Raw genomic sequence first — 115,864 nt, 5'->3', positions numbered from 1 at the left:
AAACCAATAAAGTATATTTCACCTTGTGCTTCCACAATATTTTGAAGAATTGCAACAGTATTATTACACGTTTTAAAACATGAATCTTTCTCATTACATTGAAATATAATGTTCTTAATATGGATTCTCCTGAACTGAGTCCCATTAATTTCATTGACAATATGCTCTTTACATTTCCAAGAAAGCTCAACTAAATTTTTTCTATTCTCTAATATAACATTAATCTGCTCTTTCTCCAAATCACGAAAAGCCGCTTGTTTCAAAGGTTTGTAACCAGATCGCAATGATGCTTTGATGGATTGTAATTTGTTTTCAAACTGGAATATACTGAACTCATTCAACTTTCTATGAATTTTGCATTCACTGGCAGACACAACGAGTGTACATGGTAAACAACAAATTTCTGTCCATAAATAGCAACGGGGTGGGAAATAAATATCCTTAATAATTCATTAGCATAGTTACAATAGATTTCCATCAAAGATGGAGTGCTCAAAATGTAAATTGCACAGCGGCCTTTATTATATATATATATATATATATATATATATATATACTACATGGGTTGAAAAGTCCCGGGATTTTTCAATAGGTGGCGCCATTAGAAAATGAACTGTGGGAATAAGTGACTCAATTGATAAGTCAGATTCTCTAGACAAGTCTACGCTTGTCGTGTGATGTGATATAGGAAATAATGATTGAAACTTTTCTTATAACTGGTAACTAATAATCTTTATTATACGAGCACAAATTAATATGACCATACAGGATGAACACCTTAATCGATCTGTTGTTATAATTTTTCTTTTTTTATTATTTTTACGCTGCTAGGCAACTCGCTACTTACAAAATTCTTAAGCTTTCTACACTCGCTGCGCTAGTGAGGTATTAAGAATCCCCCACAGAACATGATTCATTTCGAGAGGTTCATCTGTCACTAGTTTATGTATGAAGTTTCATGACATTTCGTTCATTCGTTTTTTTCGTTCAAGCTACAGTCGTTTAAGTGGCGTTACTTTCGCCTTCGTAAAAAAAAATGGAAAAACAGGAATATCGCATCTTAATCATTGATGAAACATTGTTTTTTGATGGGAAAAACTTCTGAACAATCATTGAAATGGTTGCAGAAATGTTCCCACATCTGCTCCTTCGAGAACAACAGTTTATCGGTGGTTTAGTGAATTTAAAATGGGTCGTACAAGCACCGAAGACGCACTTCGCTCTGGAAGGTCAAAAGAGGCTACGAATGCGGAAATCGTAAAGCAAGTGCATCGAATCGTTTTGAGTGATCGTAAAGTGAAGTTGCGCGAGTTAACTGAGGTCGTGGGCATCTCAAAAGAACAGGCGGGATACATTTTGCACGATGTTTTGGAGATGAAAAAGCTATTGGCACGATGGGTGCCGTGTTTGCTGACCATCGACCAAAAACAGCAGCGCGTTGATGATTCAACGGCCGGTTTGGCATTGTTGCAGCGTAATCGAGCGGACTTTTTTCGACGTTTTGTGACGATGAATGAAACGTGGATCCATTACTATACGCCTGAGTCCAATAGGCAGTCTGCAAAGTGGCTGAAAAACCACGAAAGCCGACCAAAGCGGCCAAAAGACCAACGCTCGGCCGGGAAGGTTATGGCCTCCGTTTTTTGGGATGCGCATAATCTTCATCGATTACCTGCAGAAGGGAAGAACAGTTACGGGAGAGTATTATGCAGCGTTATTGGACAAACTGAACGACGAAATAAAGAAAAAACGGCCCCATATGGCGAAGAAAAAAGTTCTGTACCATCACGATAACGCACCGTCACACACGTCCTTGAAAGCGATGGTCAAATTGGACCAATTACGATTCGAATTGGTTGCTCACCCACCGTATTCTCCAGACTTGGCCCCCAGCGACTATTATCTGTTCCCAAAGCTCAAGCGGTGGCTCCGGGGAAAGAGATTCACATCGAATGAGGAAGTCATCGCGGAAACCGAGGCGTATTTCGAAGGCTTGGACGTTTCGTACTACAGAAAGGGCATCGAAATGTTGGAAAATCGCTATACCGCTATATATATATATATATATATATATATATATATATATATATATATATATATGTAATAAAGGCCGCTTCTCAAAAAGTTGCTTAAAAAAACTAAGGTACTATATTAGGTGGGAATGTGCATCCGCCATATATTAGCTCCTGGCAACTGGCTTGGCATCCTCGGAACACAGTCTTTACGGCATCTTTGCTTGGCTGGAATCTTCCCACACTGATTAGGAGGCAATATGGCGGATGCACATTCCTGTATAATATAGTACCCTAAAAAAAATTTTTCGGTCAGTGACAATTTGTACTTCAATTTTTTGAAAAAACCTGATAAATATTTAATCATTATATCGGCTGATAATGATTAAAATTTCAGGTTTCTTTTTATAAATTAAAGTACTAAATATCACTGGCCGGAAACTTTTGTACACATTGTACATACAGTTGAAAATATAATTATTTCAACGTTACGTCGAAAAGGGATCGAAATTTTTAAATTCATCGATGTTTCAATGAGATGCGCCATATGCATGCATCGCTGTGCATGCATCGATGTGTTTTGATGGTATCGATATCGATTTGATATCGATTTGATATTAGCTTTCTCTGGGTAGCTCGCAATCGACGAGCTGATGTTCATTGAAAATGTTGTTATTGCGTATAGCGTCTTTGGATGTGATGTTGGAGAATCGTGTATACTTGACATCGACCGTATCGACGAGTCGGTCTAATTGTTCGAACGTTACATTGATACATTCGTCAAACGCAAACATACGGCGTAGCGTCGTTTCGGTCATCATAATGCGTACGAACGGACGAAGAATCGAGAGCGTAGTATCGTTCAACGTGCAAACGCTTATAAAATTGTCTTTGTATTCGTTTCGAAGCATCTTGTAAATATTCCATCGCTGCTTGTAGAGACTCTTCCACGTTTCGAGAGACAGCGACAGTTTGTGTCCGCGATGATCTCCAACTCAATGAACCAACATTGATTCCAATTTCCAAAAATTTGTAGCCCGTATTCGTCAGATCGTAACGTCTGCTCAGTAAACTCATCGAGCGATGCTCTATAATGTTTGCTACGTACATAATGTTAAAAAACGTTTCTTTGTGTAGAACGTTGAAACTTATGTGATATATTCTTTCGTACGATGCGCTGCTCTCTTTGGCGAAATACATTTTTTTCAACCGTTCGTACAAACGGGTATTGCAAGAGTGATTGCATCCGCGTAAATTGGGACGTATACAGTAATCCTTCTGGAATCGAAGAGAGGTAAGCCTTCCCCCTCTTTCCAAAAATTGCGAATGTGTCGCGAAACATTTTATCATGTCTTTCTACATATTTTCTTTGTCACGAGTTCATACGTAAGTTTATGTTATACGTTCATGGTTATATTTATACATACGTTCATAAGTATGGGTCATCTAAAAAGTATCCGCGGTACTTTGTCACTAGATATATGACCATCAACACACATCTAGTGACACAAAACCGCGGATACTTTTTAGATGACTCAATATATTAGGCGGGTTCTGGCTAGAGGCGGGCACGGAGGAAGAGAGGGAAAGGCAAGGGAAGGCTCCGGCACTATCGGTGTTTACCGATATAACGATACATGCCGCCATGTTGTGACGTATCATTGGGGAATCGCCACCGCGTCCACCACAAAATGCATTGCAATATTATAACGCGGACAAAATATTATAAATAATAATAAAATATTTTTATCTTCACACCCTCCACCTCACCCTCTTCCTCTGCTAAAACATTCTTATTCCTTCTCTTCCTGCCTGATCGTCGGAGCGCTAAAGAGGTAGATACCCCAGTTAAGTTCCATTTATTTGATCGAATAATCATATCTCTTGAGCAGGACATTTCAGAGGGGGAGAAGGAGAGGGATCCTCCAGGACTCCAGCGGAAACGCTCTCCTCTTCAACTTCTTCCACTTCTTTTTCCTTTCTTCGAAATCGATGGGGCGGTTGAACGCAATTTTGTTTATATGCATTTGAATGAGATCATTCACTTCATCGTCAATCTCAATGAGCTGATGGAATAACTATTTGATTGATATGTAATTGAGTAAGATCAATTATAATAGTATCACTCTGAACCGAGAAAGAGGCAGTCTGTTCAACTCTTTGCAGTTCTTTATCTCTTATATTATAATATAACTGCACTGTAAAAAATTATCACTTCACTTAATCACAGAAATGTGCAAAAGTATTCTACCATTTAGCGTTAATGATAGAATATTTTTGCACATTGGGGAAAAAAAATCACTCACGTTGTAATATGTCTCGCGCGCGGACAAAGATGATGCTGAGAATCAACGGTGATACGGTGACGGGAAAAGTACGTGAAACCGGAATTATCGATCGGACGATCCTTTGATCACTTCTATAGAATATTTGCTGTTTATATTGATGAAACAAATCGAATAATGTGCGCACATGTAACAATTCGTCCTATCGTCTACATGTTTATGTCGACGTTTTTAAGAACTCTGTGTAACAACATCAATTATTTTACAAAAATTCACAACACACAAGAATGTAAATACCAAAGATTCATTATCACGATAATTTCATAACCTTAAAAGAATTAAATTATTTGTTAAAAATATGTGTACTAAAAATATGTGAACTAATTTGCTATATTTGTGTCAAGATGTGTTAAGCAATTGAAAAGTACTCTATATAAATAACAATCTGTTCTATTTTAATATTTAAATTCAGTTTACTTACAAGTTATTTCTCTTATCTACATATGATACACATATTGCTTGACATGACAAGTATAACGACAAATGAAATCGACAACAATCAATTTATCGCCGCCATTTTGGCAGATGGCTAATCTCTAGTAAAGGTTCTTTTATTTGAAGGCTCTTCTATTTTATTTGACTATTTATATTTAAATTTTTCTTTTATTTTAGGATTATGGTATCGAGATGGATATAGATTTAGGAAATGTTCACATAGGGGAAAGAGTTAAATATGGCTGAAAACGGGGAGATGTAAATTACTCAAAGCGTTCTATCGCTTCGAGTAATCACGGAAATAGTAAGAGATGCGAATCACTCAAAGCATTCTAACGCTTTGAGTAATCGCAAGAAAAGAAAGAAATGCAAATTATTCAAAACATTCTACCGTTTCGAGTAATCACAAGAAAAGAAAGAGATGTGAATTCGAAGCGTTTTACCACTTCGAGTAATCACAGGAAAAGAAAGTATAGATTATAGTGTCTTGAAATAGAGTTAAAGGCCGAGAAAGAAAAAAGGAGAAAGGAGAAAAAAGAAATAAGAGGGTAATTTTCGTGAAGTTGAGGTAGGAGTAAGCAAAATAAAGAGAATTGAAGTATAATAGATTGAGACCAAATGTTTGTGTCTTCCAATTTCTCCAGCCTTGCTTCTGCTTGTTTCTCGTTCCATGTCGTTGGCTTATGTCACTCGCATTCGTAGTCTTGTTAATCTAGCTTTGATATAGCCTCGTGCTCGGCGAAGATCAGTCATCTTGAAATCGTCTCCTTGGTTGACTCGGTAGTTTGGTTGGAATTGCGGTGCATTACTCAAACGTGATACTTTTCGAATGCTGAACGTACTGCTGACGTTGCGCTGCTTTATATCCGACTCGAAGGACCAAATGACCCCTGGTCTTTATAAGTGAAGAAAAGATTCTAATTACTCACTATTTCTGTGTTTGGACAAGAGACAAGTGTGAAAGCAAGATTCAATCTAAGAGAAGCACTACAAGAAGAATGCGAAACAATCGTTCAACATGGCTGACATCAGGCGAGTCGCTTCAAGCGAACCTTGTCGATTGTTGTCGTTGCTTATTCCTGGAAATGTGCTACTACTTGTTCGATTCTGGTCAGTTTTTCCTTAACGTAATTTTTTGGCTTTCTCAATTTTTTATGTCAGCCATGTTGTGTGTGTGTATGTGTGTGTGTGTGCGTGTGCGTGTGCGTGTGCGTGTGTGTGTGTGTGTGTGTGTGTGTGTGTGGAGAGGGAAGGGTTAACGGGTATGGGAGGTGAGGAAAGTGTTGTAGGAGGGACATTGGGATGAGATGCTTGTAAAGGACGGTGTAAAAGGTGGGGTTTCCTGGAATGTAAACAGTGACTATTTTATCCCCTTCGTTAGAAGGGGACGAATATAGCCTGAATAACTGATCCCAGTCGATCGGCTCAGGGTTCGATTGAAACGGGAGAAATCGGAGCTGATCCAAGAAAGGAGGGAGAGGAAATCCTTCTTCGAGAGAAGGAAGGGGAGGGAATCGTTCCTCGAGAGGAGGAGGGGAATAATTCAAAATTTCCCGAATAGGATCGATGACAGGAGGAGAGGTGAGATTTAAGGATTGTATCGGCTCTAACGTTGCCGAGTAGGAGACCTCGCCAAATTGATCGTCAGAGTCGGTTGTGACGGCGCGATTGTGAGCGGTCCAAGGAGACGGTTACTCCTTCCGCCTACTCCGGACATAGAGAGTTCGTCCGCGTTTTCTAATGGTATTAGTACGCATTATAAACCGAAGGGTTAAAATGACATGTGTGTTTCGTCGGAAATGCGCATAAATGTATATAGGTGTGTTTCCATGCGCGGAGACGGGGGATGGACTGGAAGGAATGGCAATTTACTGTTGGCTGACTATCCCCAAGATATCGGATAGGTTCCAGTAGGTAACCGAGGAGATCCGTCGTCCGCGGAGAGCGTCAGAAGGGCAGTCGCAGTGGCGTATGGCTGGTAATTCCAGTTGCCCACAATTTCGCACTTGTATGAAACCGCGAACTGGGGTGATTATCGCGAGTTCGAATAATTTCCGCACTGTCTGCGACAATAATTAACTCGTGCACTGTACTGACATGAACCGGGTTTAGAATTCCGTACTGATGCTCTGCTTCCGCGGGACCTCTATTTATTTATTTCGGGGACCCCCCCTTGCCCCGAAAAAAGGGCGTTGTGTCCTTTGTCTAGGATGCAAAAGTTAGTTGCAATGTCACGCGAGATTTACGGTTTTTTATAGCGTCCTATCGTTGTTAATCTAAAGTACATCGTTAGAGGAATTTCGAGAAGAAAATAAGTGATTTACGTTTTTCTTTAAAGAGCCAAGATTGCTCCAGACGGATGACGAATTCTGTTATTCTCGCGGAAAATATGGCTAGATAAACAGATGGCTACAACTAGTTTTGTATGCAGGGCAATTGTGCTGTTGAAGGATTAACTAAATACGCAGTTCACTATTCATGACTTTCTTTCTCTTTTAATGGCAATCCTTTACATAGAAAATCGCGAACTTGTGCATGCCTTCTTGTCTCGCAAGACAAGAAGTGACCCAGCGTCATCATTCTTACTACCGTCGCGTCACTATCCAAGTATACTCGCGAGACGACTCCCTCTCCCGGTAACGAGATCTACCAACTAACACGCGCAGGCGCGGCTCACTTACGTCGAATGAATGAATAACATAAATAGATATAGCTAACGCACTAACAGCAACCATTGTCAATCGCGAGTCTGATTTTAGATAACGCTACCGTGGGAAGTTATCCCATGCGTTTTATGATTTTTTAAGCGCGACTTTAAACTTTTAAGTGGCGCCTGTTTTCCTAAGATGAAATTGTTGGTCAGTCTGAGACGACAAAGCTTAGATTTTACTATTGCGTGACTTCGGTGCATTTATAATGTCTTTTGCAATCTTGTCTCTTTTCGGGTCTGCATTAAGGTTGTTATTCCTTCCGGGTTGATTGGCGTTTACGAGTTTTCGCGGAGCTTGTCCGGTCTCTCTTTTCAGTTCTGTCAGACCGTTATCAGAAGGCTCCGCTCGGTCCGTCTCGCAGACGCCAACCATAGTCACGACGTGGAGCCGAAGAAAAGAATCGTGGCGTCTGTAGGACGTAACAATTGATTGTTCTTCAATTATGTTAAACTTGCGTTTAACTTGCGTTATAAATTCAATAACTATCTACTGTATAACTACTATACTGTATAACTATTATACTAATGTATAACTGCTATAAAGTAGTGTGCTGTAGTGATTATTGCAAATAATCTGATTAATGAAATCAATAATTATTCAATAGGAGAACTATTGGGGAATTATTATAGTAAATAATGATTTGGCATCAATAATTACTACAGTTGAAAACTATTGAGCAGTGATTATTGCAAATAATCTGATTATAAAATCAATAATCATTCACAAACTATTGGAGAATAATTGTTGCGAATACTCCGATTATTGAATGCTACATAATCACTATTAGAGAATGAATAATCATTATTGAAAGTAATAGTGATTATTGGCTTTCCAATAGTTCATTTCCGTAAGGGAAGATTTTTTGTTATAAATTTTATTATTTTTCTTGATTCTATTTCAGCCGTCAGAGGAAAGATAGATTGAATTTAGCTCGCATTAGTAGAGCATTGAGGAATAACAAAGAAATTGTACAAAGAACCCGTTATTCAACAGGTCAAACGAGATCCACATTAGGGTGGAACGAAAAAAATCAATTTTTATATTTTTAGTTCTAATAGTGGAAAAAAGTTGTTATTATAGTTTAGTTATTACCCTGATTTTTTTGAAAAAAATCCGATAATATCTTCTGCCCTCTACGCACCCTTAAAATAAGGGTGAAACTTGAAAAAAATTAATTGTCCAACAGGTGGTAATCCTTTGCAGCATACATTTTTCTTTACCTATGATTGACTTGAAAATTGATACTCGAGATCGCTGATTACGAAAGAAAGTCAACATTCAGAAATTCAAAATAGCGAATCCAATATGGCAAATCAAAATGGAAAAATCTTGATTGGAATAAAACTCGGTACTCGTGAGTTTTCGAAATCACTGATTAGGTGGAGCGAAAAAATCAACTTATATTTTTAGTTATAATAGTGAGTAAAGTTATTACTCTAGCTCAGTTATTATTCTGATTTTTTGAAAAAAATCTGATGATATTCTCTGCCCTCCACGCATCCTTAATGTAAAAGTGAAACCTGAAAAAAATTAATTGTCACCAACCAGTGTTAAATGAGTTTATGAACCGCAGTTCTTCGCTTGATTGGATAACTAGAACTCATCACGAAGAACTCATCACGGAGAAGGTGGCTGATATGCGAGTTCCATCCACTCACCCGCCCTCCATTTTATTCTATTGATTAAATTCTTTTTTTGTGTTAAAGACTGCCCTGGATTTAAGAGTGATTCTAATAAAGCTATCTCGAGCTTCGGAGCCAATCACATTTTGCTTCAGTCACTAACTTGACATATCTTTCTACCGCCTGGATAGGCAGGAAAAGAAGATGTACCAATTTTATTTTTAATTGAACTTGTAATTTCTTCATCGATAAGGTCATTCAGAATGGGCGAGGTTGTTATTTTAGTAGTTTGTCAATCAATAAGATCGATATAATCGCTTGCCTCAAAATTATTTATCTTTGGAATGAACGTTCTCTTTTTGTCACAGGTCATTCTAGCCTTTAGTATACGTTTTAATGCTAGTTTTTGGCATTCTGATGACATATGTTCTGTCATCTGCAAGCATACATATTAATAGGTTTTCGAGGTGAATAAAAAAGATATTATGTAGCATTAAAGGCATTATTATTAGATCTAATATTTCTTTGTTCTGATTTTAAGTATTGACTTAGCTGAATTGTTTTCCATACGTGTCTGGCATCATTTTTGCATAATGGATTAAATTTAATCTCAAACCATATTAGTACGTAGACCGTTAGAATAAACTGGGTCAAGTCTTTGAGACTGGCACTCGGGTTTTCTGTGCTAATATAGAGTCGCAATATTCGATTCGCTGTAGTTAGTCATCTGGAATAAGCAAGTTTGCCAGGGTCCATTTTAGGTAAATTTAAGGGCAGTTACCATTGAGGGGGGAGGGGGGAAGATTGCAGAACACATTTGATAGAGATATTTTTTATTTGTGCTTAACTCAGAAATAACATCAGACAAATTACACGCAATTGATTGAAAGTCTATAACTGGTAAATTCTGACAAGTTTCCAGTGTTTTACCTATAGGTCCCACGAATCGACGAAGTTCAGTTGTGTCACTATCAAGAAAGTGAAAAAGATGTCTTAAAGTAAATTTATTATTATGCAGCTGGCAAATAAACCACTGCAAAAAACTGGCTCTTTTTCGAAGTCAAGGGGTTTAATTTCATATCGCACATGCGAAAAACATTTTATGACGTCTTTGTAAGTAGGTAATACATTACCACTAAAATCACAAGGAGCTCCGAATAGAGGATATTCTACTGCTCTTCTAGTATATAATTTTTTTGAAACACTCATCTCTATACTAGTTACAATAATCTTTCTTACTAAGGTGCGTTTTTAATATCAATTTGAAATATTATAGTTAATTTCAGGTCTATTATTATAAATGTTTTAGGAATGAAATTTGTAACCCTTAAATATGAATTTTTTTTTTTCCCCCGAATATTAAACTAGTGTCAGCTCGGATTCAATCTATTTCCATTCAATCCATTTTCATGGATTTAAAGTACGCATTAACAAAATTTTAATCCACTCTAATCCATTCTCGTTTGCTGGGTTACACGGTAATCTTTAATAATAATTAATATCTTGTTAACTATTACGAAAATTGCAAACTGGTATAGGACTCAGTTTAGTCTGTTTTACTTGCATATGAACGCTGTATCAAAAAGTGTGACATTCTGTATGTGCTTGCAAACACCTAAGGGGATCCTAAAGACAATTAATCATATTGTAAATAACATTTACACGTAAACGATTTACATCATTGCATTTACATCACTACATATTATTATATCGATATTTCATGTACACATACACGTAAATTTTCGTATAACGATAATTGCTTTCCATTTACATCGATTCTCAGATAATTCTCACTTGTGACGTTATAACTTAATTCAATGTTCTTTTTGCATTCTGACAAGTGAGATTCAACTGAGATTTACTTACAATCTACACAAGATCGAGACCGTGTGCTTTAGAACCTTAGCAGAAAGCTGATTTATAATTTTAATTTGGACCTTCTATAATAAACCATTAGTCATACAATGTGGTATGACTTAAATCTTATGTCTTAACGCATAAGAACTGTCTTATGATTTATATTTTAAAGCATCTCATGCATATTTATACATCTTTAAGTCATGAGATACATATTATGGGTTTTCTACAATAAGCTATTAGTATAAATCAGAAGTCAAAAGCTAAAAATTGACGTCTGTGATTGGTCAATTTCCAGCTTCTAACTTCTGATTTATGACTTATTGTAGAAAGCCTCATATAGTTCTTGTGCGTTATTAAAGAAATAAGACTTAAGTCATAAGACACTGTTTTAAAATTATAAGTCAGTCTTTCTGCTACAGCTCTTAGCTTTTAGTGAACCTCATAAATTCACTTTAAAAGTGAAGTTATGAACCTGCGTTGTCATGTGATAACATTTTATTAAAGTAATCAAGTATGTATAATAATGATGTCATTAATCTGAGTATGAAATATTCAGTTCACTTGTGTGGAACTAGTAACGTTTTAATTAAACGTTTAAGTCCAATTTTAAGAACACGTTATTTCTTCTCTCTGATAAAAAAAAAGTTGATAGAAAACGATAGAAAAATTCTAATTTCGAATATAGAATCTGATTCGTGAATTTCTGGTTCACTAATTTGAATCAGATTTTACAGGAATCTTCTACAAATCTTATAGAATCCAATAAAATACGATAGGATTCATATCCGATCAATCGCGAGGTCAACGATGGAAAATGATATAAACTTATAGAAAATACAAATTGAGCAATTCTATCGTTCTCAATCGTTCTTCATTTATCTATCAACTTTTTTTTATGTGTAAACTAGTAATGTGTAGACTATTATTTTGTAAGTAACAAATTGCAAAACTTTTATACAAAGCAAATATTGTCACGATCATGTGACTAAAGCTCTAGATGTATCAAAGTAGCACAAAGGTCCTCCATTTTTTGACTTGCTAACATTATGTACTAATAATACATTTATTGGTCTACAGGTCGAAATAGTTGTCGGCATTTCGGTTCAGATAAAAGCATTGCACTACTTTGATATATCTAAAATTTCAGATGTGACAACTTTAGAGCGCCCATATTGGACTACGAAATAAAGATCTCAATTTTGAAATTTTTTTTTACGTTCTCTGCATAAACTCCATCTCACAGATACATATTAATGCGTATATTTTTTTTTTTTAGTTCTTCCGAAAAAGGATTTTTGAATTTATAAAATCTCTGAAAAAGGGTTTTTGAATTTATAAAAGAGGAAAAAAAGCAAAATTAAACAAAAATTACATGATTTTGTCAGTAATACAGGTCGCTTTAGTATCCTCTTAAGTAGAAGATGGAGTACTCTAATTAGTATGTCCGATGAATACACCTAATATTCGAATAAATGAATAAAAATGAATGAAAGTACTCACTTTGAAAACATTTCTTTTTTATTCGTTTCTTAAACGAATAAATATTTTTTCATTCCATTTGAATGAATATTTTTTTAATATGATTACGAATATTATCATTTCGTATTCACTTTTATTCTATATTATTTGCTTCTATATTATTAGCTTGCAAGCCTGCAAGAAACAGAAATTTATAAAAACAATGGCTACAATTGTGGGACCATGCGCTTAGTCCGTGACTTATACGATGGGCGCCCTTATTTAATCTATAGATTAAACAAAGACATTTTTATTGAGAATAAATAATATATCTCGGAATTTAATCCACAGACCATAATGAACGTTGCGCCCAAGATCCTATAAAATATTTATAACAATACTGTCATACAACTAGAATTATATCGAAATATGTATGGCGCTCTATCAAATAGATAGATTTATAAATAAAAAATATATATCTTTCTAAAATATTTTTCAAAATTTCTAAGTTTCCTGTATAAAATCTGAATATTACAATGACAAAAATAAATAAAATTTATTTCTTTTTACTTAAAGTCATCAAAGTATTAGTTATAGTTAAGAGGTAATGCTTATTGGAGCTTTCTTTTTCAGTTTATATTTTATTTGAATGAATATGAATACTCGTTCATGGTTTTTTTGTATAATAAATATTTTTTGAAAACTCAAAATTTTCAATAAATATATGATTATATTTCTTTTATGTGAAAATTTTGAATAAATACAGTTCAATTACAAATTTTTGTATTTATCGGGCATACTAACTTTAGACAGTTCATCGGCCAGTGTGCTAATTCTTGAAAAAAAATCTAGTCATAAATTACATTTGTTTTTATTAATAGCAAATTTTATTAATTGATTAATTGATTGATTTATCATACTATAAACAACTAGCAATGTATAAAATTAATAATGTATAAAAGAATAATGTATAAAAATGTTAATCAGTATTTCTATCAAATTAGTATTTATGTATAATGTATAATAACTTGTTCTGTAATGGAGATGATTTTATTAATTGATGAAAAATGATTTATTATGTAATTGTTGTAATAATTAGTTTGACGTGTCTTGCACCTAGTCACATCATCATAATACGTAGGCTGAACGATTATATTGAATGATGACGTTTTCATAAATATTTTTGGTACAAGACATTATCCAACTGATTTAACCACGAAATGTCGAATTGCGAACTGAATCTGTGAATGTTATCGATAGTTCCACTGATTTCTTTAGTTGATAAAATATATTTTCCCTATGTGAACATGTATATAATTGTTATTGCTAAATATATAGAATATTTGAAATATTATGTATTTAATTTATGTGTACATTAATTTCATTTCTTTCAGCTTCATATTCTTTCGTTTTTTTTCAGATGTTGAATGTCATTAATAATGCATCTTTATTCAATTTGTTTCTGCAGAGATTTTATATTTATTTGTTGAATCGCTTGTAACTCTTTAACAGACAATTTCTTTCTTTGTTGAATTTATTTTCATTTTATCTGCACATATGTCTAACAGATACATTATAGACAATTTAGATCGAGTATCTGAATTAATATTTAATAAAAAAATACTTTCAATAAAATGAATGCATACTTCTTCTTGAAAAGTTTTTTATGTCATTCAGTAATCTTCTCACTTGCTTGATTAATTTCCTGAATGAGATATAAATTTTTTTCTTTATATTTGTAATTAAGCTGAAGATTTTTTTTATTGTGTATAATAACCCTTTATTTTGCTTTCTGTTTTGATGATCAATAATGTTGTTTTCTTTTCAATTTTTGCTCTCTGCATTATTCCAAATTTCGATTCTTCCTAGACGAAACGCATTATTATTGTTAATCGTACATTTTTCATCTTCAGAAATTTCACAGAAATCTCTCACTGTAGTTGCTTATACGAAGAGATATTCGTTATGATTTTATTCTTTTAATACATACCCAAAGAAAGGGTAAAAAAAATTTATTTGATTTAAAGAAATGAAGTTCAAATCAAAGAATTTTTTTCTTTAACCGATTCAAAGAAATCTCTGCTATTGTTACGTCCAGCGGACTCTCACAACCTTTTCTCTTTTCTCCTTTTTCATGGAGACCTAGAGTTGTCAACACATAAGACAGTTAAACAGTAATAAAAATCTTTCTCACGAAAAATTAAAAAAGCAAAGATTCCAGTGTCTCCCCGTTAACATTAGCTAAGGGAGTCATTAGCTTGGATGCGTCGTCGATGACAACTCCCTTGGACACTGCTATTAAGAAGACGATTAATGTCAGTGAAAACGCGAGGCTGACGCCTAAACATTTTCCTAATAGTGAAGTCGCGAACGATTTTCACGATGCCCGACTATAAAATATAGAAGTGAAATGCGACGTCCAGGGGAGATGTCTGACAGTCCCGTGCCGACACTGCACGTGCGCTCGTTTTACCCGCTGCACGTGTATTTCCCCATAATTTAAAAAGAAAGCATCGTAAAAATAAGACTGACACTTGTTGATGTAAGATAGACTCCTTTCCTCTTCCACAATATATCCAAAATTTTGACCAATCCAGAAGCTAGAAAAATGTCCCATCACTTAACTAGATCTCTATCAACCAAGGAAGAATTAGTATATAAAACCTTCCCCCTCCCCCCAAAATGTTTTTGAGATATATATATCTTTAGCTCTTTCTGTGATAGGTACTCTAGGATTGTTTCTCGATATATATAAAATTTAATTGAGCTTTATATAACTAGAACTTATACACGATGTAACTTAAAAAGCGCCATGAATATAACGCCATATAACGCTATTCCTGACAAAAACCTGAATCTAAAACTTAAGAAAAATCATTTCGCAATAGTTAACGTGATATTAATTCGTAAATAGAGAGTTTTTGCAATAACGTGGATTTAGATACGGTGAACGCTAAAGTTACGTTATCTTTTTTTTAATTAATTGTTAAGAAGAAAATAACGGATAAAGGGTAAAATTGCAAAAACTTATATTGTTTTACTAATTTTGAATATATTTTAATTCGTCTGTTTCTCACATGAAATGTATATGATGTTGAAAATTAATTTTATATATACAGGGAATATATCAATATATTATATCAGTTCCATCCTTTTTAACAGAATATATCAAAATGTATTTATGCATATATATTTATACATACGTTATTTTTCAGAAGCACATACATACATGTTTGTATAGTATCCAAAAGTATTCTGTCTCTTTTAATTAAATAAATAGGAGTGAATTTCAATCTTCTTTTCTATTCTTCTATATGTTAAATTTTTATAATAATTCTATTATAAATATTTATAATAATTCTATTTTTCCATATGTTAGATTAATAGTAATAATAACAATAACAACAATAATAATAATAATAATAATAATAATAATGTTTGGTGGCTTAAAATTTGGATCTACATATGTAAAGAGAATAGTAGATTTAGAACTGAATTTAAATATATGAAAAAATCGGGATGGGCAAATACTTTTGTTCGATAGTGTAAATATTCGATTCTGCCGCTCTATCATTTGATATTATCTTTAATCCAGTCAGTATATTCGGAGACACGCGTGTATACTCCAGGATAGCCGGGTTCACCACACTTATTACCGAACGAGACAATACCAATTTGTGTCCATCGATTCTTAATCCGCAACATCAACGGTCCACCCGAATCACCTTGACACGCGTCCTTGCCTCCTTGCTTATAGCCGGCGCACAAAAAGTTGTTAGTAATTGGTTGAAAATAAGCCAGGTCGCAATCCTCGTTCTTCCACACAGGTAGGACCGCCTGTTGTAGAACGGAGATGTCTTTTCCACCTGTTATATCGCATCACGATTACGATAATTATTACAATTAAGAATATGGAGACATAAGAACGGAAACAAGTTTATCAAACTTAAGATTGAAAATTTAATTTGACTTCATGAAATAAATATATTCCTAACTATTTCTGTAAGATATACAGGATGTTCCATTTTTATTGAAGCACTAAAATACATTGAAAATAATGCATTTTCGAAAAAAATGTTGTAAATAAAAGTTGTAGAGTTTGAAGAAGATCGTCAGATGAGCTATTTAGATTTTAGGTTCGGGGCCCGCTTAAGGATAGCTTTGAACCGATTTTACAAATATGTTAAAGCTATCTCATTTTGTTTTATTCAAATTCTCTTTATTTTTAGCAACGGTATGCAAGAAACATCAAATATAAAACGTGTCATTTCTCGTTTATGACATTACAATTTAATATGTGCTGCAGCAACAACTCAAGAGCCTTAAATGTAATATTTTGCGGAAAATAAATTTTTTTATATTTCTCTCCGTACAATCTGAAAATGACAAATGTAAATTTAAAAAACTGTCTATTTTTTTATCTTAAACAATTTACTGAAGATAAAATCTTGACTGCATACAGGCATGCACGAACTGCAATGATTATTTATAAGACGCTATTATTATTCATTAATTATTTTATTATTTTTGTTGTAACTTTGCATCTTAATTTTATTATTAAAAATACATTTTTTTAAACAAAAAGAACACTTGCTTCTTTGAATAAAAATGTAAATAAAAATTTTATATAGTGGAGAAATACCCTATTTTGCGATTCGTTTTTACAACCTTTTAATTTGTATTTAAATTTTGATTTGATCAATTTTTGATATTTTAGTGACTCTGATAATGAAATTGATGTGTGAAGAATTTAAATTAATGATAGTCATGAAAATGTGTCTGAGATGTTTCAATTACCATAGTAAGTGCTGCCCCAACCGGCGACAGTTGGTCTGGTACCGACCAACAAATCTCCACGAAATCGTGGTAAGCAAATAGGTATCACATATGGCGACCTTCTTACGAGGCTGGTGAGTTCGAGGACGGCGATGTCGTTGTGAAAATTAGCGCGCAAAAATTTTCGATGCGCGTGAATCTGCTTTACCGCGTAAGTCGCTGGCGATGAGGGCTCATCATCGTTTTCCAGATCGATATCGCCAAGACGCACAGTAAACTGGCGAGCAGAGAAGCTGTAATCCATCAAAAATTTTTTTTTAATATTTATGTAAAATGTATATTTGAGGCAAAGCATTATCAGTACCAAAATCGTATAAATGCATTTTATTACAATATATGAATGGATTGTAAGTGCTGTGTTTTACATATTAATAATTAGCGTAAAAATGTTGATATAAAAATGAGTGATACAACTTAATCATTTTGATTTACACTTAAACGTTTTGAAATTTTAACCATTTTTTTTTAAATTAGAACTTAATTAAAATTTTTGCAAATCTTGATGGAAAAATTTTAATGAAATTTTATTGAAATTTGGATGAAATCAAAAAGTTCCAAAACTAATATAAAATTCACTGCAATATTATTAATTTTATTAAAATTTAATTCAAATTTTAGGTTAATTTTTGTACAGAATTTTTGTACAGAGAAACTAAAGACTACTTTCAAAATGCATATCTTATTTACGTTCGTCTTTGAACCTACAATTTGTATTCAAGGAACAATTTCATAAAATCAGTGAAAAGTCTCATAATGTTGCACCTTGTATTGTATGCTGAGTAGTTTTCTTCTTAGGAGAAATTGAACTTCGATGGATCCTTCTGGTGGCAGTACCGCGTTTTGGCTGTGGAATGACCAAATAACGACATTTTGTAATGAATTTTTGATGAGGTTGCAAAGAAAAACGCAAATACTATGTAATGATAAACAAAATATCTTGTTGAAATTGTAACGATTTTCGATGAAATTGCAACAAAAAAACGAAGATACTCTCTAATGACAAATTAACGACATTTTGTTGAAATTGTAATACATTTTTGATGAGATTGCAACGAAAACGTGCAGGTATACTAGCACTTGCACTTTTTTGTTGCAACTTCATTAAAAATTAATTATAATTTTAACAAAACATCATTAATTTGTCGTTACAGATTATCCGCGCGTTTTCGGTGCAACCTCATAAAAAATTCATTACAATTTCAACAAGGTGCCATTAATTTGTCATTACAGAATATTTGAGCTTTTTCGTTGCAATTTTATCGAAAATTCATTATAATTTCAATAAAATGTCGTTAATTTGTCATTACAAAGTATCCGCGCGTTTTCATTGCAATCTCATCAAAAATTCATTACAAGATGTCGTTAATTTGTCATTATAGAGTATTTGCATTTTTTCGTTATAGTTTCATAAAAAAATTATCACAATTTCTATAATATTTCCCTACTTTTTCGTTAAACAAAGTTAATTTTTTATTGAAATTTTATTTTATTTTTATTGGATTCTCATTAAAATGTTATTTGTTTTTCATTAAACAAAATTATCTTCTCAGCAAAATATAATTAAAATTTCATTGTATAATCAATTTCAAATGTAACAAAAAATCAAATTAATCGAAATTTTATCAAAAGAGATGAAAACTCGATTTTTGTCCTCAATTAAGAATTGAAATGGTTTTTTTTTTATAATTTTGGAGCTGTAGAATTATATGGAGCAATCAGTTTTCCATAAATATAAAGGGAACATAAAAATTTCTTATAAAAATTTTAACTAAAGGAAATTTTGAAATTTTCAGAAAAGATAAAAACCCGAGTAAACTATTTGTAAATTTGTTTTTTAATTTCTGACTAAAAAGAATAAAAATTTGTGTAGATTAAATGTTGATAGAATGTTACTTACGGTCGCTGATGCTGATCAAGCGTGCAATGAGCAGCGGTGAGGATGTGACGTGGTCCTATTAACGATCCCCCGCACCAGAACTCTGTTCGCCGGAAACCATGAAGGAAGATCGCCGCCATCCAAGGCCACCGACCAGATGGCGCATCTTCTCCCCCGACCACTCGCCCGCGACCACCTGAATGTATCATCCCGCATTCTAGACAGATCAGTATTCTTTATTTCGAAAAAGATCTTTCACAAATTTTATCTATCTATCTATCTATTTAGCGAAAAGCACAAATAATAATATGAAGAGTAAGTAAACTATTCGATAAAAATTCTCTTTTAATCGGTTCTGCCGATTGAATATTTTAATGCAAAAAATTATACTGAAGTACCATCATCGTCTTGAATAAAATTGTTGTCAATTGTCGCTATTGTTTCGAAGCCACTCGTATTGTTGACCAACGAGACTGGCGACAGGACAGTATGCGTAGGTCTTGTAGTCGAGGATGTCACTGGGTAAAGCGGTATCGGACGTGGTGTAGGGGTTTTCGTTGGTCGAATCGTTGGTCGTGAAGATTGTCCAACGTTGATCCCGGAGGACACACCTCCAGTGATACTGCAATATTCATTCATCTAATAAGTACCCTACCTTTATGTTACTCGCCGATTTTATTAAAACTTATTGTCAGTAGATTTGTAGAATAGTAAAAAATAATAAAATGTATTATTTTATATCAGCAAAAATACAGTGTTAAGGGTAAAAACGACCCCTTGTATTTATAAATCAGTAATTAATTCATTGCATTTAAGCTTAGATATTACAGCTATTTTAGAATCTTAAGAATATGACAAAAGGTTTTCATATTGCTGAAAGGAAATTAAAAATTGGAATTATAGAAATAAAAATGGCGGATCCAATATGGTGACTTGATAAATTCAAACAGTCTTACAGTCTTATCTCGCTCTTTGTAGGATTCAGGAATAACCAACAAGGAGGTGGCGAGAGACTATCCCCATTTATTGTATTTTTTTTGCCAGTATAAAGAAATACGTATTTATTATTTTTTTTACTCTACAAATCTATTGAGTTTCAATAAAATCAGCGAGTAAAAAGATAAAATTATTTGTAAGTTTCTAATTGTAAGTCTTTTTTACACGAGAAAAAAGATATTTAATGTTAATAAAGTTCTCCTAAAATTAATAAAACAGATGACCAGACAGAAAATGACATAAATTTAATGAAGAATTTACTTAGGAATAGAAGGATTGCTGATTTTGTCCACTGGGCAGCAAACTCCTGGCACAATTAGCCTCTTGAAGCACCACGAGAGCCTCAGCTTGTTAAAATCGAGTAATAATTGCGGGCAATTGCTGAGATCTTGGCACTTGCCGGATCCACCGTCAGCAGTCGTGCATACAGATAAAGAAGACTCCTCTCTCCTGTCTCTGTTTGCAAGTTCTTCCACAGACTGTTGTTGTTGGACCGGCGCTTGTGTAGAAGAAGTGATTGTTTGCCTCAGTGGCAATGCAACGCCACGTACTAAGGGTGCTATACTATCTGTCACATTGCGACCTGGAAAAAAGATTCAAGAAATTCGTGTTCAGAAGTGTACATGTAAAAAAATATTAGAATTGTTTATCTGTGCAAAGGATGTACTTGAGATTCATCATTATATTTTTTTGCTGTAAAACAGGTAATGATTCTATTTTTACATATTTCGATTAGAAGATATTAATGATACACAAATTTATTAAATTAGAATCTGGAAATTCTCGTTCTACACTTTTCGTGGTATGACAATTGGCGGTGTAACATTATTGTACGAAGCATCTTCACATATGAAAGAACACGTTTATATAATTATATCATACGACGGTTGATGTTTAATGTCAGCTATATGTAACTCTGCGTTTTAAGAATATTGTGAATTTACTGAAGATGACCAGATTGTGGCCGAAACGTCTAATGTTTTAATTAATGTAATGATAATTAAATATCACAAACTATAACTTGTGCGGTGGGTTTTATGTTCTTCTTTTTATACGTTAAAAAGAGAAACATTTGATATAATAAAAGTTGCGAAATATATCAGCAACATTTCTGAAACAATCACTGAAATGTAATACTATTGAAATGAGCGCCGTCTTTGTTAAGAATGATTCGAGTTCCATCTCAGAGAGAATCAAGAGAGAGTGGAGCGGACTTACCTGAAAGTCGCCATTTTTAGTGCACCGTTGAAATGAGTAGGAGATATAGAGTTCGTTTCGAATTACGTATGAAATGCATGATGCATTATTTGTCCTTGTTGTTCACTAATAATAAAGAAGGATAAAACGATCATGCGCTTCATGCGTAACTCGGAATGTACTCATGGAGCGTGATGATGGAACATACGGTGCTGCATACACTAGTATTGTACCGCACTACTGTACATGTACATACACTGCGCTATAAATGGCGGAACCAATCAGAGAAGAGAACCACAATCCATTCTCCCTTTTTTCTTTGTTCCATCCTCAGTGAAAAATGATAATGGAATCGACGTCGAAATCGCTATCGATTCAACATTGATTTCATTGTTATTTCTCACTGGGTCCTATCTTTATTCTTTTCTGTATTCAGCTATAATTGCGCATATGGAATAGACAGTATTGTATTAGCTATAAATACTGCGCAGTCATAGCTGAAACTTTGTTATCAGGAAACTGATCGATATAATGAATAAGATATATTAATTTAATAATTTAATATATTAATTTATAAGAAATGGAAGTAACTCGTTACTTGTAACCAGAGAAAAACCTGAGAGAGAACAATATTCATCTTTTTGTGATGCTCCTGATGGAAATAGATAGTTACAATTACTAAAATAACTAAAATATATCAAATTAATAAAGATTTCAACGATTTCAGCAATTTATTTCCATCAGCACTGCAAAAAGGTGGATATTCTTGTGTAATTAACATCCACTTCCTCAGAGGGCAGTAGTACGCAGCAGCATTTTGCGGTTACAGGTTTTGGGCCGTCATGTCCTCTCTCAGGCTTCTCTCTGCTTGTAACGACAAAGATAGGGGCTCCGCACAATAAAAAGAACAGAGAACAGAGAACAGAGAATAAGAATTTTAACCTATCAGAAACTATGTATTTCACAATACATGATTTCTGATAGATTGAAATTCTTATTCACTGTTTTCTATTCCCTGTTCCTTTTATTGTGCGGAGTCCCTTACAAGTTACTTTTTTGATACTTTACTGATAATTGCATTACTTTTTTTTCTTTGGTAACTATAATGGTAACGAAGTTACATTTATTTAGTAACGGTAACGAATTTTACAGTTACTTTTATCGTTACTTCATACGATTGGATACAATACGATTAGACACAAGCCACTCATAGCGCTTAAGACTAGAAAGCTCCTAGGTCCGTTGTAATTGGCGGTCGTCGATTTTAAAAAAGTAACGGAAAAGTAATGAAAAGTTACTTTCTCAAGTAACGATAACGAGTTATTTTTAAAAATCGGTAACTAATAACGGTAACAATTATTACTTTTTCTCGGTAACGAGTAATTGTAAGTTACTTTTAAAAAGCAACTGTCCATTTCTTATTAATTTATAATTATATATTAATTTATTAATTTAGTAATTTAATGTACTACCTATGTTACTAACTAATTAACATATTAATTTTTTCCATATTACCCAAAATATTTTTGGAGATGGTGTACAATGCTGAGGGCAATTCCTTCGGCGGATAATTCGAGATTTCGACGCCTCTCGTCATATTAACGATGTAATTGCCCACGGTATTCAAGGCGCCTAGAGTCTCGCTGATGGTTGCCAGAGGATCACTATGCTCGTGCTCTATTTTCATCAGGTGCGTATATGGACTTTGCGTGTCCCTGCGAGTATACGGCTTATCTGATCTGCTCGGTCCAGGAGAGGCATCCCAGAATTGCCATCCTCTCATCGGCGAGACGTACAAGTTTCTGTATCCGTACGCTGCACGATTTTTATCTCGTGTGAATTAAAAGTCGAATCGTTGTAATAAGAAAAAAAAATCGTGAAAAAATTTCAAACAGCAAAGTAGAAACATTTTGCAATTTTTGATCCTCATAATCATTATCTTTATCGATATAAGCAATGTATTTCCGCGAAGTTTTTAGAACTGTGGAATTCTTATTCGTTGATTATATTTATTATGTTACAAGATTTTTTAATTCTTAAAACTCTTGATTACTCAACCAAGAACTTTGACGGTAGCGATACAGAATCAGACGACGGTCTGGCGAAACCGGTAGTCATACATTCAAGCACGAGCCCATGTACGTATTCTCGCCATCAGTATCCAGAGAGTGAACGAGACAGCGAGTTTTTTCACATTAGTAGTTTGTTTCAAGTGACCAAAATGCCTTCTCGGCCGCTCAGCGGCCCATGACATCGATAAGAGACGAGGATCATTCTAAATAATACATAAATTTTAATAAATTGTAATAGTGTACACCTTCCATTTTAATTCAGAATAGTATAAATCATGTTAAAACGCATCAGTTTACGAGACATTTAATTGTTTATAATTTTTCATGCCTGTTATATATCTCTTTTATGAATTCGAGTAGCAAAAATAGTTCAATAGAAGTAGAATTTTACTTATAATTTAAAAAAATTATAAGAAAATATGCGAAAACCATGCTATTCGATTTTTTTTGCATATTTTCTTCACAAGTCTCGAGTCTCAAAGATACGCATTTTTTTTTCTGATGGCCTTTCGAAGATTTTCGTGAAGAGAAATGCTGGTTTATAATTTTTTTTCGATAAAATTCTACTTCTACTGAACTATTCTTGCTACTCAAGTTTATAAAGAAGGTATACTTATAACGTGCATGAAAAATTGTAAACAGTTAAATATCTCGTAAACTATTGCGTTTTATGATTTAACATAACATAATTTATACCGTTTTGGATTGGGAGAGGTATATTATTACTACAATTTATTAAAACTTATATATATATTATTTAGAATGCCCCTCGTCCCTTATTGGTCAAGGGCCTTCGAGCGGCCGAGATTGCCAAGAAAGCATTTTCGATCGCTTCAGTCGCTTGAAACAAGTGACTAGAGTGAGAAGAAGCTCGCTGTTTCATTCACTCTTGTGAAGGTGAGCACAAGGATATAAGCTCGTGCTTAAGTGTGTGGTTACCGGTTTCGCCAGACCGCCGTCTGATTCTGTGTCGCTACTGTCAACGCAGAGTCTCAGTATAAGTACATACAGTATGAACATTGAGCGTCGGCATCTTTGATGTAATGGATCCCAGGTCACATAACTCGCCGCCATGTTGTGGATTGGAAAGGATTTATAAATTTGTTTGAGTTTTAATAAAGCTATAGAATGATTTTTCTAAAAAAAAAAAGACATAATTCGGTCGTGAAAATTGTTTACAGCGAGTATATTTAATTTAAGAATTATATAATAATATAATGTTAACGAACTCATTATAAAGATAATATTTACATTAATAATAATAATAATATTAAACAGTAATAAGTAAATTAAAAATAATGATTGATTAAATATTATATGAAAATTGAATAATTATGAAAAAATAATATATTGCATGAAAATTAAATGTGAAGTTGTAATAATATACGTACACACACCCACGCACATGCATACTTATTACGAGAATACTTTAGCGTATACAAATATAACAGTCTACACAATAACGTCTTCGAAAAAATTTGATTTAATTTTTTAGTAAAATTTAATTTTATTAACCCTTTACTTTACTCTTCTCTTATAAATTAAAAAAAAATTAAGCTTTGTACGAACCTACTACGGTTCTCACCTGTGATACTCAAGTTTGGCTCGATTTCCTTACCACGAATCTCACACGATATCAGGCGAAAGGGTTAATTATATTTTATGGGAAGGAGATCCAACTAACTTAACCTAACCTAACCTGCAATTTCAACTTTTTGAAGGCAGCCATATTCCTGGTTAGAAATCGGCGTATGCGCACTAAAAATTGGAGACCACATAAAAAGTTCAGTGTCCATACTTTTATATACTTATACTGTGACGTTATTTCCTAAACTTTTTTGTTTTTAATTTTTTAATGAGTAACGAGCGACGGCTAAACTGATTAGGTTGAAGATTACTCAGGGTTATACAGGACAATATATATATGTCAAGGTCATCGAAACGGAGTTCTCTGATCGGTATTTTCCTGATAATTATTTTGTTAATAACGGGTAGCAACCAACGAATAAAATATATCGAAAGTTACATGATCTCAGGATTTTAATAAAATATGATGGAACTTTTTGGAAAGTATTTCAGTGTAAAAAGCGAGATAAAAAATTTATAAAGAACATTATTTGTTAAGAAACAAATTGAATTGTTAAGAAACAAATTGATAAAAATTTATTGCACTATGTTATTGCAATTAACTGTAATTTTGACAACTTTTTTTCATTTATGCTAATTTTAATCATGAATATTTTGAAATGTATTAGATAGATTTGAATACCTTGGCAAAAATATATAATATAATATATAAAGATTGAAGCACAAATCGGATATAAGAATAGGGACAAAAGCATAAACGAGACTTTGAAAAAGTGTCAATGGAAAAACAGAACGTAAAAGAAGCATTTTAAGGAGTATAAACATCTATTTTAACATTCCGTTGTTTCAATTTATGTTTCTTAGAATTTTCATTTATGCTTCTTTTATTTTCTCCTTATACTCGATTTATGAATTGATCTTTATTTTTATAAGTTAAGATGCAGCAACGATGATGGCGCGAGTCAAAATGATTTATCCTCACCGAATTGTCACATTTTTGCCGTAGATATAATATAAATATTTACGTCAACAAGGATACTTTTGTCGAAACGAAAGTTACTTACGATAAGTGCGGTAATGCACGACTTCTTCGGTGTACGAGATAGAACTAGCAAATAGACTCCATATTATGCACAGATCTGAAACATGGATATTACGTAAATTATTATGTAAATTATGTTTATAATCAATAATATAATTAACAATATATTATTATTTTATAATAAGATTTTACTATAGCCCTTGTTAGTTTTAAACAAGTTTATTATTTCAAAATACAAATGGAGTTTAATAATAAAGGAAATGCTCCCAAAGAGGAGAGTAAGAGACAAAAAAAAGCAAACTAAAGAAACGAACGATCAATCAATAATTTCGACTTCATATCGCATTAACATTTAAGCTTATAATATATAACAACATTCAGATGATTATCTTATTATTTTATAAGATTACATAATTAATATTATTAATTTAAAGATATAAATTTTATATATATATATATAATTAAATAGACATTTTACTATGTCACCTTGTTATATAGGTCCCATTGATGATAAATATTTTAAAGACAGATTCTTTGGAACATTTCAAGACGAAAAGTCGAATACGAAAATGTCGAAGCTATGATAGTTTTCAAATGAAAAAAATTTAAAGATTATGAATGACAGGGCTATAATTTTGCACGCTCAGAGACAGCAAGATGATCGGTGTGAAGGCGCTTCCACTTTATGCCTTTAAAAACAACAAAATTTTTTATGAATATGCAATGACAGTTTTATTGTATAAAGAAACTATTTCTGTTTATCAGTATAACAAATTTATTGTAAAAATAGATCAAAATATTTGTACTCTATAGTTTAATATTACCTCTGACAAAATACTATTGACGGTCAATCCTGAGCAAATTTTTATGACTATCAATGGAGCCTTGAAGACTCGGGGATAATTAAAGAATGATGACATTATCAACAATTAATAAAAATTTACGATTATTAACATAAATATTTCAATAATACATTATTAAATTCATGGAACAAGACACAGATTCACGAGGTATTAGGAGTCAGCGCTAGTACTAATACGCAACTATAAATCAATGATAAAAATACAATATATATAAATAAAATTTAATTCCTTCTGGATGTTTTGGCTTCGTTTTGAGCCATCTTTAGCATATACATATATAAATCTTGGTAAAAAATTTTTCACATAAAAAATAATTAAAGGGATAATTTTTGCATTGTTTTAGAAAAAAAACAAGTTTAGAAAAATGTAAAAAAATTGCTCATACATAATTATGCATAATTTTATATATAATTATACGTAAGTAATTTTTATACATTTCTTCAAACTTAATTTTTTTCTAAAATAGTGCGAAAATTACTTTTCTAATTATTTTTAATGTTTTCACGTTACTATTATTATTTCTATTACACTAAAAAGTAATTTTACAAAAGAAAGAAGGATGTATGAACATGTATGGACATATTTTATATAATTATATTATATTATATATAATTATATTATAATTATATTTATGAATATTGCGTGATTATGTATGTTTATATATATTTATATATATTCATCATGAAAAATTTTTTACCGGGTATAATTACCGATGTAATATTAACACGTAATTACATGGAACAATTATATCGTTGTTTAGTGAATTGCAAAATACATTTCATGTTTTTTCCAAATGCAGACTGTATGGAGACCATGCAGTGAGACACGACATCCTCAATATTAATCAATATTGTGACACTGCAGTTTTACAGCTGAGTGGTGATGGATTGATCTCAACGCTAAATCAAAAGAAGTATTTTTCTTGTATTAGAAACTGGATGGAATTTGTGATCTTAAAAAATTGCTCATCTCCATAGAATCAAGCAATCCGCACTTAACAATAATTTGTCAATTAATAATATGAAAAATATAAAGAATACAATGAATATTGCATCATAGTCAAACATTAAATTTAAAAAGTTGGTCGACAAAGAATTTGTCAGGTATCATAAGATGTTCAAAATGCGACTGTTAAGTATATTGATTACGAAATTATAGAGTACATGACGGTCAAATCAAGAACAATAAACAATTCTGTTTGAAGCCGAAACGTCCAGAAGGAATTAAATTTTATTTATATATATTTTTATCATTGGTTTATAATTGCGCAAATCAGTCGCTGACTCCTAATGCTTCGTGAATCTATATTTTATTTTATGAATTAAAGGAGTCCCTAAAAAATAATTATTTCTTAAAATAATTATTTTTATTATTCATTGTTATTAAATTCATGATATTTTTTTTACATAAAATAATAAAAATATAAATGCGCTATATAAATGAATACGCATACTTTCAATGCTATAATTAGAGTGACGTATCTCATTATCCGACGCAGACAGTACGGGGACTCATGGACTTAAAGATAAATGGAGCATTCGTACGAGAGGAGCTGAAGAAGAACTTGATAGAAAGAGAGAGAAATAGTCGCGGAGTAAAGCTCTATATTACTAAAATAGCGCTTCATTTAGTCCGTCATATTGGACCTACTAACCTTACCATGTATCCCCCCCCCCCCCCTCACAATATGTACCAATATGTATCAATAAATACGAAGCGCTTATTGAACTGCAGCCAACTAGGTCCAAGATGGCGGTGAAATCGCCAATAGGAAGGCTGTCGGTAGATAAAAGAAATGCGCTACTTTAATAATATAGAGCTTTAGTCGCGGAGTAGTTTTCTTCTTTTCTATTTTAGTTCTCTCCTGCGTAGAAAGTGCAAGATTGGTTTTTCTGCTAAGAAGTTACAGCTTAAAAATTGGGGATTTATTTTTGTATCGGATTTATACCAAAATCATATTCATTAATGAAATTTAAATGTAGTGCTATTTTTAATGACTTACCTGTTCTTGAGTATAAATTAGTTTTGAGGTTATTTTGGAAATAAGGGATGGAGCTAAAATCAAAAGAACATTGATTTAAGAGCTCATAAAGAACTTCTAATTCTAATCGCTATGAGCGATTTCCTATTGTTAATTTTAATCCTCGTAGCAAACTGATGTCAAAATGGTGGGCAGGAGGAGCTGAGTGAACGTCCACTCAGTCCCTCCACTTCACACCTTTCCTGGTAGCAAGCTACGTCATTTTGTCGTCATTTTAACGTCAAATGATGTCATTTTGACATTCTAGCGCGCGGCGCAACAATATAATTACAGTAGCGGCCAAAAAAGTAGTTGACTTGCTATTAGAGGCTCGAAGAAATACAAATCTTGGGATCACAAACATGTGACCCAATTATAAAAGAAGAATGTTTTTAAAGATGATTGTAAACACGCATTGTAAATACACGTTTTCTTTGATCCTCGAGGGCTTTGAGAAAACGAGATCGAGAGTGGTAGTATATTGTGATGCTTCATGTATAAAAAAATAAAAAAAAAATTATAAAATTACATGTCCCGACCGGACGCATAGAAGTATTAAGATTTTTCCAAACTAGTTTCAGAGCGGCGGCCTTCTCTTATCGACGGTGAAAGTCACTCGACGTGAAAGTGTGCCTTTCTTCTTCCGTTCACTGATTCATGCTGCCTGGATATATTGAAGAGAAATACGGCCGCAGTAAAGACGATAGCTTGTTTCTTGATGACTCGGAAGTCGGTATTCATAGTCCGCTTTTCTTTCAAGACCGTCTTATAAATAATGTCTTAAAAGATGCCAATAAAGGGCTCTCTGATTGTTTCATGACATCTCAAGACTACTAAAACATCATAAATATAAAATGTTTTAAATATAAAAAAATCGACTATGAATATCGGCCAGAGTTAGGGACGGTGAGAACATTTATAATCACGTTCAGCAAAAGTCAACATTTACAATTAGTAAGCGCTTTACACTGATTCGATTACAATTTTAAATCTAAAGGAATAATATTTGCGAAAAAACTTTCAACAATGCAGAATAAACATTCTACTAAATGTGATCACTCTCTTGAGCAACCCACTTGTCACGCACTGTTCCTCGAATTCTCTGAACGTCGAATTTTTCACTTTACCGCGAAATTGATGACGTTCCGTAACGTTTACTTTCACTCATTCCACTGATGATTAGAAAATCAAAAGAGAAATGCAAGACTGAACTCAACAAAATTCTAGAATTTTGTTGCTCCATCTCTATTCGCCTATGGAAAGAGAGAGAGAAGCGGAGAGAAAGAGAGAAAGAGAAAGAATAGAATAGAATCGTTTTTTATTATATAGCATCATGTCTCTTCAAGTTCCTCAAGAACTAATGTAAATTACATTAAGTAAATATGAAGCAAAAAATATAACGGTAAAAGTTAATAATAAATAAAATTATATAGAGAGGAATAAAGAAATAAATAAAATACGCGAGGTATATGTATTTCGTAAATGTGTGTATAAATTAGAAAAAAATGCTTTTTAACGTATTGAATAATAAATTAATGTGTTTCACAATATGAAATGGAGTCAACTTAAGAAATCTGTTAAGAATCAAATTAAGAAATGCTGTTAAGTAATCGTGAAATATGTGTTTGAAAGCGTCTAGGAAGCAGTTCGAATACTTAGAGAAATTATTCCAAATCTTAGTGAACATATAAATGATCTTTTATAGAACTCTATATGGCACAAAGATAAGATCGATGCATTATCCTGTGTACTCGTATCTCGCTGAATCTTATCTCGCCTAAGTTCGAATCTTTTAAATATATTTGAGGTAGTTCGAAATGTATAGAACAAAGAATATTAAACAGCTTACAAAATAAATGCATCTGGACCTGACCTTAAGTCATCTAGTATAAGTCTTTCATAATAAGGAATGGTATATTCATCCATCTAACTTGAAAAATCAAGCGTACACAAGTATTCATAGTCTATCTCAAGTATGCTATCAAAGATTTAATTCAGGCACTTCAAACTTGGGCACGGTGTGCCTTTTACGTTATGAAATCCCTCTCCCCCCCTCCCCCATTATAATATAGGCAAACAACACTTGTCTAGGGCGACAAATTTGAGAGAGCGATAAACTTTTCAAGATAGAAAATTTTCACACATTTGACATAAATTATTAATTTTTTAATTTAACGTTTTTACATCGAGTTACACCGAGCATATTTTACCAGAAACGATATTTTAAATATACAATTAAAAATATATTATATTTATATTACTTATTAAAGATTATTGAATGTTTTTACCAGCTAATGCGGGGATATAATTTTTTTATCCAATTTCCCTTTTACCAAATTTATAAATTAATGAAACCATCTGGGGATGACTAGTTGGTGCCAGGGCTGGACATGTATTTGAAATACTTTTATTTAAAACAATTTGCAATACAAGCGTATTTTGTATTTTTTTATTTTAGCGGATCACATAAAAGTATTACGTATTTTGTATTTAAAATCGAAAGATTGAAAGTTTTTTTGTACCATGTAATTCAAATAATAAAGTTGATTATCAATGTTAGTATTTAAAATACAAAATACTTTTATATGCTTCCATGAAATACAAAATACAAAATATTTTCATGTACTCTGAACAAACATAAAATACAAAATATAATTGTCTCACTAATACTGTTTTTCAAATAAAAGTATTTCAAATACATGTCCAAGTCCTGGTTGGTGCCTAGGAGCGGCAAAATGCTTAATCCTGCTCAATTAGGTTTCTGACCTGAAAAAACAGATCACAATACTATCCTATAATATCGTGATCCATTTCTGTAAGTCAGAAATCTAATCGGAGGAAGAAAGGATTTAATGCATAACGTAAAACGCACGCCCTGGTTGGAAGATTCTGATTTAATTCTTGTGTTATATCAGTTTGTATTAACCAACTACTACAGTATAATCGAACAATGGAAAAATTAGAATAAAGACAAGTCTCGAATGGAGCGAAGAAGAGAGGAAAAAATAGATGTTTGCACAACTTTAGTTGATAGAGAGCAGTGTTAACTTTCGATATTATTTTTCGAATTTGACCTTTCCATCTCAAAGTATTAGTAATAATGTGCCAAGATAATCCATTTTATTTTTAGATAAAAGATATTATACTGTTAGTTACTATAATTGATGATATAGTTCTTTATGCGAAATAATGTATCTTGTTTAGAATCATGGTCATGATTCTATTAGCATTCAAAATAATTTTCAAAATAAAATATTCATTATGAATTGCTTTATGTGAGAAAAAGACAGAGAGAGAGAGAGAGAGAGAGAGAGAGAGAGAGAGAGAGAGAGAGAGAGAGAAAGAAACGGTTCCCGCGTTTCTGCAACATGAGGAAAATTTTTTGAACTTAATATTGCATAATATTGGGATCAATCTCCTTTTATTTTCAGCTATAAGTGTTACAAGGACGCTCCGATTACATACATCAGGATTGTTTATCTCGCGGCATGCGGGTCGAAGTTGCATCGCGTCTCTTCGACCGATCATACATCACAGTAAAAATCAAAATGGCATTTGTGTTAAAATCGAACCTTGCTAAAATTTTTGTGTTGAATTTTTAACATACCCGAGAATTAATTGAACATAATGTGATTGTGTTTGAATATTTTGTGTTAAATTGATATTTAATATTTCTTATTATTGAAATAACACAATTCAGAAGTAAATGAATAGATAACATAAAAATAATTTTAAAGAAATTAAAAAAAAATTTTAACTGTAAATTTCAAGATAAATGAACAAAATATATGTGATAATTAAATATCTCACAGCACAGAATATTTATGATAAATATTTATTATTATTCTATTTTTGAAATGTTATGTAAATATTTTATACATATTTTATAAAGCTTTGCTCGAAATATTATTAAAAGATAGACTAAATATTTACTGTAATATTTATGCTAAATTACAATTAAATATTTCTGTTAAGTATTTTTTATTTGAAATATGTCTTATTAAGTATATTTTCATAGCATTTACTACAAGACTTATAATAAATATTTTATAATATTTATAATAAATGTTTATGATCTATGCAATCTAAGACCACAAAAATATTTATAAAATATTTAAAATAAGCCTTATAAATATTTATAAATGTTTTGTAAATATTTTATAAATATTGTGTGTTATCCGGGATATTATTATGTTAATTTTGCTAGAAGAAATATTTCTACAATTTATTTTTAAGAATTGTATAAAGTATTTATTATATTTTTGTGTTCTATTTATATTTGTTCATTACTCTACTTATCATTACTCTACTATTATATTCTATAGTATTAGAGGAAAGCCTCCTATTATAAGTTAGGCGTCTAATATGAGACAGCGGCATTTCTACTAATCTAATTGACGCTATTTATTGGTTCCATCATGAATTTATTGCTCTTGGATTGAAAATTGTTTAGTAGGATATTCATTATTAGATCATGCCTGTAATTAAAGTAAAAAAGATTTTAGAACTTGGATATCTTCAAGTTTCATTGAGATGAGCCTTTAAACATTTTTTATTATTTAATAAATAAATATTTGGCAATAAATTCTTCATGTAATGATAAAGTAAGGTTGTACTAATAGAAAAATACGGGATATGTTGAATCGCTTAATTACAGAAGTTAGATTTGATGATCACAAAATCGTAAGGCGTGGAAATCGTAATGAAATACTCAGGGTATTTCTAATATGAAATAACCCATGCTCTCATGTCATAGTGAAAATCATTGCTAAAGTATAAATGTTATTATACAATAATAAAAATGGACAACCAGAATGAATCGAGTGCCTATTTCTGCGATGCTTGATTTCAACTTGAAGACGAGTTCTGGGTATAATGTATCGCATACTCATTTTTCGTGCACCCTGGCTGTGTTTGTTTAAGAAACATTAAATAAAGTTTTTTAGTTGCAATACTGATATACTTTGCGTTTTACTATCTATTTCTCAGGGCATCTCATATTAGGAGCACAATTTTTTGACTTTGCAATTTGACAGAAAGTAGAAAAATACATATAGACATATTTTATAATCAATTGTATTAGGGTGATCAGCGTAATGGTCCACACGACTTTTCGGACACTTCCGATAGTTAAAAAAAAAGTTGAAAGATGAATATTTATTTGTTTCGTACAGACTACAACATGTAATAAAAGAATACTTTTTTTTTTTAAATCAGTCATCTTAAATTTTTTGAATAGCATCATACAACAATATATAATTTCATTGCAAGTAGACTAAAGGAATTTTATCTGAGCAATTATGGAGACAACGCTATTATACAATATAATTGAATACATGCGGTACAAGCGATCATCTCTCATATGTTCGCTGCAGAAAAATCATCTTTTATTTGATCAAGAAAGTCAAGCAGGATCTCATGAATGTCTAAATTATTTCATAAATGTATTATTCCGCTACTTTTAGATCTTATATCTCGGCTGAATTTTGCGTGATGAGGAAAAACCCAACTCCTTTCGAAGAATCTTTTTGTGTTGTACGGCATTTGTGATACATATTTACATATATTTCGCGTTAAGTATAGAATATATATATTTACGCATAGTAACCCAGATATGCTGAAAGTTGTATGCGTACGCGATACATATATTATACGAATCCCACAATTTTATTTGCGACATCATATGGCATAAGAAAGAAAAAAGGAGAACATGTCCGCGATGTATGCCAACGAAATTTAAATTTCCAAATGATGAGTTCATGTTCGTGACGTGACAATTTACGAGCCTTGATCAGAGACTATCCACTTCCTCTCCAAAAAAAACGCAATTTTTCTTTTCAGAAATGTTTTGTAATTCTTGTGAGATATATATGAAGACAATTATGCGTACACAAAAAAAAGCAGTTAAATAATCATATTTAATTATCTATTTTGAATGCAAAATGTACAATTTGTCTTAGACACTAATTTCAATTGTAAAGCATGCTGATCACTCATCACAGATCTTCAAATTGATGGCATCAGGCAAGAAAATATATAATTAAAATTCTTGCAAGAAATATTGTATATTAAAATAAAAATATTTTTCAATAATACAATATTTACATTGAAAAAATACATTTGTAAAATATACCTACTGAAAACTCTTCTTTTATCTTGAAATAGAATAAATTCATATTAATCTCGATTCGACATTTGTATAGCTCGTTATATAGGTCGTTTCGTTTTCTGGTCAGACATAAATAATTCAATTTCATATATGTTAAAGTTATTTATTGATTATTGAAAGTTTTCGGTACATTTTATAAATATTTTGTCGATTGCAAATGTCGTTTTATTAAAAATTACTTTTACATTTTCATATAATTTCCTGTATATATTCTCTTCGCTTCTAACATCGCAATCCAAGATAGCTATAAAAATAAGGAGTATTAAACACATCTATTTTTCTTTTAAATTAGAATTGTTAAAATTATTCATGTAAAAATTATGCACATACATTTAATATAAAAAAATTAGGTTTAATTAACGATCACCTAGATTGGGATTAATTGAGGTTTGCAACGACGGGAAACAATGGAACTTTTGTATGACCGGTTAGGTGCAATTCTCGTTAATGTTTTCATAAATTTGCGAATCTGTGTCGCATACTAATGAGTTGTGTGAAGAATCGCACTACTATTATTAGACTAAAAATTGACGTGTCGATTCGGTACTGGGAATCTGAATCCCGATAATGATCCATAGATGGATAAGAGCTAAGTAATCATGTCCCAAATGGCAATTATTTTGTGAAATATTAGTGAGAAAACTGATGCCGTGCGAGACTTCGTTCTGTCAGTAGGTCACCAGGATCTTAGTATCGTTAGACAATCGGCGACGACGGCAAACTCCGGCTAATCCGAGAAAGTGAGAATCGGACCGTGCACGAAGTGCGGGGAATTTACGAACGGTGGCCGTAATTGAGGCCACCTTCGACCCGCGACTCCCGCGAGACGCGCGTTCGTTTTATTGAAACAAAATGAAATAAAGCCATACATGTTACGAAAATTTAATTCCAAATAAAATAAATTTGAGGATAACCATAATTACTCGATGGAATTTTTAAGTACAAATAATTGTAAGTACAAAAAATTTTTTAATACAAATAATTATACTTATTATGAAACTTGCAACCAATTATAATTATTTAAAAATTTGATTATTCGCATGCAGAATCGTACATCACACAACTCTGCGTATTGGCCATCGATTTCTAATTACAATTATATGTTAACGAGTAAAATAAATTTGTTTAAATCAAATAAGTAAAAAAGAGTCAATATGATTGAAACTTACGATTGAAACTAATAATATTCATATAAATTTTTAAATATATTTTTCAGTATATAAAAAGTGATTCTAATGTTCTTCTAATGATAAATATTAACAATTTACTATTATATTTAGTATTTACCGCATTTGTCGCGGGAGGAAGAAAAAGAAGAATCTCTTTTTCTGATATTAAGAACACAAAATTAACTTAAATCATTTTTTTATGATGTGCATTCATGATTAAAATCATAAATAATCCAATCATTTCTACTTACATTTCAACTTTGCAGTAAGCCTGGATTTTTTGACGTTGTATCCACAAGGGATTAGGGTAATCCCAACACATACTTTACACAGTACAATTACGTAGCTAATGGCGTATTAGAAGGTCGCCGAGCAATTGTAGAGATGAAACTTAAGTTTTTTCCTCTCCAGGGGATCGATTCTGTATCTTGAAAATTATAAAAGTGAGCGAATTTACTAGAATACTGATTATTTCATTGGTCAACACCTAGTAAATTTGCTTTTGTAATTTTCACCTCGTTTGAAGATACAGAATCGATCCCCAGTTTCAGCACTGCTCAAAGCGTGTTCGCATGCCTGAACTATGAAAATCAGGTGGGATTATGCTAACCTCTTGTGTGTACTGAGGGTTAATAATGATATTAATAATAAGCATCTTTAAATGTATAAATAACTTATTGCGAAAAATATCCCAGCCAAGTAAATTTATTTAAATCGACAAAAAAAAATTATGAAAACATTGCACATAATGGAATCGTAAAGTAATGAAAAATTTCGCGATAATTGTCCTAGATAATTCGCGTTCTAAGATAATGCAACAGTTTTGTCAAAATAAAATAAATAAATTTCGAAACGATATTTGTAAAAAATTATACAAATTCAATTTGAGATGTAAATATTTTATAATTCATTTTCTTTCAAGAATGTAATAGATGAGATGTTGACAGTAAATTAAAGAAACAAATCAGGATACATTGTTCAATTATTTCCAAATGATCGACGAACACTTTCGAAAGATTGATTCATATATATATTCCAGAAGCTGTTTGATTCCAAAATTTTAATTTAGCCATGTTAAATGTATTGGGTCATCTAAAAAGTATCCACGGTTTTTTGTCACTAGATGTGTGTTGATGGTCATATATCTAGTGACAAAGTACCGCGGATACTTTTTAAAACCCAATATAATACTTCATGAGCCAGTATTTCTGTATTATAATTTAGAAATAAGATTTGTACATTTTAATTGAGCACAATTATTTTTAAAATACAACTAAAATATTTTTTTCATTTATTGGAACAATTTCTTTCCAAATTTAATTTGGCAAATACGCCACTAAGATGATTCGCTGCATCGTTATTGTTTTGCCAAAATACTATATCGAAATATTGAAATTAATTGCGCAAACATCTGTTACCAATATTTTAGAAAAGATTAGAGTTTCGTATCTGTTTTTGTAAATATACCCGTATAATTGCAGATTTCAAATTTTATTTTTAATATTAATATTTTATAATATTTCGTCATATAAAGTGGATTATTATTAGAATCATAATTAGAAAAGTTTTTTACTTTGTGTAAAAATAAAATTAGTATATTAAGATTTGTATAGATGATAATTTTTTAATAGGCAAGGGTGCACAAAGATATACTATAAAAAGATAAATTTGGCTTATATGTAAATTATGAATCATAAAGTGAAAATGACAATAAAATTAATATTATGCCATCTTTGGCATACAATTATCGTGTCAATTCGTGGGAATATTTTCTATATATTTTAAAAATGATTTGTTTTTATTGCTTCACTTCTATGATACACATTAATCAAACGCACGATTATTAATTGATATTTGTTGGATACATTTCTTAGAAATTTTTCTTTTCATCAATTCTCAAAGGTTTTTGAGAATTGACTATATGATGTTGACTATATGTGAAAGATAGTGTATATATTAAAAATTTTAATCAGTATTTCATAAAGAAATAATAAGTGCTTTATTTACGCGCGTCTTCTTTTCGCTGGATCGAAAGTAACGGATGAGACTTAAAAAGTGATCCTTTAGAAGACGCGTGCTATTGAGGAGATATGCAAATAAATCGCTTTCTTACCATCGACGCATCGATACGTCGATTCACGAACTCCATTTTCACTTTTGAAATCTATACCGCGCCAGCAATCATACTTGAACATATAATATCCGCCGTCACTGTTGCGTGACGTTCTATCGTTAATTTGTCCGAGCGGAACCGGTCACCTCATGATGGTCCATTGATCATCGTCGACATTTGCATTTTCACACCCTTTTTAAAAATTTCTTCAGATCGACAAGATTAGAAAAAGAAAAATTCTCACTTACTCAAGGCCGTTGATGAAGACATCTTCGTTCGAAAGGAAGAGGGAAAAACTTATCTCGCGGAGCATCCCCCGGCGTTTGTTTGTTTACAACGTCGCGGATGGCATCTGTGACACCCAGGGCCGAACGAGAGACACGGCCGAACTATTTTAGCTAAGAATTGTCACGGAGAGTACTGCCGGCGAGTTATGCATGATGCGTCGAAAGCGGTGAGAGAAACAGAAAGAGGGAGAGAAAGAGAGAGAAAGAGAATGAGAGTGACAATTGTGGCGGGGAGAGGGCACGACACCGGCAGTAAAAAAAGAAAAGAAAGAAAAGATCAGTAAAAGGAAGCAATCACGGTTACACGGGACGGACCACGAAACGACTGTCCGTGAAAAGACCTCGACACACTTTACTCTCGACCGAGGCTCGCGACCAACCGATCGGTTCACTCTCTCCCATTCTTCCTCCTTCTTTCTCCGAAGGCGCCGGTTCCTGGTCTCAAGGGAAAGTGGTATTCCTTCTACCACCTTCTACACAGTCGATACTTCGCCTTTCGTCACGGCGACGCGCAGGAATGCAGCCAGAGTTGGCGAGTCTTCTTCATCTTCTCTTAGGTCCATCTTGAAGATAATCTATTCAAGAATGTACATTATGTAAGAAGTATAGTCTCATATCCGGAAATGAATTGGATCTTTGGATTCAATTTAACTGGTACTGTTGGGTCGGATTGTAAAGAAGGATCTCGCGTGTCATCGGGACGCGATCATTCGCTAAGTACGCACGTCTTTGCTTCTGGGCGCTGGAGAAAAAAAGTGTGAGCCAAACGTAGAGTCTAATAGTGTTGGCTAAATTTATTTACGCTGCTGCTGCGACAGTTGTCGCTACATCGAGTTTCTGCATTTCGCTGTATAAAGTAGTAGGCGCAGCTACTCTCAACACGTACAATTTGTCTTCTGTGATTCCGAAATCCAATATACGAATCCCGGTCCAAATACTCTGACAAAGAGAGAATACTTCTCTTTCAGAAAAAGAAAATTATGCAATACAATGGCTATACCGTGCGCTTAGTCCGCAACCTATATGATAGATGTCTTTGTTTAACCTACAGGATAAACATCTTGTACAGGTCGCGGCCTAAATGCGGTATAAACATAGCCAAAGTCCTTCATCATACATTACGTTTGTTATTATATTCTATTAAAACAAACTCGTTTAAAATAAACAGGTGCACTTATAGCCTCTACATCAATCTCGTTAAGTCGATCGTTTCTCGGATGACAATAGAGCCAACCGATGATCAACATCCGCAAAGCAAATAAATGACAATTTACAAACCGATAGGAAAATAAGTAATATTTCACCTCGTAGGGACACTTTAGTGGAATCTATTAACACATGTACAAAAATCCGCTAGATACGAATAGTTAGAATGTGTCGCAAGGTGTATGTATCATGCAAAATGGACACATGTACAAGAGAAATGATGACAAGGAGCGTATATAATTGCAAATTATGACAAGTGCTCTCCTTGGATAATATTATGCACAATATAAATTTTGTATAAAATTGACATTTTGTTCGATAAAATGTATACGTGATTTTTTTCCAATCGATCAAGCTGGTGCGGAAACGAAAAGCATTTCTGATAGTTGAAATTCTTATACTTTCAAGACCGAACGCTGCAATTCGTGCAATTAATAACTTGCAATTTGTCATAGTTTATCTGCGCTTTAGACTACTCTGTATTCTGTAGTCGCTAATCAAGGAAAATTCCGTGGTTATTTGAACGAATGTTCATGATTGCGAAATGTCGCGTAGTCCGATAATCAATATTTTCTCATGGGCATAGACGATTTGTACGCCTCGAACCGTTCGTATGACGGCGCTGTCCCAGGTGCAGCCAATCCCATAGACTGCATTGGTCCACTCTGATACGTCGGCGGAATCGGATGTCGCAGTGTATTTCCCATACTACTCGAGTTGCTCCATCTGCAATAAGCGCACGATTATTTAGTTATCGAATTACATCTAAAAATGTCTCGTCTTATCGCAATCATATTGCATATCGTAATAAAGTAACAAGATCACACGTGCTGAAAGTTACATCTATGAATCAAATAGCTTACCTGTTAACGCTATCGGATGATCTAGAACTCCAGCTGGAAGGCTCGTTGCGAGGATCGCGAGACCCACTGCTTGTCACCGAGTTAAAGGATTTTGAAGATGTAGGTCCTGAATGCCAACTTGGTGTACGATTGCTTTCCACATAACGACTTTCACCTGTATATAACAATAGCACGCAAGAATGAATGAAGACGATGCTTTTATTTTTTTATTAATTTACTACAATTAAAATATTCATCTTTCTCTATGTTTTCCGCAAGATATATAAAAATTATTAAAATGTTCACCAGCAAGAAAAAAGTTAATTATACAAATATAAATTATCTTATTCAAATATAAATTAAAATTTCATTACATTAACTCTGCGTTCGTATTACTTGGTATGCTTTATAATAAAAACTATGTTAATCGCTTGCAGGGACATGGTAGGCACGATTGATGCGTATTCGCGTCGAGTATCGCGTAGCATTTAATAGAGAAACTTTTGTACACTGCTTTCATAGAATCGTAAGACTGATAGCAGGTTCAACTAACTACAATGAAAACTCAACAAAAATCATATAAATTTTTATTATGAAGCATACACATTTATAAAAGAGAATACAGACTGGATTTGGAATGATAATGAATTTCTGTACAAGTTTAACGATAATGTATAAAAGAATACCAAACTAAAATACTTAAAAATTAGGAAACTTAAACCAGCGCTTAATTCTTAGTACAAACTTCTATAATCTGAAATTATTAGGATCAAGTAAAATCCTATTCTCAATTTCTCCTTATGTGTATATATTTATATTTACCGATATTCTTTTTACAGTATGAAATAAAATTATTTTAATTTTAATTTTAATTTTAATTTTTAAAGAAAAAATTATTTGTCTATATAATAAATTTAACATTATTTGTAATAATAAACACAAACTTTAATAAATTATATGAATTTCATAAACAAACTTAACATATATTTAGTAGAACTTCAAATCATAAAGACTAAACAATTACTATATTTAATAAAGAAATAATGATAAAAGTGTTGAATTTAAAAAAGAAATATTTATGTGTATGATCCGACATGTGTTATCAAAAATTAAAAATAAACAAATAATACCTCTATTATATATTCGATTAGCTTTAGCTAGTTTTTATAACTTAGTCATATATAATGTGTACTCGTAACTATATAAACTATTTCTATCTTTAAAAATGTTTGGCACTTAAAAAAAAAAAGATTTGTAAGATATCCCTTCCTTTTGCTCATATATTAATATTTTCTCCTTTACAAATATCATTAAACTATAAAATAATTTTATATAATAAAAAATAATGTTTATATATTGATAAAATTCATTTCCCAAAATTATTGAGGCTGTTATGTGAAAAATATATAAATTGTAAAGAAAAAACGAGATTTTCTTCACTACAATTTAATTTATTGTGTCCAATTTTTCTTACTGAAAATTAAACTTTACAATTTTTAAATCTCAAAAATTTTGTTGAGTAAAAAGCTTTTGGGCGCATATTTCAATGTTTTATATTTAATATATATATTGAAAGATATAATTTAGCTATACTATCTAATTTCACATTATTTATTGTATATCGTCCGTATATCCAAAAATTTCAAATCAAAGATACTCTAAACGAAAATAAATTTACATGTATAATATCAGGTCGTGTGTATATATTCTCTTCTTTGTCAGAAATGTTCATGAGGATGTTTTGGCTACTGTATTGCTTCCTTACTTAACGTAATGCCTATATCCTGTGTAGAAAATTAAAGAAAAACCGTCTAAAAATGGTTCAGTGTGATATCGATTATAAGAGTAGAAAAGGAGATAAAAATTCCTAGTGTCGTGTACTAAAATCACTTCTTGTACATATACGGTTTATTTCATACTTACGTGGTGTGCTAGATGTCGGAGGTTTGAAACTATCACTGTATCGCGTATGAGTGTCTCTAGAACTTCGATGCGTCTCGGGATCGGAACGTCGTACTTCGCGTTCGCGAGTATAGGACGTGGTATTCGGACGATCATATCTGTGTAAATCCAAACAAAGAATGTAATTAATTTGAAATATAATTTCATTTTCATTTTATGATTTAAGAGTACAACACGTACCTTTCCTTGACTTGTCGAGGATCCAAGGATGAGGACGTGGTAGACAAACTTTCTCGCCGTACAATGACTTCTCTTCCCCGAGAAACATCGGAAAAGCTATCTGGTCGACTGTTTCTTGAAGAAAAATCACTACTTCTCTTGAATTCTTTTTTCAATCCCAACTCTTGAGTGGATCTGAAATAAATTTCATTATTATTATTTCAATATTAATATTGAATATTGGATTGTTCGAAATACATCATAATATTTGGAAATTTCGTGATGATTTTTGATAGATTGAAATGATATATATTGCAAAGCATGATATTTAATATATTTTTAATAAAAAATTGTTTTAATATAAACTTTCATAAAATTTTAAAATGACAAATTTTAATTTTAAAACATTATTCAAGTTTACCTGCTAGATTCGTATCGAGATGGTGGCGAAGGATCCAGTCGTCTATCTGACACTCGTTCCAACATCTCATTTCGCCTATCGACAATTCTTTCCGGACTATGCCTGCGGCTATGTTCTGTAGCTAATCGTTTTCTGTCAGATTCTGCGTACAAATCCCGCGGATCTCTTCTATCGCTGGACGATCTCTTTATGGACGGTGGCGGTGGCACGCGTCGACTCTCTTCCAAACGCATCTGCTGTCTCTTCAATTCCAATCTTTCGCGCTCGAGCTTTTCCCTCTCGAGCTTTTGCCGCTCACGCTCGAGTCGTAGTAACTCGGCCTTTTCCTGTTCGATCCGTTCTCTTTCTCGTCTCAACTTCTCTCGTTCTCTCTCTAAGCGAGCAGATTCTTCTCGATGTCTACGCTCTATCTCTCGCTGACGTTCCATGTCTTCCCTTCTTCTTCGCTCTTCCTCTCTTAGCATTCGTTCTCTTTCGCGCATTCTTTGCCGCTCACGTTCTTCCTGAAAATTCAAAATTTTGTCTTTTACATGAATTCGTTCTTGTTACTGATGATCTTATTCGGAATCGAAAGCTGAAAATATTTACTCTGATTTTAGCAAATGTGAGAACGTCGTCTCGCTTCCGTCGTTCGCGGCTCCGAGATCTACTATGAGATCGGTGATCTCTCTCCCAAGTACGAATCCGTTTTTCTTCTCGCCTTCCTCTCTCACTTTCCGGCTTCTTGCTAGTAGACTTGGTCGATCGAGAATCGGACTCTTTAGACAAATCTTCCTTTTTGTCTGGCATTTCAATTTTTATTTTTAGTTCGACACTTTCATTTTTATCATCAGTTTTTTTTGCTAAACAAACATAATATATATCATTGGTTAATGTCTATGTACGTCGTTAGAAGTTAAAGACTTATAAAAATTTCCCGGCTGAAATAATACTTTTCGCAATAAATTATTTACAACTTTAAAAGATGCTTATCAACATCTATTGCTTATCAATTTAATTTATGATATTAACACCCCAATTTTGCTTACGATTACGTTTTAAGAGTAAAAATAATTTCGGCGTGTAATTTGCAGAACGGAATATGTATATAAATTTACACTAAAAATATTATTTAAGCACTAAAGATTTAGCTTAGATCGTTAAGGCTGTAGTTATTCAATTATATATTTACATTTGCGATATTAAAACGTTTCGTTTATTTATAAAAAAATAATTTTCGCCTATTAGAGTAATTATTATACTGTAATAACATTTACTAGCATCTGATCCTTTCTCTTCAGGTTCCTTCTTTATTTCCTTCTCCTTTCTTTCATTTATATCATGATCTTTTGGCTTTTCTTTCTCCTCTTTCTTCTCTGATTTACCATTAACCGTATCACGTTTACGTATATGACTTTGCTGCGTATCACCTTTGGCCTGTAAGAGAATTTATAAGTCTTGAGAATGCTACAAAAGAATTTTATTTTGACGATATTGAAATTTTAAAAATCATTTACCTTTTCCACGGAGATGACGCGCCCATGAAGCTCAGTTCTATGCAAATGCTGTATACATTTCGCAGCATCTTCGCTCGAAGACATAGTAACATAACCGTAACATCTAGCCCCTGGAGTTCTTGCATTTGTTACCACTTTTGCACCTATGACCTTGCCGTACTTCGAGAAGATCTGCTTCAAATCGGTCGCACGAGTACTGGACGATAAGCCAGATACCCATAGATTGCGACTGCTTGCATTGGTTGGATTGATCTGAGATGTCTTCTTATCTACGAAGGATATTACGCATATTATAAATAACATACAAATAAAAAAAAAATAGGCATATGTATATAATAGAACATTATAAAACATATGTTTATGTGGGATTTTATAGAATTTGCAATACCTCTTTTTGCAAAAGAAGACATGCATTCAAAAACTAAACAAAAATAAATTACGTAGGTAAAAACCTGTAAATGAGCTGACACAAAAAGTACATGTGTAAATGATTATTATTCAATACAATGATAAAAAATGAAGTAGTACACAATAGAAAAATTTGCAATAGAACAATTCGTAATAGTATAAGAAATACGCATACGTTTCGACCCTAGATTTGGGTCCTCTTCAGTACAAAGAAATAAAAAGAAAGAAAATATGGATGTTGCAAATCGCTAATGTTTTTAAAACTATAATCTTTGCGATATGTGTCCTTATTTAAATAAAAAAACCATTAAGTTGTGATATTGTCGTGAAAGTCTCTTATATGGAACGTGCATTATCTTATATCACCGATGCATTAAATTGCAAAATTTGCTGGGCATTACAATATTTTTTTGTTGTATATTTGATTTATTAAAGTTTTTTTTTTAAATAATATTAATTGGATAAAGTTAAACTTACATGGATTTTATAGGCGATACATGTCAATCGTTTGTTAGTAAGCGTGCAAATGGAAACATTTTATGATGAGAAATCAAACGACAAGTACAAAGAACAAAATAGAGTTGGAGAAAGGGAAGAAACAAGTCAAATTATGTTAGAATATAAGATATCACACAACATTCCGTAATCACGGACCATACATTGAATAGTCACATGAATTTGACTAGATAAATGCAAAGATATTAGATAAAGAAAAAAATTTTACAAAAAAAACTGATCTCTAAAATGTTACATATAAAATAACAGAATAATGGATTAAACTTAAAAAAAATGATGCAGTATTTCTTAATCTTATATATTCTAACATAATTTGACTTGTCTCTTCTCTCTCTCCAACTCTATTTTGTTCTTTGTACTTCTCATCATAAAATGTTTCCACGCTTGCTAGTGAACGATCGACATCTCTGGACATGTATCGCCTATCAAATTTATGTAAGTTTAACTTTATTCCAAAATTAATGTTATTTAAAAAAAAAACTTGAATAAATCAAATATACAACAAAAAATATTATAGTGTCCAGTAAATTTGGCAATTTAATGCATCAGTGACACGATCCGAGACTTTCATGACAATATAATTAACACAATCACAACTTAATTAATAGTTTTACTTAAATAAGGACACATATCGCAAAAATTAGTTTTAAGAGCATTAGTGATTTGCAACATCTATATTTTCTTTCTTTTTATTACCTTATACTGAAGAAGATTCAAATCTAGGCTCGAAACATATGTATATTTTTTATACTATTACGAATTGTTCTATTGCAATTTTTCTATTGTGTACTACTTCATTTTTTATCATTGTATTGAATAATAATCATTTACACACGTACTTCTTGTGTCGGCTCATTTACAGGCATTTACTACGTAATTGTATTGATTTATTCATTTGAGCCTAAATTGTTTATTAAATTATTGTAAACAAAAATAGCTTACCTTTCTCTTCTCTCTTCTGACTTTTATTGCTAGACTCCGCGCTGAAAGAGATAATATTGTCATTACGTCAGAAAATTAAAAATCATAATAGTTCTGATAAACAATTAATTAGGACTATAAATGTGATTAATAAGTATCTCTGTAACTATGTTAAGGACATAAATTTGGCTAGCAACTTATATTTAAGTAGTACGACCTAGATTTTTTGGGGGAAGGTTTCACTTGTATATCATCTCGAACACGTTATCAGTTCTATTTAGATTACTGGATCTGTATTCACTGTGTTCTCTGTTCATCCACTTTTGTCACTCATGCATAAGGAAAGCGTCCATGCGATAACACATTCAGCTCTAAGTATCCATAAAAGGATCATCTGCTGCATAGTTCTTCTGACAGGATACTTCTTGCCACAATTGGGAGTTCTTTTTAACGCTTTTCCCTCTTTTTTTTTTTAAAGTAGTAGTATCTTCAGTAAGCAATAGGATTGCTTCTTGATAGTACGAGGACTTTAGTACGCTTTGCCGAATATAATTTACCATAAGACTAATGTCCTTTGTATAGTGATGCACGATGAAATTGCTGCCATTCAATAAAACGAATGAATGTCCTCGTCGTGTAAGGAACACAGCATACAGAGCTTGTCAGTTTTTTTTTCTTGGTATAGAGTATACGTGTAATCGCTTTTATTAAATATGCGGAAGAAAATGCAAGCGACATTCGAGAGACTTTAAGTCTGCTAGCCAAGTTCTTAATTTCTTAACATAATTTCCAGAGTTAAGAATTATAGCCTAAAGGGGAGGACACAGATTGGAAGATTAACTTCCGAGATTCGATTTAAAAAAAAGGGAATTAAATATAATCTTGCATGTGACGTGAGTGATCTCATCTTGGAAATCCATTGTCCTGACGGTACAGAGAGAGAGATAGAGAGAGAGAGAGATTATTCCGATGATACAGTTATGCAGCAGTAGAACATCCCTAGCAGAGTCGTGAGCGATATATTTGCTGTACCACAGTACTGCGAACCGTACTTTTTTAGCTCTATGAGAGAGACCAACCTCTTGCTTCCTCCATCTCCACCCTCCTGCTTGATCTTCGTCCCGTTCGCACCGGACGTCGTCCCTTCCTTGCCGCCGGCACCAGGTTCCGCTCTACCGCTGCCTTTAGGGTCTCCCTTCTTGCTGTTTTCTTCCATTTTCTTCTTCTCTCCACCATCTACAGGGACAATCAAGGTAGCATAGTCACTTTCTGCGAAGCCCAGACTCTTCTCCCTCCCTCCTAACATCTGTTGCTTTTGTGACTTCCAGTCAGGAATTTTGGCCAAGTCACTAAGAAATTCACACAGCAAAACGATGTGGCTTGCACGATATTACGAGCCACTGATCTTCGATAGCATGGATTTGATCCAGAGAACCTAAAGCTTTCTCGTCGGTTTTTATCGGTTTTACACGTGCACATACACGCGTGCGCGCAAAGCTACCTTCGCATTTTTTTTCCACGAAACTTTGAATTAAAAATGAAATTAAAAAAAAAAGAAAAAGAAAAGATAACAATAAATGCGTCGCAGAGCGTGCTTATCATTTTCGTGAATTCACATTGCTCTACGTTGATAAAATGATTCCTGTGATAGATTACTATTCTCGCGCATGGAAAACGTTCAAATGTATATGCGACAACGACTCTTCGAAGAGGCACGAATGATTCGAAGATACTGGTCAAACCTCATGTCATGTGATAATTTATAGTTTGCGGCAAATATTTGCTGGTATACTTGAGTCTTCCTGTATCCATATGAATCGATGATAAGAGAAATCCAACGATGCTCTACGTGGTAGGTATAATTAATGTAATTGTATATCAAATTATAGCGTTAACTAACTTAAAGACTACGGGATATGGCTTGTTTGCTCGAACAGTAGCACGGAAATTTCGGGAGATGTACACTGTTTATCCCAGTTGTGAAAACCTTCCAAACCATCGATCAGCATGCGTTTATCCCAGTTGAAACGCCATTTCTGTCACCGGCTTGCACTTCAATGATATGCCGCATCTATCGTGGCTGCGCTATATCGAATCCAGACGTTGAAACGAGTTCACAACACTTGAAGGCCGGAACTCATAGGACGAGGAAGAAGTTGATTGCGGACGATCCCGACGTTGCCCTTGTTCCAGATGCTTGCACGAATACGTTCTTGAAGACGCTTGCTCTTGACACTAGCGCTTTCGCTAACTTACTCAGGATATCGCAGATATCAAATATCGCTAGCCTTGATATTCTGAATACTTATATCTAAATTTAAAAAATAATACATAATGGCGAACTTACCTTTGTGTCTGTCATGAGATTCTGTCTGCAATAAGAAAAACATTTGTTAGAAATGATTCTAAAAAAAATTGATATCTGTAATGAAATTAATTATATGTGAATATACATAGTCTATACACAAAAGTGATTATATTCAAAAATAATATAAAAATTAAATACTGGAACCTCTAAATTCTTTATAGTCTTAAACGCTCTAAAAATTTGTTGATAGTTATTTTATAAAAGTGTTCGGAGAGCGCACTATCAACGCTATTTGTGTCTATTATTCTTGTTTCACGTTTAATGGACGATGAAGATAGAATGACACAAATAGCGCTAATAGCGTCTCTTCGAATCCAACCAGAATCCTATAAAATCCTACGAAGGGAGTCCAATTGCAAAAAAAATTATTTCAAATGCTGTAGAGATAAAATTATAAAAAATTAAAATTCCAAATTCCTACTATTGCAAATGTAGTTAAAACCATTAGTTAATTTAATAAAAATGATTAACATTTTATTCCAAAATCAATTAGAATTCTTTCTCCAGTTATAAAATTAGTCTTTCTATTTTAATAAAAAGAGATTATATTTATCATGTCATATTATGCATGCTTTGTTAAAACAATGAATTTTTTTTAATTAAAAGAAGTCTTACTGTGATAACTTGAATAAGAAAAATTATATAAATTTTTTCACTTTCGTAAAAAAAATTTTCAAAGTAAATACAACTTTTAGGCAAAATCAAAGTAATTTCTAAAAAAAAATTTCTTTCTTTCTTTAAATCATACCTCCTCAGCTAGGAGATTCTCCTCATCTTCTCCGATAGTCAAATTGATAGAATCCTCGTTGTCAATTCCATTAGCTTCAACAGTGGCAGATGGCACGTCTGAGGTTTGATTTGAGGTAATCTTCTCCGTCTCATTTTTCTTGTCGCTATTCGGTGCATTTTCAGCCTTGACTCCTTGCATTTTGTCTTCTAATTTTTCCACCTTAATAATAATATTCTTAATTTCAAGTTCGGATTCCTGTACAAAAAAATTCAAAGTAAATTATTGATTTTAAGTGAAAAAATTAAATCCTAATTTAATTAAAATATCTCAAAAATGTGTATGCAATACCTCTTTTAATACTTCTTTCTTGATGGAACCTTCTTTCCCGATGAAAACTTCTTTCTCATCAAATTCTTCTGTCTTTACTTCCATCTTATATTTATCTATATTATCCTGTCCATCAATATTTTCTTCCTTCTGATGATCAGAGCACTCAATAGAAGAATCTTCTTGACTCAGAGCTCCTGTAATGATGAGAAAATTCAACAAATATAAAAAGTTTTTATCTTGGTTTAACACATTGGAATTCGTATACAATGTATTAACGTTTTATTAAGTACATTCTCTACAATTGTGTAAGCATAATTGTAAGTGATTATATAAATGTAAGTGATAAATGTAAGTGATTGCAGTAAAAATTGACAATCACAGTCGAATATTCTCTTTTTTTCTCTTTTTTTCTTGAATTGTGACGTTATAAACGAGAAATATGTCATGAGGACCACATTGGGTGCATTCGATGGACTCAACAGTTGAGTGAGCACTAGCTGTTATTGGTATATTTTTTTATATCATTCAATCAGAATTTTATATAACAGAATTATACATTAATAGCAGCGAGCGCTTACTCAGCTGTTGAGTCTGCTAAATGCAACCATTGATTTTTCTTGCATGCCATTTATAAATAAAGATAATTTGGATGAAAAGGAATGAGATCGCTGTAAAACACTTAAAATGGCCGAGACTATCATTATTTTTCCTGTCAGTAAATAGTCGTAAAAAATATGTAAAGTGCATTTATTAATTTATTATTTTTCCTCAATGTGTAGCCTATTTTCATTTCACGAACTATTTTTCAACTATTTACTGACTATCAGAGGGAATAAGGATAGTCTTAGTCCATTTTTGCAAGTGTTTTGCCATGATCTCATTATTCGTTACGTCATTTCTCGTTTATGATGTCACGATTTAATATGGCTCAGGAGCCTTAAAACTACAATCACTTATAACTATGTTAATTGCAGGATAGGCTGTCTACAATAGGAATAATTTATGGATCTACAATGAGAGTAAACCTGGTATTTCATGTGTCGATTGGCAAGACTTGGAATCTGTTGATTGGCTACAAGATAGAGAGGTTCTCAGGTCACTTTGTTCTATAGCCAATCAGGCTACAATCAAACAAACTTCAAAAAGTTCATTTTATGATAAATATCATAAAATATCAACCTTATATTGTGTAATAAGTAATAAATGATAAATTTCTCTTCACATTCAACTGTGATTGATCAATTTCTTATAACTCATAGTTTACTTTATTATGTATTATCTCATTGTAGATAATTTCTTAGATAATTACTACTTTCATAATGAAATATGGAAACATATATACCACCATTCCTTTTCGGAATGATTTTAGGTGGTCCACCAGATGGTACAATAAGATGTTCCTCAGGATTTCCTCCTTCATCCAGTATTGCCTATAAATAATTAAATTATTGTTCCATTTTACGTTTATAAATGCAAACCATTATTGGCATGCAAAGATTTAATTTCAAATAGAAAGAATGTATATTGTGCAAATAAATGCATCGTGTTTCAAGGTTTGTGACTTATCACTTTAACTCTTCCAAAGCCAAATTACAATAGTATGGCATAGTTTACGTAATACTCTTTTTATCAGCAACTGACATACTAATACAAACAAGAAAAAAATAATCGTTTATTTCAAGACGCTAGTATACATGTATAAACTGCCCTTCTCCCTCCCCAAGTAGCATGTTTAGGGATGCATTCCGTTTCATGCATGATGTGCATAATGCATCATTCATCCTCGTTTAACATTCGACGAATAACAAGGCGAATAAATGATGTATCATGCACATCATGCGTGAAACGGAACACAGCCTAGATTGCGCAATCGAAGTATTCAGTGTATTTTTAAACGAGCACTTTTTGTTGATAACAAGAGCATCCTTACTCGAGTTACGATAATATTAATCATATAATTAAAAATCCTTTCAATTAACGCAAATACACGATAGCAGGCACACTACTAAATCGATAAGATCGATAAACCACGCCGTTGGAATATGAACGTTCGAGCGCGAAGAATAAAAAAAAAAGAGAAAAACTGAGATATCGTTCACCTTTGAGAGCCGTTCGAGAAGCGCCGCTTTGTTACCAGATTTGTCCAGGCCACGACGTTCCAACTCTGTTTTTAGATCTATAACTCGAAGCTCCGTCAATTTTTTCCCTTCTACATCGGCCATTGTACCCACGATGATCACTCACGAGTCACAAGACGAGATACAGTGTAGGACGGACGTTGATAAGTTCGAGCTTGAGTGAAAATCACAATTTGCAAAAACCGCAAATGGATCGTATAGCTCACTACGTGTAGAGTAGAGAATTCTGGAACACGAGCAAACTACAATACTCTTCGATACGTCGGATTACTGTATCACAATGAGAACCAAATGAGAAGCCATTTCGTCTTTCATTCACCATCGACGTCGACGATGCGACGGTGGTCGACAGTCGAATCAAATTAGATCTGTGTTCCAAAATTCACTAGCTGCGTTCGATAATGCAAATCTGAGGTGTCGGAGTGCTCTTACATTATAGCATATGTTACGTGCACTATAGAAAAAGAGCACTTCGACGCTTTAGATTTGCATTGCCGAACGCAGCTAATATTAGTATCGAAAATCTAGAGTATGGTCAACGCGATGTTGCAAATGCTTTGAAGCGTTTTTTAATTGATCAGTTTGTAAAATTCTTTCTTCTAATTGCTTCAAAGCATTTCTAGCGAGACTTTGACCACAACTCTAGGCTGCGTTCAGCAGAACGTTTATTTTTTGCAACTGTGACCTAGTTTCCAAGGATCAGAATGTAAGAACCAATCAACTATAGTCAAGTTAGTTTACTGATCCGGTTTAAACTCTTGTGATGGAAACTAGGCCTGTGTTTTCTTTGCGCTGAATGACGTAGTTTACATCGTGCACTTGGTACGCGAATTAACTAATAACTTTCTATTAAATTATTTTAATTTCAGCAATGTATTTAAAGAATGATAAACTAAATGGGAACAATATGCATTAAAATGATTAATTAATATACATATCATGTATATGTTTACACATTACGTCGAAATTAAAATAATTCAATAAAAAGTTACTAGTTGAAATCCGTATCAAGTGCACGATGTAAACTAGGATATTGGATTATACAATAAATACTTTCAGGGCGTGTTCACACTTTAGTATCAACCATAACCGAAACTTTATCCCCAGGATGGAAAGTGAAAAGTAAAAAATTTCTCCATTAATTTCAATGGTAAAAATTTTCATTTTTCATCCTAGGGATTAAATTTTATAATTGATACCCTTGACAGAAAAGCAGAAAACAGGGCATTGATTCTGTATCTTGAAACGAGGTAAAAATTACAAAAGTGAGCGAATTAACTAGAATACTGATAATTCCATTGATCAATATCTAGTGAATTTGCTCTGTAATTTTTACCAGAAATAAGTATGGATGTTTTTCATTTGATGACACAAGCGTCATTCTATCTTTATTACTCTTTAAATGTCAAGAAGGATAGAACGAAACTTGTATCGACTTGGGTCTGCTAGAGTCTTAAATATAACAGAAAAACACAAATGCTGTCACGATTGACTAATGAAATAATCAGTATGTAAGTAAATTCACTCACTTTTATCATTTTTACCTCATTTCAAGATACAAATCGATCCCCTGATCCGGATTAAACCATCGGTGAAAATTAAGCCACTGTATCTTAAGTTCTATATTAGTTGCAAGCTGATCATAAGTTAGTTTGCGACAGTCAATATGAAGCGTTGATTTCAAAATACAAGCTTCAGATTGGTTATCGCAACAAACTTGGCTTTGTGGTAGACGATACTTGTTTTCCTGCTGGATTGCTAGCTGGATTAGAATCTTATCACCGTACTGACTGCGATGTTGCGAGCATCACAGCCAATACGCGTAACAAAATTCTAATCAAGCTAGCAATCCAGCAGGAAAACAAGCATCGTATGCCGCAGGCTTTACACAAAGTGTTCTAACTATAGGGTGCATTCGTTTATGCTATGGACATATGAATATTTGGACGGAGCCTTCAGGTGCGGGGAATGAAAATTTTAAGGGAGGAGGGAGCTGCCATGTCTAACTTAATTTCCACCAGAGAGAAACCTAAAAGAGGTCATATCTGTCTTTTTCCTGATACAATCAAAATCCCCCGTACATCCATTTTCAGTTTGGGAACTACGTAACTACATACATTTTCTTACATTATCGATAAAAGTCATTTCGTATCGTCGAAAATAGATATGGTTCGTCTCTGTACTAAATCCTTAGGACAGAAGCGTGCCAATATAATTACTAGTATGTATCAAAGTCTATCATTACTAGCAATTATAGAGACTTTTAATAAATTCAATCTCTTTTAAACATACATTGTCAATTTAAACTATAATTTAGCAAAAACAAACTAGAGATCCGTCCTCTACCACTTTCGTTTTATCGGCGGTCTTCTTTTCTCTGTAAGTATACTCATCCATAAAACAAACGATTTAAAAATAATCATTTTTAAATCATTGTTAAAAAAAAGTTAACTTTATATAAGAAAAAAAATAATATTTACCGTTGTTCCGCCGATGCCTGATGCCTCTGCCAGACCTTCCCCTCCTCTCAGAATAGGATTGACATCCTCTCGCACAGGACACTCGCGTAAAACACTCGCGAATAATACACTATAATCGCGCACTGACTATAACTTGAGTCCGATAACTTAAACGGCATTCCCGATGCAAACGCGCGACGCGACGAATCGGCTGCGATTTGTTCATTTTCTAGTAAATCGGCGTACAAGGGTACGTTAACTTTCCCGTTGTTGGATTTTTACACAAAGAGAACGATTTTATTCAATATCTAAAAATTATCTAGATATATCATTCAGATCCGAAAATTTTTAGATTTGAGAAAAACCGTTCTTTTCATATAAATATCCTCTGGGTACTGAGCCCTCCCACCACGTCAAGGTGTACCCGTGAGAGGGAAGATAATCTGAAAAATGTATTGTAATATATGTAGCCATCTATAATATATTACTATGCAATTATTATGCAATCAGTTAACTTTTAGAAACGAATCTTAAATACACGTCCGCAATTCGTTATCATTGCGAAATAAATTCAGAGCAGATAAAAGGATTGAATTTTTTATTTATGGATGTTTGTAAGATATGATTAGTCAATGAAATGAGCTAGAGATCAATAAAAAGGAGAAACATTTCATTTATGATAATAAAAAAAAATAGTTTCAAAGTTACGTTTAATTTTTAAACGTATAACGAAAAAAGTGCACAAAAACCAAAAATTAATTAAATTATTAAACTATATTAATTGTGAAAGTAAGAATAACGTTATTTGCATGAGAGTATCCATACTAACTGCTTTTTTATAACTCGTGTGATACTGTTCGTACAGACAAGTAGTCGTGTCGCATGCCGTTCTTCTTCACATTTCTTTTCGAAACATTTAATAATAACAAAAAGTGTTAAATATAATACGAAATGTTGTATTTTATGAATATTCTCATAATACGATTACTAGTATGATTAATTATTCATTAAGTACATTTCGTATTATATTTGATATTATTGCGATAAGATTTCAAAAGGTAATGTGAAAGAAAGTCGCACGCGACACGACTACCTGTTTGTACGTATGTCGGTAAGGAAATAACTGCGCGATAACTAAGCGTAAACATAAACATGACGCGCCACTTCGTGCCACCTCGTACCATCCCCACCTCAAGGCCACACGCTAACCGTCTAACTGTTGAAATAATAACGAATATTACGAACAAGTAAAATAATATATTCTTTACATTTTTATAATATTTTCCGATTAATGAATCAATTTCTTATATGTATCTAGTTTTAGCGATGCGAATCGTTTAATGTGGTATCATAATTATACTGTGATACACCAAGAAACATATTTAATGTTCATTTAATAATTTTAAATATTTCGTATCAATTACAATGTGCTGACAAGACAAGAAATGAAAAGAGATTTTTACTAGCGTGATTTTTCTTACATAATTGCTCACGTGAAGTGCTATTGATATCCCGATATTATATCTCACTTTTTATTGCTCTTTTTTGTGATTTATAATTAACTAAAAATTAACAATATGTCCATCCTTTAAATGAAGATAAATGCAAAAATTTATTTTAAATTATGAAACAATTTCGACTAGAATAGAATAATACGTATAAATAGTATGCACATACATTTATAGATATGTAATTTAACTATAATTTATCTGTTTCTACTTTTCCCGTAGTATCCCTACGTATCCCGTATCATAAGAATGCAGAATAACATAAAAATGACAGAATTATACGATTCAAAGTGATAAAAAGCCGCAATTTGAAATATCTAACAATAAGAATATAATTTTCATACCGTATGTTAGAACACATGAAGTATCTAAAATACTCATGAGCTGTCTATGTGCGTAATGAATCTAAGAAGTAGAAATTCGCGTTCGTAGGTATATAATTTATTAACTAATACGACACCCGAAGCGACTCGTAAAACACATCCACCTCCCTCCAAGATCGCCGAGCGAATGCCAAAGTGATGACGTAGTCAACCACCGCGCCGCGCGGCACGTGCCCCCACTCTGTTCGCTGCGTGATCTCTCCCCTCGTTGTGACGCACAGAGTGGGGGAGCGTGCTGTGTAGCGCGGTGATTGACTACGTCATCACTTCGGCATTCGCTCGGCGATTACGGATGGGGATGGACGCGTTTTACGAGTCATTGCGGGTGTCGCATTAATTAAGGAGAATTAGATATCTACGAACGCGAATTACGGAAGATTGCCCAAAACTAAGAAGTATACTAAGGATTAATTGCTTTAAGGTTTTATTGCTTTATTTCTTAGATTTATTACGTACATACACAGTTCATGAATATTTTAGATGAATATTTCATGTGTTCTAACATATACGGTATAAAAATGAAATTCTTGTTGTTAAATCGTGACTTTTTATCACTTTAAATCGTATAATTCTGTCATTTTCGTGTTATTTCGCATTCTTATGATACGGGAAAAATAGAAATAGATAAATTATTGATAAATTATATTTAAATTACATATCTATAAATGTATGTGCATGCTATTTATACATATTATTCTATTTAATCGACATTGTTTCATAATTCAAAATAAATTTTTGCCTTCATCTAAATTTTCATCTTCATTTAAAGGATGGATGACATATTAATTTTTAGTTAATTGTAAATCACAAAAAAGAGCAATAAAAAGTGAGATATAATATTGGGATATGAATAGCACTTCACGTGAGCAATTATGTAAGAAAAATCACGCTAAAAATCTCTTTTCATTTCTTGTCTTGTCAGCACATTGTAATTGATACGAAATATTTAAAATTATTAAATGAACATTAAATATGTTTCTTGGTGTATCACAGTATAATTATGATACCACATTAAACGATTCGCACCGCTAAAACTAGATACATATAAGAAATTGATTCATTAATCGGAAAATATTTTAAAAATGTAAAGAATATATTATTTTACTTGTTCGTAATATTCGTTATTATTTCAACAGTTAGACGGTTAGCTCGTGGCCTTGAGGTGGGGATGGTACGAGGTGGCACGAAGTGGCGCGTCATGTTTATGTTTACGCTTAGTTATCGCGCAGTTATTTCCTTATCGACATACGTACAAACAGGTAGTCGTGTCGCGTGCGACTTTCTTTCACATTACCTTTTGAAATCTTATCGCAATAATATCAAATATAATACGAAATGTACTTAATGAATAATTAATCATACTAGTAATCGTATTATGAGAATATTCATAAAATACAACATTTCGTATTATATTTAACACTTTTTGCTATTATTAAATGTTTCGAAAAGAAATGTGAAGAAGAACGGCATGCGACACGACTACTTGTCTGTACGAACAGTATCACACGAATTATAAAAAAGCAGTTAGTATGGATACTCTCATGCAAATAACGTTATTCTTACTTTCACAATTAATATAGTTTAATAATTTAATTAATTTTTGGTTTTTGTGCACTTTTTTCGTTATACGTTTAAAAATTAAACGTAACTTTGAAACTATTTTTTTTTATTATCATAAATGAAATGTTTCTCCTTTTTATTGATCTCTAGCTCATTTCATTGACTAATCATATCTTACAAACATCCATAAATAAAAAATTCAATCCTTTTATCTGCTCTGAATTTATTTCGCAATGATAACGAATTGCGGACGTGTATTTAAGATTCGTTTCTAAAAGTTAACTGATTGCATAATAATTGCATAGTAATATAGATAGCTACATATATTACAATACATTTTTCAGATTATCTTCCCTCTCACGGGTACACCTTGACGTGGTGGGAGGGCTCAGTACCCAGAGGATATTTATACGAAAAAAACGGTTTTTCTCAAATCTAAAAATTTTCGGATCTGAATGATATATCTAGATAAATTTTTAGATATTGAATAAAATCGTTCTCTTCGTATAAAAATCCTACGGGAAAGCTAACGTACCCTCGCCGCTTTATTTGAAAATGAACGAACCGCAGCCGGTTCGTCGCGTCGCGCGTTTGTTCGGGAGTGTCGTTCAAGTAATCGGACTCTAGTTATAGTCCGCGCGCGATTATAGTCTATTATTCGCGAGTGTTTTACGCGAGTGTCCTGTGCGAGAGGATGTCAACCCTATGCTGAGAGGAGGAGGAGGTCTGGGAGAGGCATCAGGCATCGGCGGAGCAACCTTGCGGTAAATATTATTTTTTACTTATGTAACATCTGTGTCCTTCTTCTTTTAAATTTATTCTTCAGTAGTTTCATTTTAATGATTTGAAAATAATTAGAATAAAAGAATTATTTTGAAACTTTATAAATATGTATTTTTAAGAAAATATATAATTATTTTTATAAATAACTGAATGATAAATTATAAAAAATTCATTGCTTATAAAAATTATATATTTTGAATATTATATGATTTTATTTTTAAGAGAACGTTACATTTAGTAAATATTTTTTGAAATATTGGTTGATTTTTTACTTCATTTTAATTTGGATTTCATATTCTTTTTGTTACAGAATCATCGTAGTGACGTTGCTGATATAACTCCGCTGTTGCGCATCGGATTGGTGAGTGATAAATTAATGTTTTTATTGGGGTAACGGATGTGTGGTAATTTTATTAATTACTACATATCTATAGATGCATATGCATCAATTTATTAAAAATATGTGAATATACTGTATGTATAGCATTCCATACATCCGTTGCCTTAAAATGAATAAGTAATAACAGATTGGGATAAACTTAATCCTGAATACTTCTTTATTATATTGAATTTATTGTGCATGTATTGTTAAATTTATAATGTCACGTTACACTCACTCAATAAAAAGTTTTTCACACATGAATATGTATAAATATGTATAAATATACATAAATATCCATAAACATGTATAATCATATATGAAATATGTCCATACAGCCTTCTTTCTCTTGTAAAATTACTTTTTAGTGTGACAGAAATAATAATAGTGATGTGAAAACATTAAAAATAATTAAAAGAGTAATTTATATTATTTTATATTATTTGTTTTAGAGAAAAATCAAGTTTAAAGAAATGTAAAAAAGCCACTCATGTATAATTTTATATATAAAATTATGCATAATTGTGTATGAGCAATTTTTTCGAACATTTTTCCAAACTTGTTTTTTTTCTAAACAATGTGAAAAATTAACCCTTTAATTATTTTTAATGTTTTTACATTACTATTATTATTATTATTATTATACTATTATTATTGGGTTGGCCATATTCGACGGAAAGATGTTTTTTTTTCAATCATGGCAAAAAAACACATTTTTTGCTGTTCATTTTAAAAATCATTTAATAGGGTTCAAGGAAATTTGTGTGCATTATTTTTTGAATATGATATCTCTTAAATGACCGCCTTGAGCCTGCATGGCGAGTAGTGCCCGTTTTGCAGCGTTTTCCATCGTTTTGACCAATGTTTCGGCCGATATGGCGGCTATTTCCTGTCGGATGTTGGCCTTAAGTTCATCAAGGGTCCTTGGCTTGTTTTTGCGTCAGTTGAACTTTGTATGGGAACAAATGCAAATCATGATGCAATATGCGACGTAAAGTGGTTCGTTTTATGCCCAACTGCTTAGATCGACGTGTTTGAGATGTTGTTGGAGACCTTTGAACACTGGCCTGTACGAGTGCGATATTATCATCCGATCGCCTTGGTCGCATTTTATTTGGACGCTTGGGATTAGTAAGTGCCTCACCAGTTGAAAATCTTTCATACAAACGATACAATGTGTTCGCGGAAGGCGCATTTTTCACTTTATTTATTTTTCTCCATGCACGTTGAGTTTTAACAATTGACTTGTTTTGTTGAATGTAAATTTCAATAATCTGAGAGCGTTCGCGTGGCGTGTACTGCTGCATGGCAAAAATTTCCTTCGACTGACGCTTCAAATGCGCTACGTCGTTACTCCATCTAACATCTCTGTCAAAAGTTACAGTGTTGCCAGATCTTTCCGTCGAATATGGCCAACCCTGTATACCATCATTCCTTTTCGGAATGATTTTAGGTGGCCCACCAGATGGTACAATAAGATGTTCCTCAGGATTTCCTTCTTCATCCAGTATTGCCTATAAATAATTAAATTATTATTCCATTTTACGTTTATAAATGCGAACCATTATTGGCATGCAAAGATTTAATTTCGAATAGAAAGAATGTATATTGTGCAAATAAATGCATCGTGTTTCAAGGTTTGTGACTTATCACTTTAACTCTTCCAAAGCCAAATTACAATAGTATGACGTAGTTTACGTAATACTCTTTTTATCAGCAACTGACATACTAATACAAACAAGAAAAAAATAATCGTTTATTTCAAGACGCTAGTATACATGTATAAACTGCCCTTCTCCCTCCCCAAGTAGCATGTTTAGGGATGCATTCCGTTTCATGCATGATGTGCATAATGCATCATTCATCCTCGTTTAACATTCGACGAATAACAAGGCGAATAAATGATGTATCATGCACATCATGCGTGAAACGGAACACAGCTTAGATTGCGCAATCAAAGTATTCAGTATATTTTTAAACGAGCACTTTTTGTTGATAACAAGAGCATCCTTACTCGAGTTACGATAATATTAATCATATAATTAAAAATCCTTTCAATTAGCGCAAATACACGATAGCAGGCACACTACTAAATCGATAAGATCGATAAACCACGCCGTTGGAATATGAACGTTCGAGCGCGAAGAATAAAAAAAAAAGAGAAAAACTGAGATATCGTTCACCTTTGAGAGCCGTTCGAGAAGCGCCGCTTTGTTACCAGATTTGTCCAGGCCACGACGTTCCAACTCTGTTTTTAGATCTATAACTCGAAGCTCCGTCAATTTTTTCCCTTCTACATCGGCCATTGTACCCACGATGATCACTCACGAGTCACAAGACGAGATACAGTGTAGGACGAACGTTGATAAGTTCGAGCTTGAGTGAAAATCACAATTTGCAAAAACCGCAAATGGATCGTATAGCTCACTACGTGTAGAGTAGAGAATTCTGGAACACGAGCAAACTATATAATACTCTTCGATACGTCGGATTACTGTATCACAATGAAAACCAAATGAGAAGCCATTTCGTCTTTCATTCACCGTCGACGTCGACGATGCGACGGTGGTCGACAGTCGAATCAAATTACAGCTGTGTTCCAAAATTCACTAGCTGCGTTCGATAATGCAAATCTGAGGTGTCGGAGTGCTCTTACATTATAGCATATGTTACATGCACTATAGAAAAAGAGCACTTCGACGCTTTAGATTTGCATTGCCGAACGCAGCTAATATTAGTATCGAAAATCTAGAGTATGGTCAACGCGATGTTGCAAAGGCTTTGAAGCGTTTTTTAATTGATCACAATTTTTTACACACACACAATTGATTACAGTTTGTAAAATTCTTTCTTCTAATTGCTTCAAAGCATTTCTAGCGAGACTTTGACCACTCTAGGCTGCGTTCAGCAGAACGTTTATTTTTTGCAACTGTGACCTAGTTTCCACCAAGGATCAGAATGTAAGAACCAATCAACTATAGTCAAGTTAGTTTACTGATCCGGTTTAAACTCTTGTGATGGAAACTAGGCCTGTGTTTTCTTTGCACTGAATGACCTAGTTTACATCGTGCACTTGGTACGCGAATTAACTAGTAACTTTCTATTAAATTATTTTAATTTCAGCAATGTATTTAAAGAATGATAAATTAAATGGGAACAATATGCATTAAAATGATTAATTAAATATACATATCATGTATATGTTTACACATTACGTCGAAATTAAAATAATTCAATAAAAAGTTACTAGTTGAAATCCGTATCAAGTGCACGATGTAAACTAGGATATTGGATTATACAATAAATACTTTCAGGGCGTGTTCACACTTTAGTATCAACCATAACCGAAAATTTATCCCTGGGATGGACAGTGAAAAGTAAAAAATTTCTCCATTAATTTCAATGGTAAAAATTTTCATTTTTCATTCTAGGGATTAAATTTTATAATTGATATCCTTGACAGAAAAGCAGAAAACAGGGCATTGATTCTGTATCTTGAAACGAGGTAAAAATTACAAAAGTGAGCGAATTAACTAGAATACTGATAATTCCATTGATCAATATCTAGTGAATTTGCTCTGTAATTTTTACCAGAAATAAGTATGGATGTTTTTCATTTGATGACACAAGCGTCATTCTATCTTTATTACTCTTTAAATGTCAAGAAGGATAGAACGAAACTTGTATCGACTTGGGTCTGCTAGAGTCTTAAATATAACAGAAAAACACAAATGCTGTCACGATTGACTAATGAAATAATCAGTATGTAAGTAAATTCACTCACTTTTATCATTTTTACCTCATTTCAAGATACAAATCGATCCCCTGATCCGGATTAAACCATCGGTGAAAATTAAGCCACTGTATCTTAAGTTCTATATTAGTTGCAAGCTGATCATAAGTTAGTTTGCGACAGTCAATATGAAGCGTTGATTTCAAAATACAAGCTTCAGATTGGTTATCGCAACAAACTTGGCTTTGTGGTAGACGATACTTGTTTTCCTGCTGGATTGCTAGCTGGATTAGAATCTTATCACCGTACTGACTGCGATGTTGCGAGCATCACAGCCAATACGCGTAACAAAATTCTAATCAAGCTAGCAATTCAGCAGGAAAACAAGCATCGTATGCCGCAGGCTTTACACAAAGTGTTCTAACTATAGGGTGCATTCGTTTATGCTATGGACATATGAATATTTGGACGGAGCCTTCAGGTGCGGGAGTGAAAATTTTAAGGGAGGAGGTAGCTGCCATGTCTAACTTAATTTCCACCAGAGAGAAACCTAAAAGAGGTCATATCGGTCTTTTTCCTGATACAATCGAAATCCCCCGTACATCCATTTTCAGTTTGGCAACTACGTAACTACATACATTTTCTTACATTATCGATAAAAGTCGTTTCGTATCGTCGAAAATAGATATGGTTCGTCTCTGTACTAAATCCTTAGGACAGAAGTGTGCCGATATAATTACTAGTATGTATCAAAGTCTATCATTACTAGCAATTATAGAGACTTTTAATAAATTCAATCTCTTTTAAATATATATTGTCATTTTAAACTATAATTTAGCAAAAACAAACTAGAGATCCGTCCTCTACCACTCTCGTTTTATCGGCGGTCCTCTTTTCTCTGTAAGTATAGTCATCCATAAAACAAAAGATTTAAAAATAATCATTTTTAAATCATTGTTAAAAAAAAGTTAATTTTATATAAGAAAAAAAATAATATTTACCGTCCATCTTACGCGTCCATCCCCATCCGTAATCACCGAGCGAATGCCGAAGTGATGACGTAGTCAATCACCGCGCTACACAGCACGCTCCCCCACTCTGTGCGTCACAACGAGGGGAGAGATCACGCAGCGAACAGAGTGGGGGCACGTGCCGCGCGGCGCGGTGGTTGACTACGTCATCACTTTGGCATTCGCTCGGCGATCTTGGAGGGAGGTGGATGTGTTTTACGAGTCGCTTCGGGTGTCGTATTAGTTAATAAATTATATACCTACGAACGCGAATTTCTACTTCTTAGATTCATTACGCACATAGACAGCTCATGAGTATTTTAGATACTTCATGTGTTCTAACATACGGTATGAAAATTATATTCTTATTGTTAGATATTTCAAATTGCGGCTTTTTATCACTTTGAATCGTATAATTCTGTCATTTTTATGTTATTCTGCATTCTTATGATACGGGATACGTAGGGATACTACGGGAAAAGTAGAAACAGATAAATTATAGTTAAATTACATATCTGTAAATGTATGTGCATACTATTTATACGTATTATTCTATTCTAGTCGAAATTGTTTCATAATTTAAAATAAATTTTTGCATTTATCTTCATTTAAAGGATGGATATATTGTTAATTTTTAGTTAATTATAAATCACAAAAAAGAGCAATAAAAAGTGAGATATAATATCGGGATATCAATAGCACTTCACGTGAGCAATTATGTAAGAAAAATCACGCTAGTAAAAATCTCTTTTCATTTCTTGTCTTGTCAGCACATTGTAATTGATACGAAATATTTAAAATTATTAAATGAACATTAAATATGTTTCTTGGTGTATCACAGTATAATTATGATACCACATTAAACGATTCGCATCGCTAAAACTAGATACATATAAGAAATTGATTCATTAATCGGAAAATATTATAAAAATGTAAAGAATATATTATTTTACTTGTTCGTAATATTCGTTATTATTTCAACAGTTAGACGGTTAGCGTGTGGCCTTGAGGTGGGGATGGTACGAGGTGGCACGAAGTGGCGCGTCATGTTTATGTTTACGCTTAGTTATCGCGCAGTTATTTCCTTACCGACATACGTACAAACAGGTAGTCGTGTCGCGTGCGACTTTCTTTCACATTACCTTTTGAAATCTTATCGCAATAATATCAAATATAATACGAAATGTACTTAATGAATAATTAATCATACTAGTAATCGTATTATGAGAATATTCATAAAATACAACATTTCGTATTATATTTAACACTTTTTGCTATTATTAAATGTTTCGAAAAGAAATGTGAAGAAGAACGGCATGCGACACGACTACTTGTCTGTACGAACAGTATCACACGAGTTATAAAAAAGCAATGTTAGTATAAATACTCTCATGCAAATAACATTATTCTTACTTTCACAATTAATATAGTTTAATAATTTAATTAATTTTTTGTTTTTGTGCACTTTTTTCGTTATACGTTTAAAAATTAAACGTAACTTTGAAACTATTTTTTTTTATTATCATAAATGAAATATTTCTCCTTTTTATTGATCTCTAGCTCATTTCATTGACTAATCATATCTTACAAACATCCATAAATAAAAAATTCAATCCTTTTATCTGCTCTGAATTTATTTCGCAATGATAACGAATTGCGGACGTGTATTTAAGATTCGTTTCTAAAAGTTAACTGATTGCATAATAATTGCATAGTAATATAGATAGCTACATATATTACAATACATTTTTCAGATTATCTTCCCTCTCATGGGTACACCTTGACGTGGTGGGAGGGCTCAGTACCCAGAGGATATTTATACGAAAAAAACGGTTTTTCTCAAATCTAAAAATTTTCGGATCTGAATGATATATCTAGATAAATTTTTAGATATTGAATAAAATCGTTCTCTTCGTATAAAAATCCTACGGGGAAGCTAACGTACCCTCGTCGCTGCTTTATTTGAAAATGAACGAACCGCAGCCGGTTCGTCGCGTCGCGCGTTTGTTCGGGAGTGTCGTTCAAGTAATCGGACTCTAGTTATAGTCCGCGCGCGATTATAGTCTATTATTCGCGAGTGTTTTACGCGAGTGTCCTGTGCGAGAGGATGTCAACCCTATGCTGAGAGGAGGAGGAGGTCTGGGAGAGGCATCAGGCATCGGCGGAGCAACCTTGCGGTAAATATTATTTTTTACTTATGTAACATCTGTGTCCTTCTTCTTCTAAATTTATTCTTCAGTAGTTTCATTTTAATGATTTGAAAATAATTAGAATAAAAGAATTATTTTGGAACTTTATAAATATGTATTTTTAAGAAAATATATAATTATTTTTATAAATAACTGAATGATAAATTATAAAAAATTCATTGCTTATAAAAATTATATATTTTGAATATTATATGATTTTATTTTTAAGAGAACGTTACATTTAGTAAATATTTTTTGAAATATTGGTTGATTTTTTACTTCATTTTAATTTGGATTTCATATTCTTTTTGTTACAGAATCATCGTAGTGACGTTGCTGATATAACTCCGCTGTTGCGCATCGGATTGGTGAGTGATAAATTAATGTTTTATTGGGGTAACGGATGTGTGGTAATTTTATTAATTACTACATATCTATAGATGCATATGCATCAATTTATTAAAAATATGTGAATATACTGTATGTATAGCATTCCATACATCCGTTGCCTTAAAATGAATAAGTAATAACAGATTGGGATAAACTTAATCCTGGATATTTCTTTATTATATTGAATTTATTGTGCATGTATTGTTAAATTTATAATGTCACGTTACACTCACTCAATAAAAAGTTTTTCACACATGAATATGTATAAATATGTATAAATATACATAAATATCCATAAACATGTATAATCATATATGAAATATGTCCATACAGCCTTCTTTCTCTTGTAAAATTACTTTTTAGTGTGATAGAAATAATAATTGTGATGTGAAAATATTAAAAATAATTAAAAGAGTAATTTTTATATTATTTGTTTTAGAGAAAAATCAAGTTTAAAGAAATGTAAAAAAGCCGCTCATGTATAATTATATATATAAAATTATGCATAATTGTGTATGAGCAATTTTTTCGAACATTTTTCCAAACTTGTTTTTTTTCTAAAACGAACAATGTGAAAAATTAACCCTTTAATTATTTTTAATGTTTTTACATTACTATTATTATTTTTATTATACTAAAAAGTAATTTTTCAAAAGAAAAAGAGATGTATGAATATGTTTGGACGTATTTCGTATATGATTATACTTGTTTATGATTTATTATATTTATGTACATATTTATACATATTTATACATATTCATGCATGAAAAATTTTTTATTGAGGCACTTTAAATTATTTCTAATTGTTATTAAATTTAGCTCAAATTTTATGTACTAATCGTAAATTCATACGTGTTAATGTGAACATTATGTTATTAAGTAATTTAATTACAAAAGTATAATAAAAAATGGGTTCTTTCGATGATCGTTTTTTATTTTAAAATAATACATTTTGGAAGTTAAAACGAAAAAGAATAAAATATTCATATTTTTGAAATATATGAAATACGGGAAATTAAAAAATATAAAGTTTATATAAAATAATAAATAGAGTATATGAAATTATTTTCTAGGGATACCATTCTATAGAAAAATGCTTATTACAGTTTAATAATAAAATATTGTTTTATTATTTTTCCTATCTATCCTATCCTCAAATATTCATTCAGGATTAAGTTTTATACAAGTTGGTGCAGGAAAGCAATATCTATATATTATACATATACACGGAAAAAAAAAACAGCTGGAAACTTTATTGATTCAGCAAATCTACAGTCACAATATACAGACAGTTAATTTTCTATGTTAAAGTAGCAAAATTACCAGCTGAATAACATTAGCGATTTGTTAAGCCATCAATTCTTCTTAGTTATAGATATTGAATTCGAGCAGTAAGTTATAGGTTTGCTGTATCACTCAATTAATTTTTTTTCTATGTACACACATATATATACATATAATATGAACTGTTTTCTAAGAAATTTCTTCTCTTTCTCACACTTATTTATATTCATCTTACTAATGAAATGATACAAAAATTTTAATGTAGAACATATAATTTATTAATCTTTTCTGTAAAAGGCATTTTACGTTTATTAATTATTATTATTTATCTCAATGCACTTACTTCAGCCTAATCTTTTATAACTTATTCATATGTAGCTAACTGGATTTATACTAGTTAAAGCAGTACATGATGTAAGATCCAATATACATTTTGTCAAAAAATATAAGAATTTTATTTTATAACTATTTTAATATAACGTTGAGAGTTTTGCATAACTTGAAATACTTAATTTTGAATTAATAAATTATTCAAAAAATGATTTCAATAGTATACAAAATACGATAGGGATATATTTATTGAATTGAGAGAAAACAATCCCTTCCAGATCTCACATCATTCACCTGAATTTCTCATCTCCGCATGTTTTGAGATGAGATTCAGCAACGAATCGTTCGAATCGTTAAAAATACATACATTGGCCTTGAATTTTATCGGATGATAATCGTTTTAGTAATTTTCAATTATTTATTTTTGAATAAGTCTTTTTGATTACATTATAAAATTTACTTAAGCAATTTAATTTAGTTTCGTAATATTCGAGACTCTTGAAATAAAAACGTTATTGACATGAAGATTTTTTAAAATTTAGGTTTATATTTAGTTAAATATTTATGTTTTTGATTTTGAATAAACACGAAATTTATTCGTATATTAATAGAATTGTTATTATTAATGATAATTGTTTATATTAATATTTAGTCCATTTTATTAATATGATGGCCTCTTCGCGACGCGTTCGTGTTCCGCGCATCATACAAAAGCGTAAAGTCTTACGCTTATTGCCGACGATATTAGTCGGTAGTAGTCGGCAGCAAAAAGGAGTATTTCTCCTTGTTGTCGATTTTTGGCTTATGAAGCCAGAATTTTGGCCAGGAGCAACGAAAGGTGAGTTCAATCTGGCCAGAAGAAAGAAGAGAATCTCTACGAGTCCAATGAGCAGAATGTCTAAAATCGACACATAAGACAACTTTAAGATATCTTTCAGAATTCTTTATGAAATATCTTAAAGATGTTTCTTAAAGATATCTTAAAGTTGTCTTATTCGTCGATTTTAGACATTCAGTTCATTGAAAGATAGATTGAGGTGTGACACCTAAGTTTGTAAAAGATAAACTGAATATTCGGGAGGATAATTTGCTCGCAAATTGCGAGTTCTTACATTTTTTTAGAGTTATTTAAAATACAAAAAAAAACCAACAAATAACAAGGCTAATGAGAGACAGTGCAGATAATCAAGTGCAAGTTTGATAGATTAAAAAAAATCTACAAAATTTGCGTTTAATTATCCGCGTTGACTCTTATTAGCCCTGTTATTTATTAATTTTTCTTGTGTTTTAAAGATTGAAAGAGCTTGTTTTAATTATATTATTGCTTATTGCTTATGTATTATTAGTATGATCACGATTAAATTATCCCACTGAGTTTATTAGTACGCGATAGGATATATGATTAGACATTAGCTGCGTTCAGCAGAGAAAGCAGCTAATGTCTTTCCAATTATTGTAAAATTCTTCTATGTGACAGGCTTGTGCATTTAAATTCATAAGGAATCAAAAGCAAGAATCAATTGTATTGAAGAATTTTACAAAAATCGATAATCTACTGTCTCTGAACGCAGCCATTAAAGTATGTTGTATATTTGTAGTGTTATTACATATTTATAAAGTAATGTAGGTAGGAATACGGGTGGAGATGATATCCGCGAATAGGCACAAATAAATAAAAATACTGATAGGTAGGACAATAAGTATGAACGGTAGATAGGAACTATATAGGTAGGATATAGATAAGTATACAGGTAGGACTAAACATGTCATATGTACACACTTGATAATTGGAAATGAGAGATTAAAATGAATAAAATTTTAAATTAATTTTAAGTTTTATTTAATTATCAGAATCCCGTTCCAATTATCGAATATGAAAATAAACTAAATTATATATCTTGAAACTAACGTGGTTCTAATATTAACACATATAAAAAATAAGAGCATAAAAAACATTAATGTAATAATAATTAAATATCACAAACTATAACTTGTGCTGTGGTTTTTTATGCTCTTATTTTTTATATGTGTTAAACTAAATTAATTTCAAATTTTATTAAATTTTCAGCTACTCTGAAATTAAACTTTTTTGTAAAATTCTATACACGTACAAATTATGCAATGTATATTGTAATTAACTTTAAATTTTGTAAATAAATGTATGTATAATAATATTAGGTATGTAATATAAAATTTATGTAAACTATTCAGATGAATGCTATAATCATACTTACTTTTTGTAATTTGCACAACAATTCCCAGGAAAAAATGTTGTATATATGGTCATATTTTATATATAATGATATATAATTATATATAAAATATGTCAATTTTTTATATAATTATGTATAATTTTATATAATTATATATAATTATATATAAAACATTTTTTCCTGAATTACTAATTAATTATACATACATTTATACTGGAATATACACCGTATTGAATATCTATTCAATATAAATAGCATTTATCTTGTTGTAGTAAACCAAATTGTTGCGTAATTGATGTAAATTATACGAACTCAACGAAACATATAATAACAAAAATTGTTTATTTATTGATTTAATAAATTTAATAAATATTTAAATTTAAAACTTTTTTTTAATTTAGATTTTATTTTGCATATCAAAAAATCATTAATAATTTTAAGTAATTTCTTATTAAAAATTTGACGTTTAGAATTATCATCATTTTTTCTTCGTATTTAGTACAAATTTATTAAATAAGTCATAAAGATTGAAGCTTTGACTGAGGCAATGGTTAAATATTAACTCTTACTTGCTTTTCGACATTTACATTTTTAACATTATAAAATTACAAATATCTTTTAGTGAATAATTTATTATATGCGAAGGCCTCATATCGCTGTCTCTCGCATCAGATGGATGCCAGTGATTATGTAGTTTGTATCAATGGAAAGTCGAAGTTATTTTCATGATGGAGAATTATTTCTCGTCGCTTTTCGTGAAGTTCATTCGCGAAGTTTGGTATCTCTTAGGAGATTCTTATGCGGAATTGGAATTAATCCTAAGCTTTCTCGTCTGCAGTTACTGGTAACAATTTTGTTAATGAGTCAATGATAATTGCTATATATTTTAAAGTCAAGTTGTAACATTAATTAAATATTTTAGCATATAATTTTCGTTTTCTTTGTTTTATTAAATGTTCTCCCACTAGTAACAATAATATTAGCAATAGTACTATGTCTTAATAACAATAAGAATTTATAGTATTATATGAATGATATGAATATATAATTATTATTTGTTTAAATTCAAATTATTAAGTAAACAAATTTAAATTTTATACAAATAATTTGGTTATAATTTTTTGATGATTACTCTAACAAAAATATGATTACGGATGTGTATATTTAATTTTCTAACTTTTATTAGAATCATTTTTAGGTATTGGACATCCCGCCATTGCAGAATATTTTTAATTATTAATTTATATGTATATACACTTTTCTATGATAAAATGCATGCACTTTTCTATGATAAAATACATACAGATATTAAAATTATATTTAACGAATATTGATTTTTGTTGATATTTACATAACTTTTTTCAAAATTTTTTATAGTTAACAATGTTATCGTGATTACATGAGTTGAATTTTAAATGTGTGGTTATATAAAATTCAAGATAAGTCGAATGGGTACTCTTATATTAGCAGGATATTAATAATTGTAATTTTTGAAAAATAAAGAATTGTTAAATTTTATATAATAAATTTTTCAGTATAAGTGTTCTTTAAAATCCCGTTATTATCGGATTCGGCTCATCTCGAACAGTTGGTACCCGAGAAACTTTTGTACCCATACATATAAAAGATTACAATACGCATGTATTTTATTATTATTAAATATATATTCCTTCGTAATCACTATTGCATAAGGAAGTCATTCTATCCGTTTATTTTTAATAAGAAATGATTTTCAGTCACATGTGGCAGAACATATTTTTTCGCGAATTTTAATTATATTTTATTATAGTAAAGATGTGATAAAAATGGTAATTGTAATTGACATGCTACCAAAATTATTACTATTGCTAAGAGAATAGTCTGAAAGATTCGATTCACACCACAGTTCTGTACAAGATCACTGGTATTTGACAGATTGCTTAACTTTTCTTTGCAAATGGATTTATAAAATTTACGTAGAATCAGAATACATTAAGTTCGCTTTCCTGTGAGGATTGTTCTTCTTTGTATCCGATACTAATTAACATACTACGAGGCGGAGAGATTTTGATATGATGAAATTATTGAGATAGTTATCTTGAACACGATGAAAGTGCTGTATAAATATATTAATGACTTTTTATCGCGATATTAGTAAGTTTTAGATTCGTAAATTAATAGTAAATATTTAATAGTAAATACGATCTAATTGTTGTTAGTATTTCTTGCGTTTATCAATATTTCATTAAACATTGGTTTAGAAAAATTTGTGTTATCGTATGTATTTTCAATGTTTTCGTATAATCCCGCATTACAAAAAATTTGTTAATTATGCTCCTATGTTATCATTTTTATTATATTTTGAACAGTATTGATAATTGCATATTGTATTGTGTAAATAATTATTATAATTGTAATATCAAATTGTATAAAGAATAATACAATAAAGAATAATATTTAAAAAGTTATTGCAATTTTATTAGCGAAACACAATAAAAAAATTAGACATAAAAATAAAAAATTAATTAAAGATATACTTATCTGTAAAAACGGGCTACTAAATTTATTAGCTTGTTTTATGGGTGAGTATACTTACAAAGAAAAGAGGACCGCCGATAAAATTGGCGGGGGTGGTGGAGGGCCTCTATAGTTCATTTTTGCTAAATTATATCTTACAGTGACAATATATGTTTAGAAAAGATTGAATTTATTAAAAGTCTCTATAATTGTTAGTAATTATAGAGACTTATATTAGTAATTATATTTGGTAAATACGGGCTGAAAATTTATAGATACATAACTTCGTATTAATTATAATTTTATAAGATATTATAAGATAAATATATATATAAGACAAAATTCACTAAATTAACTTGCTTGAATTTTCAGTTTCGTTTATTAAAATTCAACAATTCAACAATTTTTATTTACACATAACTTAACTTTTATCTTTTTAACTTAACACTACCCAATCCTGCATTTGTAGTTTATTTCACTCAATATTATGTATAATTGTATACATCATTAGAACACAAAAAATTTTACATGCTAAAAAAAGGGAGAATGTTTACGAAAAAATTTTTGAGGATCCCAAGAATGAAATAAAATGTTTTATTGTATGTGTACAGGGTGTCCCATTTCAATTCATTTTTTTGTGTCGAAATATATATATGTATCTCGTAAAATATAAAAGATACGGGAAAATATTTCCAATAAAAGTTTTATTATTTCGAGGGGAACATAAGATGATATCATTTGGTTTGACTTTGGGTGATATTGTTAAAGTCACTTTGAATTTTTTAAATGGAACCCCCCGCTTTTGAGTACATATTCTTGTAGCTTACTTTGAGAGCTTTTCAAAACACTATAATAAAGTATTTTTTTGTTAAGTATTTTTCGAATTATAAGGCTTGCTACAGCTAAGCTACTTGAAAGTTACAATATGTAATCGCATTACTCAAAATGACAGAGAAAGATTGCAGAATGATCCAGCCAGTGAAAGCAAGATCGATGGTTCATCTAGCCAATGAAGGTATGACTTTCAAATATTGAATTTGCGCTGTTTAGAAACATAAATATTGTCACTGGCCGGAGTTGTTCCATGGACAAAAAAGCCTCGCTCTATCTTATTATAGAAAATGTACTTCTTAACTGTTTATTATAACGAACTTAATAATTAGGAAGAACTATTATTTTTTTTAGTAAGGATTTTATAATACTTTACTATTAATAATTCTGACAACTTACATTGTCGCCTGAGTCAATCACAAACTTTCAAACCTTATAACTCGAAAAATATTTAAAGAAAAAGTAATTTATTATAGTGTTTTAAAAAGCTCTCAAGGTAAGCTACAAGAATATGTACTAAAAATGAGGGATTCCATTTAAAAAGTGACCTTGCACTGACCTTAACAACGCCACCCAAGGTCAAACCAATGGTACTATCTTATGTCCCTCTCAAAGTAATAAAATTTGTATTGAAAACATTTTCTTGTATCTTTATATTTTACGAGATATTTCGATGCGAAAATTGAAATACGACACTCTATATATATATAGATATATATATATATATATATATATATATATATATATATATATATATATATACACACATAAGATTTGTCGAATTTGGTCTCTTTGTGTATATGTGGGTGTGTGTGTATGTGTACACAAAAAACACCAAGAGATTCGAGTAAAATCTTCGGTACTGTAATTTTATCATTATGAAAAAAATTAATAGTCCTTTAAATAATTCGCAAAGCACCATCCAATCTAATTGTCTCTCCATTTAGTATTGGATTTTCAACGATCTGCTGTACTAACATAGCAAACTCATCAGGATTTCCCCATCTTTGAGGAAACGCTATATTTTCTGTTATAATGGTTCGTAACTTTTCTGGCATCTTTCTTAATAAGGGAGTATCAAAAAGTCCTGGAGCAATTGTTACGACACGAATTCCATCCTTGGAAAGATCACGAGCGATAGGTAAAGTCATCCCTATGTAATAATAAAAAAAGTATAAATTATAGAAAAGAAAATGAGGAAAAAAAGAACAAAGTTTATTGTCAAAATAAAATAGAGGAAAGTAATAATAAGCATAAAGAGAATAAGAGATTATATACAAGGTATTCGGAATTATAAATAAAAACTTAGTTGATCAAAACTAAAAACAATCTAAAAAGTCTTAGGGCTGTGTATTCATAGTCCGTTCTTATTTCAAGACTGTCTTAAGTAATGTCTTAAAATGCTATTACGCAATCCTTCGATTGGCTTGTGACATCTTAAGATTGTACTCAAAACAGTCTCAAATATAAGAATCAACTATGAATTAGTTCGTTCATAAGTCTGTTCTTATTTTAAGACCATCTTAAGTAATATCTTAAGATGCTAATATGGTCCTCTGATTGATTCATGATATTTTAAGATTGTACTTAAGACAGTTTTAAATATAAGATTCAACTATTGCTCTTAATGAGGATCTGTAAGTTAATCATTTTTTAAATATTCACACACACACAGCTTCTTATTTTACAAGTTGCATTGTACAATTATATGTATTGGAATATTATGTGGAATAACTGATAACTAATTCTGAAACACTCTTTATAGTATTTAAATAATAAATTATGAAAGAATAAAATAAAAAAATATATACCTACGACTGCTCCTTTCGAAGCAGAATAAGCAGCTTTCCCTGTTGTACCATCAAAAGCGGCGATACTTGCATTATTAACAATTACACCTCTTTGACCATTTTGATTAGGAGAATTTTCAATCATTAAACCGACAGAGAGGCGAATAACGTTGAAAGTACCAGTGGTATTAACTTCGATAATTCTAGCGAAGTCCTTCAATTTGTGAGGAAGTTTTTCATTACTATTATATGTCTTAGAGATTACGCCAATACCAGCGGAGTTGACGAGAACATCAAGCTTACCAAATTTTTGTTTCGTAAAATCAAGAGCAGCTTGAACATCAGATTCCGAAGTTACCTTGAAGAAAATTAATAAGATCAAGAGACGCGGTAGTGTATTTTAATATTTAACAGAGAGATAAGAATATATGATATATAAAAAGAACAAATAATAATTACAATTTTTTAATTTTGGATAATTATAATTTGGACATAATTTAATGTTTAAATCAAGAAACATGATAGTATCCCGTGCCAATATATGCGTCAATATTGGGCGCAAGTATAACTTTACTTAAACTATCAAGTTGATTAAAAACATTATGTTCATATCTAAAAAACAATTAGGCGGACGAAATTTTTAATAGAGTCAATCGATAGTTTGGGGTTCCATTATGTATAGATATTACACTGCTAGAGATCAAAATTTTCTTTCTAATAAATAATCTAATAAAGAACGTTTAAAGATCGTAAAATGTATTCTGTTCAATAAATTAAGATTATATTTGACAAGAGATTGCACAACTATAAATTATAATAATTATATTTAAACATTATACATACATCCATAGGTACAAACACTGCGTTGTCTTCTCCTAATTCGTCAGCTACAGTTTTACCTTTTGAAACAGGCAAATCACCAATAATTACCTTAGCACCTTGCTTGACAAACCTTTCCACAGTGCCACGTCCTAACCCAGAAGCACCACCAGTCACCAAAGCTACGGTGCCCTGAAATAAATAAAAAGAAATATTTATCAATTTTTATTATAAATAAATCTTATCAGTTTTAAGATAAGAAGAAATTTACAATAAGAAGAAATAAGAAAAATGATCTCCAATGGCCTTAATCTTGACAAATGTTATCTAAGTCATGTTCCTAAATAACATAGCAAACGAGAATGGATTAAAATAAATTGAAATTTTTTTCTATCCGAATGGGTATTTTAAAAATAGCGAATACTTTTTTTTGGATTTAATTGAATTCAATTGGATTTAATTAGATTCAATTGGATTGAAAAACTGTATTTCCTATTCAAAATTTTGATCTAAAAAAAATTTTGATCTAAAAATAATATTAGCTTTTTCTGTGCACACAAATATAATTGTGAATACTATTCAAAATTTTGAATAGGAAATGCAGTTTTTCAATCCAATTGCATCTAATTGAATCCAATTAAATTCAAAAAAAGTATTCACTATTTATATATATATATATATATAAATATATAAATATATATATATATATAAAATACGCATTCGGATAGAAAAAAATTTTAATCCATTTTAATCCATTCTCGTTTGCTGGGAGGCCTCTCGAAACCTCTTCGGAGGCAACTTTAAACTAATCTTTGCTACAATGACATAAATAAAAAAGTAATTTTTTATATTACTTGTAAAAAAGAACGGAAATCTAAAGAAAAAAATGAAAAAGGATATTTTAACAATGCATGGCATTTATACAAACAAATTTTACTTTTCATCTTAGGAAAAAAGTTACATGATCGCTATCTAAGGTAACACAATAAAAATACAGCAGTCCATCAGAGATATAAAACAACTTTTTTAAATTGCTATAACAAAAATAAAAGTACGAAAATGTGTTTTTGAATAATGATCGTACCTTCAACATTTCTGAGCTTCAATTATTCTTCTAAAACAAATAAACGCCGATAAATAGCTCTTATCATCTAATCACGAAGATCACATTGGCATGAACTCGTTATTTGGAACGACTTCCGATACGTGCTGTATTTTATACTTTAACTGATGCAAATAAATTCTAACGATGATTCAGGACAAAATTATCTCTGTGAACTTCGGAATATGATAATTTTTCACAATAGTTTGCATGAAAAAAATAATTTTTTTTTTATATGGAAATATGTATTATTATAAATTTATTATATATTTTATAATACTATTTGTAATTTTTAACAATACCCTACTGCAATTTCCCCTATGGATTTGTCTAACCATGAGTACCCGTAGTAAATTTGATTGGTCCCCATGGGAGGAGGCTCTTATCTTGCTGTAAACTCCCATGGATTATTTCATGGATTTCTATAGAGGACTATAAGATTCTGGCTGAGTTCCAAAATTTACTGCCAGTACTGAAAATCTATAGTTTTTGTTATGTGCACTACAGATTTTCAATACTGATAGTAAATTTTGGAACACAGCTCTGTAGGAGCTTGTATAGCGTAAACACTTAATGACAACAGAGAAAAATATCATGGCATTCCTCGTTTCGAATCCAGGCCTGGTCTTTCCTCCGAGTAAATATCCGTCCTGCCATTGAGCAACACAGCCCTGACGTTGATATAGCTTCTCTGTTGTGCATATTTCCTCTAAATTCCTTACAATAGGATTTACATAGCATGTATATATATATAGGGTCATCTAAAAAGTATCCGCGGTTTTTTGTCACTAGATGTGTGTTGATGGTCATATATCTAGTGACAAAGTACCGTGGATACTTTTTAGATGACCCAATATATATATATAGGATAACATAGGAAATTTTTCTACAAGGAATCTATGACAATTCATGAAATATAATTGGATTCAATTGGATTCAATGAGATTCAATTGGATGCAATTGGATTGAAAAACTACATTTCCTATTTAAAATTTTGAATTGAACAGTATTCACAATGTCTGTGTTTTGTATAGAAAAAGCTAATGTTATTTTTAGATTGAAAGACATAAAAATATGCTCCATGTAATTCCTATAAATGAATAAAAATACATTCAGGATTGAAAAGCATTCATTTTAACATTCGTGAATCAATATTTCTGAAAATCTAAATCCATTTCAATTCATTTCAATCCATTCTCGTTTGCTGGGAACGTACCTCATTTATTAAATATATATTTAAATCTTTTTACAATTGTACTAAATTTTATTTTAAAGTTAATATTGTATTAACAATCATAAATTTTTTTTTTATCCATTTGATACATTCAGTTTTAAAATTGTGGCAATACTGCATTAGTTTTCTCAGTAGAAAACGCTATGACTGCTACGATAAGAATTATGAATATTGAAATAAATAGAATTATGATTATGAATATCGGTAAAAAATTATTTCAGGTTTCGAAGACCAAAGTCCATAGAGATAATTTTTTCCTGAATCATCGTTGGAATTTATTCGCATCAATCTAAAGTATAAAATACCCAGTAAACGAGAATGGATTGAAATGAATTGAAATGGATTCAGATTTTCAGAAATATTGATTCACAAATGTTAAAATGAATGCTTTTCAATCCTGAATGCATTTTTATTCATTTATAGGAATTGCATGCATATCTCTGCCTTTCAATCTAAAAATAATATTAGCTTTTTCTGTGCAAAACACATACATTGTGAATACTGTCCACAATTTCAAATTTTTGAATAGGAAACAGTTTTTCAATCCAATTGCATCCAATTGAATCCAATTGAATCCAATTAAATCCAAAAAAAATATTTCGCTATTTTTTTAAAATACGCATTCGGATAGAAAAAAATTTCAATCCATTTTAATCCATTCTCCTTTGCTGGGTACAGCACGTGTTCGGAAGTCGTTCCAAATAACGAGTTCGTGCCAGTGTGAGCTTCGTGATTAGATGAAGAACTATTTATTGCAGACCATTTATTTGTTTTAGAAGAATAATTGAAGCTCAGAAATGTTGAAGGTACGATCATCATTCAAAAACAACACGCTTTCGTACTTTTATTTTTATTATAGCAATTTAAAAAAGTTGTTTTATATCTCTGATAGACTGCAGTATTTTTATTGTGTTACTAGATAGCGATCACGTAACTTTTTTCCTAATGGAAACATGAAAAGTAAAATTTTTTTGTATAAATGCCATTGTTAAATCCATTGTTTTCCTTTTTTTTCTTTACATTTCCGTTTTTTTTACAAATAATATAAAAAATTACTTTTTTATTGATGTATATTGTAGTACTGTTGGCCAACTTTGATTCAGCGATGTCGACCAATCTCGACCAATCTCGACTTACCGATTATCCTTCAAACTCGCTTCCGATTCTCCAATTACATACTTCTCCAATTACTGATTCATTGTATAATTGTATAATAATACAAATAATATCAAAACTGATAATATGATATTAAATTTGATTGATAGGTTTCGATTTGTATCTGTTCAACCAGTCTAAGCTATTTTGTATTTTTGGTTACGTAATTCCATTTCTGGATTACCAGTTTATAGAGGCGCCACATCTGTTGGCAATATTTTATAAGAGAGGAGTTGGACTATCTTAGTACCAATTCTATTTGATTATATCATGACTTCCGTCTTCCACCATGCAGGTTAGAATAGAAAATCTGTCACATTGATAGAAGGGTATGAAAACATAAAAACATGAAGGCTAGAATAAGTATTTTCTGCTTTAATTATACAAATTCTTTACTTTAAAAACAAATTTTCTGCTTTAAAAATACATATTCTTTGCTTTATAAACACAAATTCTCTGCTTTAAAAATAAATTCTTTACTGTAGAAAAAAAATTATGTAGAAAATAATTTGTGTTTTTAAAGCTGAAAATTTATATTTTTAAAGTAGAAAATTTGTGTAACTCTTTGCCATCGATGTGTGTTTACAGATTTCCTAACCTGAATATCTGTAAACTTTAACAATTAATATCTCAGGGATAGAGCGACACAGGGATAGAGACACTTTTTTGCCAGATTCGTTCATTTCGCAAAAACCCAAACCTTAATGTTATTAATTTTTGTGGTATTGTAGCTAAACTGTGTAATTATGTTTTTTTATTCTTACACTAGATTGCACTAAAACGTCTAAACTCTTTTGCTTTTGCCAAATATCAACCATACAACTATCTCACTTTAAGTTCTAAAAGTGTACATTGGTTCTCAGTCACAAAAACAGACCCAATGAGTGATAGTGATGATGATCATCCGCGACTAAGCTCGAGTACGCTTGCCGCATTAGAGGAATTCTTGAAGGAGAAAGAAGAGCGAGAGAATTTATTGAAGCTGATATCCAAGGAAGATCAAGTACCAGATACTCCTTTCGATGAGAATTGGGTAAATAAATGATAAAATAATATGATAGATTTTTTAATTCTAGAAATCATTTCAGAAATTGATGCATAATCAATATTACAGCAATTGAGTCAATTTTGGTATAATGACGACACAATAAAGGCTTTTGTCAATGGTGTTCTAAATTCTACACCAGCAAATGGAAAGATCGCTCTAGTTTCTTGTCCAACTCTTTATAGCAAATTAAAGAAGGAGTGTGGTAAACGGCAAAGTATGACTAATATTTACATCCTGAATATATGGAATATTTAATATTAACTTAAGTAGATTGGAAAATAACATGTTACTTATATAATACTGTTACCATTACATCTTTTGAGTTGTTACTTTTTTGTCTGTAAGTTTGGATCTACAATAGGTGCATCCAAAAGCACGACCACTCACGGAGCACTTAATGAGCTCTTGTACCTGTTTGGTCTATATTTTTAGATTTAATGGAATATGCTAATCAGATGCAAGAGCTCACTTAGTGCTCAGTGAGCTTGTGGATGCATCCAATAGGTGTTTTAAGTCTTAAGCCATAAGAAATTGATCAATTACAGTCGAATGCCAGGAGAATAATTGATTATGATTTGTCAATTTTTGCATACAAATCTTTTATAGCAATTGCCTCCGAAAAAATTTAATTTTCCTGAACTATAAGCATCAAGATCCAGTGTCCTATAAAAGACACTTTTTATTTATTTATGTTAGTCACATATTGATTTAAGTTTTACTTATTATATTTGATGATTATTATATTTAATATTAATTAGTGTAATTTTAAAATCTAAAATCCTTAGTATTACAAAAACATAACAAAGAAAGTAATTTTATTATTAAAATACGAAGCGCTATTACAGTCTGAGTGTTGAGATGTTGAACTAATATATAATTCATATAAATGAATTAATTTCACAGAAATGATAATTACGTGCCGATATAGTTGTCGGACTTTCAACGCAATCAATCTGAAATATTAATAATCCCCTCAAATTTTCAAGAAAGTAATTGTTTTCTAAGTATTATAATACATTACTTTTTAAAATTAATCATAGTACATTACTTTTACAAAAAAATGGTAACAATAACATGGTAATACATGTGAATGATATAGTAACATTTCTTCTATTAAACAAAGAGTTCACTTGGCACTACAAATGCTTCGAAGCTTTTGATTGACCAATCAGAAGAAAGAATTTTATTATTCGACCAATTAAAAAATACTGCGAAACATTTATAGCATCAAGTGAACTATAGTCAAAAAGTAAGATTAAGTTTAAGATCATAATGTAAATGCATAATCAAGAAATGAAACTTTATATGATCTGAAATCTTGGGAGTACGGAATTTGGGACATCCGGGTTCAAATCTCGGTTGAAGTAATTTTTTTAGCAATAAAATTATTTACGGTTTCAAGTTTATTAACGTTTATTAATTTGTAATATTACTACTCTAATTTCGTCTTGATTAAATTTCCAAGACTGAAAATTAAATTCGACGTACAGTTTGCAGAATTGAATGTGTATATAAAATTTACATCAATTTTTTTAAGATGAAAATTTAACTCATGTATAAAGTTTTCATCTCTTAGTTTCTAACTCTATTTATAAATATATTATTTTAATTGCAGTCACGCTGTTTGAATATGACAGTCGTTTCAAGATATTTGGTACAGATTTTATACACTATGATTACAAGTTTCCTCTGGATATACCTCGGCATATGTCTAGTCAGTACGATTTAGTTATAGCCGATCCACCTTTTCTTTCAGAGGAATGTCTAACTAAGACTGCAGTGACAATAAAGTTTTTGACCAAGAAAAATATTGTTCTCTGCACAGGTGTGAATGAAATTATTTTTCTGTCATAAATTTTTGTTGTACAAATTATTTACGCATTTATATAAATAAAACTATCGTTTTATATGCATATATGCAGGTGCTATTATGACAGAGCTGGCAGAGAGGCTGTTGGACGTTAGAAAATGTGATTTTCTTCCAGGTCATAAAAATAATTTGGCGAATGAATTTTATTGTTATTCAAATTTTAATTTTGACACAATTCTGAAATGATAAACATTATTAGTATTAGAAACAATATTGAATAAAGATATATATTTGTAATAAATATATTAAATATTGAATCTTTATATTTACTTAAGAACAGAGAGAGATATGATTTTTAGAGATAACTCCTTAAATAAATCTATAAATTCTACAAAACTGTTGTTTTATACGAGAAATCCTATTAGCTCGACATTCTGATAGCATTACTTTAATTATTGGCCCTACCCATAATAGAAAGGATAACATGATGTACTCAGTTTGTAAGCGTCTCTCTCTAAAACCCAATGTCCACGATGTTAGAAATCGGTTCGAGATCTCGGACAGAGAAAAAAATTAACAAATCACATTTGAACAATTTGATCACATGATCACTATCGCGATTGGTCAATTTTTTCTTCATCCGAGATCTCGGACCGATTTCTAGCATCGTGGACACAAGGCTTAAGGGTGCCGGCACAGTATAAGTACATACAGTATGTACACTGAGCGTCGGCTTTGATGTAATGGGTCTCAGGTCATGACTCGCCGCCATGTTGTAGGTTGGAAAGGCGCTTATAAATTTGAATTTTTATAAAGCTACAGAATGATTTTTCTAAAAAAAAAGACATAATTCGGTCGTGTCATAAAAATTGTTTATAACAAGTATATTTTTAAATCAGAATTATATAATATAATGTTAATGAACTCATTATATAAAAATAATATTCACATTAATAATAATAATATTATAATATTAAACAGTATATTAAACAGTAATAAGTAAATTAAAAATAATAATTGATTAAATACTATATGAAAATTATAATTGAATAATTATGCACGAAAAAATAACATATTGCATGAAAATTGTAATTAAATGTGAAGTTGTAATTTAATAATATATGTACACACACGCACGCACATGCATACTTATTACGAGAATACTTTAGCGTATACAAATATAAGAATATAGCGTCTACGAAAAATTTGATTTAATTTTTTAATAAAACTTAATTTTATTAATCTTTTGTCATACTTTTCTCTTACGAATTAAAAAGAAAAAATAAACTTTGTACGACCTAGCAAACGAGAATGGATTAAAATGGATTTAAATTTTTTTCGAATGCATATTTTAAATATATAGCGAATACTTTTTTTTTAATTTAATTGGATTCAGTTGGATTCAATTAGATTTAGTTGGATTCAATTAGATTTAGTTGGATTAGATTCAATTGGATACAATTAGATTGAAAAACTGCATTTTCTATTCAAAATTTCGAATTGAACAGTATTCACAATGTATGTGTTGTGCACAGAAAAAGCTAATATTATTTTTAAATTGAAAGGTATAGAGATATGCTCCATGCAATTCCTATAAATGAATAAAAATTCATTCAGGATTAAAAAGCATTTATTTTAAAATTCATCAATCAATATTTCTGAAATCTGAATCCATTTCAATTCATTTCAATCTATTCTCATTTGCTGGGGAACGACGTACTACGGCTCTCATCCGTGATACTCATGTTTGGCTCGATTTCCTTACCACGAGTCTCACACAATATTGTAGGTGAAATGGTTAATTATATTTTATGGGAAGAAGATCCAGCTAACATAACCTAATCTGCAATTTCAACTTGCTGAAGGCAGCACATTCCTGTTTGGAAATCGACGCACTAAAAATTGGGACCACATAAAAAGTTCAGTGTCCGTACTGTATGTATTTATATTGTGACAAGAAGTCGATTGTGTATCTTGAAATAAGGTGAAAATTACAAAAATGAGCAATGATTACTAGATATTAATCAATTAAATTATGAATATTCTAATAAATTTGTTCACTTTTGTAATTTTCATTCCAAGATACACAATCGAGTCCTAGTTGAGTGAGTACTCATTACTATTAGTATATTCTTTTGGATCATCCAATCAGCATTTTAGATAGGAGAATACATCAATAGCAGTTTACTCAACTGAGTCCACTGAACGCAGCTATTGAAACCAGGAAGTCGATTCTGTATCTTCAATCAAGATGAAAATTACAAAAGTGAGCGAATTAACTAGAATATTGATAATTTATTGGTTAATTAATTGGACAACACCTAGTAAATTTGCTCAATTTTGTAATTTTCACCTCGTTTGAAGATATAGAATCGATCCCCTTAAGCATCATGCGACTTTAAAATTGAAGCATCGGATTGGCTGAAGCAACAAACTTGTGACTTGCGACGCTACGATATAACCAATGTAGAATGGCTTTTATATTTTCCTAACAAGTGAAAAGTCCCCAGATCCGGAGGAATGAAGGATAGAAAAATCTCTAGGCAGTGTTGCTTTCGCGAAAAAAGTGTATGTACATACACGCGATGGAAAGCGTAAATATTTACTTCTCTTGAGTATTCGTTTCGGCGCATTTTTTTTTAATTTGTGTAATCATGATAGACGGAAACATCTCAATGGAGGAGGATACCGAATTACGGGACCTGGTGGTGCAGACTCTGGAGAGTAACGGCGTTCTTGCTAAGATACGGGTACGTCTTCAGATAGTTATGTCTTATGAGAAAAAAGAATATTCGTAAATCTATAGGTTAGGTGAATGTTTTCGGGGCAAAAATGGGTAGAAATTTCATTAAAAATCATTATTTGATGTTTCTCTCTTTTCTGTCTGCCTTATCGAACCTCTTTTGAAATATTCGCAGGCGGAACTCAGGGCGAGCGTGTTTCTGGCACTCGAAGAACAGGATTCGGTTATGGTAAGGGTCATTGAGGCATGCACAGCTGTAATTAGAACGGGAGCACAGAGTTTTGCATAATTCATAACGCATAATGCTTAAGAAAATGAATCAAAGTCTTTACTTTTTTCCACGAAATAAAAGATAATGATTGATTGATTTTCTTAACAATCTATGCTCTCTTAGGCACAGTATATTCACACAAACTTGTATAGCTGCATAAATGTATGCATAAAGAAAATTATTCAATCATTTTATGTGCGTCTTTATAAGAGAAATGCAATTGGATAATTTTCTTTATACATTTATGTGACATTTATGTCAAGTTTGTATGGATTTACTCTTAAGAATAAGATTTATACATGTCGTAAATTCATGTCATAAGTTATAATAAATTGATTATTCGCAATTGAATGTGATTGATTTTATTCTCTTTGTGTTTGACTGTGATTGACTTTGTGATTGATTAATTTCTTGCTTATGACATAAATTAACAGTATTTGGCATGTATAAATGATCCTCAAAAAGAAAGCAAAAGTCCATTAAACTCTTATAAGTTATATTGCTCACTTGTTTCAATGATACAATTAAAAAAAAAACAAGTTTTCTACAATAGAAAACGAATTCAGATGTTTTGAATTATTGTAATTTTGTAATATTAATGCTGAAATGTAATTGTGGTATAATGATTGAATGTAGAGGAATAAAAATATGTTCTTTTTTTTGGTTTCTATTCTTTTTCTGTAAATAACTCCAAAATGATAATTTTAAAGTTATGTTATTGTTGTAGTAAATGAGTGATTTGTATCTTTAGTCGAAGTTTATAAGAAAAGTTTAAAAGAAAAGAAAAATGCAGTGTGTAGCAAGAGAATGATTTAATAGATTTGGAATAAATGTTCCAGAATCCTGAACCACTTCTCAACAAAACTGTAAAACAGTACCTGTCTAATTCAGAAGGAAAATTATTGTTTTCCTTAGTTAGGGAGTTCCTAGAATACTTTGGTCTTGACTACACAATATCTGTGTATGACCCAGAAACATACTTTGGGAAGGAATACAACTATGTAGGAAGAAATAAATTGTGCGAAGAATTAGGTATTGTTTCAACTGAGCCATTGCTGGGAGAAATTCTCAAGAATAGCATCAACGGTGCCTTTAATAGTTCACAAAAGGTATTTTTTTGAGTTAAGTTGATTGTTGGGATAATTATGTAGTTGTAATTGTTAAAGACCGGCAGAAGTCTGTCAGAGATGAATTTCTCTTGTCCCAAATTACAGCTAAAATATTGAAAAAATCGCAATGCAATTGCAATATTCGTAATCAATAAAATTGCTGCAAGGCGTCTTATGTCCGCATTTCAGACATGTTGTCTGGGTAATTTCTTTTTTCTCTTTTTACAGATTTGAAAATCCTTTTCTAGAATTAAAATATACGCAATCAATATGTATTTATGAAATGGAGTTTATATTCATGTTTATACTTTTAGAACGGAAAAAAATTTTTAAATGAAGATCTTTACCATTATACTTTCCTGACAACACGCATGTTCAAAAACGAGACATAAGACGTCTTAAAAACGCTTAATCATCTTAAAGATATCTAAAAGACATGTCTTGATTTTGGACCTTTTGTTGTCTGGATTGAAATAGTCAAAACAGTTAATAATGTTTTCTTCAATTACCTTCGGGTAATTCAGTTTCTTTCGGAATAATCCATGCTAGCTCTCGTAAGAATATTGGTCTTTAAAGGGTTGTTTACAATGGAAGTAATATAATGTGGTTAATTGTAAAAAATCGACCAATCACAGATAAATGCGAGAAGACTATGATTGTTCAGTTTCTTACACAGCTTATTACACACTTCTACTGTAGATAGCTCTTAAGAGTATCTCATCAATGCTTCTTCATAAAGTTATATCTTATATAATTATAGTTGCAATGTAAGATGTTTCATCACTTGATTTTTCTTAGTTGCTAATACAAAAATGTATTACAGGAATAAATTATTTGATTTGAAGCACATTCTGATAAAGATATTTGCTTTAATAACTTTTATTCCTAACATTTCTTATATTTTTCTACATTTTTAAAAGCAAAGATATGTGAAATAATAAATTTTTATGAATCCTTTCTACAGAATAAAACTAGACACGATGTAACAAATGAAGACTCAACAAATTTCGCAAATGCAACGTTTGAAGTGTCTGTTCCCAAAATATTCCACAATGAATCCGTGTCGTCAAATGAAATATTAGAAAGCATTTCTGAACAGAGTCCGAAAGTTCCAATAAATGTGACAATAACGGACAAGAAGAGCAAAGATACACCGACTGGCGCCGACGTCATAACGGATACGTCGGATTATGATAAGCATCAATCTTCTCTCAGGGAGAGTACAACGGATACTGATAGAATTGAAGGTAACAGGAACAATAATGTAAATTTTGATAAGAATACTTCGAATCCACATGACACATGCACGGCGACGAACTATGTGGCACAGGAGACTGATAGTACCGTTACGTCCAATCAAATGAGTCCATTAAGCAAATCCGAATCCTTAATTAAGTTCGACGACTCTATAGTGATCGACACGCAAGAAAATCAAAATAAAGATGTAACTAAACAAAACAGTATAAATAGTTTGGAGCTAAGTATAGAAAATAATGTACAAAGTAAGAAACCGGTTAACGCGGGAAGCAACTTCGGGAAAACGATTTATTTTGACGAGATTATTGTTGGCGGTGAGCGGAAAAATGTTAGTACAATGAATAAAGCTGAGCCTTTTCTAGAAGGTTTGTCAACTATAAATCAGAAAGCTAATTCTATATTTAGTGATTTGCCGCCGTTAAACGGTAAAAAAGCCAACATTAATGATCTGAAGGAATTAATGGATATTGGGCTGGGTGAGTTACAAAAATATAATATAAAAAATATATAAAATGTTTGCCTAATCATCTAATATGCAGTGTACAAATTTCGAAGAGCTATTGAAGCAATACATTTTTATAGCTACAGATGGTATAGATAACTATGAAGAAGATTTTGTGTCGTCTGCATCAGGTAGCGCAAACGAGCAAAGCCCTACTAAAGAGCCGGACAAGATAGACAGTCCTCTAAAATTACAAACGAAGAAAGAGGAAAAGCCTCAAAGTGCTCGTACCGAAGATTTAAGTGAAGAAATCGAAGAAATGGATGAAATCTTGAGTAGTACCTCTTGCGTAAGTAAACTGAACCTAAATTAATGCAAACGACTGCACTATTATTACAACTGCAATCGCACATATTTTTCTCCTATATAAATTCCTTAAATCATGTACACATAGAATCATTATATTTTAGCTCGAAGATATAAATACAGATAAGAATATATCAAACTTTGCGACGGGTATTATCGCGGATCATATATAAGGAATATAATTTTCAATGGCGCATCGCGTAGGTCCTCCGTAAGGATTCTAGCGAATTGTTCCTCTTGTATATGTTATTTTGATAAAATCGATATCCTATCATTAAATTGCCACGGACATCTATGCCGACTACCATGAGAATTTAGGAACTCGCAGAATTAACTTCATAGTTTCTGAAAGGCACTGCCAAGCTGTGTGGCTCAATATTTATAAGTTGCGCTGCAAAGAAAAAAAAAACGTAGAAGGAAAATGTCTGAATGAATATTACCACAGATGATACCATATTTTTGTACGATTTGTAAAGATAAGCGGTACTCTGAAACTATCAATACAATATCATAGTTTGCAATAACTATGCGTGTTGTGAATAATCATCATCTTTTTCATAGATTATCCGAGACATTGCATAATTTAAAAAAAAAGCAATATGATTGATATACTGTTACTAAGAAGCATATACGAGATGTATTTCTTATTTATGTACATAAAAAGAGTATTTTCTATCATTCATTAAAAAATTAATGAAACTGTGAAATGTGAAGAAATACATATAGAACCGTATGAAGTAGCAGTTATACAATTAGAAAATTTGCAATAATTTCAAACTTTTTATCTACATCTTGATAAAGAAGAATAATACATATTGAATATTATAAAGTAAATAATTTCATTTAACTTCAGACAGGCTACCTTCTACGTTATGTAAAAAATACACTAGTATTACATTACTCTTATAAATATATTACGCAAGAGAGTGTTATGATAATTTAAATAGAGAACAGTAAAAAAAAAGAAAGAAAGAATATACGAGTTACTGCTCGTTAATAATTTAATTACATTTCTCTTTTTTTTTTAAAGAACTTTCTATTAGCATTTTGTTGTGTTTATTGAAATATCTCTGCCCTTACTTTTATGACTGAACATTGTCTATTACCTCATTTTATATAAAGTGACATGATATTGTAACAATATCAGGAAATCATCCGTCTAGAAATGGATTGCCTAAAAAAATCCATCAAATAATTTTTTGAATATAATGGTGCTAAGTATTTGAAGCTAAAGTTATTTATGAGAGTTAACGTTATCTAAGAAAAAGACAAAAAATTAGGTGCTTATATATTTTCTTGCATCTATGATTCGCAGGAAATTAGTGAAAGCTAGATTAGAATTTTCATTTTTGGTAATACATTTCAATTGAAAAAAAAAAAGAATGAAAAGAAAACATTTAATGCAGATATTTTGTGCCCCATAGGATGCAATAATACAATTAAGTACAATTTAATTATAGAGATGAATCAAATAGATGCTTGACAAATCAAAATCTTTTTGTAAAAAATATAGCCAGCCAGCTTTACAAAAAGAACTTTTATTAATGGCTAGACTGTATTAACATTAAAATTTATGTTTGGTTCGAACGAAGAAATTCCGTCACTCATGCAACTTTTAATCCAGCAAGATTGAATAATAATTCTCTCATCGTACACACAGAAACTTGTCACATGCCAGATGAAGAGTCAAAGAAATACTGTGCTCAAATACTTGCAGCATTTTTTACTGTATATTTATATATTTATAATTATTATTGCCTGTATTATATGAATTCAGATTCGATATGAATGTATTACGAAATAGATATTTATTTTGATAGCAACAATGTGCATAATGTGAGAGGAAGGGACAAATTACATAGTAAGGTAAACAGTAAATGCCGTTATAAATTTCAATCAAGTCTCATTGCAATAAGAAATATCGTTAGGCGTAGGAAAATAATACCATAATTTTCGTTTAAAAAGTTTTAAGCCTCAATATGAAGACGTTACTCATCAAAACCATTCTAGAACTATAATCATACATGCTTTGAAAGATATCTGTGAAAATTGTAGCCATTTTGGACGCTCAGTTGTTATTTGACAGCCATTTGTTCAAGTCAATATTAGTGTTTATAAAAATGGAAAAAATCAAATATCATGCCGTGATTAATATCCGTATTCATAGTCAGATCTTATATTTAAGGCTTCCTTAAATTTATATTCAGATATTGTATGAATTATTTCATTGGCTGCTGAGCATCTAAAGATAAATTTAAGGCAGCCTTAAGTACAAGGTCTGACTATGAATACGGGCATACGTTCTTGCATTTGAAAGGCAACATACGTCTGCACAAATTAAAGTCAAGTTGGACGCTGTTTACGAGAACTTTGTCCCATCATTTGCCATTGTGAAAAGATGGACAACTGAATTTAAACATGATCGTAATTTAACTGATGATGAGTGTTCGGGACGGTCAACAACTGTGTTAAAGGGGAGGGAGCACTGGGAAGTAAAAAGAGACTGTGTTGAAAAATAAAATTGAATTTGAAAAATACTTCTTTCTATGTTAGACTCAAAACTTTTCAAACGACTCTCGTAAAAACGCTAAAATAATAAAAGTTTGTATCAATTAAAATTAGATGATTGTCAAGTTAATTAATTTTTCTGGATCATTTCATACATATACAATTTATTTTTCATCTTTACAAGCTAATCTTTGTACATATATTTAACGCATATAATAATATTAGGTTGATGTAAAAATAATGTTGGTTTTTAAACTTTGAGACCTTATGTGGTGTACATACACACACACATATGCGCGCGCGCCACACGCACACATTCTGTAATAAGGATATATATTCGATTGTGCTGATGTTGCACCATTTTTAAGCGTAGATTCCGCTCTATTATTGTGCTAGTAATTTTGTTTTCAATGTTGACTTTGTGATCAATTATTATCATTATTATTAAATATGAAAAAGAAGCAATTCCGAATTTTTTAAATACAAATTCAAACTAGGTTTTAAAACAGAGGAAATGAATCGAAGAATTAATATTCAGTCAGGAAGTGAACGGACGGTATGATTTCAAAAATTTCGTAACTGAGGTCTTGAACGACCTGCATTTATTGACAATGACTTTGAAGATTTTTAATTATTGAACCGAATTTATTAAAAACCACTCACAAGAGATTTACACAGGAACTAATTAATCAACAGTCTTTGATCAAGTAATAATTGTTGTTTGAATCGAATCAGTAAAGTAAAAAACCGACATTATTTTTGTATTAATCAAATATACATAATTAATATGTAAGTAATAGTGAGATAAAAAGAGATAAAAATAATTTTATACAGACCTCAAAAGCGCCTTGCATAGTCCCTTACATAATATGAGTCCCTTCGTCTCAACACTACGTTCGCGGTAACGGAATCGCTTAGTTCGAACTGCCTGATTATCCTGATGTGTATTTAAAAAAACCGATGAAAAGAAAAGAAAAAAAAAGCAGGTGTGTTCCTGATCAATCAGCGTGGTTACATTCTATTATCGACACGGCAATCTTGACGACAGGATTCAGGACTGCATTTGAACATTCCTACACTCTGTAGAATCTAGACGAGAGATAGATACATTCCAATGTTACACACTAAGGCCGATATTTTTGTTACGTCGTTACCATTAGCACGCATGTTTACAGAATAAGTATGTCTCTCATCATAGACTGTAAGACTAATTTAAGAAGCGTCTTTTTGTATCCGCCGCGGCTACAGGTTTTACTCGAAGCGGTAGAAAGTTTCGTTTTCAATGGGAATTGATCGCACATGGTGATTGCGAGATATATTTCTTCTCAGGCGAATCTCTTTAATCGTAATTAACGACAATTTTGGAACTATCACGCTTACCTGTCATTTGATTTTTTTCTTCGCATGTTGTATTGTAGATATATTTAGAGATGGTATATGTAAAATCTATAGATTGTCTCTTCAAAGAATATTCATCAAGATGTATTGTTATTTGGCTCGTTTTTGAATGTATTTATGGGATGAACATCTTTTTTTTGACGATTGTTTGACGTAATTTTGTGAGAGAAACATATCCAAAGCTGATTGTATGTTAAATCAAGTAATAATTTTATTATGAAAAATGTATGTACATATATGACATACAGTTTAAATGCATAAATTTTATGGAGAGGCAGTCTCGATATTTTCAAGAGAGAAGAATAGATAGCCATAGTCGTAGTTATTCATAATTCACAGTTTAAAACTTCATGAATGAGGCATAGACAAAACAATTTGCTTTACGATATTCCTTTACATGATTGCAGATAATTATTTTGTAACCACGTTGAAACATTGGTAGCTAATACCGTGCCTTTTAGTGTATATGAAATAATTATAAAGAATGCAAATAATAATAAAAAAAGAAGTACTGTGGCATTGTGGGTTTTACGAAACACCTATATTACTTATTTATGATTTTCAACTATAATGTAATAATATGTGTATTCATGTGTATATGTTATTTATTTTATAAAGAATTTTCTCTTTTGCAATTGTCGCTACTTTCTTTTCCAACACTATATTTCTGTAAAAATATAGTATGTTTCCAGTCCCTTTGTGTAATTTGCAACCTCAATAAAGAGGTTTGCTTTTTGTTAAGAGATTGCCGTTTTGTCGGTGAGTAACAATGTGTTTTTGAACAATAATTTTTCAGATTTAATAAGTTATTAAATCTAAAAATTATTGTTACAAAACATATTGTTATGAATAAGTAATCCCAAAAATATCAATTTTTAAAAATGTTTCCTTTGTCTAAAGTATATATCTTTTATTTTAAGTATGGATAATGAACACACAATGTGTACACTAGTTTTGCAACAAAGAACAAACAAGGAAGAAATGAGATCCTAAAGTTATTTGTTTGATCGATTCAGTAAGACCTATTTGTATCATTGACGTACTATTACACACAGCTACATCACTATGTATGTACACATTTTCTAATTTTGTTTTATACATAGTACAAAACTTTTATAAAGCAAATCTTGTTATGAGTTGATGTCAGAAATCGATAAAAAATTATAATTTTCCAACTTTTTCTCATTTTTATCATAAAGTGGACTAATGTGAACTAGCTTATTGTCGTTTACACTTCAACTGTGAAAAGGATTTTTAAATCAGTAAAACACAGACGACTTTAAGATCCTTTTAAGGCACTTAACTTGTATATTCACTACATAGAAAAATGTAAAAATTGTAATGGATAAGTGAGCATACTTTCAATTACGCCATGTGCTGTATTTTAATAGTATTATATATTATTTAATAATGCATCTTATTAAATGCCTTGAGAGAAAACTAGTAGTGATATGATGTACCTTTTACCTGACAATGTACAAATATATTTCTATAACTAACAGATATATGACACTGCAATGGTGTCATTAAATTACAATGTATATAACAAATAACAATATATTTTCATAAATTCCTGTATTTACATTCTGTTGCGTTCTCTTTGAAGTCGTTCACTATACGTTTTTGATACAAGATTAAATGAGTCCATGTATCGATCCATGCACATTGCTACACATTTCTGTAAACAAATCAATTAAATCAATTAAATTAGAAAACGAGGAATCAATTCAAATTACAATAACAAAATTAACTAAGAGGAGTTGATAAAAAAATCATCCTGTATAACACAAATCTAAAACGATTGTATAAGCATAGAATATCTTTCATTGAAATTTTAGTTAATTTAATAATAGTCCTAGAAAACCATGAGATTTAATAAACAGAAGGTTTATTACCTCGGGTGTTTCTGACGCAACTCTTCAAGGTTAGATTCAATGTAGGGAAAATTTACCTGTTCTGAGCTGTCCAGCGAGGTGCCCGGCTTGCCTATACATTTTTTGAAGCATTTTTCCGTCATTTTCTGCAAATATGTGTAAAACCGTATAACTTTCAGTCAGTTGAGATGCGCTATCAAGAAAATGTTGTATAACGATACCGTGAGCAATTCCTGGGCATTAGCAACCGCTATTTGTTGCTTCACTTGTTGCATCAGCTCGTCCCGCTGCGAACCAGTCAAATTCCCCGTCGCTAATGAGTCCATTCTCTCAAAGTTTTCGGATTATATTTACGAGTGATAAAATCAAAGTTCGCAAAATTCAGTCTATTATCCGCGAGGGATCGATGTCACGAAATGCGTCTAACCTAACCTCGCCTCTCGCCGGTCGCGTAAACGAAACCACGTGAAACAATGTTGAAGTTCCGTTTACACGGAATTGTCATCTTTCACGAATTTTCAAAAGCGATTGGTAAACAGTCTCATAACTGGACAACCAATCACGAAATATTGCGCGAATATTGTACATCTGCCCTTATACTTGATTCGCCATCTTAAAAAATTCAAATGTTTTGAATAGTAGCGATAGTATCTAGAAAAGATTTGACTTTAATCGAGCAGGTATTTAGGCATTAAGGAGTTTTAAGAAGCGTTTAAAACTGCCGTAAAGAGCTGTAAAGAGCTGTAAATTAGAGCCGATAATAAAGAGAAGAAAAATGGCGAAGAAAGCGAAAACTAAGCTGAAAATTAAAAAGGTAATGATAAATACATGATTATATAACATCGTATCTTTAACCTGAGAGTGATCGCGTATCATTTTGCCGTACTCTTCCATTTTTTATTTATATCTTTCAATTTATTAGCACTATTATATCTTTTACGTAAATGTTTGTTAATTGTTTTTTCGTATAGTATGCGAAAATAGATGACGTAAACACGCTTATATCTACTTAAAATTTGACATGTTTGTAACAGTCGGTCTAAAAGACCGTAGCGCACGCACTTACGTTAGTCTTCTTTTTCTTCTTTTGTCGGCTCTCGCAGCCAGCCCAGCCGCAATCTGGCCATAAACTAGTTCGAAAATGCAGGTAAGAAATAAAAAAAAAACAATCCTGAAAAAGCTCGACAGCTTGACAAAAATTAGAGATGATGCAACACCCAAGCCGAGACGGAACACAATAATACGTAAACTCATGTTAGTGTAATTAGTGTTTGTAGTCTCATTTTTTTATTAATTATTACTTATAGTAATTATAATCATATATGTGCGAAAATATATTCAAAATGACCAGGACGCGCCTACTTTCCCGGGTTAACATATGCATTATTGTTATATTTGTTATTGATCAAATGTTAATCAATGATGCGCATCATGCGTATAAAACGGAAAGCACTTACGCGTTTATCTTTGTAGACATATAAGAAATTGGAAGATCAAATTCAAAGAAAGACGATAATGTTTCTTCGTAAATTACAAGAAATACTACAGGAATCTGGTGGTCAAAGTCGTGATTTAAATGAGTCAGGTGAGTTCAGGGAGCAATATATATGTAAATCACTCGTAAATGAATTAGTTTATCCATACGCACATAATATATAGAGACTATAATATTACTTAAATCTGTATTACATACGAAAATCTATATCATACAGCACAGAATTTGCAATATTGCTGCAATAACGTTGCAATATTACTGCAATATGCATTATTGCTGTAACTTTTGTGAAGGGGTATAATATACATATACGTATCTATTATAATATTTTCATATTTATATGATATTTTAAAAGAATCCTTAATGAAAAAATATTGCTGAGATTATTTCACGTTTTGGAATATTTTAGCGAAATGGCTGAAAATTTGCTGAAATTTCACTGAAAATAAATTTTTCAGCTAACTTACTGAAAATTGAAACATGCTGAAATCGAATAAAAAATTTTCTGAAATATTATTAAAATTTCTCTAAAATTTTTTGTTGAAATTTCTCAAAAATTTTACTGAAATTTTGTTAGAAATGAATTTTTTAGCTAAAAATTGCTGAAGTAATTTTTCTAAAATGCTGAAATTTGTTTCAAAACATGGAATAATTTCAGTGAAATTTTTCCATCAAGGATATGTTGTATATTATATTATTTACGTTATATTCTTTGTGGAGCTGACGTTAAAATCTGTAATACATTTACTGATGCTAGTCTGTATAGAGACCCATATTTAAGGATGTATGTATCACATTTCGAAGCATTATAAATATAAAAATTTTTATATGGGAATATATAAAAAATATCAAATTGTTTTAGTATTAATTATTTGAGTCAATACATTTGAGTCTATCAAATTTAAATCTATAAAATTTCAGCACATAAGTCTCTTATTAGTTTAAAAGTTATTTAATTTTTTGTTTGCCTTTTCGAGCATAATTGGTTGAACATTCCTTGTAGCTAAATTTTACTAACACTGATCAATTAATTATATATATGTATATATATATATATATATATATATATGTATTAATATTTATTATAAAAGTATTATTAATAAAACTTTTAATACTGAAAGTGATTAATATTAATATTAAATTTCTATATTGGGATTTCTATATTGGAATTGGCAATTTGGGGATACATATATATATATATATATATATATATATATATATATATATATATGTATGTATATTGCGCCAATATAAATTGTACTACTAGGATTGATTCTTAAAATCGCGTTTTGTATTTATTTTCAAAGGAGAATACAACTTTCATTTTTTCGTGACCGTTCGGGGCTTGTTTTATTTCAACATTTTCTCACATGTATCCCTTATTATTATGCCCAAATTCGGTGCTTCACCTCTACAATTGTAAGTATCTTAAATTCATTCATTTTGCTCTATTTAAAATGATTACAAAATCTTTAAAAATTTACGAACATACTTTCGACTTTGTAGAAAACAAATATTTAAACTTCATTTTGAAAAATAATAAACTATAATATAATATAATTACCGAAGAAATCATAAAAAAATCATAAATCGGATAAAAGTAGCATTTGGTTAAAAAAATTGTAACTTTATAATAAATGCACATAAAAAAATGACTTTAAGATTTTTTAGTTATAAGGAGTTTTGAAAAAAATACAAGAACTTAAAAAAAATTTGAAGTATACAAAAACGAGTAACGTCGAATTGAATCTTATGTTGTTTACAGGAAAATTCACAGGAAAAATGTTTTATATATAATTATATAAAATTATATAAAATTATATATAATTTCATATCATTGTATATATAAATTGAGATATTTATATATAATTATATATAATTATATATTATATATATATATTTATTTATTTATACATATTTACATATAAAATTATAATAAAATTATATATAATTATACATATATAAAACATTTTTTCCCAGGACAGTTACCATATCGAGCATAAATCTCCCTGTCTCTCCTATTATAAACATTTTTTAGGAGGTGATAAGGAACGCTGTCCAACGTAAGGGAATTGGACAGAAAACAGTAGGATATAAAATATCCAAAAAGGGATATTGTTTGTCATGGAAAATTATTATAATTTATAGAATTCTAAATAGGAGCTATAGATTTAGTAATATCAAAAGAAGTTTATCTTAGATACTTTTTATTCTTATACTTTAATTATCAAAATATGTCATTTAAAAACTAATTCAGAGTTGGATCAATCCTGAATTAATTTTTAAATAATTGTAGCATAACTGACAGCGATTTCATAATGATATCAATAAATTTTATTAAATTTTATTAACTTCCAATGTACCAATTTTTCTTTGAATGTAGTGTCATTATTATAATATTTTTCCAGTTTCCATAAAGAAAAATACACATAAAAAAATATATTAGGTGTTGGAATTAATTCGTAGCGTTTTTAATGAAAGAATGTTATTTATTTCACATGAGCATTAAAAAATACATTAATGAAAGTACTTCCCATCACTTGTAAAACGCTACGAATTAATTCCAACACCTAATAGAAATAAAACAATTCCTAAATGGTCATGAAAAAAGGTGATCTATACATCAGCTCCGAAAGATTAATTATAACATTTTATTTATTTGAATTACATACGTTTTCGATCTCGAAGATCATTTTGTACAAAAAGTATTGTTTTATACAGGAAATGCAACACAATCGTTCTCAAGAAGAAACCCTACATTTCCCCATACAAACGTTCGCGATGATATTACACGTGACTATATATGTTATCGTTGTAAACATTTTTTGGAAATACCGCGTAATTTGTCATCTCAGCCGTTCAGCGATGGAGTACCTACCTTTATAGAACAATGCAAAAACGAGTTGAATTTTATTCAGGCTATCGTTTGGTTAAAATCCTCCATTGCCTGCGTTTCTAAAATACCAGTTAAACAATTGCAACAGATATTTAATGAACAGTGGAACACATGCGATGAATATAATTATAGCGAAGATGAGTGTACCGATATTGAACAATTAAGATCTATGGATAAGATTGTATCAAGCAAGAATACCATCGTAACGTCAACTCCTCTGAATATTTGCGATATACCTTGTATTACACCTCAAAGAACGATCCGTAATTTATACTCCAGATCTAAAGATCCACGAAGTAAACCATTAAATTCCATGTCGGCGAATGATTTGAATGAATCCGTTGAGTCTTTGACACTTGGAAATTCTAATAGCCATTATATAGCGGCGAGAAAAAAGAAAAAAAATGTAAAATGCTATATAATTCCAGAAACGGACACGGAATCGATCTTAAATGACGATACATATTATGACCTACATGAACATCAACCGAGCTTTGAATTTGAAAAAAATACAGAATGCTCGATGAAGACTACATCGAAAAATGATATCCATCAGAAAAACAAAAAAATAATCGAGAACAAATATATCTTTCAAAAAAGTCACGCTGCAGACGTATCGAGTGAATATAATTTACCAGCAAGAAACCAATCTAATATCGATCCAATGTTTAAATACAATGGAGAGTTTGATGAGAGCTTTATCTCATCGAAAAGCCAAAATGATGTAGCTAATAAGGTAGATTATATAGCGAATAAGGTAGAATTTGACAGCAGATGTTTGACAAATATTGTTATAACTCCAAAAAATGTCTCTCAAATGTCAAATGCTCGGAACGAGTATTTCGAATTTTTACTTGATGGCAATAGTCCCTGTCAAGTTAGCAATATTTCCGTAGGGTGTACGCAGGATAGTGCGTACAGTACGTCACGTAACGATGTATTTAATATCGCAGTAGAAGCGGGCTCTATCATTGGCAATAAGCGTGTGCCAGATATCGAACATAATTATGAATTACAACCTTGCAAGAAGAAGACTATTACGTACGAGAAAGGGAAAGTTTCCTCTTCGATTAACGCGATGTTGACGTTCGATGATAATCCTAAAAGTTTTATGATAACTGACAAAAATATTTCTCAAATATCAAACGTTTATAATAGCAAAAATTGCGAATTTCAAGAGACACGGAGTCTCTTCAGTAGCGATGAGCAGATGAGTGATACCAACTCTAAAAATTTAGATGATGTTGGGGTGACAGCAAGGTCTATCATTGGCAATAAGTGCACAAAAAACATCGAGCATTGTTATGAACTGCAGCCTCGCAACGAGAAAACATTTACATGCCAAAAAGTGACTTTTCCTTCTTCCATAACACAAAAAGCTGTAATATCGCACACTAATATCAAGCATTGTTATAATTTGCGATCTTCTAATAACAGAAAGATTAGTCAAGAGGAAGAGGTCTCTTTTGCTAGAATACAGGAACATAAGAAGCATAAATTAGAACGAATAAAGAATTTATCAGAGGGAGAAAACGAAAATAAAGATGAAATTATTTCTGCCAATTGGTTGAACTTCTCTGTGGAGTCGCTACATATGGAAGGGATAATTCTTGCATCAATCAGAGTGATTCTCTCGACACTTTGCGACAAGAGAATGGTAGAAGTATACATGATGAGACAACAGCGAAGGAATACGCGCAATTATTGGAAAAGTAGTTGGGAAGAGGAAGCTGTGAAGGCGGTACTGAATATATCTGATATTTTCACAAAAGAAGAGAAACCCAATATATGCATAAAAATAATTATAATGAAAATAGTCAAAACTTTGAATGAGATAATGATGTGGGGTGGACAATTACATAAGATAAATTGCACTCAGGTATATATTACAATACAGTACACATTTTTTATATTTACAAATATTACATTAAATACGTATATAATATAATATATATATTGACTATTGTATATACGCGAATAAAATATATAAATATATGTAGGGTAGACCTATCTCGTCAAATACACACACACACACCACACACACACACACACACACACACACACACACACACACACACACACACAATATGTATGTACACAAAAAAATAAAATGAAAATGTTTTAAAATTATTTAGAAACAGTATAACAACTATGCAATACAAAATTATCTTCTTTTTAGACATCCACGTGGATATATCGCGTACAAATAATTCTGGAGTTTTGTAATTCACTGCCGATATGCGTTAAAGTGACTGATTTTTTAATAACGAAATTAAAATCACTTCAGCTTTTATTGACCAGGAAAATTCAAAAGAACTGCGTCTTGATAGAACAATTACATCTTATATTTTATGCGTTGAATATCATTCTACGAAAATATCGTACAATTATATCGAGCAATCAAAGACCTCGGTCTGCAGAAAAAGTGATACCTCACGTCGAAGATCTTTGGAAAGTATATTATATTAATAAAGAACTTAAGCATGCAGGTCTGGATGTAGATACTGCGGAGAAACAATGGTTAAATGTTTTAGAAAACAGTACGGAGACTTTCATGAATTTTGGCTTTACAAAATTCGCCAAGGAGTCGTTTTCATTAGTTCATATATTAATTTAGGTGATATCAAGGATAACATATTACATATGTCACAACAAATTAGAATTAAATTTAATTATCATATACTTGTTTTTTACACACACATACACACACGCGCGCGTATATATATATATATATATATGAAACATACACATGTATACTGAAATGATGGAGAACTTTTCATATTTCGAAAGCTGATTATATCATTTCTTGTAAATTTATCAAAAATGGATAAATGTACGTCTAATTTTTTTCTTTATTTTTGAATTATATTAATATTTTTATGGATATCATTAATATATCATGTATTTTTTTTTAATCGCCCAACTATAATGTTTCGAAAAGGAGACATGGGATTATAAAAAGTTTCAGACAAAATATTATAATCTGAAAAAGTAATGGTTATTGGAAATTAGCACTGTACAAAGTGCGTGATAGAATGTTAACACTATATCTATATGATTTTTAATCAAGAACAATTATAATATACATTATATATACACTATATATACATATACCTTCCTTATCCATCTCTTCTCTCCCTACTTTCTCTCCCCTCTACTTTATTTTCTCCTTCTTATGTTCCTCTTCCTTTTTTAGTTTTCCATTTCAACTTTCCTGTCTTTATATGTCATTTTTTACTTTATCTCTTAGCTTCCTAGAGAGATGATCAATTTTGATTCCCATCGCATTGTCTAATCGATAATACACTATTTTGACACACATACTAAGGTATTTATTCTAAATTTATTTATACTAAACTCATTATACATATACAATGAATAATGGTATTTTACTTTTTCTCTATCGACATTAATAATTCTTATGTACATGTCTTATAATATAAAAAATAATTTTCGCCTCTTTCTATTAATTTTAATTTTATTAATTGCGATTTGTTTTGTACCTTTCTTTTTAATATTTGCGACTCGATTGTACTTGCTAACAGAAACATGTTCGTCCTTTTGCACACACACAGTTCGGAGGAACACATTGGTGTCAATTACAATCGTTTGTTTGGTTTTCTCTCAATTTGGAGCGAGTTTTATAGTTAATATTGCGTTCGTATGCGAATTTTATTTAATTTCTATATATTTTATCTACGTTACATTTTCATTTTTATCTTGTCGTCACATTGAAAATGATCCAACAGAGATCGAAACGTTTGTTCATTTACTGACTGTCAAATTATATTTTACATTTTTTAATTTCATGTTTTATTTCATTTTTTAACGTTTAATGCAGATTGTTATTTTGTGTTGATTGTTTTAGGCTCGTAGCCCTTTATTCTTTTCATTTATTTATAATATACATGTTTTGGCTAACTTTTTAGCCATCTTCAATACAATACTACAATAGCGCTCAATCAATCAAAGCGCTAAAAAAGCGTATATAATCGCTTTTTTAGCGTTTTGCAAGCGCTACTGTGCTACTTGGAGAAAAGATTCAATCCTTGGGATCGAAACGTTTGTAAATTGATTTTTAATATACCCAGATAGCAAAGCGTGTCTCAGCAAAATCGCATAAATCTGTAATTGCTTATGATGCTGGCAATTTGCCGTAGATTTGTCTCCAATAATTTTGAATATACCGATATTGTAGCAATAATGTGTGTATGTATTGTCAGCAGTTTAACAGCAAGTTGCGTCAATGTTATCTTGCGTTATGGGCAATATAACAGCATTATATGATTGCATATTATTATGGCAACATGATGGCAATAGTATGAATTTTGATGATGATTTTAAAGTTGTCGGCAAATTGCTACTCAATGTTATCATATCGTGAAAGCATCAGTTCCCAACAAATGACTCAAGGACTCAGTTGCTGCAATTCTAGTAGCAACACATACTTAGCAATGCATATTTATACTAGCAAACAATAAGATAGGACACGTTGCTATCTTATTATATCGTTGGGTAGATGTTCAAAGATACATAATAGTGGAAAAAGAAGGGGTAAAAATTTTTCCTTAGTTTTATTTGCAATATAAGTTGTAAAATCTAATTGAAATAAATAATTGAACAAACGTTAGTTATATACTATCTTTCATGAAAGTTCAGACATTAGTATAAATTCTATCAAATGGTCATAAAAAATTAAACCATTATTATAAATATTAATTATGTTACATTGTTAGATATCAAAGGAGCAATCTAATTCGTTAAGTTAAATAACAATTTGTTGTTTTTAACTTTAATATATATCAATCGATTTTTCAGTTTCAAAGTGTAGCGTTCATATTAATAATTGAATTTGAGATAAATTTAACCATTAAGAATCTTATTTTAGACACTAGATACATATGAGAACACAATCAATACGAACTAGACAAATTCAATATTTTCTTAAGTTACAACTCTATTATTTTAGTAAAGTTAACGGCATATTGAGAAAAATCAATAGCGATCTATAAAAATGATTGAAAATAACTCAAATATAATTGATCAATGTTACAAATTTAATAGTGTATTCTTTTATATATTTTAGACTACTTGTACATATATTAACACTAATAACTTATAAAAGTTTTATAAATTATTTTCAATTTTATATGCTAAAATGCATAGTATTTATTTTGTAGAATATTAATAACATAATCGATAAATTACAAATGTTTGCTTTGTCTTAATCTTTTGCATAATCGTTAAATAAAATTTATGCAGGTGTTCGAACTTCCATAAACGTTAATAAAATTATGCAGAGAGAGAGAGAGAGAGAGAGAGAGAGAGAGAGAGAGAGAGAGAGAATAATTAAAATTTTATATAACATGCCCAATAAACACTCACTAGTATGAATATGATATAATATACGTATGGTTTTGTCATTAATCGTCATTAATCTTTTATTATAATTTTATTCAGTGTCTAAGATTTCAATATCATCCCAATCAAAATCATGACTATAATGCAATCTATGCTCAGTTATTACTGATTTTGTGGTAGTTTCTTCTGTGATAATTTCTTTTGTGTTTGGTTATTCTAGTCTTTAGTTTTAATTGTCTGAGCGTTTGTTCAATATAGATTCCATTACAATCTTTGCACTTGATTTTGTAGATTACATTCTTTCTAGACAATTTTGAAACCGGATCTTTATGAGCTTTTATAGTATTATTAAGTTTGTTCATACTGAAGAAAAAAAGTCTCATATTTAAATCTTTGATAATATAAATTTATTTATTTTTGGTAATTTAAATTTGTTAAAATTATATTCATTGAATGATATTGTAAACCAAAAATTTTTTATTACATCTTCATTGTCAGTTTTTTTATTTTGTATTAATGTTTTTTTTATTAATGAGACTTTTTATTCTTTTAGCTGTCAAATATGAATTTTAAAGGATAATCATTGTCTAAAAGAACTTTTATGATAAAAATCCAGATGTTTTTCTATAAAATTCTATGTCCGATAAAAAGAAAGCTCTATCCATTAAACTTATTATCGTATCTTTTTCTTGAGAAAGAGGATATTGAGACAAAAAATTGAAATACCTTCCCGAGAATGTTGATTTTTGGTACCAATCAAATTTTATTATGTTGTTAGAGATAATGATTATGGTATTAAGAAAATTAATTCTATCAGTACCCACTTCAAGTGTAAATTGTAATCTCGGAATAGATTAAATTATCAAGTATTGCATTTATCATTGTTGTCATATATTGTCATTAACGTATCTGTAGAAGAATAGAATATCAAAATCTAGTGTCTCAAGAACTTCTCTCTAAGTCTTGATTAAATTAACTATCATCAGGGAAATCAATGAGCCATCAATATGCCGAATTTTTGTTGATAAATGTAATTGTCATAATATGAAAAGTAAGTAAAGTTAAGTACAAATCAGATCGCCATTAAGAATTCGTCTCTATAAGTATGCTGCATTTTTTAAATATGAAATTTCATTTTTAATGCTCTCAACTATTTTATATATATATATATATATATAATATATATAAATATATATAAATATATATAAAAATAAAATTAATTAATTAGTTGTGTCATCATTATGTGTTTTTCTCTCAGTGTAGAGAAAATAAAAGTGCGCGAATTGTCAGCAGTACGTATATTGTAATTAAATCATACACGCTGATAACGCAGATTCAAACTTATCAGCTACGGATACAAGTGGTCGTTATTTCGGAAACGGCAGACCAATGTCTTTACGGATGTGGCAATATAAAGGAAAATTCTTATCTAGAGTTACAAGACTACTCACGTAATATCATAAATCATTTCTTTCTCTATATTTTACACACTTCTAAATTTAAAATAAGAAAAATTTTTAAATTAAAATAAAATCAAAGCTCCCGAATTCATGTAAATAATTTTCGACCTTTGAGAGTAATTAATTAAAACTTATATTCACGGATCATTATTCAATTATTATTTGAATTAATATTTCACAAATCCTATCTTGCAAATTATAATTATATTTAATTATCTTTTAACAATTTGACATTGTTGTTACATACCTTTATAAATAATCTAAGATTTTTTAAAGAATTTATAGCTGATTAATCTTCAATTAGCTCAAATAATCATAAGTCAGTATTTGCAGTCTCTTACCAAATTGTTGGAACTATGCAAATTGATATAAATCTCCGAATTTACTGAATGCAATAAATTCTTTTACAGGATTAAAGTAGACGCAAAATTTGATAGTACTGCAATAAATTTTATATTGCAATAAAATTTTATTGCGAAAAAAAAAATAAAAAATTGCATTTTTTCAACTCGTAAAGCTGTCACTTGATGTAGATATTTGTTTAATTAATACAAAAACTTACTTGTATGGACAGTGCAGCTAAACTAAAACCTGATTGTATCAACGACTTTACTTTGATTTTAAGCGAGGCTTAAAAATCTCTATCTCTTCCACTCTCTCAGTTTTAAAAAGAAAAAATGAGTTTTAAACCTCGCTTAAAGTTAAAGTAACGTTGGTGCAATGCCTAAATGTATTACAAATTTATGAAACTGAGATTAAAAGATTAAAAAGAAAGATTTATATCTATTTGTGTATAACGAACGCTAAGCAAAAACTCGGAATGATAAATAAAGCAATAATTGTGTTTATCAGTAGGTGATCTTGTAAGATATGACGTTGCAATATGTTAAATAAAGATAAATGAATGCGTTTGAGTGAAATACAACGATAAATATAAGAAATGAATAAAAGATGTCACTATTATCGAATTTGAAATTTAAAAAAGTTTGTAGTATCGATCTCGATCAAGTTTTGAGATATTGTTTCAGAATGACGAAATAAAGATCCAGGCAAAAATTTAGCTAACTGCTAATTTTTCGGCAGAAAATTTCTAATTGCTCTGAATCATATAACATTTATTAGTTTAACAAAAACTCGACTATCATGTTAGGAACATATCTCATAATAGGAAACCTATACATTATAGTTTATGAGTTATTTAACATTTTATGTCAATATATGCCAGAATAAATTTATACTTTATTCTTATTCTTATTGGTTTTTTGATATCACTACCTTGATGCATTTATATGTAGAATAAAGCGAAACACCGTATTGTGTAAAAGAAATATAAATCATATAATTCTATTTAAAAAAATGAAGATGACTCGAAGTCTCAAAAAATATAACCTTGAGAAAAATTTTTTGCTCATCATAATATGTGCCTCTTTGAATCAAACAAGATCTCTTGTAATATTTTCTCGTATTATCAAAAACAACGGAGATGTTTTAGATAATCAAGTTAACATCCTGTATATGTGTAGTACACAAGGTATCCGGTAAGTTTTGACAAAGCGCTTGTGTAAAACAGACTAAACTAAGTCGAAAAGTCCTGTACCATTTTGTAATTTTCGCAATAATTAACAAGATTAATTACAAAAATCGCTGAATATTAATTTTCAATAATTTTTTTAAATTGGTTTTCAAATATTATAAACACTTTATACAACAACAAAATTTTTTTTTTCTTATAAAGTTCTGAACATTTTTTTTGAGAATTTTTTAATACCGTATTTTCTTATTCGGTAAAAATAGTTGCCACTATATGTATATACATGTATATATAAATAATTACATATATAAAATCGTTTTAATTTCAATATTATTTCTAATGTTGTATAACATCAAATCACTCGGATAATAACACATAATCTACCAAAGCGAGCGACGTTATCATCAGAATAATACTGGGAAAATCCGGAAAAGCATCAAAATTATGAGTCTCTCTGTCGGGTCCCAGATTTGCATAACTCAGCTTGTCAGTAAATGATTCTGCCGTAACTAATGAAGTTTCTATTTCCATCATGGGAACTATTTTGCGACAAGTCTAAATAAAATTATAATCGTATTGATATCTTGATATTTTTGTCGCAGATGAAGGATTATATAAAGCATATATAAATCATCATCTACAAAAATATATAACCCAAATATTTAAATCTGCAAATGTATATGTATATTCAAATAGAGCAAAAATTCTATGATTTTTGGATACGTGAAATTTCATGACTATTATATGTTTGTATGACAAATTTTTCATATTGTGCATTTAATTTTTGACACGATATTTTAAAAATAGTCTTAGCATATCACTAATTATGTTAATTATGTATGAAAACTATTATCGAGTTATGACGTAGCAGATTGACATAAATAGATCGACAAAGATAAATCAACGAATGTATGTCTCTTACTACAGTTGCAATGCAACTTTTTTTAAATTTTTATATATAAATATTAATACCGCAGACATACACACAAAAAACTGTCCGCGAGTTTATCCATTTGTAATGTAATTTTTATCAAAAGATCTCCTAGATTTTTATTGAAGTTGTCTCACTCGAAATTATTATGATTGCATCTCACATACAATCACAATAATTTGATTTCGCATGTGATTTATAAGGCAAATCACGTGAATGCGAATTATCTATTATACATCGTTCGCATCTAATTGCATAGTCTACAAATTGTTTAAGTATTGCGAATGCTTGCATGAATGCATTTAAATATAGGATTGGATAATAACAAGTTAAAAAGTTACAAAATAAATAATAAAGTTAAAAAGTTAATAATTTATAATTTAACTTAATTATTTTCAAATAAGTTAATTTTTAAATTTAATTTTTAGTTAGTTTAAACATATTACTTTTTAAATTTATTAATGTTTTTCTAATAATTAAAACTTTTTTGTTTTTTTAAAGGTGTTTTTTAAAAGTGTTAATGTTCTTTTTTAAAATAAAATTTTGATATTAGATAATGTTAGACAATCCGTTTTCGTAATTCATTGCGATTGTCGTTGTAATTTTGTTACTTTAATAAAAAAAAAACAAAGATTTGACTAAAGACTGTGATGATTTGAAAGGAAAATTAAACAAATATGGTACCGCCACCAGATAGATTTAGAACTAATTTCTCGAATTTAAAAAACCGTACAGACTAGGATAAAAGACATAGCATTAAAAGATTTTTCAGTTATGTTCTAATAAAATAATTTTTTTAAGTGAGCCCCTAGGAAGAAAATATAGCACTTTTTTTTTAAATATTTACGAATAAATGAAATATATTTTAATCATTTTAATATTATTTGCTTACCAAGGACCTCGATTACATTTCATTCACATTTGAAGAATTCGACGATGCTCCGTTTATATTTAACGAACATTCTGCTCGTGTTAGCCGAAGAAATTATTTATACTTTTACGTTTCTTAATGTTTAGTTAACGCTTCATTTACGTTTTATGTTCCAATTTTTGGTCCTTACGGATTTCATTTACGTTTCCGTTATTCCCTTCTTACACTTTGTTTACACTCCAACGCTTTATTGATTCGCTTTACGTTTTATTTTCATCAGGATTATAATACGATACTTGCAGTGAGTGTGTTTGTAAACGTTAAGGGAATCCTAAAGCTGTATTACCGACTAAATATAATGTTAGTATAACAAATACTTTTCTTCTCTTTCACATAGCGTTTTCTGCCCGACCGGGTTTGCACCAACTTGAATTAGAAAATGCTTTGCTATTGGTTGACTTTACACGCTCTACCAATAGGAGAGCACGAAACATCATTACTTCAATCCAGATTAGTGCAACACTAACAGATTCGAAAATTCTTTTCCAGGATTAAAGTATACGCATTAATACGTATTTCTGAGGTGAAATTTATGCCAAGAACGACCAAAAATTTCAAAATTGATATACTTTTCACTATTTCTTAGTGTAACATCTCAAACTGTCAAGTCGTGACAACATTTGCTTGATACGAAAGTTTTGTAACTTGTGCTTACGAAATAATCCACAAATATGTAGTTTGCACGAACAAATAACGTTGAGTTCTTAGAATTAGACTTAGACGCTTCATCACGACGAATTTGTTATATGAAAATTGACATAAATGTGCGACTGCGTGTATCATAGGTGTGTGAAACATTGGTATGGTAGTATATAAAAATATGTCAGTGTGCTTAGAGTCTCTAAAGAAGAGAACCTAGACATTCGGAATTCCGCGTGATTGGTGCACGTGACTTGTGCTCTCATAATGGCCTAGATTCCACCGAGGGTTTAATCCGAATCAGAATGTAAGAACCAACCAACTACAGTCAACATTCCCCTGTCGTTCGACTGTAATAGGGAAATACTTTTCGGTGGAAACTAGGCCAATGGCAGCACGAATACGGAACTTTGCTCATTCAGTGCGAACGGAAGAAAAATTAGCATTGAAATACATTGTACTCGGAATTTATAATAGTATCACAGAAATAATGATCGATGTACGTGTATTTCCTAAAAAATTAAGAAATATATCTTTGGCGAAGGTTCAATGTACATACATATGATGCAATATATGTAATATACACTGACTGTGTCCTAAAATTCACTATTAAAAATATATAGTACACAGGTGATTAATACAATAATTATAGATGCAGACAATAATATAAATAAAAAATAATATTTATAATAATTTCTAATTAATTTTAATTTAATTTATTTAAAATAATATTTATAATATAAATATTAAATATAAATTATTAAATATATGTTAATAATTATAGATATAGACAAAAATATTACTTATTTAACTTTTATATCGAATTGTATGGCTATTATATATTGTTATTACTCATTACAAATTGATGTGTATTAATAAAAAAACCTATATTACTTACATGACACAACAGTCAAACAAAACATACACACCTATACACTACACACACATATTTGCCGCCATTTTGAGGGCAAATAAAAAATAATATTCTTTATGTATACATATATGAGGCATTCGATCTCTGTCAAATAGTACACTCCCTTCTGTCCAAAATTTCTTTCACATCACACAAAAAATTTCTTTCTGAGCTCAAATTGTAATTATACATGTCTATTTTCTTTAGCAGGCCTTTTTGAAAATTCAATATGGTAAACCTAATATGACGGCTGTAATCTTTTTTTTAGTTTTTCTCTTATCTGATTGCACTGTAGTTTTATTTTCACGGATTTTTTTTTCTTGAATTGGAATCATTTTGGGAGGTGCCACAAAAAAATTCAGAAGAAATTTTTATCAGAAGTAATAAGAGCCATTCTAATATATATATATATATATATATATATATATATATATATATATATGGCACGCGCGTGCGCGCGCGCATCACACACACACACACACACACACACACACACACACACACACACACACACACACACACACACACATACACAAATTATATCAATTTTTCCTTGTAGCATCATTATTATGAAAATTTCTGGTTTCTATGAAGAAAAATACGTAAACTATAAAAATAAAATGAACAATCACAAAAAAAGTTTACCATTCCTTATCACACGTGCAATACTACAGAAAGAACATTTTAGCGTTATCGGAATTATAGCAATGGTGCAGCAATTTTTCGCTGATTTCGTAACCAAGATTACAATATTGCAATGTTTCAGTAAAAATTATTTTGCAATATGTCTGCAATCATTCTGTGTTCTACCTACCGCTAATATGTTGTTACTTTTGTATGACGTATGTAAACGCAATTGGTTGGCCATTGCATTCATAATTCGTAGTAATTATCTCCTTGTTACGGTCAGGTGTGCATTTTCATTCGGAGGACGCGTATTATCTCAAAATTATTTTTTTACATGCGTTTTTTTTACTTTGCGACCTAGTTTAACAGCCAGAAAATACATCGTGTACTTTGTAAACGTAAGTTTCTTAATATTTTTTCGGACATTTCTTTTACATACGTTTAAAAATGCTTAAAAAATATTAGGTGTTGGAATTAATTCGTAGCGTTTTTTAATGAAAGAATGTTATTTATTTCACATGAGCATTAAAAAATACATTAATGAAAGTACTTCCCATCTCTTGTAAAACGCTACGAATTAATTCCAACACCTAATATTAATAACAATCAACATACATAATTGTCATTTTTTAAATATTTTATATGCCTCTTATTATTCGATGTTCCATTTTTTTCGATACTGCATTAATCTTTAAGGGAAACGCTTAATTTCTGAGATGTGTATTGTCCTCTCTTTTGGGCTTGCAAGGTCTTGATATTCGTCTTGTGTGGTTTTATTTTTCACTCATTTTAAATCTTATCTTCACATCATCTATTTAACTTTATCATTTAACCTTTAATTGTCTATTGATTGATTAATATTAATTTATTGTACCAAAACAAGAATATAAATAAATGCTTGAAGTTTGCAACACAAAATAATTCAAAAATTAGCAACCAAATAACGATACAATATAAAGTGTTTTGTTAAAGTATTTAATGTAAATTTAACATTTCAATATATAATTTATATATTGATAATTATATTGCTATTTATGTATATTATTATCGAATTGAATAATTTAATTAATGCGATTTCTGTTGAAAATGGCTCGAAAATGAATCAAAACATTTGGATAATAGTATTAAGATGTCATGCTAATGTTAACAAATATTTACAGATTTGAATTATGTCATTTAGTAATTATATAAATTAATAAAAACAAATCAATAACATCTAATAATAAGTTTAATAAATTAGATATAAGCAATTACTAAATAATAATTTTGGAGCAACGATTGCAAAATTAAAAAAGATTGAAATAGTAGAACATATGACGAATGAGGGTCAAATACTGTATCTGGTGGGGTTGAAATCTTTTTTTTACCATGTTACAATTGACTATAGCCGCTCACAGAACTTGATGAATGGAAAAATTCTAAGCATCTCGGGCGATATGAGTAGTTGTGTCAATTGTGATCAAACGAGATCGCAACGTGTGTCCTTGGTGCGCATAAATTAAAATTTATAATATGCAGGGTAGAACATTCTAGAATATCTCGTTATTTTTAGACATATGAAATAATGTTTTTACTTAAGTTGTATAGCATCAAGAAGGATATATTAGGTGTTGGAATTAATTCGTAGCGTTTTACAAGTGATGGGAAGTACTTTCATTAATGTATTTTTTAATGCTCATGTGAAATAAATAACATTCTTTCATTAAAAAACGCTACGAATTAATTCCAACACCTAATAATATGCTATTAATAATTTTTCTATGGATGGAGGCGCTTCGGAGATTTCAAGGTTACCTCCATTTTTTAAAATGGAATTATATGATTTTTTTATATAATATGATTATATATTTCTCTAATTATTCTGCGTATAAAAGTATTAAGGTAGAAATATCGATAAATCAATAGTTTACGAGATATTTAATACTTTATTCTGGCATATGTTTATTCTGGCAAAGTATTAAATATCACGTAAACTATTAACTTTTGTAGGAAGAGAATTCCTACAAAATGATTGCCTACAGCTTCATTTGCACACAGCAATATTGCATACAGCAATATTGCACACAACACTTGAACACAACACATTGCACACACGACACTATTGGTCTAGTTATACACTTAATATTGTACATTAACTAGTAATTTTTTATTAAATTATTTTAATTATGGCGATACGTGTAAACATGATGATATGTGTATGTAAATCATTTTGATGCATATTGTATCAATTTAGTACATCATTCTTTAAATATACATCGTTAAAATTAAAATAATTTAATAAAAAGTTAAGAGAAAGTCCCCAGGTAGAACAAGTTATGATAACGTCATTTTGACGTCATTTTGACATTATCGTGACACATTGTTTTGCTTGAGTTACTTAGTACACATATCAAGTGCACGATGTAAACTAGGCCAACAGCATCGTGTGTGCAATGTGCTGTGTGCAATATTGCTGTGTGCAAACGAAGCTGTAGACAATCATTTTGTAGGCAAGCGAAGCCTTCCCAACTTTTGGTAATCATACCTTAATACTTTTATAAATTGATTAATAAAGCGAATCAATTTAAAACTATTTGCTTTACAAATTTTGAATTTTAAGTAAGTTTAATTTAATGATGTAAAGAAAATGCATAGTTGCTCATTTATAAAGATATCCATTTTGTCTGCATATTTTTTTGAAGCAACTATGTGTTTTCTTTATATCAATTGATTCACCTCGTTATTCTGTTCATAAAAATATTAAGATCTGATTATCAAAAAATTAATAGCTTATGAGATATTTAATATTACATGTCAAAATATGTTAGAATTAAGTATACAATATGTCGTAACTATTGATTTTTTGTATATCTCTACTTTAATATATTTATATACAGAAAAATTAGTGCAATCATACGTAAAAAATATAATTTCATTAAAAAAAATAAAGGTCACTTTGAAATCTCCGAAGTTCCTCTATTCATAAAAAAATTATTAGTGGCATATTGTATCTATCTCTCTTGATGTTTCAGTAAATAAATTATTTCATATTTCTAAAAATAGCCGAGACATTTTAGAACGAGTTACTGTTCCACCTAATATAAGTGCTATTATTAATTTCAATTATATTATTAAATTACAGATAAGAATTTTAATTTAGCAATCGTTGCTCCAAAATTATTATTCAGCGGTTCATATATATTTAATTTATTAGATTAAATTTACTAGATTTTATTAATCAATTTCTATTAATTTATATACCTACTGAATGATATGATTCAAGTCTGTAAATATTTTTCAGTACTATTGACATAATAACTGAATACTGTTATGTGTTTTGTTGCGTAAATAACATATATTTTTATGACAATTTTCGCATTTTTAAACATACATATAATGAATGAAATCATGAATTGTGATTATATAACAATTGCATTTTATTACATTCTTCTCCTCTTTATTACATGAACAAAGGAATTTGAAGAAAAAAATCATATAAATGTTGTTAATACATATGCGTTTTTTTAATACATACATATTTCACGTATTATGTAATATTGAATAATTGTGTGTTTCTCTTGAAATGATAAAAGATTCTGACGTTACATAATATACTTGTACATTTATAAAATTACATTAAATTTATAAAATTATTGAATTTTATTTAAAAAAAATATTTTTGTAATGTTAATTGCATTTTATTTAATTGGATTCCATTCTTGACTTAATCTGTGACATTTTAAGAAATCTTAGGTAACAAGGTATCATCTATTTGACGTTAATTGGTCATTTTTAACAAATCTGACATCCTATCATTGTAAAAATGACATGGATTTGTCACAGCTATACATAATGTCATATTAACCAACGTCGAAAATATGTCATTATTTTCGTATTATTAACGACAAATCAGTTGTTGGGATTTACTTGCACATTTCCGCCGATTTTTAGTTTGGTTCTTCCCCCTTACTATACCAACTCATGCGCAGCCTAAATGCCGATCGACATTTAGGCTGCGCGCGGGTTGGTGAAGTAAGGCATAATTAGCATAAATAAATGTTATTAATTGATTATTAATAACATTCAATACGTCGTCGATTAATCATTTATCTGACATCAATAAGTATGATGTTGTAAATAAACAGCGTCATTAATTGGTAAAAAAGATAACGTTATTATTAGATTGCATGACGTCAGTAATTCAAAATGATTAACTATCGACGTCAAAATGGCTACAGTTTGTATTGTATTTTTTTCCGGAAGGTAGATTATTATTTTCAACGTTTTATCAAATGGCATCTATTGTCAAACCCGAATCGTGTAATATAACCTGAAATGTGTAATATAATTATATAAGAATATTGAATTCTGACGAGTGTGTATTTTATCTATTCGACATTCACAAGATATTCATGAGATTTCCTCGTAATGCGACTCATTTAGTTCCTGACGTATCTATT

The 115,864-nt window shown here is 30.8% G+C and overlaps 7 protein-coding genes and 4 long non-coding RNA genes across 15 annotated transcripts; 5 read left to right on the top strand and 6 right to left on the bottom strand.

Annotated features, from left to right (window-relative positions):
• Nucleotides 1-15,592: 15,592 nt before the first annotated feature.
• Nucleotides 15,593-38,745, bottom strand: LOC105147102 (proclotting enzyme). Its single transcript, XM_011057886.2, has 8 exons — nt 38,632-38,745; nt 26,072-26,146; nt 22,864-23,163; nt 20,413-20,734; nt 19,554-19,777; nt 19,177-19,372; nt 17,241-17,512; nt 15,593-16,309 (listed from the first exon to the last, which is right to left on the bottom strand). Exons 1-8 carry the CDS (start codon nt 38,651-38,653, stop codon nt 16,014-16,016), a joined length of 1,707 nt encoding a protein of 568 aa, XP_011056188.1. The 5' UTR covers nt 38,654-38,745; the 3' UTR covers nt 15,593-16,013.
• Nucleotides 22,965-33,884, top strand: LOC147907321 (uncharacterized). Its single transcript, XR_015547478.1, has 2 exons — nt 22,965-23,038; nt 29,508-33,884. It is a non-coding gene; the product is annotated as an uncharacterized LOC147907321 (long non-coding RNA).
• Nucleotides 38,746-39,439: 694 nt separating the features above from the next.
• LOC105147103 (Scaffold attachment factor B) lies at nt 39,440-52,544 on the bottom strand. Of its 3 annotated transcripts, none has more exons than XM_087413552.1 (15): nt 52,129-52,544; nt 51,339-51,459; nt 50,048-50,223; nt 49,718-49,954; nt 48,949-48,973; nt 47,681-47,837; nt 46,623-46,663; nt 44,757-45,025; nt 44,517-44,676; nt 43,849-44,102; nt 43,261-43,763; nt 42,861-43,034; nt 42,642-42,778; nt 40,740-40,893; nt 39,440-40,602 (listed from the first exon to the last, which is right to left on the bottom strand). In XM_087413552.1, exons 1-15 carry the CDS (start codon nt 52,249-52,251, stop codon nt 40,440-40,442), a joined length of 2,694 nt encoding a protein of 897 aa, XP_087269678.1. In that variant the 5' UTR covers nt 52,252-52,544; the 3' UTR covers nt 39,440-40,439. The 3 variants fall into 3 exon arrangements, with proteins under 3 accessions (XP_087269678.1, XP_011056189.1, XP_087269679.1); XM_011057887.2 differs by having other exon boundaries at nt 51,372-51,459; nt 52,129-52,543; XM_087413553.1 differs by lacking the exons at nt 39,440-40,602; nt 40,740-40,893 and adding an exon at nt 41,292-42,502 and having other exon boundaries at nt 52,129-52,543.
• A 4,244-nt stretch (nt 52,545-56,788) lies between these two features.
• Nucleotides 56,789-60,097, top strand: LOC147907320 (uncharacterized). Its single transcript, XR_015547341.1, has 2 exons — nt 56,789-58,841; nt 59,171-60,097. It is a non-coding gene; the product is annotated as an uncharacterized LOC147907320 (long non-coding RNA).
• LOC147907319 (uncharacterized) lies at nt 59,395-61,835 on the bottom strand. The gene is made up of 2 exons (XM_087413175.1): nt 61,423-61,835; nt 59,395-60,753 (listed from the first exon to the last, which is right to left on the bottom strand). The coding sequence occupies exons 1-2, from the start codon at nt 61,543-61,545 to the stop codon at nt 60,154-60,156; spliced, it is 723 nt and encodes a 240-aa protein (XP_087269301.1). The 5' UTR covers nt 61,546-61,835; the 3' UTR covers nt 59,395-60,153.
• A 2,144-nt stretch (nt 61,836-63,979) lies between these two features.
• LOC147907318 (uncharacterized) lies at nt 63,980-67,541 on the top strand. Its single transcript, XR_015547340.1, has 2 exons — nt 63,980-66,159; nt 66,489-67,541. It is a non-coding gene; the product is annotated as an uncharacterized LOC147907318 (long non-coding RNA).
• Nucleotides 67,542-73,235: 5,694 nt separating this feature from the next.
• LOC105144619 (3-hydroxyacyl-CoA dehydrogenase type-2) lies at nt 73,236-77,521 on the bottom strand. The gene is made up of 4 exons (XM_011053605.2): nt 77,409-77,521; nt 76,349-76,516; nt 75,527-75,863; nt 73,236-74,868 (listed from the first exon to the last, which is right to left on the bottom strand). Exons 1-4 carry the CDS (start codon nt 77,415-77,417, stop codon nt 74,615-74,617), a joined length of 768 nt encoding a protein of 255 aa, XP_011051907.1. The 5' UTR covers nt 77,418-77,521; the 3' UTR covers nt 73,236-74,614.
• A 2,465-nt stretch (nt 77,522-79,986) lies between these two features.
• LOC105144620 (EEF1A lysine methyltransferase 1) lies at nt 79,987-82,983 on the top strand. Of its 3 annotated transcripts, XM_011053608.2 has the most exons (6): nt 80,065-80,144; nt 80,404-80,555; nt 80,679-80,848; nt 80,930-81,077; nt 82,479-82,688; nt 82,786-82,983. In XM_011053608.2, exons 3-6 carry the CDS (start codon nt 80,696-80,698, stop codon nt 82,917-82,919), a joined length of 645 nt encoding a protein of 214 aa, XP_011051910.1. In that variant the 5' UTR covers nt 80,065-80,144; nt 80,404-80,555; nt 80,679-80,695; the 3' UTR covers nt 82,920-82,983. The 3 variants fall into 3 exon arrangements, with proteins under 3 accessions (XP_011051908.1, XP_011051909.1, XP_011051910.1); XM_011053606.2 differs by lacking the exon at nt 80,404-80,555 and having other exon boundaries at nt 79,987-80,110; XM_011053607.2 differs by lacking the exon at nt 80,404-80,555 and having other exon boundaries at nt 80,043-80,144.
• Nucleotides 82,853-83,145, bottom strand: LOC147907317 (uncharacterized). Its single transcript, XR_015547298.1, has 2 exons — nt 83,004-83,145; nt 82,853-82,910 (listed from the first exon to the last, which is right to left on the bottom strand). It is a non-coding gene; the product is annotated as an uncharacterized LOC147907317 (long non-coding RNA).
• A 1,591-nt stretch (nt 83,146-84,736) lies between these two features.
• LOC105144621 (uncharacterized) lies at nt 84,737-101,856 on the top strand. The gene is made up of 8 exons (XM_087413058.1): nt 84,737-85,423; nt 85,592-85,645; nt 86,527-86,796; nt 87,761-88,529; nt 88,636-88,844; nt 96,115-96,226; nt 98,858-100,911; nt 101,212-101,856. Exons 1-8 carry the CDS (start codon nt 85,328-85,330, stop codon nt 101,647-101,649), a joined length of 4,002 nt encoding a protein of 1,333 aa, XP_087269184.1. The 5' UTR covers nt 84,737-85,327; the 3' UTR covers nt 101,650-101,856.
• Nucleotides 94,053-95,113, bottom strand: LOC105144622 (mitochondrial import inner membrane translocase subunit Tim13-B). The gene is made up of 3 exons (XM_087413059.1): nt 94,863-95,113; nt 94,719-94,787; nt 94,053-94,445 (listed from the first exon to the last, which is right to left on the bottom strand). Exons 1-3 carry the CDS (start codon nt 94,965-94,967, stop codon nt 94,347-94,349), a joined length of 273 nt encoding a protein of 90 aa, XP_087269185.1. The 5' UTR covers nt 94,968-95,113; the 3' UTR covers nt 94,053-94,346.
• Nucleotides 101,857-115,864: the final 14,008 nt, after the last annotated feature.

This window comes from Acromyrmex echinatior, chromosome 14 (genome assembly GCF_024713525.1).
Source record: "Acromyrmex echinatior isolate Ae372 chromosome 14, ASM2471352v2, whole genome shotgun sequence".
NCBI lineage: Eukaryota > Metazoa > Arthropoda > Insecta > Hymenoptera > Formicidae > Acromyrmex > Acromyrmex echinatior.
The sequence above is the reverse complement of the archived record's forward strand: the minus strand, read 5'-3'. Positions and strand labels throughout refer to the sequence as shown.

Coding starts and splice junctions, on each gene's coding strand:
- LOC105144619 (XM_011053605.2), bottom strand. Junction 75,864..76,348: donor CAGTGTTTGTACCTATGGAT/GTATGTATAATG, acceptor ATTTTCTTCAAG/GTAACTTCGGAATCTGATGT. Junction 74,869..75,526: donor TTCGAAAGGAGCAGTCGTAG/GTATATATTTTT, acceptor ATTATTACATAG/GGATGACTTTACCTATCGCT.
- LOC105147102 (XM_011057886.2), bottom strand. CDS start 38,653: ATGTCTTCATCAACGGCCTTGA. Junction 20,735..22,863: donor CATCTCCAAAAATATTTTGG/GTAATATGGAAA, acceptor TCTTTTTTCCAG/GTCGCAATGTGACAGATAGT. Junction 19,373..19,553: donor TTTTATTCAAGACGATGATG/GTACTTCAGTAT, acceptor TGATCTGTCTAG/AATGCGGGATGATACATTCA.
- LOC105144622 (XM_087413059.1), bottom strand. CDS start 94,967: ATGGACTCATTAGCGACGGGGAATTTGACTGGTTCGCAGCGGGACGAG. Junction 94,788..94,862: donor ATGCCCAGGAATTGCTCACG/GTATCGTTATAC, acceptor ACATATTTGCAG/AAAATGACGGAAAAATGCTT. Junction 94,446..94,718: donor CGCTGGACAGCTCAGAACAG/GTAAATTTTCCC, acceptor ATTTGTTTACAG/AAATGTGTAGCAATGTGCAT.
- LOC105144621 (XM_087413058.1), top strand. CDS start 85,328: ATGATAGACGGAAACATCTCAATGGAGGAGGATACCGAATTACGGGAC. Junction 86,797..87,760: donor CCTTTAATAGTTCACAAAAG/GTATTTTTTTGA, acceptor TCCTTTCTACAG/AATAAAACTAGACACGATGT. Junction 100,912..101,211: donor ATAAGATAAATTGCACTCAG/GTATATATTACA, acceptor TCTTCTTTTTAG/ACATCCACGTGGATATATCG.
- LOC105144620 (XM_011053606.2), top strand. CDS start 80,086: ATGACTTCCGTCTTCCACCATGCAG. Junction 80,111..80,678: donor TTCCGTCTTCCACCATGCAG/GTTAGAATAGAA, acceptor ATTGGTTCTCAG/TCACAAAAACAGACCCAATG. Junction 82,689..82,785: donor AAATATTGTTCTCTGCACAG/GTGTGAATGAAA, acceptor GCATATATGCAG/GTGCTATTATGACAGAGCTG.
- LOC105147103 (XM_087413552.1), bottom strand. CDS start 52,251: ATGGCCGATGTAGAAGGGAAAAAATTGACGGAGCTTCGAGTTATAGAT. Junction 51,460..52,128: donor TTCTCGAACGGCTCTCAAAG/GTGAACGATATC, acceptor AATTATTTATAG/GCAATACTGGATGAAGGAGG. Junction 45,026..46,622: donor TCAGAAGAGAGAAGAGAAAG/GTAAGCTATTTT, acceptor TATCCTTCGTAG/ATAAGAAGACATCTCAGATC.
- LOC147907319 (XM_087413175.1), bottom strand. CDS start 61,545: ATGGCCGATGTAGAAGGGAAAAAATTGACGGAGCTTCGAGTTATAGAT. Junction 60,754..61,422: donor TTCTCGAACGGCTCTCAAAG/GTGAACGATATC, acceptor AATTATTTATAG/GCAATACTGGATGAAGAAGG.